The following is a 144,179-nucleotide window of genomic DNA, read 5'->3' on the forward strand; positions in this document are numbered from 1 at the left end:
GGTCATGCAAATATCTGTTAGCTTCCACCGCTGTTGCTCTTCAAATATCTCGAGATTTTTCTTCTTTTTTGTGATTCTTGATTTGATCGTTGAAGCTCATTTAGTTGTAAAGCCAAACCAAATAAATATTTTTACCATTTTATTTCCCCCTTTGCTAAGGGAAACCTATCTGAATAGTCGGCAATATTTATTGCAGCAACTAGGTAATAATATTTTTTAACGTTGGTCAACGACCAACTGATGCGCGTCTGAGAGGTCCTCTGACATAGAGTAGGATGTAAAACACATCTGCTTAACTGCTAGCTCTAATAAAAGTTAATCTTACTGTAGTCATAGGTTAGGATTTTTACTGGACATTGTCTAATAAACATTCATATTATAAACCACAAAATCAGTCGAACGTAAATAGTCAAAGTTGTATGGATGTGGGTGAGGTGAAATCATCCAGACACTTTCTCAACCAAAGTCCAGCCCTTCAAAAACTGAAAACGAAACAACTCTTTAGTCCTACTTTCAGCAAACCTGTAGACATAACCGAAACTTACATTGGCCGTCTGAAAGTATTTTTGATCGGCTCAAAGTGTTTTGTCGATTTATGAGTGTCTTTAAGCTAAAATTGTATGGGAGTACAAGGTACCAGAACGCATCAGCATTATAAGCTGTCCAAGTGAGATCCCCTTTCTCGGATCGTCCATTTAACCTTACCTAAGCTTTAATAAATCAACTTTTGTTCAACAAAGTCCAATATAAGGTATACTTTAGTATTTTTTTCTATGCATATACTTACTTATATCTCTTAAAATTCTATTACGCTCGAAATTTACTGCCACATCGTCTGCTACATTCCACAACAACGCCGGCGGGTGTTAAGGCGTAGACGTGCAGGCGAAAGTTTAGCATCTCGCCCAAAGATAAAAGCTCGTCAAAGTGCAGTTGGACGCAGCAGCTGACGTACGATCAATAGCCGAGCACTGCTCCAAATCGCCTGCACTCGCATATGCCGTATACTTTTCTACACCTTCTGAAGCGCTGTGTGCAAATGTTGTTGTTGCTATTGTTGCTGTTGGCCAGCGCGCTGTGTGCATAACAACACCAAGGCATGGGAAATTTAAATTATAGTGTCGCCACAATAATCAAGCAGCAACAGCAATTCCTAAGCCAATGCGAACGGCAAGAGAAACACTAACTGCAATACAACAACAATAGCAACAGTATACGTACGTTGCAAATGTTATTGGCAACGCAAAGCTCTATCATTATTTGTTTGTTGCTGTTGTTGGAATTTTTGCTGTTGCTGTTTTAGTTGTTGTATTGTTAATGTTGTTGTTACTGTTATTGTTGTTGTTACTGTTGTTGTTACTGTTCCTGTTGTTGTCACTGTTTTTGTTGTTGTAACTGTTATTGTTGTTGTCAGAGTTTTTTTGTTGTTACAGCTATTGTTGTTGTCACTGTATTTGTTGTTGTAACTGTTATTGTTGTTGTCAGAGTTTTTTGTTGTTGTTGTTGTCCGCATATATGTATACGTGCGTTAATATTACCTGGCTTATCCCTCTTCGCAATTAATTTGTTTGTGAGTGTGTGTGTGTAATTTTAGTTTCGTTCGCCGCTTTGTTGTTGCTCTTGCAGCTCCTTCTTCTATCATTGATTAGCTCGTGTGCTTTATTACATTCTTTGCTGCTTGCTGGCCGAGCATTTTAGCATTCCTGGAATTCGGCCGCTGTTGCTCGGAATTTCCTTCAATATTGCGGTTCATTGCACGTTGTTGCCGAAAGTGAAATAGCAAAAGCAACAAAAAAAAAAAAGCGAAAGCTCCTTCTTAAGGTCAAATGAAGCTATGTATAATTATCCGTAAATACATACATATGTATATACCAACGTACTATACATATATCCAATATAACAACCTTGAATTCATATGAAAACAGGGGTATTAAGCACCGAGCTTTGCAGAATTATGTAACCATTGACGACAACTAAGTTAAGCGTTAATAAGGCTAATAAACCAAGGTCGAGGTGTTCAAAAAAATTCGAAGTATAATAGTTTCAGCATATTGATTTTGAATAAACCCAAGAGGTCTCGTATATCCAATGATATTTATCTATCATCAGGATTTTTTAGGCTCAGGCTCTAGGTTCTGGCTTTCTACTGCTTCACAGCGCAACTTTTTTTGAGAGTGGTATCCACTCCAATAGTAGCATGGCGATACCAGCCTTGAGCTCGCTAACCGTCGAGACTAGTGAAGGAATGTCTCTACTCCTTCTCTCTGACATCGAGTTACTTCAGGTTTAGCTGAATTTGGGTGCCTGGCTATAGCGCGATTCCAGGGAACTTCTATGCGGATAGGTTAGCTTTTCAGATGCTTCTGCTTCACAAGCTGCAGTATGAGAACTGGCAGGAGTTTCACTGCCTTCTCGTAGTTTTCTGTTGCATGGTTCGACCTCAGGTAAGGTCTCAGATACTAACAACTGCATGACCGCAAAATCCTTCTAGCTCAGAGTAAAACGTAAGATGTTTAGTGAGCTCCTCACTCTGCAATATTTACTTTTCTACAATTATGCGAGTTCTAACTGCTCGTTGATAATTGATGTGTTAAGATTGGAATTTTTCGAAAGAGGATGAGATAGATTCATCTCAATACTACCTGTTGAATATTCCATCTGTGTCAAATCAAGCCTAAGATATCTCAGATCTCACACTCTAAGACATTCAGTTGAAATAATAGAAGCAGAAATATTGTATGTACGCATATTTGCGATGGATTTAAGGCGCTTTGTCGAGAATAAATATTCAAATACAGAAGTTTGTTTTGTCTGGCTTCACTAATGGCTGTGCTCAGCAGTCTAAGGATACCCGCAAAGTGGCCGCTCAAAGCCGAAACGAACGTAAATGCGCGTGTATCGTATGTGGGAAAATCTGCTACTCTGCTTTAAGCGTCCGCTTTGCAACCGCGCTGAGTGTGATCCTCCCGTCAGCTTGAGAGAGCAGCCACATAACTTAACCTATCCTTTAGAATTTTTGGCCATCAGTAAAGAAACTATTACATAATCCACATAAAAACTTACCATCGGAAATTATTCACAACACATAACCTAACCCAAACTCAATAGGCACTGATTTTCGATCACCCCAATGCAATTGCAACAAATTACACAAAAAGTTGATAACAGCAATAAGTTCTTCATTAAATGCGATCACTTTCTTCACAAATAAATGCTAATTTGGCCCAAGGCATTGTAAGGTTGTAAAATATTCGATATACACAATACTAATAGCCATTCAAGAGTACTGTTTTCATCAGCGTTGCTTACCTGCCTTTATTCATTTTAATACAAATTTGCCTCGAAGAAAGTATTTAGAGACAATATTTTTATATTTTATCATATTCAACTTATTTAATCTCCAATTAGTGGGAAAGAGAAATAAGAATTTATCTCATTTTTCTGAAGTAAACTTGACCTACTGCAATACCCACATGGCACCTACCCTTTAGATTCCATTTTCGCAAAATTGAAAAAAAGAGTTTGGTGAAATGCAGAGCATGGACAGAAGATGATGAAACGCATTGCGAACGTCCAGCCTTCAGACAGGATATATGACACAGTTCTGAATGCTCCAACTTATGAGGCAAAATTAGGTATTTTACAGCACTTAGATGCTGGATAAAGCTTAATTTGTTAATCACATGGGAACTCTAAGGGCCTAATGACGGCCTAACTGTGGTCGCCAACGGTCTGGCGCTCGTGTGCCTTTCTTTTCAACTAACCAACCAAATTTTCATGAAGTGTACCTTATTTGTTTGCCTTCAAGGATTTTTAACGCTTCTTTTCTAGTGTCTATGGTCAAAATCTCCTAATTTTTTTGACTATTTTCGCTTTTCTGATGAGTTGACCGTACACTTATAACTTCGGCAAACAACAAAATTTATGCGCTATTCTCATGAGTTATTTTTTAAGCAGATTTTTAAACCAAAACTATTCAAAATCAATGAAACAATGGTTGATATATTGATATATGTATGTACATGGAAGTAGGCACAATACATCTGCTACCAAATGCACAAAAATTTTCTCAACTTGTGTCAGCAGTAGGCTTTGGCTCATTATACAGATTTATATATTTTATTTATACTTCACTCTTTTTGTGAGTTTATAGTAATTTTCAGTTTTCAGTATTCATGAATTTGAGAGAAATTTTCATGCTAAATACAACGTCATACTAGCTGATATACTTAGAGAAGTAACCTGATTGTTTTTGTATCCAAGAAGAAGTCCTTATAAAATTCTTATAAAACATAAAAGTACAAATAAGATTAAAATAGTGTGTATACCTACAAGAAAGGTTGAGTATCCTATATTTACTTGGAACACTTTCAACCTTTGAGGCTGATAAACATGCGAAATTTCGAAGTAAAAATAATTTTGGAAAAATATCCAAGGTTAAAAATACCAACCAAGGAAAAAAAAATTCATTAAATGTGTTTTGGCACGAAAATGTAATTAAAAAGTTTTACTTCTTTTTTCCCACAGTAGTATAATATAAGGAAAATTATTACTGAAAGTTACTGAGAACAGGTGAAGTATAAAACTAAGAACTGTGAAACAATAAATAATTTATAAATTTACACTAGTAAATTCCTAATATTTCGAACATATAATTCTTGACAAACTTGGTAAGGTGGAAAGAACAACGTTTCATGAGAAATAAAACTTTATTAATATTTCAGTCATTATTAGTTAACTATTGAGCATCACAAGTATGAAAACAGCAGCCAACCGGCTTGAGACATCGAGGGTGCCAATTAACGTCAATAAAAACCACTAAATTAACCATAACAATAAGTACAAATTAAGCGAATATAAAAAGTGTGAAATGCAGATGTAAACAAAAATGAGATGCTCATTTTTAAGCACAACAAAAACAACACTACCAAACTATGCATAACTGTACGGGCTTTAAACAATACAACAACACCGAGTGGCAACACAAATATACACCGAAAGCGGCATGGATTTTATGAGTCATAAAATTGGCGGCAAACCAAGACACACACGAGGCAGCAGCGGGCAAATCGAGCAAAAAAAAGAAAAAAAAAACTGAAAAGAAACTACAAGCGGGTAACGCGTAGTAAGGGTTCGCTGCTTGGAGCCAAATTCGGTAGCTAACAGGCATTTCGAAATCGAAACCGTGCAAGTGAAAGGGGCCGAACCAGCAAAAGTATCAATTACAAAGCAATATTGCTACCGACTTACGATCTTGGCGTTGAGTATGACCGTCAGGATATGATTGTTGTAGTCGAAGAAGAAGAAGAAGAAAAAGCAGCAGACGAAGAGTTAGATGAAGAAAGCTGCGCTGCATGCAATGTAAGCCGAAAAGCGACAAGCGGCAATCAGCTAGTGCTGAAAAAAGCGAAGCAAGCGAGTGAGTGAGCGGGGGCTGAACTGCTGAGAGGCTTGAGAACACACATTTTCTTTTAAGAATCGCACACAAAAAGCTTGTAAAAAATAAGCTAAACACAACAAAAGCTGCAATAAAAGTAACTACACTGGTAATGGTGGAAGAATATAGACACAGCGAGGCTATAACTATTGCATAATGGTTAGAAATCAATCAAAAAGTTTTCTGGAAAGCGAACGCCCGCGGTTGGTGCACGCACACAAACGGAGAAATACATATAAATCTAACAGCGGCATAGACCCAACAGTGGAGATATAATGGGTAACAGAACAAAGAAGCTGAGTTGGACTGCACTTGTGGAGCAAAAAAAAAAAAAAGTTTACACAAAAAAATGCACTAACAAATTACAACAAAAACAAAAAAAAATCAGAAAATCACCAAACTCTACTTGCCTTTCCTTCGCATGTGCTTTACTACTGCTTTTCTGCTGATTTCTATTACACTGTTGCTTTGAAAGCAACCCAAAATAACAAAAACAACAAAACAACTGCATCAAACTTAGCTCCTGCCTTCGCTACAGCATCATAATTCCGAAAAATATGCGCTGTTGTGTAATAAAAGTGAGGCTTTTCTGAAATTTAGGCGCCCTGCGGCCCTTATGTTGGCTCAACGCTTCGTTTGCTGGCGCATAACACACACATACATACAGGCACAAGCTACGCGCTCGCAATTGCAGCTTATGGTGTGCTATGTTATTTGAATATGGTTCGATTTTTGCTCTTTTTTCCTGTGAATTTTTTTATTCTTCTTGTTTGTTTGTGGCAGATGCAAGACACTGCAGCAAAGACAATGCACTGGGAGAAATTGTTATGCAATTTTAAATAAAAACTTGAAGAATTCTTGCTGATGAAACATGTTTTGTTATAGGCTAGAAAAAACTGAATTTTTTGTTGTATCGAAGTTAAAATTATTCGGAAACGATTTTAAAAATATGTTGGTATGTATATAGTTTTTCAGTTAAAAAGTGTAACCAAGTTACTTAAGGGCTTCATAGGTTTCCTCGAATAAAAACAGACTTTTTTAAACAATTTTTTCTTATATAAAAAATTAAAATTTTATTAGATTTTTATTTTTATAAATAATGTGTTTAACAAAGAAATTCTGAAATTTTTGGAAACAAATATTTTAAACTCGGTCATTGCGATACCATTTCCGGTGACCCCTCAGAGAACAACGCGCCGGCGTTGGCAGGATAAATCTTTACAAGATCGTTTGAAGTGAAAAATACGTGTTTTAGTTGCCAGCCGACTTCGAAAACATATGTAGTTTCGAGAAAAAAACGTTTAAAGACGGCGGACTTAGCTAGCCTCGAGCGCACAAGTTCTCAAGGCTGTGTATCCGAAACTATTACTCGGAACAAATAGAAAATTTAGCACAATATAAGAGGTATTGTAGAATTTAATAGACCCATGTAACTCCTTAGAAAATATATATTTTAAACACTTCTTTATTTGGTATTCGAGTAAATTTGTTATTTTCGATTTTGGTTAGTGCTGAAGCTGTTGAAAATAGTAAAAAATAAAAATTGTAAGCTGTAACCCATTGAAAAAATTAAGACAAATAACAACAATAAAAGAAAAAATATAATTTACTTGTGATCTGAAGTCTGGAAGAGACAGAGTAGTGAGATAGTTGAATTTTTCAAGGTCAAAAACGGTTTACCGCGATTTCCGGCAAAATTAAAAGTCCTTTGGAAAAAAATGCATAATGAAAAGATATAAAATTATTTTCTACATAATTTTTGTTTATTAGTATATACAATTTTTACATATAACCTCAAAATGTATGTAAAAAATCCGAAAAACCAATTTTTTGGCTTTTTATTTTAAAATTTTTATATTTTTTCTTTGTTTGTTGTTATAAACTATCCTTTATATATCCCAAACATGCTGTAATATTTTGTTGTAAAATAATTGTCTTCCACTTTAATTTGACCTAATACTCACATTGGAAAGAAATCCGCATTTTCAATCAAAAATCAACGCATCAAATCAAACCAAATTCAGCTCAGCCCACGCACACATCCCAATATGAATCCATAGGTTTCCGATACCCGCACCTCTTAATGCCAACGTGAAACTTTGGAGAAGTCTTAAATCGAATGTGTAAGACTGACCTCAAAAAACGTGTCTTCCCTATATGATTTTTAAGTAAGCCTTGAATCCTACTGCAGAAGGGTCATCAACATGAATATCTTTTGGACTTTACTAAAAAACAGAACGCTGGATAGAAAAGCAGCTACAGTCAGTTCAGCGTCGATAGTTGAAAGGCAATCCGACTTGAATTAAAGTATGATAAAATGAAAGAATTGAACCATTGTGAAAGAGTTCAGTAAGATACTTTAGGGTCGCTAAGGTTAAAAGCAAAAAAAAGTAATCTGTTAACATTTAGTACATAATTCCAAAAATCGTCTCTCACTGCAACTGCATACCTGATTACTTGAACCATTGAGCAGTGGAATCTATTTCGCGCACATACCACCGAGAGGTATCTGGGAAAAGGCGCAGCCAGCTTTTTAACGGATAGATCGAAGCTCAAAGAAAGGTTGGATGGGCAGTCTTCTGACGGGAACTGTGGTGTCTTTCAATCAGAAGTGGCAGCCATCAAGGTAGCAGCAGTTGCGCTCTATGTCTCACTGTAGATCGTAGGGATAAGATGAAATCGGTGATATATGATTCGACATTGATTATCAAAGCATTCTGAAATGATTACATAACTGAAACGAAATTTTAAGCAACATTCCTTTTCTTCCATAATGTGTATGCCATAAATCAAAAATGCCATCATAAATGCAATCCTGTAGATTATTCCATGTATTTTTAAATAAATATTAAAGGCTCCTACAGGACTCTATTTGTACTCATTGAACTTCGACTACAATATATGTACCCCAATTTTATTTCATTTTCTTGATAATAAATTCCCTACTTTCGTTTCTCGCTGTGCAGCTGCAAGCTCACTATGGATTTTTGCCCAATCTTTTCGCCAATACTTACTTTTTTTTTCGCCTTAAACCACTATTTGCATTTTTCTCTTGGCAATGATTTCATTTCTTCACTGATAATGGGAAATTTATTAGCAACTTTCCCACGCTACAGATTTTTTACTGAGGCAAATTTTCAATGCAACGCTGTTTTGTCTGCCTTTTCTCTCCACATTGCTCACAAATTTTGCCCTTGGCATTGTTAGTGTCAGTTCGGCGAAGGAACGTATATACATGCATCCGAACATATGTACATGTGTATGAATGTATATTTGCATCAGTGTGCAGAATATGATCGTAGCGGGAATCGCTTCCTCGTAGAGGGTGGTGGCTAGGCCCGCTGAGTGAAGCTGGGTGGCTGACTGGTTCTTTAGTTGTATGTTCCGTTGCTTGGTTGTTTGGAGTTGAAGGCCTCCAAGGCTTGCAGCCGACTACTGCAGCAGGCTAAATTCGTTTGCAAGAGTTGGGCATATTGCACTTACATGTATGTATGTATGTCAAGTATGTGTGTATGTGTTTGCATTCCTCATACTGTGCATATTATTCACAATAAATCGCTTCGAATGCACTGGCAACGTTTGTGCCTGGCAACCAAAGTCTCCCTTGTTGTTGTTGTCTTACTTATTATTGTTGCCTTTTTTCTTGCCTTCGAGCAACAATTTAAATTACTTTATTTTATGGGTTGTAAGCACAAATTTGTGTAATTAGGCCACTTGTGGGTGGTTACCATAAGCTATGGCGGTGGAGAGCGGAGCAGGCGTGTGAAGCTTCATAAAGAATTTGTGGAAATTGAAAAATGCTGAAATTGCGTAAATTAATTCGCAGAAAAGTGCGCGCCTGAAATTAGTATTTAATGGTTCAAGAGCGCAGTGAGGAACTGTATGGGAGTGAAATCAAGAATATCAACTTACGGAAACTAAAAATAATCGAGAGAATATAATTTTTATTTAATCAATAAAAAAACACAACTAAAAAACGATAACCTCGCTTGCATCAAAGCTACAATAAGTCCATAAACACAAAAAATTCATGAGAAGAACTTGATTCCGATCGCTTAGTTTGTATGGCAAATACACCCATACCATATATAATATGCTATAGTGACCCTAAAAATATCATTTACTCGTACATTTAATAAAATCATGACATTAGCAATTGCTAAGAAAACGTAAAACAAATTAATTCAATTATTTGTATTTTTTTATTACGTGGCAACCTTAAAAATATCATAAATTCGTACATTTAATAATATCATTATAATACAGATTTCAAGGAATACGTAAAAAAAATTAAATTGAAGAATCTGTTAAGAAGATTTGCCACTTTGCCTTTCCGATTATATGGCAACCCTAAAAATATCATATACTCGTATATTTAATAAAACCAATCTATTAGAAATCGCAAATGAAACGTAAAAAAATTTAATTTAAAATATTTTTTAAAAGGCTTGCTAATTTGTTTCTTTAATTACGTGGCAACCCTAAAAATATCATATACTCGTACATTTAATAATATCAATGTATTAGAAATTGTAACGAAAACGTAACAAAAATAAAATTCAAATATTTATTAAAAAGAATTTTTTTCAATTAAGTGGCAACCCTAAAAATATCATACTCGTACATTTAATATTATCATTATAATACATGTGTGTATATTGTAACGAAAACGCAAAAAAAAAAAATTAAATTGAAGAATCTGTTAAAAAAGATTACCACTTTGTTTTTCTTATTATACTAAAAAAATATCATATACTCGTACATATAATAATAACAATGTATTAGAAATTGCTAAGAAAATGTAACAAAAATTTATTTCAAATATTTTTAAAAAGGCTCGTCCATTTGTTTATTTAATTACGTGGCAACCCTAAAAATATCATATAATCGTAAATATAATAAAATCATTGTATAAGAAATCGCAAAGAAATCGTAAGCAAATTTATCAAAATACCTATAAAAAAAGGGTTGCTAAATGGTTTCTTTAATTACGTGGCAACCTTAAAAATATCATTTACTCTTACATTTAATTATATCAATGTATTAGAAACTGTAAAAGAAAACGTAAAAAACTTTAATCGAAATATTTTTTTTAAAAAAGAGTTGCCAGTGAGATTTTTTATTATGTGACAATCCTAAAAATATCATCTACTCGTACATTTAATAATATCGATTTTTGAATTTAAATATTTATAAAAAGTGTTGCCACTTTGTTTTTTTTTTTTGAGTATATAACAACCCTTAAAATTTCATATACTCCCACATTATCAATTTATTAGCAGTTTCAAAAAAGATATAAAAGTTATTAAAAAGAGTTTCCAAATTTTTTTAAATACGTGGCAACTTTAAAAATAGCATATCTTCGAACATTTATTAATTTCAATGCATTAGAAATTGCGAAGAAAACGTAAAATGTTTTAAATAAAAATATGAGTTAAAAAGGGTTGCCACTTTGTGTTGTTTATGTATATGGCAACCCTAAAAAAGAATATATTCGTATTTTTAATAATATCAATGTTTTATAAACTTATAGAAATCGAAAAAAAAATGAAATTTAAATATTTGTCAATAAGGGTTGCCACCTTGTTTTAAGCCATTAGTTTATTATGAAAGTATGATTCAATATCTATTTTATTGCTTGGTCGCAGAATATATGTTTATACTAATTTTTAGCAAACCGTTGTAACCGATCATGTGTTTATATTGCATTGAAAAGAGGTCGCAGCCGAGCCACAGATCTCTCGATAAAATGTGAAGTAAAAGCTACATATTACTCAGAGCATTTTTTTACCAAATTTGGCTTTGGTGACTTTGTTCAAATCCAGAAAATCAAATATCTAAACGGGGATTACATAGAAGAGAAAATCACTGCGACTAGTTACGGTGGAGGATAAGTTTGAAAATTAGATTAAGTTTTTGTTGGCTTCATTAGGATGACTCTAAGTAAGGAAGCAATAAAAATAATTTGTATTGAGAAACCAAAAAAATTATTTAATTTTATTATTTTGAAAATTAAAGAAAAATGGCACTTATCTAAGTTGTCATACATTATTCCAACTTTCCCCCCTCTCTTTATTGCCATATAATTTCACTTAAGTGCCCTTTTGCCAACCTCAGCATCACTAGATCGCGCCAATTTACCAAATTTTCCCAAATTAACTAAACCAAACATTAACTCAAGCTAATTTATATACTTGCAATGGCAATTTCCCATAGCCAAAAAGAAAATAATAACAACAACAACAAGAAAGACAAATGAGAAATTAACTTTGGACACATTAAAGACGTAAATGCGCAAATACGCGAAGTACGACAAAAGACGAAGTACGACAGTGGGACAACGACAACTGACAAATCACTAACACTGTGCGCTGCAACAAAAACAAAGAGAAATGTAAAAAATGAAAAGTAAAAAGTGATTAAAAACAATAAAAATAAAAAAAATTGAAGTAAGAAATGTTTAAACAAATAGTTGCAGGAAAAATGTGTTAAGTGTGCGCGAACAACAACAAAACTGACAAAATATGCTAATCTTTGTGGATGGAGATCGACGCTAACCAACTGATAGAATGAAGCAGAGAAATCGACGAAATGGACTAAGCACATGGCAGTCATTTGCAGCGCTTCTCCCTCTGGCAACGCTTACAGCCGTTGGCAGACGCCGTACTACGTGGTTAGTGGAGGCTGGGGGGCTTATGGGAGGTTAGAAAATTGTGCTCATCGCGCTGAGTGTAGATTTTCACTTGAAGATTGAATTGCATTTCCGAGAATTGTGTGCAACAGCAAACCAAAAGCCAAATCGCGCAGCAACAACAAAAACGGCACGAATAATTTCAACACACATACACACACTCTCTTTGATAAATGAATTTTAATACACACATACACTTACATAGCTATATGTATGTATGTAAGGCAACAAATCTGCCTGCAAAGCATGAAATGGGCTGTTAAGCGGCAGATGAGTAACAACTTAAGTGCAGCAAATGCATTATTTGTACAGGCAGTAAAAACAACAACAACCTCAGCAACAACAACAAACATGAAGAAGAGTGGCAACAGCAGCCGCCAAGCGGCAAAGGTTGCTGCAGAAGCTGGACGCTCGCACACAGCCGCCATCGCTCTTGTTGTTGTTGATAATTGCGCATCAACCCATGTGTGCGTGTGACTCCTGACTCGCCTCGCCTGCCAGCTGACCTGCGTGCGCGCATATTTGTTTTTGTTGTTGTTGTTGTTATTTTTGCAAATGAAGTATATATACTTGTTGTTGTTTCTTTTGTTGTTTTTGTTGTTGTTTTTCACCGTACTCTAAGTATAAGCCAGCTGATGTGCATTTAGATGATTATGATGCGCGCCCATCGCCGATGATCATCAGTTGTGCGGCTGCCGTGTGCAGCAAGCGGAGTTGCAATAATGCACAGTTTCGATTAAGATCTAGCATCTAGTAAGTACCAAATAGCAAGCACAATACGAGTAAAACTGCAAATATTTCAGTGAAAATTGTTTACTAGTGAAACCACACACTGGAAGAAAAAAGTTTATTTCGAAGTTAAGCTTTTGGATGCTCGACAAAAGTAAGCACATAAGTAGAGTGGTTGTCTAACGGAATGCACCTAGGATGACCTATAATGTCCCCTCAGAACTTTGCCCAATGATTCTTCTCAATGAGTTTAAAATTGGCTGAGCAGACGTCTTGCTTATAAGTAGTTTCTAGAAAAGGGAAGGAAAGTATATCATCACACTCCCCGTGAGATTCATTCACAGCCGCAACTAAAGTATCTGAGAGTATTAATAGAGCTCAAATTTAAAAATTACGTAGAATACACTGCTGTTAAAGCGAATAAAATCTTAAACGCTATTTCAAGAATGATGGCAAATAAAGGCTGCATGCTGTTCCAGCCGGCGATTTTTACTCGCAAAGTGTAGTGAGATCGGTTATGTTATATGCGACCCCAATATGGATCCAGGCGTTAGGCATTAAAGCGATATACCGGACAAATAAGCACAGTGGAAGTCTGTCGGCAAAAGCAAGTAGCGCTGCTTAAGTATATATACATATTTTCCCGTAACTCCTAGATGGAACATAGGGCCTGGTGAAGTAATAGCCAGTAAAAAGCTTATCAAGCAGAAGTGGCAAACCTGCCTCAAAGGACGGTGGACACACAGACTGTTACCGGCCATCCATTCGTGGTTCAACAAACGGTATGGGAACATGGATTTCTACCTAACCCTAATACTATAAGCAGGGTTGCTTTAGAAGCTACCTATACAGATTCCAGAACGACATTAAACCGAATTGTCCGACGTGTTCAGAGTGCTTTGAAGAGTCTGAGCATGTGTTCATTCATTGCACTTACTTTTTAAGTGCCAGGGAAACATTAAAACTACACTCGGTGGTAGTTTTACGGTGGAAAATTTTACAACACTTATGTATCAGTCCACTGTGAACTGGAAAGCTGTCAGCGAAGCGGTAGCCTTAATCATAACAAAACTGAGACATATAGAGCAAATTAGTCCGTCAGTCCGAAATAATATTTATTCAGATGGTTTCGTGGGAGATTCTGGAGTTGGGAGTAGTTTAGATTTAATCGCGCTCCGACTTTTGATGATTATCTCTACTTAAAAGATAAACAAAAACCACACGGTGCTCTTAATGAAATTTATTAAATTTTGATTGTTTTCCTTTAGCAAAGGTAAATAATAAAAGAAAATGTATTGCCATTATCTTCCTTCTTTTACCTGCTGACAGCTTTTACAAGAGTTATTGTGCGTTTGTTCTCAGTCTACTAGCATGTCTGCCAATCAGGCAATGATCTGTGCTAACACTCTACTAGAGTGCTTACTATGGAATCATCGCTTTTTGAATTTTACTAGTCGCCGTTCCTGCCACTTCCAACGAGACTCAGCTATATCTATAACATGTTTGTCGATTATATATCTACAAATAGCCAGAGGCATATGAATTCCCTATTTTTTGAATTCCTGTGGTAAAGTAGTGCTTGTGCTGACTAATTCATTTGCTTTACATATACCAAGAATATCACTATGTCCTGGAACACATTGCTGGTTTATCGAGATATGAAATACACCACAAGACACTACTATGGCTGATCCAAGTAGAGGTACTTTTTCAATAGTCTTTATTTGACAGTTCACGTGTGAGTCGTGTCAAGCTGTCCTGTTGTTTTTGTTCAGTATTGTTTGGCATTTCATCATGGCAAGACTTACGCCTGAACAATGTTTACAAATCGGTTAAATTTGATAAGAAAATTCAGCGCTTCGTTCAACTTATGGTACATAAATACTGAGCATACTATTCGCAATACCCATCTTGAGACCCAGCATTCATTATTAGATACTATTCGACCGAATAAACCACGTCCAACACGCAGTGAACAACATACTGTAGCAGCCGCAGCTGAGATTGTACACGAAGACCATGGACAGTCGATTCGCTCTACGGGCTCTTGAAAAGTTTCAGGAAAATCCGACATTTTCGAGCCAAATTTTGTTCAGCGATGAAGCTTATTTCTGGCTTAACGGGTATATAAACAATTGCCGCATTTCTGTCGAAGAGCAACCTGAAGAGATTTAAGAGCTGCCATTTCATACATAAACAAACAACGGTTTGATGCGGCTTGTGAGCCGGCAGAATCATTGGTCCACATTTCTTCAAAACTGATGTCGGGGAGAACGTAAGCGTATATGGAACGTTATCAAGCCATGATAACCGACTATTTAATGCCTGAAATTTAAGCTCGTGATCTCGGCGAGATTTGGTTTCAACAAGTCGGCGCCACGTCCCACACCTCGAATCAATCAATTGATTTATTGAGAGAACACATCGGTGGGCTGATAATTTGACGTTTTGGGTCATTCGACTGGCCACCAAGTTCGTGTGATATCATACCGTTAGACTTTTTCCTGTAGGAAAATGTAAAGACTAAAGTCTATGCGGACAATAACGCTTCGATTCAGGCCTTGAAGCAAAGTATCACACGTGTCATTCAGAAGTAAACGGTCGAAATGTTCGAACAGAGTCATCGAAAGTTGGACTCAATGGAATGGACCATCTGAGACGTGCGCCGCGGCCAGCATTTTGAAAATGGTAGTATTCAAAAATTAAATGCTAAATAATGTTTATTCAGAATGATAATAAGCATTACTCATTAAATTTCATTTTTTTGCGTTCTCAGTATTTCTCTGAAAATATATATGCACATATATAAATATATATGTTAGGTGGCTTATAAATACGCTCTTCATATAACTGCTTCAAAAATAAGTGCATGATTTATTGACTTGTCATCAGAATAGCTACATACTAGAATAATTAAATTGAATGTTCGCACAAGCAAGTTTGTCGCTAAAGTCTTTTGGAGCAGTACTAACTCAACAAAACCCTAAAAAAACTTGTACATTTCGTCCCATAAAATGCAAAAGAACGTATCATCAAAAGATTAAAAATTGAGTTCTTCAATGCTTACTATTCGCTACATCTTATTACATATATGTATGTATGTTTATATATCAGATATAACCACTATATAATCAATATATAACCATTTTATAACCAAAACTCAAAATTTTGTTTCAACACGAGTGTTTTCTATAAATCGTTTTTCCTTCGCCACCAAACTTATGAAAATTTGTGTTACGTGATTTTGTATTTCAGGTGACGATATACTAAATATTTATGCTTATTAGTGAACAAAGAGCTTGTACCGCCAGTCATAAATCTTCAATAAAAAATTGCATAAAAAAATTCATTAAAAAATTGTCAATAAGGCATGTATAAATAAATGTTTAAATAAAAGTGTCAATAGAATTGTCAATAAAAAGTCATAAAAAAATGTCAATAAAAAATTTATAAATAAATTGCCAATAAAGCTGTAATTAATAAATACTCAATTGAAAGTAATTAATTTGCGCTCAAGTTAATAATTAAATAAAGTCTGTGCAATATGGCAATGATTTCCTTGTAATTAGTAGTTGTTATTCATTTTATACAAACGCATAAATAACTGTAATTAGCGTTGTGCGCGAAAATTCCCGTTAGACGTCTCTTAACTCTTTCTGACTGACTAAGTTGCAATAATTAGCATACAGAATATAAAAATAAATTATTAAAAGTGCGATATGGAAAATACGGCAACAAAAAACGACAATAAAATGGGGGGAAAACAATATTTACTGTTAACTCATACAAATTGATTACACACCGAAGTCATAAACTTTCACTCACTTAATTGACGTTTTTGTGTGGCGATTGGAGTAACAGTTAATTTGTTTGATTAAAGGTGACACAACCTTTGGGTAACATGGTGAGTGTTAGTGGCGTGGCACGTGCATGGTTTTCATAGAAAAAATATGATAGAAAAATAAGGAAAAGTTCAGTGGAAATATTGTATTATATAATGTATGTATGTTTTATAAGTTACCAACATACATAGGATATAAGAAAATTTAAGTTATACATATATATTAGGTTGTCAAATAGACAAAAAGGCGGGAGGAAGATATTTGATAATATATACTTATAATAACATTTATCTTCAAACAAAAATATAAATTTATTTTAACAAAAATAAAAAAATTTTTTCTGTCTCCATTGAATTATAATTTTATTTTAATAAAGAAAAATATTTTTTTCTCTCTCCTACCAGATTTGACGCCAACAAATCGACAAAGGGCGCCTCGAAGCTGCGCCGCGATTTAATCAATGCCGGAAATCGCCAATTTGCGCGACCTTTTGCCGCTGCCGCAATCGACGCGTCAGCGCTTATCACAGCTACAGCTGATGGCATTGGTGTGTGTATGTGCGTAAGGCTAACTATTTTCAACAAGGTGAGTCACATGACATTTCATAATGATACCAATAGAGTTGTTAGTGGTTATTAAGAGCTGGCATATTGGGGACTTACTCCACAATTAGTTCTTAACTGTCAATATTGAAATTAATAAGAGTACAATTATGCGTTAAAATTAATATAATTATATTTATATAATTATAATTAAAGAGTAAGCAGAAAAAAGAAATTATTGCTCACGCATGGGGAGTTTACATTTTTTTATATTATCTATGGCATTTAAATTGAACAAATTTAACTCGAACACAATTTCTCTGAACCTGGAACCTGGACTCTTTTGGCTTGTCTACCATAACAGTTTTATTTGGTGTAATGAGAACCCTTGTCATAATACTGTCAATTTAATGTCATGAAATTTGACTCAAGGAAACCTGAACATTATTCAAAAATCTTTTACAGCGTGTAAAAATCTGAGATTTGTTTATAAGAAAAATAAAATAAAATATACCAAATATATGTGCATGTAACTTAAAAAGGTCCAGGAAGCTCATTGAATTAACAGACAGACTAAAATAAAAAGGCCATAATTATTAGTTAAGTATAAACCCTTCAGGCATAACACAAGCCACTGCATGCTTGATGACATGTGATGGTTTTCATGAAAATGCTACTCACTGAACTCATTTCAAACGCAACAAAAATTAAGAGTTGCCACCTGTTTGAAAAAGTTTAAGCGCAAAAAAATTTGTAAGACAAAAGTATGCAATACGATTACCAAACCAGTATAGTTTAAAAACGAATACTCATTGAATTAACAGACTAAAATAAAGGCCATAATTATTAGCGAAAGTACAGACAGCACAACCACACTGCATGTGACATGTGATGGTTTCATGAAAATAACACTCACTGAACTCATTTCAAATGCAACAAAAATTAGAGAGTTGCCACCTGTTTGAAAAAGTTTTGGCGCAAAAAATTTATAAGACAAAGTATGCAATACGATTACCAAACTTATGTAGTTTAAAAAAACAGACAATACTTTTGAAAATAGTTGCCAGAGGTTTAAAAATAATAATGAAATTAAATTAATAAAATATATAAAATACCACAATAAAAGCACAAACTTAAAAAGAATTATCAGAATGCTTAAATTTGAAAATATTTTTAGTAAGAGTTGCCACTTATTTGCAATTTTGATGATATATACATAATTAAAATAAATAAAAAATCTAAAATAACGATATTATATGATTATCAAAATAATGTAGTTTTAAAAAGTTTTTTTAAGAGTTGCCAGAGGTTTAAAAATAATAAAAAAATTGAATTTTTAAAATAAACATAATACCAAAATAAAAGCACAAACTTAAAAAGAGTTATGAGAATGCTTGAATTTTAAAAATTGTTTAGTAAGAGTTGCCACCTGTTTGCAAATTTGAGGATATTTAATTAAAATAAATAAAAAAATCATAAACTAAAATAACAATACTATATGATTATCAAAATAATGTAGTTTCAAAAGATTTATTTCTTTTAAAGAGTTGCCAGAGATTTAAAAGTAATAAGAAAATTAAATTCTTAAAATAAACATAATACCAAAATAAAAGCACAAACTTAAAAAGAGTTATGAGAATGCTTAAATTTTAAAATTTTTTTACTAAGAGTTGCCACTTGTTTGCAAATTTGAGGATATATAATTAAAATAAATAAAAAAAATCATAAACTAAAATAACAATACTATATGATTATCAAAACAATGTAGTTTTAAATAGTTTATTTTCTTTTAAAGAGTTGCCAACTGTTTAAAAATACTACTGAAATCAAATTCCTTAAAGAAATAAAATACTGTAACAAAGGAAGAAACAAAAAAAGATAAGAGAATGCTTAAATTTAAAAATATTTTAAATAAAAGTTGCCACTTATTTGAAAAATTGTTGATATCAGTATATCATACAAAATAAAATTAAAATAAGTAAAAAAGTCATGAGCAAAAATAATAATATGGTTATCAAAATAATGTAGTTTTAAAAAGTTTTTTTTAAGAATTGCCAACTTTTTCAAAATACAATTGAAATTAAATTCCTGAAATTAGTAAAATACTGTAATAAAAGCAAAAACACACAAAGATATAAAAATGCTTAGACTTTAAAATATTAATCAGCAGCGTTGTCACCTTTTTGAAAATGTTGAGGTATTAAAAATTTATAAAATACCATATGGTTATCAAACTAACGTAGTTTTAAAATGCACACACTATTTTTGAGGAGAGTTGCCAAAGATTTAAAAATAATAAACTTTTAATACGTTAAATGCTAAAGTAAATAAAATGTCGAAAAGAAGCTTAAACATATAGAGATATGAAAATTTCAAATATTAATGAGGAGAGTTGCCAACTGTTTGAAATTTTTTAACAGCTTAAAAATCTTAATAAATAATATAACTGCTTTAATTCTTCGAGATATAACTGAGAATGGTTGCCACCTATTTGAAAAATAAAAATGAAAATTCAATATGAGTATGGTGACGACAGCTCTACAATAGTTATTTATTAAACATCGCTATATTCTTCAAATAATTTTCTGTGTATTTGTACCTTACCAAGTCATCTGAAAAATAGTTGCATTTGCCTTTCAATCTGGAGTACACATACATATGTATGTATGCCTAAACTAAAAATGTTACCAGCTTGGTCCAAACAACAGATTAACTTATGATTTCCCCGATTTTTTCTCTTTCTTGAAACAAATTTCAGAAGTAGACTTCAAAAAAATTATTTTCGTTGATTCTGCTTTCTCTATGCTTTTACTCAAAATCGCGAATAAATTAGAATCCTGCCACACACATCTGACTAATGTTCTATACAGCTTAACCTCAACTTCAGCGCACCAATTCAAATTCGAATTTTAATATACAACACTGTATTGTACTTACCAATCTAAGCACTTGCATTTCGTTACGTAATTTATTTATTTATTTATATTTAATTGTAGCTCGTAACTGTTGTGAATTAATTTATTTTATTGCATATGAGAAAATATGCAAATCAGCGGGTTATGCCACAAAATAAGGGATTACAAAAGCGCAGTTGTCACAATTGCATTCTCTTTTACAATCCAGGTAGATGTATATATTAGGGTGGTTAAATGCACAAACAGAATAATTATTTTTTTGCTTGGTACTCTGAACAATATGCGCTTAGACATTTCTACGAAAATCTCTGCAAGTATGAGCTCTTAGTTGTAACGGGAAGGTCCTGCGCCTTATACGAGTATTAGTATATTTTTACTTATTAGATAGAAAAACTTGTTGCAAAATGGCACCCGAAAATTTTAATTAAATTTCTCGGATAAATAATATTTCAAAATTTATATTTTGCTAAATTAGTAGAACTGTCCTTAATTACTGTGCCAAATATGAGTGCGATTGTCAACCAGTTTGTTGACAGCAGCTGCTTAAGTCGGTACACCTCAGTAGTGCGTTGCGATTTTTACAATGGATAAAAATATGGAACAAAGAATTTGTCTAAAATTTAGTATTTCTAACCCGATTTCGTGTGTGGATTCGTTGTAAATATTGGGCAAGGCACAAGTCTTCGAGTGCTACAAAGCCTTCAAAGATGGTCGAGAAGTCAGAAAATATGCCTTTTTCTGGACGACCTCTTCAACTGATGAAAATTGAAGAAAGTGAAGGATTTGGACAGACGGTCAATAAGGAGAATATCATCAATCAATGACCGTATTCACTAAGATTTTTTCTTGTTCCCAAAACTGAAATCCGCGCTCGGTGGTAACAGTTTCCAGTCGATCGAAGAGATAAAATAAAACAAAAAATTCGCTGAAGTAGCTGAAGGCCATGCCAAAAAGTGTTTCGAGGACTGTAAAAATCGTTTATAAAAGTGTATTGCAACTGGTGGGGACTACTTTGAATACTTGAAAACTTGCCCTAGCCCCATATAATTCAACCTTTTGCGCCTGAAGTGATATCGCCAGTTTTGATGCTGCAAAGTCCCAAGAGTATGAAATTTTTGGTTACACACGAACTTAGCCATTTCTTACTAGTTTCTGTATATATTTACATGTAGATTTTAACTCATAAATTCGTTAGGTTAGTTCTTTTTGCTCACCCTAATGTATATATAAAGAATATTTGCGTTTGCCAGCAAATGAATGCGCTTGGCTTGAGGCAATTTTCCAATAAATAACTTATCAGTGAAAGTAAATCTTTGCAGTCCTGCAATATGCATGTATATATATTATATATTTAAAAAAAAAAAATAAAAATAACAATAAAAGCGCTTTCGTAAATTACAATGATAATTATAATTTCTTCGAAGAAATAATGCAATGTAATAAATTTCAATTAAGTTGTGCTTATATGGCGGTGAAATAAAAGAGCTGTTGGAAAGATAGAGTTACCAACTTGATTGTTTCCAAGACAGTGAAATAAGAGTACAAATAATCGGAAAGGATCAGAATTTCTATATATTTACAAGTGAGCAACTTGACCCCATCTACGAAAAAATACAGTGGAATATTTCATAATAATTTTTTCAGTATATGAAAAACTAGCAGTTCTCTCCATTGGCGATTCAACTTGGGGGATGAGGACCTCATATAGGTAGATGATAAGATGTGAACATCAAACTCTTAATATTATTTATATTCAATTCCACACACGGCCGCTTCGTAGTGAGCCAACTGGACGGGTGAACAGCCATTCACTTTACTTTATGACTTTGACTCGCTTGCCGTGCGAGGACTACTTACATTGTTAAATTCGTGATATCCTTCGGTTCGACTCTGGAATGTCCGAATCAAATAATATAAAAGGGTATATAAAGATATTGAATTAGTACAAGTACTGAATTCTGAAAAGGATTGTACTAAGATACAAATAAATAATAAATTAATTATGTTTTATTTTAGTAAAGCAAAACTAGATTAACTCCTAGAAATATTTCGCAAAAAAATTAAAATATTAAAAAAAAATTCATAATTCTTGCTCAATGAAGTGCTTCAATTATGCAAATAAACTTGCAACTTTGTGTAAATGCTTCTCCACCATTTAACCACACCTTAACACACAGAGTTTGAGTTTGAGTTTGAATGAATTCAAGTTCACCACCTTGAACTACAACGCTAATGCAGCGCAGCAATGAGTATTATTGTGCAACAGAAATGCTGAAAAATAACAAAGGAAAATCGAGAAACCATTAAACTAATAATAAATGCTTATAGACAACCGCAATCTAAACAAATGAGCAAATCAACCGCACCGTTAATAATCGAAAATTCGCGGTAATTACAAATACACCGGCGAGCACACCACACCAACACCACAAGACTGCCACACACACACATACAGCGCTGCAACAACAACGGCAACACAAAGGAAGCACCGCTAGAGCACAAGAAAAAAACAAAAACAAAGTATTTGCGGTATGGCGGGTGTGTAAGAACACTAAACTAATTGCCGCGTTGCATAACTTTGGTGTGTGGGTGTGGGTGCGCGGCAGGTTGTTGTGCTCAAAGAGAGCGCTTCACAAGAAAATCGCACTTTTAACAGAAAAATAGTTAGAAAATAAAAGAAAATCAAAATAGAAATATAAATATGTTCGCAATAACAGTTATGAAGAGGCAATCTGTCTTTTTGTTTAACCAAATCAAGTTCAAGCCAAGAAATTCGGTGTAAAAAATGGAGTGCAGATTCTCAGTACGGGTGTGCTTGCCGGAAGACGGGTTTTGTTACCATTATTTATTGCGCGCCCAAAAAAAAAAGAGTATAACGGTATCAAATCACATAACCCAGCAGACAATCGCATGATCCACTTTTTGTTGAGACTCGGAGAACAAATGTTTATGCTTAAAGCATGGTCTCACTCTGTTGAAATTGCTACAAAACTTGGCTTGATGACGAGTTTCCGGACACTGCCTCAGGAAAACCAACAATCAAGGATTGCTATGTTAAATTTATACGTGCTGAAATGAGCACCGAAGAGTGAATGGAGTGAACGCCCAAAAGAGGTTGTTACCGACGAAAATATTAAAAGGACTTAAAAAATAATTTTGGATGACCGTAAAGTGAAGTTGTTTGAGATAGCAGGCGCTCTAAATCTATGAATATATCTTATCATTCACCAATATTTGGATGTGAGAAAGTGCTGTGCAAAGTGACGCGAACTCACTTTCAACCAAAAACAACGACGAGTTGATGATTCAGTGTTCCAGCAGTGTTTGCATATATTCAAGCGTAATAAACCCTTCGTTTCTCGCCGAAGTCCAATCCAAAGTCATTCCAGTGCACTGTAGACGATGAACTGGTTCCCAAGCGTAAACAACGCAACAGTCAGCTGGCAAATTTATAGCGTCCTAATTTTGGTAAGCACATAGAATATTTTTTTTTGACTACCTTAAAAAAAGAAGAAGAAACAGAGACTATAACGTAGCCTTATTGGACCGTTTGAAGGACGAAATCGCCGAAAAAGCAGCCTATTTGAAAAAAAAGAAAGTGCTATTTCTCCAAGACTAAGCACCGTGTCACAAGTCAGTAAAGTGATGGCAAAAATCCATGATTTGAGTCTCGAATTTCTTCCGCATCCGCCGTATTCTCCATATCTGGCCCCCTTCGACGATTTTCTCTTCTCAGTTCTTAAAAGAATTTTTGCTGGGAAAAAATTTTCATGGAATGAAAAGATAATAACCCAAACTGAAGTCTATTTTGAAGTAAAGCACAAATCATACTACAAAAATGGTATCGAATAGTTTGAAGGTCGCTTTAATCAGTGAATCACCCATGTTCACTTCATGGGTAGTAGTAGAATAAAAAACGAATTTTGCCAAAAAAATGTGTTTACTATGCTAGACCGGGAACTTTTCAATTGACTGGCCAATTGCTGTATCTTACTATGGAAACTTAGTCGGTTTTCGAAGTATTGGGCTAAGTGTGAAAAGTACCTTCAAAGTATTTTATAGTTTGGAACACAGTGGCCACCTGTCGAAAGTAGTTAAAATGGAAAAGTTTCTAAAGATTTCTCAACGTAAACGTAGTTGAAGAAAATAATTTAAAATTTTAAGACACCTTTAATTTAAATCTATTTTAAAATAGAGTTGCCACCTGTCAACGAAAGCCAAATTAGAAATTTTACAAAATGTTTGAAAGATCTGACCGGGAAGTATTCGAAAAGTTTATAGTTTAAAAATATTTTCGAATGGAGTTGCCACCTGTCGAAAGTAGTTAAATTGGAAAAGTTACTAAAGATGTCTCAACGTAAACGTAGTTGAAGAAAATATTTTAAAAATTTAAGACGTCTTTAATTTAAATCTATTTTAGAACAGGGTTGCCATCTGTCAAAAAAAAAGCCAAAATGTTAGAAAGATCTGAACACTAAGTGTTCAAAATGTTTAGAGTTTAAACATATTTTGGAACATAGTTGCCACCTGTGAAAGGAAAAAATTTAAAATATTACAAAATATGTGCGAGCATCTAAAGAAGTTTTTCTTTAAGTATTCGATATGAGGATATTTGAGTATATTTTGACAGAAAAAACAAAAAGGGTCAAAATATTAAGAATTTAAGAAAAAATCAGGAATTGAATTCAAATCGAAAGCTACATATCAAAGAATGTTAATAAAAGTGAAGGAAAGCGTTGAAACGCATATCTATGCACATTAAGGTGGGCCCAAAAATTTTTTTTATTTTTTTCGAAACTTACTACTATCAATAAAAGCAACGGAAAGCGTTGAAAATTCGTAACAACGTTTATCGTATATTCACATTAAGGTGGGCCAAAAAGACACTTTTGGTGTTTTTCGAAAATGGAATGTTAAGAAAAGTAAAAGAAAGCGTTGAAAATTCGTAACAAAGTTCAACGAATGCATGTGTATTCACATTAGGGTCGGCCAAAAAGACACTTTTAGTGTTTTTCCTAAATTACATATACATATGTACATAAAGGAATGTTAATAAAAGTGAAGGAAAGCATTGAAAAATTGTACCAACGTTTATCGAACGCATATGTATGCGCATTAGGGTGGGCCAAAAAGTCATTTTTAATTTTTTTCGAATCTTACATATAAAGAAATGTTAATAAAACTGAAGGAAAACGTCGAAAATTCTTAACAACGTTTATCGAACGCATGTGTATTCACATTAGGGTGGGCCAAAAAACACGTTTAGTGTTTTTCGAAACTTACATAAAATGGAATGTTAATAAAAGTAAAAGAAAGCGTTGAAAATTCGTAACAAAGTTTAGTGAATGCAAATGTATGCACATTAGAGTGAGTCAAAAAGACAATTTATGTTTTACTTTCCATGCCATGAAAATATCGTACGATATTTTTAAAATATTCCGATAGACTTTGAGCTCTTAATATTTATATTAAGAGGGTGCGGTGTGCATTGATTTTCCATATAAATAACATGGAAATATTTTCTATTTTTCGTTCGGTTGGTTAAGCATTTACATATGTTACACTATAGTGAATAAATAAAAAAGAATTAATCCATTCATGAAGCAACTATTTCATCTAAAAAAAATCTGAAGCATAATTTTTTGCTGAAAAATTCAATAGCTGCTTTAATTGTTGGTATTCAAAATATTTACTTCATGCCATGCCAAATGTTTCATGTAAATAATTTGCGACATGATTTACCTTATAACATTTACATAAATACCCAATAAGCTTTTTACCTTCCGAACACATGTACAAATATGTGAGTGTAAAATTGCCCGCATAGCTGGTAAAACATACCAAATTGCTTTTAATAAGTGCATTTAATGCCAAACGAATTGCGGCGAGTGATTTCTAACTCGCTTAGACAAATATAGAAAAATCCGCGGCGCAGAATATTGCACCTGAATGAATTATTGTTCCAAATTGTCTCAATGAAGTTTTAAATATTTTGTATTTATTGCACCAACGCACAGCATTTGCGTTGCATTTGTGATTTGCTGACGGCCAGGTGTTGGCTTGGGTGTGCCCAAGTACACGCCGCTTACACACATTGAACTTAACATTGAAAACTCACAAAATTTCCAATTCAAATTTATAGTTTCGAAAACGAAACAATAAAAATATTTGCTTAAATGTATTTTAATAACAAACGGCAGCATTTAAGCGATTTTGTCGCGTATACACATACACATGCACACAAACGAGCGTAGAGTGAATGCCTTGCAGCGGGCCGCGTACATTGTGAGCTTCACTTTGCTCACTGCTGTCAGCGTTGTTAGTTATTCAATGCAATTGTTTTTGTTGTTTTTTTAAATAGTTTTTATTTTAAATTGTATTCATTTTTATACACCGAACAGTGTATATTATATTTGATAAAAAGTTTGGAATTATTCTGCCGTCTTTTACTACCCACAAGTATATGGCGGCCATTGAAGCTGAAAAAATTTTTTCATTTGTCAAGTTAACTTTTTGAAATTCGGCACAAATTAATGTCTAAAGCAAAGGTACGATATCCACAAAAATTGTTTAGATCAGAGCACTATAGCATATAGCTGCTATACAAACTGAATGATCGGAATCAAGAGCTTACATGGAAATTTTTTTAATTTAAAGAGATATCTTCATCAAATTTAACACGAGTTATTGCCTTAAAAATTGGTACAATCTCCGAAGAAATTGTTTGGATCGGATCACCGTAGCATATAGCTGCCATACAAACTGAATGATCAAAATCGAGTTCTTGTATAGAAAAGTATTTTATATAAAAAGATATCTTGTCAAGACTTGAAAAATATCACTGTTTAAAATAACGGTATGACCTCCCAACAAATTGTGTATGACCTCCCAACAAATTGTGCAGATCGGATCACTATAGCATTTAGCTGTCATACAAAGCGAATAACCAAAATAAGGTTTTTGTATGGAAAAATTAAGTTAGTTAACGAAATTTGACATGAACTGTTTTCCAAGGCAATGAAATAATCTCCGAAAAAATTGTGCAGATCGGACCACTATAGCATATAGCTGTCATACCAACTGGGCGGTCAATATCAAGTTCTTCTATTGAATAATTAATATTTGTGAAGGATTTTATAGCTTCTTCTATGGAAAATTTAATTTTGTGAAGGGTATTATAGCTTCTGAGCAACTGTAGTTAACGATTTTTTTCATATTTTTATTTTTTTTTTTAACACTGTATACTTTTCATTTTAATCGCTTTGATGCGCTAGCACTTTTATGCAATTGGGAAAATTTCGCAAATCAATTTCGAGATAGCGCAACAAATTGTCTAACCGCGCTGCGCTGCTCAAATTGTTGCCCCTGAGCATGTACACATTGATTTTAGCATTAAATGATGCACTAATTGGCGTATGGAGACCTTGCAATTAAGTGGGTGTACTTTCAAATGACGGCTGTCATTATATATGTATATACTATATATATATTTACTTATATATATATATATATGTGGGCATATACCAAATGTAAATATATATATATAAAATTATTGTGTTGAATATATATTGCTGAATGTGCGTGTTTGTGCAAGTAAATTGGCGAGTGAAATTGCGACTGTTTGTAAACAAGTTCGTGTCATAAGTCTTTGGTTTAAATGACACAGAGTTAGGCGTGAAATGAACTAATTTCAAATGCTTAAGCTTGAATGAGTCATAAGAATATAAAATTAGTCATTTATGGTGCCAGACGAGATGACGCTTAGCTTTCTGGTATATTTATTGAAATAATTTTATTTAATTTATTTGTAAGGAGCTTTTCAGTTGCCTGTAAAGAAAGGATAATTGTAAATAAATTAAAAATCTGTGTGAAAACTCTACAAGTTAAGCGTCTGCTCGAATTTGAATTTGCGTTTTTGTCCACCCTTAAAGTACAATTTATTTACTAAAATTTTTTTTTTAGTGGTGAGAGGGTGGAGAACTCCGTCCGCATCATCAGTGCTGTATTTACTAGGAAAACTAGGTAGAAACGCTCTTCATTATTTCTTTTTTTATAGCACTAATAAATTGACTGGAACATTTTTTATCGTCCTCACAGCCATATTACTTATGACCCAATTTTGTTTTTTTTGATTCATGACATTATCAAGCCAAAATGCAATATCTAGTTGATATCGCTGGAATACAACGACTGTGGAGTGATGATAGGGCGGTAAGCGGGCACATCGGAATGTGAGTAGAGGCACCCCATATGGTTAACCTCTTTAGCTACTTCTATGGATCGTGGTTGTCAACGATCTGCTGGAAAGTTGATTGGCTTTGTGAACAACGTAGCCCTCATGATTGAAGGGAAATTTCTGAATAACGTGTATGAGCTCATTCAAGGATACATAAGCAATGTACATAAGCAATTGGGCTGCTGAAAAGGGCCTCTCCATAAATCCTAGTAAGACCAAACTGGTTTTATTCACTAGGAAGTACAACATCCAGGAGGCGTATCTACCACAAACAGAAGGAACGTGTCTTCGAAATGTTGACAGAGTTAAGTGTCTAGAGCCCATCCTAGCCAGGAAGCTATTCGCTCGCGCAAACACAACATTGAGGAAAAAGCAAGGAAGGAATCGGTTGTCTGGCGTTGCTGTTGGGGAGCCATTCTTCTTCATTCTTTGTGGCAGTTCTTTGGCAAAATAATGGAAATTTTGACTGGCAATTGTTCAGTGGCATGCTTTCGTCAGTATTCGTGGTACACTATGAACTACACCAAATATGTCATTGAACGTCTTGGTGCTTATATCACCGGAGGATATAGCTGCAAGTTGTTAGACTACGCAAGCTGCCCTCGGGCACAGAGAATCTGCGTACTTAGCTGACTTCGAGCACGGGCACTCTGAAATGTTGACAATCATTAATTTCATTTCAAAAGGCTTGAATTATCAAGTCACCGAGCCTATTCCTGGCGACATGGAAGTGAAAGACTCACTGGAGGAGAGTTGCGGTGAGTGAGCTTAGCTTTTTTACGGATGAAGCGAATCTTACGGGTAGTGTTGCTGCAAGATTATACTGTTGGACTTCGATTTAAGGCTTCCTGATCACTGCAGCGTCCTTCAAATTGTGGTGGCTGCCACAAAAATAACAGAAGATTCACTGCTACGGAGCGCAGCCTCCTTTAGAGTGGTAACCATCCACTACAGTAGTAGTGCAGCGATATTAGGTTTAGTACGCTCATGACTAGTGAAGGGCTGTCAGACATCTTACCTCTAGCATCGATTTACATATTGTAATGGATTGGTTTGGGTGCCTGGCCACAGCGGTATTACAGGTAATTTTATTGCTGATGAGCTTGCTTAGACTGGTACTTCAGTTTTAATAACAGTGGAAAGCGAACTGGTATGACTTCCCAAGTAGCTGTTCATTTGGCGCAATCATTGATATCGGTCGCTTAAAGTCACGAAAATACTTTTACTTGACAAGCAATCTGGGCGAATTTAACAGATTGTAATCCAAGGTAGCTTGGTAATCAGATCTCCAAATATATTGTTCAGATCGGACCACATAAGCATATAGCGGGCATACAAACTGACTCGTCACAATCAAGAGAAAGTTATTTTCATATCCTTTTGAGTTATAATGCAGCAGAAGTAAACTTTTTTTTATATTTCGTTAGGAGTCAAAGTCAAAAAACTATTACTTACTGTTAGTTATGCTTCTCTTCGATAAATACTAAATTTTGTTCGCTCCTAAATTAATCACGAGTTGACTTAACTGCCAACTTATAGTTGCTGTTCTAATTTTATATTAAAAGAACTGAAGCAATGATGATGCGATTTTTATTTTTGTTATTATTTTTCTTATTAAGTGTCTCAAAGCCAAGTACAGTTCCAGCGAAAATATTTATACAGCAATGATTAGAAAATCAAATGTGTACCAAATATCGGCTGATTATACCAAAACGCCGAGAAATATGCAAATGACGTAGATCAAGTTGAAAATTGGCAAGACATGCGTCAGGTACACCGAAAATTGAACTACACACAAGCCGCTGACGCTACACACGCACATGTATACGGTGCACAAGCCAAGCCAGTTGGTGCTCCATTTGTCCACCGATCAAATCAAGCGGATGTCTCTATTGGCTGCTTTGTTGTGCTGAATGTTAATGACAAATTGACATCTGTTGCGCTAAATACAAGAACAAACAAGCGCGGAAGGGGATCAGCAGAAAGGCAATAGGTGGCGCAGACTCGGCAGAGACATAAGTGACTTATCAAATTTTTAGTGAGTAAACAGCTGCGCAAACGCTTTTCTACGTGAGAATGAGTTTATGTACAACAATGTGACAATGAATGGAAGCATGGTGAGAAGCGGTGAGCTGCAGCGCCGACTGGAGGGCGGATAAAGCGTATCGGTCTTACCTCGAAACGCGTGCGCCACGCAAACGGCAAACGGCGTGGGTGTGAGGATGGCGGCACAGTACTGTTACTTGACACGTGAACGTGAAATGCTTGGAATAACTTGTGACTGAGTATATCAATTTTGTTGCTTCTTGCTGCTGCGGCTGACCACATGTTTTGTGTTTATGTGTGTGTGTGTGTGCTGTCTTTGGAGAGGGTGCAATTTAAGCTATTTTTAGCGTATTTTTATAAACTATTTAACGCTTTTTCTGCCAGTAATCGTAAATAATGAATTTTATTGGTAAACATTAGACTTATGTGACAAACTCGCATCAGTTGCTTCAACTTCACGTGACTTGTATAATGCGTGGGAGGGTTTGATTGCAAAGTACTTGCTACCAAAGTAGAGATTTGTGAATTTGGATAGAAATGAATTTGCGACTAAAATTTACTGTTTTTATATAAATATGTGTATATATGTTGAGTTTGTTATGCTTGATCTTTTCTAAACACTGCTTCGAGTCATCAGTTTAGGGCTAGGTTAGATGGCTGATCAAAGAACGCACGTGAACTACTATGTAAGGCCATTAAAAAGAAGTACTTCTGTGTTCGAACTTATGGATTAGCAAAACGCTTAGTAGGCAAAACAAATTTGCACAGACGTTTAATTTCCATTCCCGCCAGCTCGTTGGGATGTCTAAATGTATGCGCTCCCAAATGTTCAAATCTTGAACTCCGGAACGTGGGATAGTCAAGAAGGAAGTGTTGAGTAGTTTCCAACTCATCTTCTTCCATAAAACTTTTGCAGATGGCGTCTAGTAGGATTCCCAGCCCTACGGCGTAGACGCCAATTGGGTGATGACCCGTTAAAATCCCCAAAACTAGGCAGAGGCTAGTTTTACTAAAGGCAAAGAGATCTCTCTCTAGACCTCTTGCGATTGATTTCGTACCAAAAGGGTTTTGCTAAACAGTCCAGATATCTAGTAGTAGAGCACAAAAGGATACGGGCCCATTCTACTGATAGCGGTTCTAGGGTGCCTTTTATTACTAGCTCATAAGCTATACAGTTTTCTGCCATTCCACTGTGGTCTGGCACCCATACCAGTCATATGACAAACACACTCGATGCTATTGATAGCGAGGTTAGGCACTCTTTGAGCAGCCCCTAACGCACTTTTAATGAGTTCAAGGATAGTATCGCCGCTCTGTTATCTACGTAGATGGCCACATCGCTTAAAGACACTGCACTTCGGAGCAGTAAATCTTCTTCTATTCTTCAATTTCAGCCTGTCAGGCGTTACAATAGTCAGGAAATCTTAAACTGGAGTTGATAGGGAGTACAACTGACAGTAAACCGCTTCATCAACCTTCCCCCCAAACTTTGACCCATCCATGAAGAAGCTCACTGCCCCTTTCCTCCAACTTCTACTACTTCCACAACTCCGTCGCCGGTATAAGGGCAGAGAAAGAGCCGCCAGAGTTCGGTTTGGCGACTCCATGTTCAAAGTGATCCGATATGAAATCAAAATGAGTGAAGATTTCCGAATGTTCAGACACGTGCTCTTTTAGAAACCCAAACTTTCTGAGACTGTTGACAACTTTCGCAGCCATACATCTTCCGACGGTGTATACGGGCAGTATGTGCAATATGGCGTTAAGTGGACCTTAGTGCACCACACATGCTCTCGAGTTTTTTTTTTTTTTGCAAGCGTGGTCTTTTCTACAGTCCTCCACCATATAAAGACCCCATATCAATTCATCAACTCGTTGTTGTTTTTGGTCAAAATGAGCTGGCGCGGCACCCACTTTGCACAGAGCTTTCTCATAAAAAACAATTAATTAAAAAACAAAATTGAAGAAAATGTCGAACGAACGAAAAAGTCCGAAAAAATTATAAGAAAGTTACTGGTAAGGTTTGCATGACCACGAGTGTATAAATTTATTTCAGTTGCCAAACTGCTTACTTAAAATGATTACTGATCATAAATGATTAAAAATAAGATTTTCCCTTTCAATATAAAAATAACTCGAATTTTCCACAACTATCTGAAAAAACGAACATATACGCTCCTTTAATGTCAGATCGTTTTCAGTTTATTTTTATAAAATATATATATTTTTTATAGATATAGTGAGCAATCACTATAATTAAGTATTAGCAATCAGGTTCGTTGCTTAAGTCTTTTGAAATTTACGTGGAATAATTTACTTCACTTAAAAAGAAGTTATCTAAAACTTACGACAAAAACATTATTAAAACAACAAAAAAAATGCAGCACAATAAAACAAAAATTAGTTGTAAAATACAGTTAGCTTTCTTACTTCCTAGTATGGGTTTCTGATTTTTGTACAAAGAAAAATAATTCCTTTTAGCAATTACCCAAAGTTGGCCCACAGAAAGGATAAGAAATCTCCTCATTTAAGCCAATTATGCTGGAAGTGACCAAATGCACTCAGTTGCACAGTTATTCGCACAAATCTACCAAAAATAACCACCAGAGAGCTTCTTCTCAGCAATGCCATTTATTCTATAATATAAATAAATATTTTTATGTGTTGTTGCACTTGTTTTCGTAATCACACAATTGTGCAAATATTTTCATGACCATTTGATAATTTATTATGTTTTCAGCTGTAACTGCACATATGCACTTTACAGTTATGGGCTGCTAGCTGCTATCACAACAACAAAATCTGGTAAATGGCAGGAAATTCACGATTGTTACAACAAAGTATTTTTAACAACAACAGCAAAAAATTTGCTGAAGAATACATAAGATATATGTATATGCATGTAGAGTTGTATTTCCGTAAGCGCACAAGCGACTATCGCAAAGTACAGGGCAAAAGCGGTAAGCTAATTTGGAAAACAATTTTCGTAATTACCCGCAATTGGCTAAGAAGTTAGCAAAAATAAATGTTGGCAAATAGAAGAGGAAAATATATACTTATGTATTTGTGTTAGGGTGGTACGAAAATGTGTGAAGGTGGTAAAAAAGTAAAGTGGTGAAAGTAAACATTTTGTAAACTTCGCCTAAATGTAGCCAACATTTTTTGAAATGTTTTATTAATTTTCGTAATTCTCGATTTCAAGACCAGGAAAAATAAACTTTGGCAGATAGAAGAGGAAAAAACTGATGTATTCGTATTAGGGTGGTACGAAAGTGTAAGAAGATGGTAAATTTGAAGGTAACTTTTTGTAACATTTGCCCAAATGTAGGCAACATTTTTTAAATGTTTTATTAATTTACGTAATTCTCGATTTCGAGTTCAGAAACAGTTTCAGTTTACCCTAATTTTCACAGTTTTTTTTTATTATATATCTTATTATTAATTATAATTGTGAACGATAATGACTTCATAGAGATATCAACATACCGCTAGTGCTCAAACACCGCTTCTTGAGTTCTATTATTATCATGAACTTAGACTCTTTACATCAGAATATTTTTAGTGAATAATTTCTTTGACTCTGTATAGGTAATAGAAATATCCAATTTTAGCATGGCTTAGCCACATTCGTGGTTTTAAATCAATTTAAGTCGATTGAAGGTATCCTTCTATGGCTTTATATAGTTAGTCTGCTTCTATTATGCATAAGTGCAATTCGAGCTTCATACAGGTAGGCAATCATTAGCGGCTTAACACCCAGAAGGAAGTTTCACGTTCCGTTCGAGCTACATAGGCAGTCTTTAAGGGCTTAATATCTCTAAAGAAGTATCATACACCCTTTTAGGTTCATTAGGTGTTATTAGGGGCTTAACATCCAGAAAGAAACATCAGACACCCTATTAACTATACGTAAATAACCAGTGTGAAGAGCAGTGTCAATTTAGTCAAGTCTGTCTGTACATACTTAAACTAGCCTCTCAGTGTATCAGATATCGATCTGAAACTTTGCATATGTCTTTTTCTCTTCAAGAGTTGCACTTATGCCCGAACCACCGATATCGGATCCTTATAGCATATAGCTGTCATACAAATTAAACAATCGGAAGCAAGTACTTGTATGTAAAACTTTTGTAATTAATGAGATATTTCTAAGAAATTTGGAGAGTCCTTTTAACTAAAGCAGCGATATCAGCTCCGAAGAAATTATTCTGATCGGTTAACTATAACATGTAGCTGCCATACAAACTGATTCATCAAAATCAAGTTCCTGCCGGGAATATTTTGTGTTTTGGAAGTGTATTATAGAAGTCGACGTTTTTTCGCGTTTTCTTAAAGGTCGTCATGATTATCTTTAATTATCGAGCTTCCCTTTCAATTTATGACAACTACAGGGTTCTGGTAGTTTTAGGTTTATTCTGTAAATCTAACTAGCGACCGTTCGGATCTCCATTCTACCGGGCGACTACAAAAACTTGACCACGACTGCCATTAGAACTTTATATTGCTTTAATTCTCTGTCGAAAAGTTTCAACAGCCTACTGTGGTAATATGAAACCAACTTATATATAGTCATATCAAGCTAAAAGCAACTGAAAAGCAAAGAAATCGAAATGAAGTAAATAAATAGCGAATATTGTGGAACTAAAAACAATTCTTATTGAAGTCAATAACAAACATTTGGCACAGCAACAAAATTAAAAGAAATCAGCACACTACACATGCTTGTTGCAAGTAAGGTGCGTTGTACCCCAACTCCATTGATAAAGGGTAAGTGTCGGGGCGTGCAGTGAAGCAGCAATGTCAGTAACATTTACTAATATTTGCCAAAGCGCTGTTGCAAATGCGAGCGTGTGCATGTTAGTGTGTGTATATTGCACTGAAGCAACTCATTGCCGATAAGTGGAGGGCTCAGTTTAGACTTCACTACAATGTTTTTGTTGTTTATTCGCTGTAAACTGAAGCACAAGGAAGCGCAAATATTGCTGCACAGCTGGGAAAACTTTCTGTGGCTGTGAAAATTTCTATTTGCCAGCGAGTAGCACTGCCAGCTAGGCGTATGCCTTACAACAAACAGATGGCTGGCAAGAAATTAGACAAATACGGCACGAAAGCGCGCTAAGTTGCTCTGATTTGTATTTATTTATTTCGTATTTGCTGCCAATACGTATGTTCATGCTGCGACTATTTGCTGCCAACAATTGCTGTGCGCTTGTTTTGTGATTCGTGTGCTCGTATGTTGTTGTATTATGTGGCAATTAGTGCGGCAGTGAAAAACTGAAAAATTGTTGTCTTAAAGGATTAGTTAGCTGCTTAGCTAAACAGCGGAAGCAATCATTTTTCGTTTAACGTTTTTGCTTTAAATATTTATTTACTTTCAGAATATTTCTGGTGCGCACCACAACTAAGGCGCGCTGATCACTTGCAAATGTATTTTTGCGGTAAAAAATGTAAGGGAAACTAGTTGCAAACTACCTTCCTTATGGTAGAGTTATACTTATATATTATCTTTTAAGCAGGTGAGAATACTTTTTTATTACAAAATTAAAGTAAATTAATAACAAAGGTTTGAGCATAGACTAAGGCTTAAGTTAAAGTTGTAATGGTTTTTTATCTCTGAAAAATTACTCAAAAATAAAGAACAAGTTGAATTCGGTTACATCGAAACTATAAAGCCCTTCACAGTTGCATTTTTATAGCATAAAAGGTTATAAAAGTACCTTTACCTTGATTTTGAACGGTCAGTTTGTATGGCAGCTATATGGTGTAGTGGTCCGATCTGAGTACTTTCTTCGGATATTATAGATATGCTCTGGTTAATGGTCTATACCAAATTTCATGAAGATACGTTAGTCAAATAAAAAGTTGTCTATGTAAGGACTCAATTTTAATCGGTCAGTTTGTATGGCAGCTATATGCTATAGTAGTCTGATCTAAACAATTTCTTCGGAGATTACTTCATTTCTCTAAACAATAATTTGTGCAAAACTTCGTGAAGAAATCATGTCTGACAAAAAAGTTTTCCATACAAGCACTTGATTCCGATCGTTCAGTTTGTATGGCAGCTTTATGCTAAAGTGATTCCATATCAACGGTTCCAACAAATAAGTGGCTTCTTGTTGAAAAAAGGACGCGTGTAAAATTTAAGCTCGATATCTGAGAAACTGCAGAAGTAGTTCTCATCCTTACAAACGGAAGAGCAGATAGGCTTGAAAATCAAATCATCTACATCCTTATCATGTACTACACACATATAAATTAAATTTTTACGTGTTCTTCGATAACTATCAGATAGACCGTTATAACTGTATAATCAAAAAATGTATATAGATTCAGAAAGTTCATAATTTCGGTAAATGAAGTCGAATCCCGGTACCATTTAAAATAGTACATTTTCACTGAAGCCATGTAGTTCAAAACGGGGACGAGAGATGGATGTGATGATGAAAGTATTTTTTTATTGTACTAAGAACACATACTGCTGCTATACCAAATTTTGTTCAAATCGGTAGAACAATTTTGGAGATATAGAATTTGGGAAAAAATTATCGTAAACAGCAAAAAAAAAAATAATTATAAAAAAAAAATTAAAAATAAAAATATTAAAAAAAAATATAATAATTAATACATTTCAACAACTAACATGTTTATGAAATTAAGAAAATTAAGAAAATTTCTAAATAAAATTTTATCCGAGTCGAGTATGTTCTTTTGCCACTCGCTTATATTGTGAGCGCAATTACTCAAACGACCACGACTTTTCCAACTGAACAACTGTTATTTGACAACTTGATATTATAATAGATTTCAATTTTCAAACTTCAATTAGAAAATCACTAGCCTCGAACTACTTCAAAATAAACCAAAAAAATATTACAACAGGAAACAAAATAACGTCACGTTAAATGCAAAACAACGTATCATAAAAAAATCAAAATTGAATTTTTATTGCTTACGATTCACTAAATTTTCACTTTCTGCTGTCAGATATACCTAATATACATATAACAAATATATAACCATTTTATAACCAAAACTCAAATTTTGTTTCAATATGAGCGGTTTCTATTATAACGTTTCCTTCGCCGGTAAGCTTATGAAAAGTGATTATTAAGTTTAAGTGGCGATGTGTAACTTTATAATCAAAAAATTAAAGATTTATAGAAGAGAAGCCATAAATACCTTCCATCAAAATTTTTGATAGCTACAATTCTGCCTTGCTTTTGGACTAATTCATTTTCAAACTTTCGACTTTTGAAGTAGTATTTTTGCAACTAGTTCCATTTTCATCAAACGTTTCCAAACGTTGGCCAGTATTCTCTTAGTTCTTCACCGTAAAATATTTAAACATCAAAAGTGAGTGCCCTTTGCCTGCTTCTGCTGGCTTTCTGCTGCACATAAACCAACATTTGGCTGTTTGTGTATGTTTGTGTGTTTGTGCAGCAGCTGCTTATCATCAATTCGCGATATTCAATATGCTGACGCTAACAAATGTGTAAAGTATTAAACACTCTTCGCTTAAACGTATTTATCAAATTTTCACACTTCTGTTCAGGAAGTAAAAAACCCTTTCCACTTGCTGTTTGTTCACGCGTGATTTTGCGACTTTAATGATTGTTTTAGTCAAGTTCACGTTAGACTGTATTTAAGAAGCTTTTTCTAAAGTTTGCGTTTGAAAAGAGAAGCTTCTTGAATACAATGTATTTAGTGCTTTGCCTATATAGCAGTCGTGGTAGTCGTGCAGTAAGGCGATCGATTCCGGGTTCTTGAAATAAGTGCAAAGTTCTTGGTACAGAACCACGCAGCGGACGTCGGCTTTAAACTGGAATAAAACCTGGTCTTGATGGCATCAAAATCTGTATTTTACTCAACCAAGCTATGGACTTTTCTGCTTCTTTCTTAAACATTTTTTTATTACAAGTATGGCTGGTTAAAGATAATACTCAGAAATCAACATATTTCAGTCCGAGCCCTATAATATATGATTAATTTTTCGTTTTTAATATCTATGAACTTATTAACCTAAAATAGGTAACTATCTATCTAAACACTTAAGCACGACTGCAGCGAATTTTTTATATATTTATAATTGTCAAAAGAACCGAGTTTTTCAAATCTAAGAAGAAAACGCATCAGCCAACATCTTAAAATTTTCCCGTAGACTGCCTGCTTGTTTGAGGCTTGAATATCATATTCCCTAAAACAATCAGCATTTGCTTAAACCGACTCAAGTCATACGCCATATTCATGCAAGGAGTTAATTTAAACCACACAGGCTTTGAGTTAGCTTAAAGGAAGCGAATACCTACCCCACAAAGCATTATTATTATTTCGTCACTAAAACGAATTTTATAGGCAGTTAGAATAAAAAACCTTCACGTTTGCTAATAGAGCTTAATAACAATGCGTCAAAATGTGGGCAACGGTACACAAATTTTACTATAAAAATATTTAATCATGTGAAAGAAAAAAGATTTAATCGTTCCATTTAGAAGATATATGTGGTAAGAAGATTAACACAAAGTTGAGGAAGAGAAATTATGATCATTGATATCTAATTTTTATGCTTCATCTAGTCTCTTAAAAAAACAGTTCCAAATAAAATAATATTGCAAAATCTAGTTTCTTGCACTGCTATATATTTAAGACGTGTCCTAGATAATGTTGGACGGAGGCATAGCAGATATTCCAGCGTCTCTCTCATATCTACTTCTCTACACTTTCTGAATGTATCGTCGAAGGTTGTGATCTGTCATTAGGTCAACAACCCTCCTACCAGCCTTTCGATACCGCGTGAGTAAAAAATATGCGAGTTTTTCTTAGGGGCTCTTGCACATGATCTTGAAGATCCTTCCTGTCCTTTAGGCATTCCAACTCGCACTGAACCATCAGTCATTCCTTTCGAAAATTGCATTATGCTTAGTTTCAGTGACTTTCGTATTTACTGCACCTGTTCAGTAGGCAGACGAATAGAACATTTGGCAAACAGCAATTTCGTTTTTCGGTATACCAATGTGGCCTGGAACTCAGTGTATATGCAGCCGTTACATCTACTGTCTCCCTGCTTCTAAAGACATTCTCTGGCGTAATGCGATGTGGGATAAAGATATGTCATTTGGAAAGAGTCTGAAGAAGACATTGGACATAGTAAATAAGCTAAACCAATATTTTAACACCTTTTTTGATAATGCAGTAATCAAACTTATTGTGAAGTAGACCAATATATTAACCCACAAAGAGTCTAGAAGTGAACTCGATTGCTCAAATGAAGATATTCGTCGATTTCTTGGAGTGTTGTTGTGTTTAGGCGTAGACCAGCAGCCGAGACTTAGAATGACTTAGTGCCAAGCGCTAAAATTAACTGTAATAGCAGAGTCGATGTCGCGAAATAAATTTGAGAAAATAAGAACTAGATCCACTCTTCTGACAAATCGAAGCAACCATACTATATAAAAGTGATACTAATTATGACAAATTATAAAAAAATCGTCACCTATTAAGGTTGATCAAAAAAAAATTTAACTATCAACCTCAAAAGCAGTACCAAAGCATTAAGCAGGTCATAGCACACAAAACACAAAGGCAAACCAACAAAAAAAAACCTTAGCACAAGTATATTGGGGCCAAGGGGGATTACTTTAAGAAGAGGACATAGATTTTGAAAAATAAATTAAGATTTACAGAATTATGAACAAAGTCTTATTATTTTTTGATTATAGTAGTATGTTTTTTTAATTTTCTTATTGGTTTTCTTTGTTAATTTTTGTTTTGTTTTCAATTTTCATTTCAGTTTTTAAACGGCATGACATTTCAATACATCATGCACCAACACCAAATATAGGCTTTTCAAAGGTAAGTTAACTAAAATCATAATATATACACCGTGTTTTCCAAAGTAAACAGGACTTAAAAAAAAAAACAGAACAATTGTTTTTTTCGGCAAAATCAATTTATTTTATTCACAATAGTCTTCTTCTGCTTCGATATAGCTTTTTGCACGGTCCATGTCCAATGAGTGTTTTAGCTTGTTGGCCGGTATGGCCACCAGTATGCCGGTGCAAGCCTTTTGAATGGCCTCTACGTCTGCATAACGCTCTCTTTTCATAGGCAAATGCATTTTTCCCAAAAAGTAGAAGTCGCACGGTGCCATATCTGGTGAATACGGGGAGTGGTTAATGGCTAAAATGTGATTTTTGGTCAAATAATCGGTCACAAGCGTCGATCGATCAGACGGCGGATTATCGTGCAACAAACGCCAACTTTCATCTTCGCGAATACGGTGCACCAAACGCTTCCAAACTCCAAGGTAGAATACCGCATTAACCTTTTGGTCGGCTGGAACAAATTCTTTGTGGGCAATACTCTTGGAGTCATAAAAACAAATCAGCATTGCCTTCACTTTTGACTTCTCCATGCGCGATTTTTTGTGTTCCGGCTCGTCTGGTGCCTTCCATTCAGCACTCTGGCGTTTCGTTTCTGGATCATATTGAAAACACCACGTTTAGTCACCAGCCACAGTATTGCAAAGGAAATTTTTGTCCTTTTTGACCTCTTTAATTATGTCCTTCGAATGTTGGATTCTGAGCAATTTTTGGTCGTCAGTCAATTTGTGCGGAACAAACCGTGCACATACCTTTCGTAAGCCCAAATGTTCGATCAAATTGCGATAAATCGATGTATTGGAGATGTTCAATTCCTTTTCCATGAATTTCAATGATGATTTCGGCTGATTTTTGATGAATTCACGCACAGTTTCGTTGGTATTTCCGCTGATGACGGATTTTGATTGGCCCACATGTTGATCGTCATTTATGTCCTCACGACCACTTTGAAAACGTTAAAACCAATCATGCCCTCCGCTACGGGATAGGCAATCATCGCCATAAACTGGTTTCATCAATTGAAACGTTTCGGTAAAAGTTTTACTAATTTTAAAACAAAATTTAATGTTGTCTCTTTATTCGAAGCTCATTTTCGCACCGATAACACAAACATACTGACACTTAAAACGCAATAACTTCACTTCCAATAGATGAAATGTCATGAAATTCGCACAGGACAATCGATGAAGATAGCAGAGGCGCTAGATTCAAAAATCTTGTTTACTTTGAAACGCACCTTGTATATATGTAATTAAAAATGTGTGTATTGGCGCAGCAGTCTTGTTTTAGTAACATAACTCCATAACACCCTTAGAATTACATTAAATGGAAATAATTTTCAAAACAAATTACTGAAGTTCCATCGCCCTCGAATTATGTATTTAGTTTTTTTTAATTTATATAAGCGAAAAGCTAGCGTGACATACATTTAGCAATAAAAGTAATGGCAAAGAAACTTCGAATCAATTCAGCATTCACCGTATTCTGGTCAAGCCGTTTTTCTCAATTCTCATACCACTAAGAAAGTAGTGAAGAAAGTTAGCGATAATGACATTGTAATGGCAAGACTGATGTCTATTTTTTAAAGCAAATGAACAATTTTAGAAAAAAAAATTTATCTAATAATTTAAAGAACGCCTCAATCAGTGTACCACTTCCAATATCAATTATAATGACGAATAAAATTGATTTTTTTCAAAAAAAAATTTATTTTTATTTTATGCGGCGTAAGTCTTGACCATAAGCATACATAATGCTCCCCATATAAGTACGCCAGAAGTAAGAAACACACAGAGCATCTACAAGTGGAACAGACATCTCTGGTTCAATGAGGTAATGACTAAACTCAAAGAGAAGATACGTCTTCAGCATACATGGTAAGTCAGTAGAAATGCTAATGACAAAATACTTCTCAATCGTGCCACAAAGAAGCTGAAACATGTACTCTGGGAAAGTCCCTATAGGCGTTTCTGGTTGCTGCCAAATCAGAAGATCTAGTAAACAATCATTGGAATGTGACTGGACAAAGGCATAAGGCGCCAATTTGAAACAGTAAAGATTAGTCCAGCACCAATGCAGATAAAACCGCGGTGTTTGCTGCACACCTTCAAAACACGTTTGCTCCTATCGAGTTTAGTGATTGATCTAGCAACACAACAGTTAGCAATTTTTGGATGTTGCTTGTCAAATGGAATTTCCGTTTGCTGAAATAGATGCTGTAGAAGTGGAGGAGGAGATGATTGGCAAACAAAAAGTCACCAGTTACTGAAAGAATTAATGCATTAATACCGAAAGCGCTACCTTAAAACGTAATTAGCATGATTGTCAAGCTTTTTATCGAAATTCGCAAACTTTGTCATTTCTCGTCGCAAATGTGCTGAGGTTATTTTAATTTTTAAACCCGCAAAACCTGCACATCTGGTTAATTCTTATCGACCAAATAGTCTACTGGTAATTACATATCTCGAAAGTATTTGAAGGAATATCTTTACCCAGCCTTTGGCGATGTTGGAAGACAAAAATCTTATTCCAAATCATCAGTTTGGCTTCAGAGAATTTCATGACACAATTAAACAATGTTCTAGGGTGGAATACTTTATAACTGATGCTATGGAAAATAATAAATATTGCTCCGCTGTGTTCCTTGATGTCCGCCAAGCATTCGACAAAGTCTCGCATCTAGGCCTGTTATTCAAATTATTTTCTGCTAAAGTCTTACTTGCACAATTGTACGTTCTATATTAGATGCCGTGATGCTGAGTCGGATTTGAGACTTGTTCGTGCTGGTGTGCCCCAAGGCAGTGTATTCGCCACTGTGCTCTGCATTCTTTATACAGCAGATCTTCCTGTAATCAACGCTGACTCCACAATGACGATAACCTATGCGGATGATAGGGCTGCTAGCATCAAGTGGCAACCTTAACACTGCATCTGGAAAACTGCAGTTGCAATTGAATGCTCTATAACAGTAGCTCAACAAATGGAACATTGATATCAACACCGAAAAGTCCGCACAAGTAGTATATACCCTCAAATACAAAGATTGCGGCTTTATATGGCCAGTTGTTACCAACGAACATATGCGAAAAATATTTGGGGATTACAATTGGTTAGAGACGCCTTTGAAAAGATCATGTAAAAAAAAAAAAAAAAAACTCAGCTAAGATTAAAGTTGACGCAGCTATACTGGCTTCTTAGACCAAGTTCCCGCCTCAGTCTAAAAAATAAGTTGCTCATTTATAAGGTAACACGTTGGCCCATCTGGACGTATGGCATTGAAATCTGGGGCAGTGTAGCGAATTAATATTATTTCGAAATAAAGTTCTGGCCTTAATAGTGGGCGCTCCTTTCTATGTCTTCCATCGGAATCTGAAGATGTTCACTGTAAAGAAAATAATCGAAGAATTTAGAACATCCCACCCGCACTCAATGAAATCCGACAACTAAGCTCCCACTCCAAGCGTTGCGTATAATAATTACTTGTGCTCACCATAATAGTGCGCATTTATGCAACGAGTCAGCCGCCCAGCTGTCCGATTGCATTCCACTTGGTCGAATATTTCACTTACAACATCAGCACATATTTATATATATATATGTGTGTGTGTATGTTGATGCTTTTGATTTAATAAGACACCCACTATTAATAACAACAAAAACTATAAACAATTTCAATAACAACTTTTACACTGTGTTCTTCCACTTCTTCTTTTTATTTTGTTCTTTTGTTATGCTTCAGTGTTACAAGTACACTTCCTCACCTTTAATTTCCGCTGGCAGCACCAGCTCACTTCCTTAGCTGGCATTACACCTGCATTTACCCACACTGCATGCAATTTGTTGTTGTTGTTTTTGTTATTGGTGTTATTCTTATTCCTCTACCATTCAACGGCTGTCCATCAACAGTCACTGTCTGCCTTTTCTCACCCTCGCTTTCGCACTATTTCCCAGCATGTGTGTGTATGTGTGTGTGTATTCATAGAATTATTTCCCATTGCCTGCGCTTACCTTGGTACAGCATATTGAATGGCTAGACGGCTTCGCGCGGTACACAATCCGCCTCTAAGAATCCATTAAAGTACGTAAATCGTTTGCGAAATTATATGAATTTTCTAATCAGTAATTTTCATTTCGCGCAAATGTTGCATTGCATTGTTGTATGAGCTCTTTGATTTCCAGCTTACATACACATATCGATATCGCCGGTGGAGGAGTGAGAATGCTTGGTGAGAGAAGGGCAGTGTGGGGTACTAGTATAGGAGCGTTTTGAATTTGCAGTGGAACACAAGCTATTTAGTGGAGCTCCATAGCTCCTGCGGCCAGTAAAATCGAATAATTTCAAAGACATTATGTGAGATATAATTTTGTGGATTAGGGACCTGTTTGTCTGAATAAATTATAAATTTTAACAGAACTGATGAAAAATCTGCAGTTTAAGGACCTTCTTTATTTTTTGTTAGGACGCGGTCGGGTACAAATTATAGACTGGGCTTTGTCAGAAAGAATTCTTTCAGCTTCGGAATTATAAATTGAAACTGTTGGTGTTGTTGTTGTCTATTGTTGACCGACATACCAATATACCGATATACCCCTTACAACTATATTTCTTGCAGCATAAAGCAGATAAAAAGCTCTTTAAGGTAATTATAATCGGTCAGTTTGTATGACAGCTACACGCTAATGGGCTCAGATTTGACCAACAGATTGTAGTCTGGTCTTGGCAAATAATACATCCTGAAAATATCTCGTCAAATAAACAAATTTTTCATACAAGGATTTGATTCCGATAATTCAGTTTACCATACCTCTATGCACGAAAGTCCTCGAGGGGCCAGTCCGCATGAGCAGATTGGAGCAAACTCCAAAGGCTCGTGCTCCTCGTGGTACTAGAATGAAATCTCCGATCAGACCTCGCAGTCGAAACTACTACCTGTTGAGCTTCCATACTGCTCTGGATTAGGGATGAGGGATTGGACCCCATACGCACACACCATTCACACAAGAACCTAACCCTTATTCGCAATTAAACGCAATTGCCGCCTGAACAATTCACGCGTAAGCGATCCTAACTGTTCGTCATCGAGTGGAGGTCACACCTCTTAACTTGAACACAAAAGCACGCTGTAGGACAATCAGGTCAAGAGTGAGTACACCTAACAAAACCTGCATAGCATCTCTAAAGACGGTGCGACCGTACTGAGAGAAGTTTTTGGCACTTTAAGGCTGTCGTGGCTGCTTCCCACCATACAGCGGTTCCATTAGTGGGCACAAACAGGCCACGATATATGATGCGAACAACACGACAATCTGCTCATAAGCAGCATTGCCACCGCTTTTTCCATCGATAAGCCCACCCCCACACATAAGCCTCAAATATTTAAAATTCAGAGCGCGAGCGACATTCGACCAGAAGAAGAAGATCATCCACATACGCACAACACTTACAGAGTGGCTCGAGGTGTCCCAGCAGAGAGTCCATAATAAGGTCCCAAATATATGGACCACAGATGGAACCCTGCGTGCAGCCACAAACTACTTCAATTTCCACACTCCCATTCATTCCGACTAGAGAGGCTTTTCTGTCCGAAAAATAAATCCGCCATAGAGTGATTTCCGGACAGCCATCGCTCCTGATCTTATCAGGGTACTTCAGAAGAGGAACAACCGTAGCACATTTCCACTTGCGTGGAAAGTATCCCTCCCAAACAAACTTGTTGTAAATGGCCTCCAGGTATTCCGGAACGAACTTCCACAAGCTTTCTCTACGTTCAAACCATCAAAACCTGGAGACCGTTTAGACCAAACCTGGCCAAACGCGTCCCCAAACTTCCCATCATCTAATTGATGAGCAGGGACCTCTTGTGTTTTTCGTATGATTAATGTAAATTGTTCTGTGGAACCACTCTTTCTCTTAACAACAAAAGTTTGTTCTTGTAAATCCTTAAAGCCGGAAATCATGGGAGAAGTGATGGATGCTCTTTATGATTTGTTAAGCCACTATGCATTCATGAATATGAAAAGATTACTTTTTCGATTTGATGAAGCTACCTCTTGTATAAGATTTTTCATCGTTAAAATCATTCTCTTTAGATTTCAGTACAAAAACCAGTCTCATAGGTTCAGATCCGAGGAGTAGCATGCATGTGGCAAGCGTTCGAATTCAAATTCAGGCGATTTTGCCAACGCTTTCATTAATTTGGTGGTGAATGATTATAAGCTCCGAGGCACCATTACGCCGAGAAGTTCTGTCACGATATCCATGTACGATATGTCCATAATGTGCCCTCAAGATGTCTTCAATCACGAATCACAGTAGTTTCATCAACAAAAGCTTCTTCTGGACGTCCATTGCGTTCCTGGTTTTTGGTGAATATGTGACCTGTATGGTTCCTTAATTACTATATGCATTTCAAATTAATATATGATTTCTTTACCGAATTATTACGTAAATTTCATATTTGAGAGCCCCTGTCTACCAACAGTGCCATAAACCGCATAGCTGCTGCATCCAGCGCGGCAACGCCACAATTTACGTCTTTGAAATCCAGCACAAAACAGGCAATTACATGTGTCTAAGCTAGCAACACTGCACCGTTGTGTGCTACATACAAAATATCACTCTGCGTTACATAAGGGCAACTGCAGGGCCGCCTAGCCTATTTTAGATCGGAGTTTATTGCGTTCGCGCAGCGTTTTGTTGGCATAGACGCGTGCAAAATTCAAGCTGCGTGCAACATATTGCACATCTGTTGCCACAACTTCCGATTTACATATACACACAAATATAGGTATATACACAGCTATATAAATATATGATTAAATGTGTGTGTGTCTATTTTATTTTTAAATTGCAGCAAATTGCGGACTTGTTTGTAGCCGGTAAAAGTGTGGCATTTAATAGTTTTTGGTTTCCTTTTTATTTTAACTTTTTTTTCAGTTTGTAGGCAGCCCATTTGTTGTTAGGTTTCTTGAAAAGTGTGTATTCACGGCTTGTTATTGTTGTTGCGCGCTATTTCTGCGCAAACTCACATTTTTCACAATTAGGGCGCAGCAATGCAACGCTGTTCCCACAATTTGTGGCGTGCATCTGGCAAAATCAATATATAACTACATACATTTGATATATGTATGTATGTGTACGAGTGTGTTTTCTTTAACTGTTTGTGCGCTTATATAAATGCAAGTTTGTAGATTTGAAGGAACCAAAATGCGCCAATTTTAATGAAATTTTTACACCTAAAGCTAACCATGTTGAATTTCAGTTATGGTCGAAAAAGTCTTTTCGTATTTCTAATCAAACTTCAACTTATTCTTTTTTATATTTATAATGAACTTTAATGAACCAAATAATGGCTTGTCAAAAAAGTCTTGCGGTATTTTTATTGAATTTTTTTATTTTTTTATTGAAATTGAAAGGAATTTGTGATGACTCATGCCCAGCTCTTGACCGATGCTACGCCTGCTACTATGCCGGTCTCTTTCGACCAATTCAGCGATTTTATGGCAATTTTCGACGTGGCGTGGCGCATCTTCGACCACCTCTACACCAGAACGAAAACGTTGACCCCATCGTTGTGCGGTGCAAATGGAAACTGTATCGAGTCCATAAACTGCACAAATTTTATTGGCGGCTTGAGATGCATTTTTGCCTTTATCGTAGTAGTACTGTAAAATATGCCGTATTTTCTCTTTATTTTGCTCCATGTTTGCGACGCTATAACTCACGAACGACTTAAAAGAAACGACAATCAATCAAACATGTGTTAGCGCGTGAAATGAGCTTTCCAAAAAGGTATAACATGACCCGATGCGACAAATAAAACTAGAACTACGCGCTTTCAGCGCCAACTAGCGAAAATACCGCAAGACTTTTTTGACAACCTATTATGTACCATTTTGGCCAACCACTTTTAGCCATTTTTTCCGCTAGAGACATTATTCCATGAATGTAAAACTGGTGTCTCGGCGAAAAACTACGACAAGTAATTTTCACAGGCGTCTCTTGAAGCCAACTTTACTTCATTAAGAGAGTTCTGCATTGACCAAAACAAATGGTAGTCCAATGGTGCAGGATCAGGGCTATATGGTGGACGCATCAAAATCTTCCCAGCCAAACTATCCCAGTTTTTGCCGAGTTATCAAAGATGTGTGTGGTCTTGCGTTGTCCTGATGGAAGGCGAAGCCTTTCTGTTGATCAGTTCTGACTATTTTTTTCGATTGCTTGCTTCAATCTCATCAGTTGTTGACAACTTTAAAATGTATAATCAAAAATGTATGTAAAATGTAGAATCAATCGTTCGAACAATCTAGAGCAGCTCATAGTCCATGATTCCTTTCCAATCCCACCAAACACTCAACATAACCTTTTGAGGTGTCAATCCTGGCTTTGAGACAATTTTTTGACGTTCACCACGCTTGGACCATGATCTTTTTCGCATATTGTTGTCGTATTTAATCCACTTTTCGTCTCCTGTTACCACCCGCTTCAGAAATGGTTCGTTTTCATTTCATTTCAAAAAGAATCGCAGATGTTAATTCGGTCCATTAAATTTTGAACAGACAATCCATGTGGTAGCCAAACATCGAGCTTCTTATTTCACCCAGCTTTTTTTAAATGGTTCAAAACCATTTGATGATGAATACGAGTATAAAGTCCCTTAGCGATATCATGGCTGCTTATGTGACGGTCCTGGTCAATATTTTTCATAATTTCATCGACTTTTTCTACGATAGGTCAACCAGAGCGAGGTGCATCTTTCACATCGAAATTTCCCACAAACTGATACAGCATCGTGTCCGTAAACTTCACAAATTTCATTGGTGGCTTGCGTGGCATTCTCCTCTTTTTTATAAAAAAATTTCAAAAAATAGCTTCAATATTTTCACTCATTGTAACCTTTGTTCAACTTCTCTGAATTCAAAATTTTGTTTGGTTAAATAAAGCTTAAAATCTCACCTTTTCAACACTATATGGTATCACACAATGTGATTGGTAGCACTATAGATATGACTGTAACGACATCTATGACAAAATATGAAAACGACTTTTTCGACTACCCAATATTTGGCCAAAAAGTTAGTTTGTATTGTCAGAATATTAGGACAGAATGGGACAGCGCATCATAGTTCAGAAAACTCCATGAATTTTCTGACAACAAAAAGAGTTGTTTTAGACGAGTCGCTTCACGCACACGGCTCAAAACGTCCAAGTAATATTCTTTATTGGCCGTTAAATGCTGTGGCATGAATTCATGGTGAACCGAACTACGGTGGTCAAAGAAACCTAAGAGCAGCACCTAGATTTTGATATGTTTCTTTTGGTTTAGGCTAAATCTTGGAGCATCATTAGCTTTGTTAGATTGTTGAACGGTTTCGACGTCATATTCATAAATTCACGTCTCGCTACCGGTAATGAAGCATTTGATGAATGTAGAGTCCTCGGTTCTGCAAAAGATTCAGGTTATTTGGTACAAGACGAGCATTGTCAAGCTTCAAACCGAAAACCATAACCAAAATGTGTTGAGTCGATTCATAAAAAATTTTGAGATTTTCTATATTTTTTCCGCCGTGAGAATAATTGAACAATCTGTTTGCCTTTGCCTTCAATGAAATTAAATAATTCTCTGATTTTTAAAAACCTGTATGTTGTTGTTGAATAGCGGTAATTCTAGAGAAATAACCTGAATGATAGTAAGGCGGTAGAACCTATTGAAATTTGTGTCAAAAGTTGGCATCCGGCGCTTCATCTGGCACAGTTAAGCACCAAAACTGGTATATGCGCGGTTCTCGATTCTTTCAAACTAATCTAATCTAAACAAAATCAATGTAAATTTTGAAATATGACATTTTTGATCCTGACCTCGAATCGTTTAGTCCTTTTTGAATTTACCTAAAATAGTAAGGGGTCCCTCTTTAGAAGTAATTGCCAGCTAGTAATTTTTGCGCCGAGTATTTTATTGCGAGCTCTCTAAAAACTCTAATTTACGAATTCCAGATCGCTGTATTTTGGTCGCTTAAAAGGAATGTAGTGATAGAAAATTAAATATTCGGGAGTCAGTATGAAATTTGTCAGGCCTGATTAGGACTCACTCGTAGAAAACTTTCAAACCAGTAAAACTAGTAGTATAACCAATTTTAATAAGTGTATTCCTTGCTACCGTTTTTGCTGGTCAATTGCAGCTGTTTACGGTAATAAAATTACTAAAACTAAAATAATTTGAAGCATTTTCTTAACAAATCAAATAAAAGTATAATACTTTTATATTAAACTAAGTTCGTAGCTTAAGTATTTCGAATTAGTAAATGTGCTGGCATTAAATTTGCATATGATATTATTTTTTGAAAATATTTAAGTAAGGCTTAAAATATGAATTTTATTTTTTACTTTATTGCTGTCGAAGCGCAATGGAATTAGCTTTACACGTTTAGTGATTTTCAGTTTTTGGCTTTTTTATGCATCTGACCTGACCCGACTTAGCCCAGTCGCTATAAAACCTTTTAACGATTGGCACTCATGTCTAGCACACACATACACATGCAAAATGTATAAAGTTATAGGCTGGATGTAAGCTCTGTATACATATGTATAGGTTCATATTATGAACCGCAAGCGCATAAATGCGAAGTCTAAAAAAATTTTTGACACACGAAACGAGTTTGGAATTTCGGTAAACTTATGGTTATCCATAGTTCAAAAGTGCATAGTGAGAGGAAATAAGTGAGAAATAGTAAAATATAAATATAGAGACATTTTAGTGGGTTCATTATATAATATTAATATAACTATAAATATAACATATATAATATAATTATAAATATAAATATAAAATATAAATATAAATATAAATATAAATATAAATATAAATATAAATATAAATATAAATATAAATATAAATATAAATATAAATATAAATATAAATATAAATATAAATATAAATATAAATATAAATATATAGTTTGTCAAAAAAGTCTTGCGGTATTTTCGCTAGTTGGCGCTGAAAGCGCGTAGTTCTAGTTTTATTAGTCTCATAGGGTCATGTTATACCTTTTTGGAAAGCTCATTTCACGCGCTAACACGTGTTTGATTGATTGTCGTTTCTTTTAAGTCGTTCGTGAGTTATAGCGTCGCAAACATGGAGCAAAATAAAGAGAAAATACGGCATATTTTACAGTACTACTACGATAAAGGCAAAAATGCATCTCAAGCCGCCAATAGAATTTGTGCAGTTTCTGGACCCGATACAGTTTCCATTTCCACCGCACAACGATGGTTTCAACGTTTTCGTTCTGGTGTAGAGGTGGTCGAAGATGCGCCACGCTTCGGAAGGCCTGTCGTCGAAAATTGCGATAAAATCGCTGAATTGGTCGAAAGAGACCGACATAGTAGCAGCCGTAGCATCGGTCAAGAGCTGGGCATGAGTCATCAAAAATTCATTTCAATTTCAATAAAAAAATTCAATAAAAATACCGCAAGACTTTTTTGACAACCGCTTACAGTTTTCTTCGGCAACTAAGTTGGTGTGAATATACAAGTCCTGCTAAAAGGATACGATCTTCATATCAATATCTCGAAAGGCACAACTCTAAGGATATAAGTTTTGCGGTTTGTTAAACGTACTCTAAGTTTGTATTGTCAATTAAGCATGGCATTTTGACCAAGTTAGCACAGATTTCGAAAGAAAACGAAAACTTACATCCGAAACTGAAGCGATTAATGAAATATTGCAATTGTGACAAAAAAAAGGTGCGTGGAGTCCCCACGCGCGGATGAAGTTATACTTCTTAGTGATATTCCAAGAAATGCATAACATTTTGTATGAAAGAAAACTAGAAAACTTAAATTCACACTTTATAAATTTATTATAATTTATTATCTCCCCGAGCATACCTTTGCCAACAAGTCGTCTTTTCGCGACGATGGCAAAAGCCAAAAATCATAAATTGCACAACTTTCTGGTGCTTCTCGCAAAAATCTGCGTCGATATGTATTCACGATCATACGTATACATACATACATATATATTTACGCATGTTTGTAGGCGAAGCTGCTACAGCGGCAAGGGGTGACAATCGGCGGCATTACTTTACTTATGCCATAGAAATTCTATTGTTACGAATATGCAAATGACAACGAAATAATGCAAACATGCATATTTTTAAAGGTCATTAATTTTTTTTAAGAAATGAAAGGAATGAATGATCCTGAGAAGTATAGTCTTAACTTTTTAGCGGCCAACGCAGAGCATTTCAACGAAAAGGAATTTATTCATTAAAATCACCCCTCAGAAGTCGTTTTATCCATTGTAAGCGAACGATTTTCGAAGAAACATCATTTCTAATATGCCACAAGACAAAATTAGAAATGAACTTCTTAAACCTCACGCTGTCAGATAAAACGATATACCTCGTCAACGCGGGTCGATTTCCAAAAAATGTAAATGAAGATTAACTACAGAAATAATCCTGTAAAGTATAGCCTTAATTTTTCAACGGCCAACGCAGGGTATTTCAATAAAAGGGCACATAAAATAGTTGAGAATTCGCAGAAATGAAAGACAAAGGAAAGAAAAAGGAGTATAACTTCAATAATGAACAAGCATACAAACATACATATGCGCAGCAGCAGCAAGGAAAGAGGTAACAATCAGCGATCCATTGTATATTTCTTTCATGCATAACCAAACCATAATTAGGACAACGCAATACAAGTGTCAATGGTGGTCTAGGTGGTAAGCGCTTCAAAAGTTACGACGAGCACGTAGGTACGTAGGTTCGAATCCTAACAGAATTTACTTTCAATTGAATATGTCACCAACCAAAAATTGAAACATTGTTCTACAAAAGCAACAACAACTCTAAGGATATAACTTTTGCGGTTCGTCAAACGTACTCTAAGTTTGTATTGTGAATTAAGCATGGTATTTTGAGCATCTTCGCAGACAAGGTTGCGTGTAGATTCATATTAAGCAAGGTTGCTTAGATTCATATTGAGCAAGGTTGCTTAGATTCATATTGAGCAAGGTTGCGCAACCTGAATCTATCGCAACCTTTTTCGAACTCGTATAAGAAGTATAACTTCAAAAAGTACCCGGTAAAAAAATGTAAATAAAACGGAAAATATTTATTTATTCAATAATATTTGTCGACTTCAAGGTAATCCCCTCCAGGTGCAATACACTTATGCCCACGATCTTATCAGTCATCGAAACACTTTTTCCAAGTACTTTTAGGGATGGCCTGCAGCTCCTTCAGGCAATTTTGTTTTATCTCTTCGATCGAATGAAAACACAATACTGCCAAATATATATATTTATTGACCATCTGTCTCTCCAGAGCAAATTCTTGATCCATCAAACCACGAATATCGAAAAAACCATGAGGATCTATTTGATTTTTGATCGGCTGTGCCGTGGTTTTTTTGGTTTCGGCATGTTTTTTCCCCTCCATTCCTATGATTGTTGCATGTCAAGCTCATAAACCCATGTCTCAACGACAGTTAAAATGCTCTCCATAAATTTGGGAGCGGAATTCGTACGATAAAGCATGAGTTCGCCAGAGGTTCGTACAATGCATAACAAAATATGGTCAGAATAGGGTTTTGATTTCGTCAACTGTGAAGAGATTTTGAAATGACGGCAAGTTTAAATGTTGCTCTAATTTTGGAACATCTTGCATAAACAAATTTTGATAAACAAATTTTTAATGTTAATATATTAATCTTAATTGATCAACAAAAAAAAACCATTTCATATACATACAAATGCATGTATGTGAATTTATTTTTGCAACACACTCATGTCTGTATATAAGCTAAAAAGTAAACAAAAAAAATTCGCGCCCAACATTTTGCCAGCAAATGCAAAGAACACCTCGTAATCAACTTGTCAGTCAGAACAGTTCATCTGTCCATCCAACTAAGCGAGACACACCCGTCCAAATTAAATCAATAAATTGTATTTAAATGAGCATACCTGCAGTAAGCGACGCAGCAAGCGGTCTCAAGCATTATTTGTGGCATGAATAAATTGCGCGGAAAGTGTCCGCTTGTCAGCGAGTCATCGGAACTCATCAGCATACCGAAGGCGACTAAATGACGTAACAGCGCGAGCAGCGGCTGCAAAGCTCCACACAACAAAAACAAAAATATATATGTATATACAAACACATATGTGCATGTATGTATGTGTGTTACTTGTGAAAATATTCGCGCTGCACAACAACGTCGACATTCAGCACAGAGCACACAGCAACCAGCTGGGGGCCAACAACTGATGGCTGCGACACTAATGAAATGTCTTCATCGGAAACAACTCTATTAAATGTGAAATGCTGTTATCGCGCAAAATGGTCGCTGAAGCCGACTGCTGTACGGCAACGCGACTTCATATCTTAATGCTACCTATTATTGTTGTACGCCTGTTGTTGTTATTATTTTTGTCCACCAAAAGACACACTGCCACAGCGGCTCGCCAGCTACACTTGGCTTTGCTTGAATTGACTTGGCTACTGGCTTGCCGGCACAAATCGGCTTGTATGCGCGGAGTTCCTAGGAAATTGAAATGAAAATCCAAATCGCCAAAGTATTGTGTCTCTATTTGGACGAGTTGGCTTGGCTTGGCTGACGACTGGCATTTGGAATCGCTGCATCTCGTAAAGCGCACAGGAATTGCTGGAATGGCATTTCTTTGTAAGCGCATACGTGTGCTTTTCGGTATGTAACCGCAGTGGGTTTGGCGCGAAAGGCGATTGGCAGCCACTGTTGCTGCTGCTGCCGCTCCCCTGCGTCTGCTGCTGCTGCAGGTGCTCACACTAGTGTAATTGAGGCGTTGAATTGCAAGCCAACTTGGCACTTACTTTGGCGCTATACATATATACTAGTATGTAATTGTATACAAATACTTAAATATACTGCTATATACAATGGTAGTTTGATAGATCAGGCACATTTTGGCAATATCTAACGGTGAAAGCAACCATGCAGCTGTCAAATGTCAGTTTACAACTTCGAGTGGTGCGGTTGCAGATTTTTGTGGATTTGAAAGGTTTTAGAAAGACTGTAGAAAGCGAAAATGTTCTTTATTTGGGAATCGAGGAATGAAGATATTGTATTATACCCACATATCATTTTCTACCAGTAGAAAGGGTAGCCCTTTTTTCAGCTTTGTATGGCGGCTATATTCTATAGTGGCTTGATCTAAATAATTTCTTCGGATATTGCTCTATTTGCTTAAAGAATAATCCACGCCAAATTTCTTGAAGTCATCTCTGATCATCAACTGAACATTTTTTCCATACAAGCACTTTATTCCAATCGTTCAGTTTCTATCACTGCTATATTCTACTGTTGTCCGATAGCAACGGTTCCGAAAAATTAGCAGCTTCTTGGCGAGACAAGGTCTTGTGCAAAATTTCAAATCTATATCTCGAAATTATTTAAATTTACTACCGAAATTCAGTCAGTGGCCTCAACTTTAAGAGCGCACGCCCAATTCATGGCCGTCATAATCATCCTATCAGAGCAAGAATTGAGCGTCTAGTGGAAAAACGTGAATCCAAAGGCATAGTATAAAATGTTATCGAGCCAGCGATACATAGAAGTGTCCGTGGTATCGAGAATATTGCTGCCGCTAGCGCATCAATTATGGAAGACCCAAATCAGTCTCTCACATGTCATTCTCAAGCGTTGGGCATCTTTGTGACGTCGTCTTGGTCTTGATGAGACTCATTTCGGGGTAAATAGCTGCATCAATAAGCAAAAAATGGTCAGGCAACAACAAAAGCATCCCGAAAAAATTACCGTTTAGTGCGGTTTATGGGCCGACGACGTCATTGGGCCCTACTTCCTACGTGATAAGAGTATTTAAGAGCGACACGTTGCTGTGAATGGGAATCCTCTCAATGATAACCGAATATTTTAAGCCCGAATTGGTTGACATGGACTTGGACAATATGTGGCTCCAAGGGGACAGCGCCACAAGCCACACAGCACAATGTCACAATTGTTTTATTGAAAACCAAGTTTGGTGAACGTGTTATCTCACGAAATGGCCGCCTCGGATGTGCGATTTGACGCCATTAGACTATTTCCTGTGGGGCTACGTCAAGTCTATGGCTTATGCCAACAATCCAGCACCGATTGATGAAGTTCATATGAATATCGAACGTGAAATTGCAGCAGTATCTACCGATTTTAGGGCATAAATCGGTAGATACCGTCGAAAATTGGATTCAGCGTCTAGACTTCTGCAAGCGTGTCTGTGGTGGCCATGCAAAAGAAATCGAATTCCATACAAAATGACAGCGAATGTACTTTCACAGGAATAAAGAATTTTATTCATATCCTAAACCGTTCTTCTTTTAGTAAAAAAACTAAAACCTGCGTTTGAGATGTGTTTTACTATGCTAGGCCGGGGACTGTATAGTTGAGCTGACCTAAACATGGGTATGAAAGTGATTGTAGCATGAAATCACCTTGGAAAATTATTTAAAATCTCTATTTATTTTTAGACAAAAGTTTAAGATAATTTAAGATTCAATAATTATTTGAAATAGCAAAGCTCACAGTTAAATGTTTCTCACCCAAAGGCAAGCCACGGCATCACCTATGAGAAAAAAAGTAAAAATCTCTAAACTTAGTTATTAAGTTAGGCTTTCTTTCTAAAGATTATAACAAACTTGAACCAGTGCAATGCTTTTATATCCTCATAGTGCGTTGCTAATAAATTTGATGCTTATATAGCAACATCTACTGAACTATAGGCATATTTTCAGGTAGACGCAAACAGAAATTTCTTATAAAAAAACATCACACCTACCACAACTTCTCACACCACCCTCTTACTCTTGTATATTTAACATATACAAATAAGCTTTTCGCTTTCTTACATATCTATTTTTCATGCCGTTGAGCTAGAATTATACTTTTGCTGGCAGCTACCGTTCGACTCCACGGCTACCGTGCATTTCAAACTATTTCAAACTGCCAGCGCTGAGCTTTAATAGCTTTTCGGTGCTGCATTGCTGCTATTTGATATTTGCAACTTATAATTTTTTTTGTATTTTTTTTTTTTTTTGTTTTAGTAATACTTTTTTGAATTTTTTTGTTGTAGTATTTTTTTCTCTGATTTTTGCCTAACCAATATCTATGAATTTGAATGCAGTTAGTTTGACTCTTATTGCTATTATTATTATTGTTGTTGTTGTTTGTGCTGTTTGTCGCGCACTTGACACTGACGCTTCGGCTTGGCATTGTTAGTCCATTTGCGGCAGATTGATCTATATTCGTGACTGAATTAAGCAGATATTTGCGCTGCCAAGCACCAACTTGCAGCTACCAACTTCTCAAGCAAAGAGATAACCATTTTTGCCACAAGCATTTTAGCTGTATTGTTAAGACATACCTGTAAATGGAACGCCGAACGCTCAGGTGCATACAATTTGAGGACCCAAAAACAATTCTTCACCAACACATTTGCATGCGGTATACATACTTTTAATAAGTGCTGAGGACCACAGTTGCGAAGGCCAAATGCAAAAATACGATTTTCTCACAGCAACGAAACATTTTTTATGCATTTATTTATTTTTTTCTGTTATATTTTTCACTCAAAAAATTTTGTTTATTTTTTTTTTTAATTTTCTGTTATTTCTTTTACTCAAAAATATTTTATTTATTTTTATTTAATTTTTTTTTATCTTTTATTTATTTTTTTTTTTTTATTTTTCTGTTATTTCTTTTACGAAAAATATTATTGCTTTTCAGCTTTAGTATTTTTGTACAATTTTCTTATTTATAAATTTTAATCCGCAGCTGCGCTTCAACTCAAATTTAAATACAGCAACCTGTTTGGAGCTTCGCTATTCACTCACGCCCTAGTAAAGCTCATTAAAGCTTAAGTAAATTTGAGTTGCTTGCTTTAATGCGACATTAATTTCGACACTGTATGTGCGATTTGGCAAAATAATTCTTACCACTTAAAGATTTATAGCGTTTTTATGAAATTCACACCTTTCAGTTGTTCAGCTGTTGTTGTCTTTTTCTTTTTATGTTGCTTTAATAACTTGCATTTCTCTCACTTTTGCAGGCGCTCTCAGGTTTCCTCATGATGCTGACGCAAAATGGCAAATTGCTTTATATTTCCGATAATGCAGCCGAGTATTTGGGGCATTCAATGGTAAGTGGTGACATTATTTTTGAAAACATTGTATTTCTTCAAAGCAAATAGCGTAGCTCTGTGCTCTGGTTTATTGTCAAAAAGGCCATACCTGAGTTATTAACTCAAATATGATATACATATATGAATCATATTTGGTGCAAAGACGCGTAGTAAGCAGGTGTATGTGTGTTTGAAACATCAAAATCAAATTTTTGTATTATGTTCGAACTTCGGCCGCCAAGGTTTCATTCTTTTTGAAATAATGTTCAAAAATGAATACACGTTCTTCTATCGTATAACGCTCAATTTTTACTAAGCCTAAACTGTCAGCTGATTGATATTTTGATTGGGTGTGTTGTGTTACGTAGCGGATTCCAAACCCAGCGCACAACCCTGAGTAAGAATGATTCGCCTTCTCACTTTAGCTCGTCTTCAAACGGATGTTTTTTGGTTACCCAGCGGGTTCTTGATCCAAGACCGGAAGTTGTGAGCTGCTTGAGCCATACATACAAGTAAAAGAATCGTTTCTGGCCACTCCCAAGTGAATGGGAGAGAACTTTACTCTCTTGCGTCAACTTTTGAACATAACTCCATCCTCCAAATTGCGAAAAGAAGAAAGACTGGCGCGCTGTTGTTAACTCCACTATAACATATTCAAGAAATATTTAATATGGAAGCAAATCTGAGAAGATTAAAGTTGGAAATATTTTATACGAGTATTGCCACCTGTTTAATTATTTTTCTTAGTTTGCAATTTGGGTGTCAAATTAAACAGATTGAAGAAACGATTTAAGTCGAAGATATTTTAAGAAAAGTTGCCACCTGTTTACAATTATTTATACAATTACAATGCAATATGGATATCAAACTAAACAATTTTGACAAAGTTTTAGCGGAAGATATTTTAAGAAGAGTTGCCACCTGCTTAAAATTATTTATACCATTACAATGCAATATGGATATCAAACTAAACAATTTTGACAAAGTTTTAAGCGGAAGATATTTTAAGAAGAGTTGCCACCTGCTTACAATTATTTATACAATTACAATATAATATGGATATCAAATTTAATAAATTTAGAAAATGTTTAAGTCTGAGGCATTTAAAGAAGTGTTGCCACCTGTTTAAAATTTTGAATACAATTCAATTGAAATATAGGATTATATATTAAGCAGATTTAAAAAATTAAAAATATTTTAATTGAAAATTCTTCGAGTAGGGTTGCCACATGTTTAAAATTATTTATACAATTAAATTGATATGGATATAAAATTTAAGAGACTTAAAAAAATATTTGAAACGAAGGTACCACATGAAGGGTTGCCAGCTGTTTAAAATTGTGTATACAATTAAATATTTTTTTAAATTTCCTTCATTTAAAACTCATGTTATCGTATTAAGCAAGTTTAAAAATTAGTCGAATGCATGACGGAAATGCAGTCAAAGAAGGGTAGCTGAAAGAGAAAGGTTGCCACCCTTTTAAATGGTATATACAACTACATTAATTGAATTATGGGTATCAAATTACGTAGATATAAAAATATTTAAGTCGAAGATACTTTGAGTAGAGTTGCCACCTGATCAAAATGAAAAGTCTAATGAATTGGTAAAAAAAGTTTTGATGTCTATATTGAAGTCAAACAAAGTGATTTTGATGCAAAAATATTTTTAAAAAATCAGCAGTATGCAATGCAAGGTATATATCACAAATGTAGCTTAAACATGGTAAACGTAGAAAGGTGGTTATTTGAAAAATATGTCTTAAATATTTTCACACTCCTCCCAAATTTTTTCTTTTGTCATGCTAAGATGACAAAAATTATTATTTTTTTTTTTTTGTGGAATAATTCTTTTGTACCACCCTAGTGCGTTCGATATTCTTATGTTTTCATTCAATAAAATCAAGAAATTAATTACCACCATATAAAATTTTGCAAATATTCTTAAGAATTAATTAAAATTATGTTTTCCTTTCAGAATAAACAAATAATAAAATAGAAAATGTTATATATTATACGAAAATTTATATAAAAATACTCACTCCAAAACTCCTTGTGTTGCACTACTTAACAAGACATGCTAGTAATTTTGAAAGGCATGTCAAGCATCTGTGTCAACATTTAATCTGATGGGTTTTACGAAACAAAAAGCAAAATAAATAATTTTTCTTACAGGACTTTTCGTTTGTTTGCGCTCTTCTAACCTAAAAACCCGGAAAAAAAAGAAATCTGCTGAAAATTTTCGCGCAGAAAACCTACAAGCAGCAGCCCAAAATCCAAGTAACAGTCAGCAGTTGCCAAGCCGCAACAAAAAAAAATAACAACAACAACTTTAGTAGCAAGTTTACAAGCTACTTAAGCTAAGCGTAGACTGAAACAAAATTAACAACAATAAAAACAAAAACTGCTGAGAAGTACGTTTCGTTGAACACTTTTTCACTTTGCAACCAACGCAACAACAAAAATATACAACAACACGGCAGCCTAGCAACATGCAACCGAAATCGCTGCCGCTCAACTTACAGCAAAAACAACAACACCAGCAATGTAATGTTACAAAAAAGTGATGCTAATCTTTGACAACTGACGACGGATTTAACATTACAACGCGCATGTCACAGGTTGTTTGCTCTGTGAGCTGTCAGTGCTGCCAGAAGCAAGCACAACAAAAAACAGCAGCGCTAATAACAACAAAAACGCGCACTAAAATGAAGACAACAACAAAAACACGTGCGCAATACAGCAACCTGCAGTTGTTTTAGCAGCAGCCGCAGCTTGCAACTAGTTCTCGGTTGCATGCCACCAAACGCTGCCTACCAAGCTTTGATTAATTTGCCGCACAGCACACTGAACTGTTAGCTTTTACCTCGAAAATCTCACACAAAATGGCAAATTTCGTTATTTTTGTACCAAAATCGCTTTTGGATGTTAGAAAATGTGTCTAGAGTTTGAGGTTGATTAAGTTAAATTTATTTTATTTTTTCAAATATACATATTTTATGTACAAATTACATATGTATGTATGTCTTTTTTACAAAACTTTTATTTATTTTATTTTATTTTATTTGATTTTATTTAACTTAATTTATTTTAATTTGATTTAATTTAATTGAATTTAAATTAAATTTCATTCATTTTATTTATTTTTTATTAATTTTTATTTATTTTTTTATTTAATATTTTTTTATTTTTACTTTTTAATTTATATTATTTTATTTTATTTTATTTTATTTTATTTTATTTTTTAATTTTACTTAATTTTATTTTATTTCAATTTATTTTATTTTATTTTATTTTTAATTTCTTAATTTTATTTTTTATTTCAATTTATTTTATTTTATTTTTTTATTTTTTTTATTTTATTTTGTTATTTTATTTTTTTATTTTATTTTATTTTATTTTTTTTTATTTTCATGTCTCTTTTTGCATCTCAAAGCTTTTAACCGACAAGCTTATGTTGTTGTCATTCATCGCTGGTAACATGCACACTAACGGTACAAGAAAACAACATTTTGCAGTCCATTAAAAGCGTGTACACAGCATTTTCGGTGCGACTCTGCGCTCCCAAAAACAAGTTGTAAGGTGAACATAATAATTTCGTGCGACTGTGGATTTGGAAAATTTTATGTTTACAATTCAATTCTGCCAAATTTTGTGCAAAAAATGTTCTGCATTTAGAGACTTCAACCACTCACTTTGTTAATATATAAATATGCATTTAGGTACACATATTAGGGTGAGCCAAAAATATAAATTATTGACCTGAAAAAAAAATCCCCTTGAGGTAATTTTTTAAGAAATTTTATGCTCTACAAGAACTCCAAAAATTATAATTTTTTACTGAAAATAAGCCCGTTACGTAATACATCTAGTCAAGCCTATCTAACCCCGAATCTCCAAAGAAAATAGCATCTACCAAATCTTTTATCATTAAGGTTGCTAATATTTTTCTATGAGCATTTGAGATTACGAAGCAAATATTTTAAGAAAGCACTGGATTCAGTTTGCTTCACTCTCGAGCCAACCAGGTCTTCTATGGCGTTGCGTTCTCGTTGCCATCGCGCACATTCAAAGAATGTGTATTCAGCTTTGCCCTCTGTCGGGTCGTTGTATGGGCATGGCGGCTCTTCTACTTTTCCTAATCTGTACCTCCACAGTTTTTCAAGTATCCGTGACCGGAAAACAGCTGGGTTATATAAAAATCGACTTATCCAAGTTTGCGACTTGTACTTAATTAGTAGCAGCTTCCTTTTCTTGGCTGAGTGTCCCTATGCTGACCATTAGTCTTCTAAGTTGGGAGGTGATTTTCGCAGTCCTTCCTGTGGTGAGCTGCGTTTGTACCCAGAAGGTTAGTCTGGGATCCGGTCTTACGCCTAAGTAGTTTACTGGTTTTTGTGTCCTAAGAATATCCGTAGTTGTTTGCATGCTTATCTCGACGGGTATGTGCTTATTTGTTAGCGGTAGTAGCTTTGTTTTCTCCGTTGCGAGCTGGAGGTTGTGTGAGTCGAGCCATGCTTGCGTCCGTATCATGATCTAATTAAGCTTTCCTCGCGCTTCTTCTGTATACCTTGCTGTAATCACTGCTGCAACGTCATCCGCGTGGCCAATTAGAGCAACGTATCTAATGTTACACAAGTCTAGGCCTAAAATGGATCGTTGTGCTGCTCCTGACGTTTTGACTTACGAGCGCTTTTTGTGTTGCTTACAGTAACTTAAGATATTCATCTCAGTCAAAAAATGGAATTAAATCGCAATTATTTTTTTTTACAACTTTCGACGTAGATTAACTCAGCAATAGTGCGTCGATGAACTTAATTCAATATTTTATGATGAAGCGCCGTCAAGGACCAGTGTTTATCGCTGATATGCTGAATTCAAGCTATGTCGTAGATCACTCCAAGACGAATTTCGTGAGAGTCGTCCAAAATCATTTTCGATAATCCGGGAACCGTTGATTCTGTGTCTAAATTGATGTTCCAAGAATGTCACGCGACCTATTGTAAGATTGAGTTAACTAAAGAAATTAGTGGGACCAGCATACATTCAACATTGCATGAACTTTTGATTGTAAGACAAAAAATTGTTCCCTTTAGATCCCATACATCGCTCAAAAAATGCTCGTGTCTGTTGATTGAAAGAAACACGTCTTTGGCATCGTGTCAGGTGATGAATAGTGAACTTATGCGTATGAGTCCGAAAGTAAACAGCAGTCGACTGTTAGTTGTTTCAAGATAAACAAATCCAACAAAAGTTGTCTGCGCACGAAGCACTTCCCCCCAAATGGTTGCTTGTTTCTTTCGAATAATTGAACATATCGCAACCAATCCACAACAACAACGCTGCGCAGTAAAATTTGAGTAGAACACAATCATATGTTTGCCAGTTTTCTCTCAAAAAATCAAAAAAACCAATCGCCACAGACGGGGAGCACCACGATAATGCGAATGCCTAAACATCGACCGAAACAACCGGATTTTTGAGCGCTCAAAACAACGATTTGTTGATTCTTCTAACGTGTTTTCCCTACTTGGCAACGAATAACTGTTTTTTACTGCCGTAAGAGGTCAACGTTTTTCGACACCTGAAAAGGCGCTTGAACGCAGGATACACATTTTGGAGGTGCATCAATCAGAGTAGCAAAAGTGTTTCGGAAATTGATTCTAAAACATATAAAAATGTATAGATCTTACTGGAGAATATCTCGAAAGAACAGTAAAACGATTTTGAGGATTAATATTTGATTTTGTTCTCTAATTCCGAAATATAAAAGGCAAATAACATTAAAATTTGGAAACCTTATTTATACTAGACAAAATATTAAACTTCACTCATGTAGAAACATAGTAAAAAGAGAATATGGTAAATAAATATTACATGACTGTAAATAAATAATATTTAAAAATATTGAGCACCATTTACGTTGTAAAAAATAATGCAAAAAATTAAAGAAAATAAAAATGTAAATACAAATATTAATAATTCCATAAATCACAAACTGTCAATTCAAATAATATTGCACAATAAAATATAATAAAAAGTCATATGAAATTTGCACTTAACGAAAACACGAGTAACCAAGAGCAACAACTTAATTTCAATCGTAAAAAATAATATCATAACAACTCTAATTGATAATTAATCAAATATGAATGGTCAAAGCATAAACTTGACAGCAAAAAAACAGAATTTCAAGCTGCAAAGAGTCGCTTTGTATGACTTCAGCGTTTGAAGCGAGCGCGCTACTAATGGCGGCGGTAACTTAATAGCACAGACAAATACATAATAATAATATTTCAACTACACGTAAATATGTGTGGCAACATGAAGTAAACGCTTAACACGAAATCAGATACAGCTGAATTAATGTGGCATATTAAGCTGTGGAACGTAACTGCAACATGCCGAAAACTCATACTTGTTATGAAAATAATTTCATATTTAATGTGAGTGGGACATATTTCAAAAATATAATTGCCTGAAAAACACAAAACGATTTTTTTAATAAAATTCAATATTACTTAAAATCGCGTAAGGTTGTTTTTTGTGTGAAACGTGCATTTATTTCTATCATACGATTATTTTACTAATTATTTACTGGGCATATAATAATAAATATTGTCTAGAAAACATAAAACGCTTTTACTAAACAAAATAATACTGTCTAAAACCACGTTAGGCTGTTTTTGTGTAAAAGTGTATACATATGAAACGCATTATTAATTTAATTGTCTTTTATAAAAACACATATAATATAAAATAATGCTTAGGGAAAATATAACGAACAAAATAAAGCAAATTGAATATTACATAAAATCTAGTTGTGCTGTTTTTTTGTGAAACAATCATATTTTGCCAATATTGTTATTATTACTTAAACGCATGTGGTATTAAATGAACCAAATTTAATGTAACATAAAATCGAGTTAAGCTTTTTTTTGTGTTAAATTGTATATATACCGTTAAATAATAATAATTTCCTTATTATCCAAACGCAAATGATACTAAATATTACCTAAAGTACCAAAAACGATAACACTGAACATAACTCAATACTTTTTAAAATCGAGCTAGGCTATTTCTAGTGTAAAACAAGTATATATAACACTTATTATTAATATTTTGTCCATTGTAAAAACGCATATTATATATAAATTTTCCTTGAGAACACAAAACGGTTCAACTAAAGAAAATGCAATATTACATAAAATCGAGTTACGCTGTTTTTATGTGAAACATTTTATATATATTTCGCTCATAACAATATGTTTCGTATTATTTATATGCATGTAATACTAAATAATGCCTAGAGTATACAAAACGCTATTACTAAACAAAATTCAATACTGAATAAAATCGAGTTAAGCTGTTTTTTGTATGTCACAGGTGTATAATTTGCTCAATATTAATACTTTATTGCTACTTTAACTCATATGCTACTTTATAAAGCCTCGAATGCATTTTCCAAAACAATACTGCATAAAACCGAGTTAAGCCATTTTTGTGTAAAACATTTATATATGAAACTCATTATTCATATTTGGTATATTATAAAAATAAATATAATATACAAAATGCTTAGGGAACATAAAACGAACCAACTAAATAATATGCAATATTGCATAAAATCGAGTTAGGCTATTTTAAGGTGAAACAATATATATATCGTTAATATAATTTTTTTTATAATATTTAATATTATAAATAAGGCTAAAATGCTGTGACTAAACAGAATTCAATATAACATTAAATCGCGTTAAGCTGTTTTTGCGTGTCACGTGTTTATATTTTCTTCAATATTAATATTTTTCTTACTATATAAACTCATATGCTACTTAATAATGCCTAGAACAAATTTTTCAAAAAAAATCAATACTACCTAAAACCGAGTTAGGCCGTTTTTTGTGTAAATTTATATACATTACACTCAATTTGCATATTTTGCCCATTATGTAATCGCATATGATACTAAATATTACAACCGTTAGTGCACAGCGCCTTCGTTAGCCACCTTCGCTTGGCCTCTGGCGTTAAGCTCGCTGCGCGCGCACAGCTTGAGTGAGGGGCATGCGTCAGCGACTAATAAAAGAAGGTGTCAAAAGTCAAATTTTGCAAGCACAAGTCACAAAAGAAATAAATATAAATTATTACAGCTATATATATGTATATGTATATATACATATGTATGTGTGTTTGTGTGTGTATGTGTATGTAGTAAATATATGTATGCCGCATAAAAATTGCATTGAACTAAAGGGTCTTTGGTCAAAGGCATGTCACACTTCTAATGCGAGTAAGCGCATACACATGTCTGCATAAGTGTGTATGTGTGTATGTAAGCACTTTGTAATGCGCAAGCGTGCATAAATTACCACTTAGCACAGCTTCTGGCAATTAAGCGACACACCCACCAAACGCCACCCAGTTTCAGCTTTCAATACCAACACACACACACGCAGAGTAAAGCGTATATTGAAATGAATTTTCGATATGGATTTATGGACCAAAGTTGTAGCAATGACTGCAAACTAAGCGAATAGAGCTGGAAAATAGAGATTTTACTAATAAATATTTCAAAACTTTTTTTTAATTTTTTATATTTTTTTAATATTTTTTTTACTAAAATTTTTTATAAAATATTTTTTTATATTTTTTCCTTCAAAATTTCAAACAAATTTACTTCTATAACCAAAAAAATGCACTCAACTTGTTTACTGTCAGCCACCCAATCTGGCAGCATTCATTACTTTTACTGCATAGCGAATTCAAACGCAAAAGCTGCGCGGCAATCAAACTTATGCCTGCCAATGTGTTGTTGCTTACAGACTACCGTTTACACGCCTGTCGACGCCGCCACTAATTGAAGTTTCAACATTTCAGCCGCGAATTTCGCGAATTTATATGATTAGCTTCAGAAATCGTTTGCGCTGGTTGGACAAGCGTGCTTTGAGTGCTTGGGATTGTGTGTAAGCTGCGGCTATTGAGAATTTACGTATATTTAAAAAATTCTTCGCACAGCAAATGAACTTAGTTTTCAATCAGCGTTACACTTTAAGCGCCAATAACGAATCGCTTGTCAAATTTTCATAGTCATGTGACATAATGGCATTGCTTAGCTTGCGGACCCAAAAAAATTAAATAAAAAAAAGGAAATGAATACAAAATGAATTACTTTTGATATGAAGTTCGTTGCTTAAGTCTTTGGTTGCGGGGTGTGCTGGTTTAATGGTGAAAGATATAATATATATAATACATACACCTTAATAAATCCTCATAAAATTAACAAGTAAGAATATAAAATATATATAATTTCTGAGTTTTTTCTTTAAAAAGTTGGGAAACTCGAAATGGATCACACTTTTGTTTGAGACCAAAATCAATGAAGATTCATTATGAAATCAGTATCTAGTGGATGATCTTTTAGACTAGCTTAGAATGCCGATAATTTCAAATTGCTTTAAGCCATTATGACCAAGAAAACAAAAAACTAATGAAAGTGTAATGGAATGATGCTAGAATACCAAAGCAATCTCTATACACTATTATCAGCATTATGAACAACACTCTCAATACTATGTAGAATTGCGCTTTACAAGTGGGTCTGTGGTTGAATACACAGTAAACGATTTTTTTCACAAAAAATACAAAATACATCAATGGAGGATCCCTTCGTTGAATTGGACAGAACTCTATCACTCAAGAATCGCACCAGCTAGTTTATAGTATTCTTGGACAGCAAACTGCAGTGGAAGCATCATATGAAAGAAATAGTAATAAACGCCAGGAATGCCCTCTATACATGCAAGCAAATGCTCAGCACGACCTAGAAGTTTTCTTCCTCTCTCATTTACTAGTGCTGTACTCATTTACTGGTACTATACTGGAATAATATGGACCAATTCTGATTTGCGGTGCAGTAAAATGACGGACAAGCATTCCGAAACCCACCTAACGAAAGCCAATGGAAAGGGTTCGGAGGCTCGTTACGTTGTGTACTATAAGGGGAGCTCTAAGCGCCACTCCATTGCAACCCAGAGACTTCTTACCTGAGAGCTACGCGGCAAAATCGCAGGAAGGACTACTGACAGCAGGAAAATTTACATATAGTACAATCGAGCTATAAGTATGCCCGATGGGTAATGGTGGATTAGCAAGCATCGGCTACATGATGTCACTTTTCAATTTGGAAGGAAGATTCAGAGTAAGCTTAGGAAAACATGGTTCGATAGGTTAGATGGCTGCCCCCAAAACATTAACAAAATTTTATAGAAGGCTCGAAAATGGAGTTGGTGCGGAGATATTGTGTCCGAAATTAGGCACAATCCAGCCTTTTAAACGGCTGCTTGACTATATTATATTCCAAGCAAAGTCCTTTGAGCTTTTATAGCTGGCCTCTATTGCGTCAGCAGGTAACTCAACTTCTGAAATAAAATCTACGTGGACAGCCGAGCAACAATCAAGGCTTTAACCTCGTTTCACGCATCAGCCAAAAGTGTGTTGGAAAGCAGGACAGCAGCGGCAGGTGTCGCATTCTTCACTTCTTCTAGATGCCAGATCACAAGGACATAGAGGGCAACGCGATAGTGGACGAGATTGCCAAGGGTGGTGTACGGTTTTCATACTATATATATGTCTATATATGTATATATATGTATATACGACGATTTGAACAAAAGCATGACAAAGAAAATCAAAACGCGTTTGAATAATATACCTGAATACCAAACTCCATAAGTCATGTGTCAAATGGTTGATTGGAAATATACAAAGGTTACGATTAGAATACTCACTGGACACTGTTTGTTGGCGCCACGCGCTTGCAAAATGAAAGAGTTGTCGATATTGAGACCGAGGTATTCGAAATAATGACTACACTACTAGTACTTCTTAAAGGAAACCAAAAATTAATGCTTTCCGCAAATCATTACTTTTTCCAGTTGATTCGATTAATAGTTTCGTAGATAAATCGACGACTTTTAACGCGTTTTTCTCGTGTCTTTGAAGTCGGTTGGCAAGACTTCTCGAGAACTGCTCAAGCCATCTTGATGAAATTTTACAGAGGCCTCTGAGTTACAATTCTCAAAGACCTGGACTAAAGATTTTTTTCGATTACAACTATTTGAAAAAAGATGTCGCAAAATTTTCACTGAAATTTTCGATTTTTGGTAAACATTTCTGCTAAAAATCCAATTTTCAGTTTTCTTTCTTTCGTTCAAGTTAAGGTTTTAGCTAAAACATGTACTTTTTCACTTTAGATGATACTGTAGGGAGCTATCCTGCCAAAGCGGTCGCACCTTTTTCCGAGGGGCTACCGGAAATGGCGACGCAATGGCAAATTTCAGAATTTCTTTGCTAATAGTGTATGTTTGTAACAATAAAAAATTCGAATAAAATATTTAATTTTTTAGATAGGAAAAAAATTGTTGGAAAAAGGGCTATTTTTTACCCGAGGAAACCCTTGTAACCACTTAACGCTTACTTCATACCGGTACAACTGCTACATATTGTCGGAAGCCCTTGAATAATGTTGTAAAATAAGCAACATATTATTTTTGTGGTGAATTTGAATAATAATTCACAAAATTCCTTCATTAAAACCTTAGAATGAGCTTCAGATATAGGTTATATACCAAGTTGATCAGGGTGACGAGTAGAGTTGAAATCAAGATGTCTGTCTGTCCGTCCGTCCGTCCGTGCAAGCTGTAACTTGAGTAAAAAGTGAGATATCTTGATGAAACTTTACACGTATTTCTTGGCTCCATAAGAAGATTAAGTTCGAAGATGGGCAAAATCGGACTACTGCCACGCCCACAAAATGGCGGAAACCGAAAGCCTATAAAGTGTCATAACTAAGCCATAAATAAAGATATTAGTGAAATTTTGGCATTAGGATCGCATTAGGGAGAGGCATATTTGGACAAAATTTTTTTGGAAAAGTGGGCGTGGCCCCGCGCCCTACTAAGTTTGTACATATCTCGGAAACTACTATAGCTATGTCAACCAAACTCTATTGAGTCGTTTCCTTCAAGCATATATGTATATACAGTTCAAGAATGGAAGCAATCGGATAATAACCACGCCTACCTCCCATACAAAGGTTATGTTGAAAATCACTAAAAGTGCGTTAACCGACTAACAGAATTTGAATAATAATTCACAAAATTTCTTCATTAAAACCCAATAACTTGTATACGCAAACTTACCACTACACTTTCACTTTTCGGACTTTGAATAATGTTGTAGGAAATAAGCAAACATATTATATTTGTGGTGAATTTGAATAATAATTCACAAAATTCCTTCATTAAAACCTTAAAATTAACTCGTGGCCACGCAAACCTTACCACTACACTTTCTTCAATTTTTTTTCGGACTTTGAATAATGTTGTAAAATAAGCAACATATTATATTTGTGGTGAATTTGAATAATAATTCACAAAATTCCTTCATTAAAACCTTAAAATTAACTCGTGGCCACGCAAACCTTACCACTATAATTTCTTCAATTTTTTTCAGACTTTTTCGTTCTTTCGGGATTTTCTTCAATTTTGTTTTTTTTTTATGTTTTTAGTAAGCATTAGTAAACTTAATTATATTATCTAATTATAATTATAGTTTTTAATTTATTACGTTCAATGAGTAAACACAAATTAGCTTTTCTGTTCTTATACAAAAGCGGCCGATTTTATTGTTTTTACAAGTAAAGTGATACACCTACTAAACTTCGTGTTTCAATAAAATAAAATAAAATAAAATATTAATTTCAATTATAGTGAAAATGAAATTAAATTAAAAAATAAAAATATCATGTTTTAATCGCATGTAAGTCTCTTCCATTTCGAGCTCATATTGCAAAGCTCACTATCTTTCAGTTAATATATAGTATCAAGAGCTGAATGTGTTTAGTTTTTACTTTTTAAAATTTTTAATAAATAGCATGTCATTTACTTATTTCTAAATAAAAAATTTCTATACCGCAAAAAGTACCGCTTTAAAATGTAGTCACATTAGTACAATACTTGAAAATTTTGAGTGGTAAGGTTCGCGTGGCCACTAGTGCAATATTTAACCATTAACACTATAATTAAGTTTAACTGTTTTTGTCTGCTGGTTTTATAAGCTAGCAAATAAATGCTTACTTCCTTAAGAAATGAAATGAAATGAAAAACAGCGCAAAAGTCAAAGCAACAGTATTTTCAAAAACAAAAAGTCATAAGCTTTACAACAACTAAACACAAAGAGAAGATCAGATTAATTGAACTGAAACGAAGGATCTAACAAATGTTGGGAATTGCCATGACAACCAGCCCACAAACAGTTAGCAAAAATGGTGTCACTAAGGCGAACCAAAATAAAAATAAAAAACTAAAATAAAAATAAAAATAAATATAAAAATAAAAAACATACGTAAATAAAAAATGTAAAGCTTGAATAACACAATTGGCAGCAAATACTGCCTGTTATAGGCAAATTGGACAGCTGTTGGGCCGCAAAACAAAAAATGCTAACATGCAATTGTGCTAATGCTCGATGTGCTTGTACGGGAGCAAATTTAAATATGCACATATAGCGTTGAACACATAGAGTTTCTTATGCGCTCAATTTTTTTTTATAATTTTCTAACTGCCATTTTCACGGTTGCCATAGAGGGCAGCGTTTTTTGCGCCACAAATTACAAGCAAACATACACACACACATATATATATATATATGTATATAACGTATGTACGGTATGTTGCATGCTAACGCGCTGCAAACAAATTAGAAACTACGACACACTGCCACAACACGCCAAACGTACGTATGCCAAAGCGTTTAGTCTTGCGCCGGCGCGACTCGGCGACTCGGCAAGGCAATCGATTTCGGCGCTGGCAGACAGCGGCGGACATTTAGCAAGCAAAGTTAATTAACAAACTGCCAATAATGGCAACAATGGCGGCAAATGCCACAGTGGCTGCATAAATAACAAAGCAACAGCAACAACAAAAACAACAAATATATGACAGCAGCAGTAATAATAATAATGACAAGCAAGTTCGAATGCAATATTAGCCGCTACTGGATTGGGGAGCATTGACAGCATCATGGCAGCCACAGCAGCCACAGCGACCATAGCAATAATCTTCTAAAATCCGACAACAACAACAATTATAAATAATAGTGGAAGCGCAGCTATTTTAGCGGTGGCCGCACAGCTCACTGCCGCTCAGTGCATGCACGTTTTTTTGTTTTTTCTTTGTATTTTGTTTTCTGACTTTTGCACATAAGCATGTGTGTGTGTGTGTGCGACAGCCACAAATGGTCAACCTAAATGTGGCGGAGCATCATAATTTTTGCACAAATTTTGCATATCGCTTGCTGTCACCAGCAATGGACGTTGATATGTATGTTGCCACATGGTTGTTGTTGTGGTTTTTGGCATTACGATACTTGTGCAAGCAACGCTTTAATATTCAAACGTTTCAGTATTAGGGTAGCTCAAGGTTTTCGTTGAGAATATATATTTTTTATGCTTTTTTATGAAAAATTGCAATTAGTTCTTCTGCTGATAATGTTGTACTATTCAATCTGTTCAATATGCCCAACTTCGAATTCAGAAAATTAAATTTCTTAGCAAATGCGATGTAGTACTCTGAGCAAAAAAATGGTAAAACCTTGTTCATAATTTTAATATTTGTAATTTATTCTTAAAAATCTATGTCGTCCCACTCAAAGTAGTCTCTGTTGACCATAACATACTTTTTTTCCAATTCTTGAAACAGTTGTTAGTTTTAATTTCTGAAATAGCCTGCAATTATCATAATAATTGGATAATCGAAGAAAACTGTCAACAGAACCTGGGTTTTCGACCTGCTTTGACGTGGTTTTTTCGGCTTCAGCTCACCATTGCCACGATATTTGGTCAACTGATCATCGGTTTTCGGTTCTTAAGCATAGGTCCAAGACTCATCGGCAGTAATAACACGTTTCATGACATTCTGGTAGTCGGAAAGCATTGCTTCACGGACGTTAATGCGGCGCTGCATTAAAAAAAAATGTAGTGAGTTTGGAACCAATTGTGCTTTCACTTTTCTTAGGCCTAAATGATCTTTTAAAATGGTTTTCACTGATCCTTCCGATATTCCAACGATGCCAGTAAGATCTCTGACTGTTAATCGTCGATTCTCAAGCACCAATTCCTTTATTTTATTGACGTGTTGATCATCAGTTGATGTTGATGGCCGTCCTGAACGTGGTCGTCGTCAATGAGTTCTCGAATCTCTTTGAATAATTTGTACCAATCAAACCCACTTGCTCCCGGCAAAGAATTATCACTGAAGGCCTTTTGCAAAGCTCCAAACTTTTAGCACCCGAAATTTCATTTCGCAAACAACATTTATTGTAGCTTCGTTGTTGAATAATTTCTCTCGTCGTAAAAGTCGCCAAATGCACTTTACGTACTTCAGAAAGACAAGCGTATACTAAATGCTAATGATGAAAAATTCTTAATATTTGTTGCATCCGCTAGTGGGTCACATTGACTGTTAAATTTAATGTCAACGCCACTAGCTCATACCATTTTCTCAACAACAAAGCTTGATAATGTTTAAAAGGGTTCTCCAATTTTGCATCGAAAAGTAGCTTTGGAAGGTGGAAGCAAATTTGGACAATTTAAATGCCAAAGTGAATAATACATCATAATCACACTAAACCCTATTCTGTGAAATTTTTCTAGCTTAGTATAATAAGTTATTAGCCAATACCTGTCCCCATGACAATAACTTTGCAAGTGTTCAAAACTTACTTTTTTTCAGAGCTTAGGGCAAGTGGCATGCCAAAAGTCATCGTATTTTGGTGACAATTTACAATTTATACAAGTAGTTAGTGAACATGCTCTAGCTAAGCGAATGTGGCAAAAATTATTTCAAATTGGGGATTTCGGTTTGACGATGTGGAATTGGGACTATCCGATGTAGACTGCTGCCAAATACAAGAAATGCCCACGCAATGCTCTGTATTTGATGGGATCAGAAGGCCATGCTGAGTTATACTTGTAAGCTTCTAAAATCATATAAAACCGCTGAAGTGGAATGCTATCAATAAATGCTCATCATATTTAAACGCACGTTTGCCGAAAAACCCCGAATTTTGGAGGAGTAGACACGAGGCAATAATTTTCTATTACGACAACGCTCGGTATTTGGTAAAGTGAAGTGGAAGTATTGCCTCACTCGGCTTATAGCGTGGATCTGTCACTTTTGACTACTATTCCATGCAGTGCAGAACGTCTGCACCGAAATACAATTCATTTCAAAACAGGTTATCAAAAATTCGCTTCCCGGCGCAGTTCTTTTGGGTGATCCAATTTGAGGCTCCCTAATTTTTTAAAGAAAAAACATAGAAACTTCAAATTTAATGGGGAAATATTTATTATCATTCGAAAGAACATTTTTTGGCATTTATTTTTTGAGGATTATCTCTTTCAAATGTTGACCGTGACAACTTCTCAAATGGTCCATCCGTTGAGTCCAATTTTCCATGACTCGTTCGAGGATTTCGACTGGTAACTAGCGAATGACACGCGTGATGTTTTCCTCCAAGCCCTAAATCGAAGCGGACTTGCATAGACTTTAGACTTTACATATTCCCCCAGGAAAAATTCTATCCCAAAACCTAAAATTTTCTGCTCACCGCTCACCGAAGTATTTTCTCAATAAATGCATTGATTGATGTGTGGGAACTGGCGCCGTCTTGTTGAAAGATGGTTTTATAGTTCCATAACAATTTTACAGATGAGACCATTAATTGAGTATCCATTATATACCATTTATACGGATAACTTTCTTGTATACAGAATAGTGGATATGTTCATTTCTTTGCACCACAAACTCAAGTTTATCGTTCAGACTGAACGGTTGAATTGGTAAAATTCCCATCTTCGCCGAGCGCTGAATATTTTAACGAACTCAAACCGCCGCTGAATAGACTTCAGTTCTTCGGATTAATTACTCTCCATGAGCTTACGCAATATAACTAATAAATAGCTAATAGCAGTACAATCGCCTTGTCAAGGACTTAATGTCAGCTGGAACCTATATACTTAAAATGAAGGACCAAACTTTGACAGTTTCGGCTGCCTCTCTTTTTTCTCGACTCGGCATAACCCCCCATTGAGCGCCTAAGTAAACTGTCCATTTTCCCAGCAAAGTAGTCAACTTCACAGCAATACCACCCCCTAATACAGCACCATTAGGCAGCAATAAATATATTTAATGAGAGGTGTGCTCAGCTGCCAATAATAATTGTGCGACCGCTGATTGCCAACACCGCCAAGGAGAGGCGTAGACGCAGCTCTAACACTGTCTATAACTATATAAGTAATTGTCGCTTTTGTTGTTACTGTTGTCGAGCCGCAGTGTCAGCTGTCGTGTAGAAATGAATAAATGACAATTGTTATTTAACGCTAAGCTTGTAGCTGTTTGCAATTTATTTGTAGCGAATATTTTTTTTAATTTTTGCCATTTTTCTAATTGAAAATTGTTATACCCAGAACGACTAACCTCTCAGTTTTTGAGAAATCGAACTGAAATTCTGCACACAATCCTTTTTCTTCAAGAGGTTGATCATTGCTGGAAATAGTCGTTATCGGATCGATGTAGCATATAGCTGCCATAGAAACTGAACGATCCGAAGCAGGTGCTTGTATGGAAATTTTTTTTATTTGACTAGATAACCTGATAAAATTTGGCAGTAGTCCATGTCTATGGCGAAAATTCAATCTCCGAGGAAATTCTTCAGATTAGATCACTATAATATATAGCTGCCATACAAACTGGTCGAATGGAATCAAGTCCTTGTTTGGAAAACTTTTTAATTTGACGAGATTCTCCCACGAAACTTCTCACAGCTTATTGACAAAGACAACGCTACAATCTTGGAACAAATCACTGAGATCGAATCACTATAGCATATAGCTATCATACAAACTGAATAATCGGGAATAAGTGCTTGTATGGAAAACTTTTTTATTTGACAAGTTATCGTTACGAAATTTGACATACAGTATTTTCTAAAACAACACTACAATCTCCAAAGAGATTGTTCAGATCGGTGGACTATAGCATATAGCCGTCATACAAGCAAACCGAACAAAATCAAGTAAAATAGCTTTTTTATTTCCGTTTATGCCAAAATGTATGCAACTGTGAGGGGTATTAGAGCTGTGAAGGGTATATTTTTTTTTAAGTGTTAATTTTTTTGTACCCGCCAATTGCTCATTGATTAAGGCCACAATAGCTGCTGAATGAACAAACAAATGCCACACATTGTTGTACAACAAATATGGTAGTAAATACAGTCGTCTGTACAAAACAGCGCAAATTCACTTACAAAAACAGCAGCACACCCACAACTGAACACCATTACAATATGTTGTTTTTTGTTTTTTTTATTATTATTATTTTGTTGTTGTTATTATTTTTGTTGTTGTCTTCACAGCTTCCAATTTACATTTCATTTATCTTGGAATTATTCACTTTTCTGTTGTACGCCTGTTGCATTAACATATTTTTACTTTTGCTGTTGTTGTTGTTGCTGTAGTTGTTGTTGTCGTTCACATTCACTACCTTTATTGAGAAATTGTATTAGTATTGCTTGGCGATGCTTGCTAATTATAGCAAAATGTCGTCATTAGTTAGTTGAGAACAATTTTTCGTATTCACGATGTTTAGGCAAGCACACATACAAGCATACATTAGAGCAAGCGTTTGCCAGGCAGCAGCAGTTGCAGTGGCGGCCACCAGCATAGCTGACGACAACATTATTATTGTTGTCGCTATTATTGTCATTTATTAAAAGTGGCTATGAGATTGTTGTTGTTGTTATTGTTGTAAATGATCTTGTTGTTGTTGCAATATTTATAATTGTTGTTGGTACAATTTGTATTGTTGTTGTTGTTGTAATTTTTCCATTATTTTCTTTATCTCTTCTTGTACTTTAAGTGTTTATTGTTGTTGTTGCATTTTATGTTTTTGTTTATTGTTTTTGTTTTATCTTTTCGTTGTTGTTGCTGTTTTTTTAATGAATATTGATGAATGAATCACCGCCCATTTGCAGCTGTTTGATCGCACATTTACTCCCAGCGACACTTAAACACGTTAGACATATACACATACATATGTATGTATATATGTACATGCATACATATTAAAATGTATATGCAAGTTCATATGCATATACCCGCTTGCAATGACCATCGCTGGGAAATTTTTATGCCGTCAGCAAATAAATTCTTTCTCATCGCTCGCAGTTTGATGACGTCGTTGCCACATGTTACGCCGTATATTAGCAATATAAATTGCTATTTTAATGCAATATCAGCGCAGCTGTTGGAAAACCATGATTATTTTAATAGATAGCTTTATTAGCGCAAGCTTAGTCAATTTGTGACAATAACAACAATGCCAGTTATACCCGTGTCTCATTAGTTGCGCCCAGGGTAGAAGTATTTTCTTTATATAATGGTTTTTGAACGGTGTAAATTAACTCATTAACTACTCCTTATTTACTACCTCTGGGAACCTACACCTTTCGTGCCTACAACTAACCTTATAAAACCCTAAAACCTACCTAGATTAAAAATACAATCTTGTGATGTTGCAAGAAGTGCTCTAAAATCTTGGTGGACTAGGTATATAGGTAGCTAGATTGGATGTCTGACGACGCAGCTAGGCCTTTAAGGGACCCATTGTGAAACCACCGGGACTAAAATGTCACTCTATTCATTCCTCTCTAAAACACGCTGTGCTCTTGACGAAGTTTCTCTAGTCACTCCTTCTTCTACCGCCTGAGAGCTGCTACATTACTTATTGTATGCTGTTCCCAGTCTGCTGGCATATTTATCTGTTCGTCAATTAGACAGTGACATGTAAACAGTCCTGCTGCAGTTCCTATGTCATTCTTTTTGAATAACTTTAATAATCGGCATGTGTGGCCAGCAGAATGTAGAGCAAATTAGAGATTAACTCCACTGAGGCTCAGCTGTTTCTATAACATGTTTGTCGATTAAATATCTTCAAGTCGCAAGAGTCATGAGAGTAGATGGTACTGGCTCCGAATAATTCATTTGCTTCATAGTTATCACGAATATCATTATGCTCTGGTATCCATTACAGATTTGTCATGAAATAGAATGTACTGTTATATCAGGTAATCGGAGAATATCGTTGTGGAAGCTAAATTACTTACCTCGGTTTGCCAATTTTTACCATTTTTCTCAAATATTCTCCACCACTGAGGTAATTAAAGCCTTTAGAGTATGCCGATGAACGCCATACCTCTTTTTTAGAGTTCATATTAGAGAATTAGGCTCTGGCTTGCCAATTTCAGTGTAGATATGTCGCCGTCATGTCGATAGTTTAATTATACGCGATCTTCAGCTTCATTATTTTGCTTTGAGTGCCTGTGATACTAGTGACTTCATTTCTTATCGCTGTCGATGCGTACATCTATTGAGCACATTCTTCATGATGCTTGCTCGGCAGGTGCTGCGAGCCAAGCTATATCAAGTCAACAAAAACTTATAGAGCCTTATCGTAGATTACTTGAAGTAATACTTAGTTGCGGTTGAAAAGGTAGAATATACTTGTAGTTGGGTTGATAAGATTTGTAATGAGAACAAAATGAATTAAAGTAAAGAAAATTTAATTCAGTCTTGTAATATAAAACATTTTTAAAGCTGAGCCTGATAAAGCTTACAACTCGTCGAGAAGGCTCTATGAAAAACTAATTATCATATTCATTAAAAATAAAGCGCATTGGGTGCCTTTTCTTGCTCTATTTCAGTGAAGAATAGATATATTTGCAAAAAAAGTAAATATTCCAGAGAATCAAAAAATCTCTCAAGAGAAATATAAAGCAAGATAAAATGTTGACTTGCTCTGTACCAAAGCCATAAAACCATTCATAAATAAAAATGATATTTTAATGGGTCACCTTTGTATGCCAACTGTATGCTATAGTGGTCCAATTACAATAATTTCTTTGTAGATTACACTATTGTCTTAGACAATATCTCGTGCTGAATTAAGTGGATATATCTTGACAAATAAAAAAGTTATTCATACAAAGACTAAATCTGGATCGCTTATTTTGTATGGCAGCTACATGCTATAGTTTGTCCGATCTAAAAAATTTATGCAGATATTATATCGTTGCTATAGACAGTATTTTTGATAAGAGATCTCTTCAACTAAAAAAGTTTTTCATACATCGACTTGATTTTTTTGTTCACATTGTATGGCAGCCACATACATATATGCTACATAGTATTGGTCCGATGATTCCGACAAATGAGCAACTTCTTGGAGGAGAAAAAGACATGCACACATGTTCTGATCGATATATCAAATACTAAAGGACTACGCGTATATGTATGAAGCGTCACAGGTCTATAAGCAAGCATCCAGAAAAGAGTTTTAAATAAATAACCTTTATAGTACTTCAATTTCATATGTTTAAGAGTATGAAAAGAGAAAAAGTATAAATATATTTCGAAAATTTAAAGCAACAACTCCCAAGCTAATCAATTTTTCGCTGCCAAACGCACTCACTACCGCCTTACCAGCTTATTTTAATATTTTTGTACTTGCGCTTTTCTGAATCACTTTTTCTCTCGAATAATTGAAATAAATATACACACTTTATGGATTGAGGAAATGCTTTTCATGCAAACGAAAATAAATTTCATTCGTAATTAAAATTGCATTTCATTAGAATTTCGCTCGTCAGATTGACATTAATGCGCGCAATGACATGGAAATGCAATTAATTGCTCGACTAAAAATATTGATTGAGAAAGATTGAGAGTTAGTCAGCACAACGGCATACAATGAATAAACGCCAGGTGTGCTATTTTGTAGGGCGCAATTAATCCAAAGGAAATGAGTCAAATGTTTAAGAATAATATACAAATTTTATTCTGCCGATCTACAACAGATCTCAGAATAGTGCCACAGTTTGTATAGCCTTTTCGTCTTGTTGTTTCCAACAAGTCGCTAGAAATTGCAAAGAATCCAACAAAGCGCTTCCTCAATAAAATACAGAGCCACTGAGAGGAAGGTTATGCTATTTTAATACATTAACGATTTTATTACTTTATTCCAAGTACCTCCAGCACTCCTTTCGCTACTAAAAACACAACGCCACCTTTGACTGCTTCATCAAATCAAGCAAACACAAATAATTCTAAAACAAGAAAAAACGTTAACTTCGGCTGCACCGAAGCTAATATACCCTTTACAGGTGCATTTCTTTTAGTAACTATGTACTCAGTTTGTATGGAAACTATATGCTATACTTAACCGATCTGAACAATTTTTTCGGAGATTACATTGTTGCCTTAGAAAATTATCTATACCAAATTTGGTGAAGATACATTGTCAAATGTGAAAGTTCTCCATACAAGAACTTGATTCCGATCGTTCAGTTTGTATGGTAGCTATATGTTATAGTGGTCCGATATCGGCCGTTCCGACAAATGAGTAGCTTCTTGAGGAGAAAATGACATTTGCAAAATTTCAAAAGGATATCTTAAAAACTGAGGGACTAGTTTGTATATATACACACACGGACGGACAGACAGACAGACGGGCATGTTTAAATCGACTCAGGTCAACATACTGATCATTTATATATATACTTTATAGGGTCTCCGACGCTTCTTTCTGGGTGTTACAAACATCGTGACAAACTTAATATACCCTGTTCAGGGCATAAATATATATAGATTAATGCTGCGCGCCTTAAACGGTATTAATTTCATGCATTCATTTGTATTTAATTTCATGTGCTCACACCAAATCAACGCAACACCAACTACAATAACAACGAATGGCAATCGACAACCGGCAATCGCAACGCCACACAGGAAGATCTCCTCATTCACGGCGATTCCGTTTACGATATCATTGACAAACAGGATCACGCAACCATACAAGCCGAACTGAATCGCAATGTGCCACCACAACCGGGTCATAGTCAACACGCGAGCGCTGCCTCCGCAGCCGCCGCAGCAGCAGCGGCGATCAACAGCTTGGAGGGCGAACATCGCATGTTTTTATGTCGCATGAATGTCAGTCGAAATGCGCGACGGCAAATGCGCTTCGGTGATCAGAAGGTGAGTTTATAATGAACACGCTCTGCATTAAAATTGTTTTATTAAAATAAAATTTTTGCTTATTATGCCACTACATTTTTTAAAATTTTTTTTAAATTTTTTTTCCTTAAAGCACTTTTTATTTTTGTATAATAAGTTTTATTAGTTTAGCGTTTTTGCTTGTTATGAAACATAACCACTATTTCGGTTAGCTTAGGTTAATCTGGTAGGCCAATAATCCTTTGCGGTACTAGAAGGAGTTCAGGGCCAGGAGAAGTAGTCATCCTTTACGATGCCTGTGCTTGACGCTAATTTTAAGAAAATCTGCGCCTCACTATCGATACATCTTACAGTGTATCATACCAATGGGGACCCCAAATGCTTACAGCATAGTCTTGCTTTTGTGAGACAAGTGTAGAAGAGATGCTCCATTGTTTCTCTGGTACCCTGCTTCAGACATTTCCTGCAGTTTTCGCGATATGTCAGCACTATCCTGCGGACGTATGTCGACAGTGATCGGTTAGTATTCCCATCATATTCCTACGGTCTCTTCCTTCGAGTGCCAATAGGAAATTTGTGTACTTCTGGTTTACCGTTTTGCACATGACTTTTGCAGTGTTGCACACAGGTAGCTCGTTCCATCAAGTTTTGGTTTTCTTTGCCATGCCTCTATCAAAATCGTCATATAGACAGTGTATGGGTTTCTCAATGTTGATCACGTTTCCGGATGTTAGCCGTACACCATTCTTGGCAATCTCGTTCACTATTTCATTGCTCTCGATGCCTTTGTAGCCTGGCACCCAGTAGAAGTGCAGTTGCTTGCTTCTGGCAACACTTACCACTGCTGCCTTGCTTCTCAAGATACCTCTGGTCGATATGCGAGGTTACTGCATTGACTGCTGCTTGGCTGTCTATGTAGATGTTGTCTCTGGAATTGGCTGCAGGTGCCTTAGAGGCCAGCTCCGCGGCTTTCGCAATACCAAAGACCGAAGCTTGCAATGCGCTGCAGTGGTCCGGCAACGTAAACGGCTGACTTATGCCTAACTCTGGACAGTATATTCCAGCACAAACTCCATCGTCCATTTTCGAGCCATCCACATAGATGTTTAGAGTGTTGCGCGTAGCTAACATAACGTTGCGCCAGCCATATTTTATTATATTTACTTTGAATCTTCTTTCCCAGTTGAAAAGTGTGGTCATTTAGTCTCTGTTGATCCAATCGCCATTACCCACCGAGCTATGCCCGAATATTTTATATGTTAATCCTCCGGCAGCCAGTAGTCGTCCCGCCGTTTTTGCTGTACAGTTTTCAACGAAGAGGTATGTAAGTTACATGTTTAGTACCCGTTGATGAGCCGCCGTTGGAGTTGTTCTTAAAATTCCTCTTATACGCAGAAGTCATTGACGGATTCATTGGCTTCCTGTAGGTGGATTTCTGTACGCCTATCCACCATACTACTGCACCGTACAGCAGAATCGGTCTAACAGTAGCTGTATAACACCAGTGCATGAGAGAGGGAGAAAGATCCCAGGTTATGCCAAGCATATGCTTTCTTGTGAACACAAAAGATCCACATATGTAACTATCTTAGGGGCTTTGCCTTCCAATTTCCTTATCAGTTTATTTACCACTAATGTCCATAGAAACGGAGATAGCACTCCAACTTGGGTAGTACCTCTATAGACTTCCTTGGCCATTTTAGTGTCGTTCCTCTTATCCGCCTAAAGGTCTAAAGGCTTTTGATCCAGCGTAGTATAGCAGGATCAACACCTATTGGCTGAATACTATTTAAATATGGCTAAAAAATTTCATATATAAAAGATGAAGATTTCATAATTCAATAAATGAATCGGTGATTGCGAGCCTCGCTCTCTCATTGTCGACGCACTTCCATCAACGGAGCACAATGCAAACGCATGTCAAGGTGTTAAAATCACTGTTCGCCAACCGCGCCACTTCTCGCGCACACAACGGCTCATCCTTGGTTTATTGTTGTTGTTGTGGCAATCATTTGTGTTCCCGTCAATGCGTCTGTGTTTTCACAAATAGAATTGATGAATGAATCACAGAGCCACAGCTGGCCAATTGGCGACGCAACGGAGCTGTCACAGGCCGCGCACGAATCTCTGAATGAATGAGGGAACGAGGGAATGAAAAAGGCGGCCAACTAAATGACAACAACAGCAGCAAGAGCAACAAACAAGCAAGGATAGCGCCTAGTTGCGTGCTGGCAATCGCAGTGACACAAGCACACACACACAGCTGGGATATATGACAGCGCGCGAGACACAAAAAGTCGCCAGCGCACGCGCGTTGAAAATGAATTATGCATGAGGCGTGTGCATGCGTTGCAAAAAACGAAAAGCGCACATACACACACACACACACAAAGGCAGACAAAGTTTGATTGGCATTATGGGGAGCGAATGCGAGCGCTTCGTTTGTTGCCGCCACAAAGTGATTTATAAACTGACAAACGATGACAGTAGTCATTGTTGCTGTGGCTGGTGCTGGCAGTTGGCATTGAGTTGTTGTTGTTGTTGGACGATCGTTTCGATGAGTGATGTGTGCTGATGTGTTTCGTATACATACATATGTATACAGTTACTTGCAACATTTGTTGTTGTTGTTGGTATTAGTGTTGTTGTAGTTGCACTTGTGGTTTCTGTTTTTTATTATTGTTGTTATTGTTATTATTATTGTTGTTGTTGTTGCTCTTGTGATTTTTATTGTAACTGTTGTTGTTATTGTTGTTGTTGTTGCTCTTGTGATTTTTATTGTAACTGTTGTTGTTATTGTTACTTTTGTTGTTATTGTTATTATTATTGTTGTTGTTGTCGTTATTGCTGTTAATACACTTGTTGTTTTTATTACTCTTTGCTTACCACCTTTTGCTTGGCAAAACATTGCTTGCCACTTACTTGCAACACATGTTTGTATGTATGTGTATGCAAAATTGTACATGTGTGTGTTTAAGCAGTTGACTGTGAAAGCGCGTTCATTTTGTCATGCAGGAAAGTGTTACTGTGCCTTTTATCCATCTGTCACTTGTTGCATTTTATGAGCGATTGTCAGCGGTGGCATGCCACACGCACTTGTGTAGTGACTACAAACAAGCACACAAGCAAGCTAAGTAAACAGCTTGAGAGCAAAGCGTTCGTCAATGAAGTTGTGCACATTTGCCACATAAGTCAAGACAAGAACAACAACAACAAAATAATAAAAACGCTTTACCACACACTCTTTTTCTTGGCTGTCACAGCCAGTTTGGGTGCTCGACTGCAGTGAATTAACAAGATCGCTACTGTGGCAGTTAGTAGCATTTTGGCGTTGTTGGTTTTGTTGTTGTCTTTAGTTTATATGCAACATGTTGGCATTGTGTGGGCGTTTGCATATTTATGCACTTTAACTGCTACATTTGCCTCGTTGCACGCGTTGAAATTTTATCTGAATGAAGGTACGAAAGACTTAAGCAACGAACTTCATTTGGATGGAGCCATTTTGCTTTGCTGCTTCAGCTGGAGTATTGAAAATGTTACGAAGTTAATTAAAAAATCGCTAAATTAATTAATTATATATGAATGTATAAGTAATTAAAAGTGATTATAATTGGCGCATTAACATTTCTGATTTTGCACGATATGAGAGCAAATATTGCATAAAATAGTTGAGTGTGTCTTGTAACTTTAAGTATTTTGGATTGCGGCCTTGCTCTTAAATTTTTTTCTGCAATTTCCTAGGTCTTTAAATAATCCTGAACAATACATTTTCGCCACTCTACGCTCACTTCTACAGATTTTGTCAATTCTCTTAACTCTTATAAGTATTGGCTAAAATACTTATTTTGAGCTAAAAATTATGAAATTTTTTCTTTCGGCCTCAAAGTACCTGATTATTTTTATACTCCTGTCTAAAAATCGCCTATTTTATGGTAAAAAGTTCACGCGGATGTTGCAGCGGCGACAGAGCTTTCTAAGCAGACTTCTACTATCATTTAGAGCGCAAAAGCATATGTACGTACCTATATACATAAGCAGCATATGATTATGTATATGTGGTATATGTACATATGTATGTGCACCAGCCTTTCGAATCGAAATGGTTTGCGGGTTACGAATAAATGCCAGGGGACTTTGCAATAATCTGTTTATATGTATAGTATGTTTGCATGGGCTTGCATTCAATGTGCTTTGCCCTTTATATTTTTTATTCGTTTTACTTTAGTTGCATAAAAAATCACGAAAGCGCTTTGTAAGTCAGAAACTGTAGCAACTTCAGGCCAATTAAATTGCGTTTAGCCAATAAAGTACGAGCGCTTTTGTGGGAGAGCAGATGTAAAGCAGTTCCATATATACTATACTTAGATACTTACTCGTAGACATACATATGTATGTACATACTTACATATATTATTTGGAATTTATATTTCATTTCGTATTAATATGGATCGTGTTTCTGTAATATTCAAAATGAGTGAAAGGGTTGCCACCTGCTAGATATGTATATGTAATATATAATTCAGTATGATAAAATAAAAATAAATGCGAAAATAACTGTTATGAAATATATAACAAAATAAATTCTGGAGTTGCCACCTATCTATAAATATAATTTCTTTTAATAGAATTATATGTTGATACAAAATCCACGATAATTGCGCTATATAATTAGGAACACTTAGATAAAAAAAATAAAGTTTCTTTTAAAGTGTTGCCACCTAATTAAAAATAGCAGTTCCTTCAAAATGTTTTTAAAAACGGTAATTATTTAAAAAATATACTTAAGAAGACTAATATAAGAAAAAAATGTTTAACCAGAGTTGCCACCCTTTTGCAAAAAATTAAAGTAAATATTCGGGTACTCATATTAATCTCATAATTTCGTATCACTATACATACTATAATCTTTCGTTTTTTTATAACAGTATAGCAATATTATGGTACTGCAATAATTTTAAAGGGTTGCCACCTACCTAAAATATAGTAGTTCCTTCTATATCTAAAGAAACAAAGCGTGGCATTTAAAAAATATACTTACGAAGGCTAAAATAAAAAATTTGTTAACCAGAGTTGCCACCTTTTTACAAAAAAAACTGTCAGAACTAATTGAAAACTATGGCAGCAAAATTTCCAGAACAACTTCACCGAAAGTACATAACAATAGCTTTTTAGTTAAATTCTTTATTGTCCAAAAATACTTGTAAATGAAATAATGTGAATTTAAATTAAATTTGATTTTGGCGTACCACTCTAATAAGTACGAGTAAAGTTTTAAATATCACTACACCTACAAACACATACGTACATACATACGATCCATACATACGATCCATAACACAAGTGCTTGCATTTTCCCATATGAATACGAGCGACCCTTTGCCGTATGCCATGGGCTGGTAATAAATGCAAATCTCTTTGTAACAATTGTCTGCGTGGCTTACTGCTTATGAACGATACTCTCATATAATTGTTCGACTTGTTGTTGTTGTTCCGTGTAGTAGTGGCGCCACTTGGCGAGGCGCAGCCAATACAATTTGAAGTTTCCTGAGAACTTCTTGAAGAGAAATCAGAGCATGCATATTAAGTAGCGTGTGTGCCTTTGGGAAGTAAGTGCGCTGAACAAGCTTTTACTCATTTACATAAATGTCGAAAACTAATAAAAATTGTTTATAAACTCAAATGTGAAGGAGATGAAAATACGAGTAGTAACAAAATATTAATTTTTGAAGCAGAATCATTAAAAATTTAATTAATTTATTTTTTTTTAAAGATTTCTTATTGCTTCCAAAATATGTGGTTTTTGTTCACTATGCTGTCAACACACCTTTTAATTGAAAAGCAAAATAAAATGAAAATAATTTAAAAAATAATTATATTTATGTACATAAACACCTATATCCAACGAAACAGCTGAAGTACTAGCTGGTATTCTGCCCACAGACATCCATGGAAACGAATTCAGGAGATTTTATGAGCTATCAGCGCCAAATTAAGGAAATCAAGAGAAGAGAGGAGAGAAAGAAGAATTATATGGTAGCAACGGTGGCAAACATCAAACGAAGGACGGTGGACCCACATCCTTATACCAGACATTCATATGTGGATACCTAGACAACATGGGGACTTGCATTTTCACCTGAACCAAATATTAATCGGGCATGAGTGTCCTCGGTTTCGAAACATAAGGGAAAAGTTAGAAACTGCACTAAATGGTAGTTTAACGGTGGAAAATTTTACTGCATTTATGTGTCAGTCATCTGAGAAGTGGAAAGCTGTGAACATCCATCATGACTAAATTAAGACAGTTACAACAGAATAGGCGTCAGTCCGTCCATGCGAAATCGATCTGCAACTACGCCTACTTCTCATAAGCATAACACAATTTTAAATTCCGTCTGATTCCTTCAGCTTCCAGTTTACAAACAAATAATCAATCAATGTTTTCGGTGCGCAATTGATGACCAAATCGGTCGAAAACTATTCAAGCTCCTATTGCGAACTTTTTATCGAAAATATCGGTAAAGCTATGAGGTAAATAATTGAAATTCGGGGAGAATAATTTTTTGATAAAATTGTGTCTGCATTCAAAATTCGTTTACTTTTTTATTGAACACTGTTCCCTTCAAGGGTGATACACTGATTAGAGCGACTCTGCAACTTTTCGATAATACCATTTTTGTAGTTTGCCTCAAAATAGGCTTCAGTTTTGGCGACCACCTCTTCATTCAACGAAAATTTCTAGCCCAGCGTGCCTTTGGAGAAGTAAGTGCGCTGAACAAGCTTTACTCATTTACATAAATGTCGAAAACTAATAAAAAGTTGTTTATAAACTCAAATGTGAAGGAAATGAAAATACGAGTAGTAACAAAATATTAATTTTTGAAGCAGAATCATTAAAAATTTAATTAATTTATTTTTTTTTAAAGATTTCTTATTGCTTCCAAAATATGTGGTTTTTGTTCACTATGCTGTCAACACACCTTTAATTGAAAATCAAAATAAAATGAAAATAATTTAAAAATAATTATATTTATGTACATAAACTCCTATATCCAACGAAACAGCTGAAGTACTAGCTGGTATTCCGCCCATAGACATCCATGGAAACGAATTCAGGAGATTATATGAGCTATCAGCGCCAAATTAAGGAAATCAAGAGAAGAGAGGAGAGAAAGAAGAATTATATGGTAGCAACGGTGGCAAACATCAAACGAAGGACGGTGGACCCACATCCTTATACCAGACATTCATATGTGGATACCTAGACAACCTATATGTTTGCATTTTCACCTGACCCAAATATTAATCGGGCATAAGTGTCCTCGGTTTCGAAACAAAACAGCAAAGTTAGAAATTGCACTAAGTGGCAGTTTAACGGTGGAAAATTTTACTGCATTTATGTGTCAGTCATCTGACAAGTGGAAAGCTGTAAACATCCATTATGACTAAATTAAGACAGTTACAGCAGAATAGGCGTCAGTCCGTCCGTGCGAAATCGATCTGCAACTACGCCTACTTCCCATAAGCATAACACAATTTTAAATTCCGTCTGATTCCTTCACCTTCCAGTTTACAAACAAATAATCAATCAATGTTTTCGGTGCGCAATTGATGACCAAATCGGTCGAAAACTATTCAAGCTCCTATTGCGAACTTTTTATCGAAAATATCGGTAAAGCTATGAGGTAAATAATTGAAATTCAGGGAGAATAATTTTTTGATAAAATTGTGTCTGCATTCAAAATTCGTTTATTGTTTTATTGAACACTGTTCCCTTCGAGGGCGATACACTGATTATAGCGACCCTGCAACTTTTCCATACGATTTTTGTAGTTTGCTTCAAAATAGGCTTCAGTTTTGGCGACCACCTCTTCATTCAACGAAAATTTCTTCCCAGCGAGCATCCTTTAAGATCTGCGAATAGAAAATAGCCGCTGGGGCCAGATCTGGAGGATACGGTGGATACGGAAACAATTCCAATTTCAAATCATGTATTTTTGCCATCGTTTTCAATGCCTAGTGACACAGTGGATTGTCTTTTTAAAACAGCACTTTCTTTTACTTCAAATGCGGCCATTGGAAACGTTCCAATAACGCTATGTAACAGTTGCTGTTGATGGTCATTCCTTTCTCGATAATAATTATTCATGCGCAACCCGAAATTTAGACGCCATAACCTTAACAGCCGACTGCCATGCTTTGGAGTGGGTTTATCGTTTGCAGTCCACTCTGATGACTGTCGATTGAACTTTCGCAATGAAATGATGGGACCATGTTTGATTCATTTTGATATATCGTCTCACAAACTTGTATGAACATCTCACTTTGCTCAGAGCTTTCTCACATTTAAATATTCGTGAATGATAAGATGATAGATAACACATTTCTTGGAATTTTTGTAGTGTTTTCGTCGGTAACAGGTTATTTAAGACCTTCATCGTCCTTGGTGCTCATTTCCCTTCGTTCACACTTAGCAAACCACTTTTTAGCGGTTGATTTCCCTTGGTGCAGAGTCGAAATAATGTTGATCAATCTAAACATCGGCTTGAACTATACTTTTTCCTCCAAAAATCAATGATTCATTAACACGCGGTTTTTCACAATAACAGAAGTTGCTTCACTCAAAATGATATAATTCACAAACTAAATATCCGACGGCTTTCAAATTTATCCACGCGAATTTTCAAAGATATGGCTAACTAAAAACCATACGGATTTGATTATAGTAGCGCAATCTATTTGTCAAGGATTGACTTAATATTATTGACTTGTTATATTGTTGATGGTATGTGAGGTACTTTCATGAAACTCAGAGAGCATCTTTTTCTGTTAACAAGTAGTTTTGCCAAAAATAGATAAAATTGAGTCATTACTATACCTATCTCCCATACACATTGTAAACTATTAAATTTTCAAACTTTTCATTGACTTTATAACAGCTACATTGGTCAATGTGTAAAATATTTTAGCAAAATGAAATAAAAGTATTGTATTGAATATATCATATATGTATATACTATAGTTTATTATTGGTGTCATATATAGCGATTTCGCACTTTCCAGCTGCCTTTAAATTAGAAGGACAAGCTTTCTTATATCTTATGTCGTTTAGACAAACTAAAAATGGTACATGAGGTTGCTTAATATTTAAATTTGTTGTAAAAAGAATCTTTCTTCCCCAACTAAATTATTTTTATGAACGAATATTCAAATCTATGAAAAAATCTGCTCACAGCGGAGGGATTATTATCGCACTTTTATATTAATTTTTGATTTCTTTCACTTCTTCTTTGAAAATTTAAATGCTTATATACAAAATAGACAAAATCATGTTTATATGCACGTACCATCAATGGAAGTCTGGAGCATCTTCAACATTGCACCAATTAACATGCAGCAATTTCACTAGAAAACGACACTTGAGTTGCTGCAACCAAATGTTGCACAGTGAAGTGAAAACAAAATGAAAAACAAAAACGCAGTAAAAATTATACAACAATAAAAAACACTCAGCAGTCGACCAACATACAAGCTAAATAAAGCAAAAATATATAACAACACCAAGAATTTACTGAAGTAAGAAATCACAATCGTTCAACTGACAGCAAAAGTTGCCGCTGTGCCGCTGGATGACTTAATCAGTTTGCAGTTGAAATATTTTTTTTGTTGTTGGTGTTACTTCTCAACTAGCATTTTCTAGCAAACAACCAGCACTCACCGTGCGTTGGCAGTAAATCACCAAAAAACAACAACAACAACAATACGAAACAGCATTAACAAACATAAGGGCAGCAGTCGGCACAAACCAAGGCAAGGCGGCTCAAGTGAAGCGGTCTGTGGCACCACAAAGCATGGGGACACACACACATACAGATATGCGCTACGCCTTTGACACTTTTGTCCTTCCTCCACTATTATTTGCTTGTTAGTAGCCGCCGCTGCTGTTGTTTTCACGCTGCCTGCCCCTTCGAAATGCACACACACACACGCGTTGCCCTTACTTCATTTTTCTTCGTTTTTGGCGCTGCTGTTGTCGTGTTGAAATCAAAAGTGGGTGTCAAAATAATTGGGTGAAAATGTCGCTGACAAGCGAAGTGAGCGATCGTGTTCACATTCGCATTTCGCACTCGCATTAAATTGGCTGCACAATGTCCGACGGCATATGTATATAGTATACATATATATGTATATTGTTCATAAATACATACATACAGACATACACATATTCATAGATATGAAAGAATCGCCAAAATAGCAAAAAATAATGGGAATACTAACTGATTCAATAAGAAAATAGCAAATCACTCCTTTGTGTGTAGTTCCAGCGACGTTGCGTATTCATAACTCAAGTTCGTTGCTTAAGTCTTTTGAATTAGAGCAATACACTATTCGACTTTTTCGACATGCGTTTTTTATTCAGTTTGGAACTGTAGTTATAATAGCTGCACGGAAGTTGTGAAAAAGCTAATTTATCAAACTAAAAAAAATGGAATTTCTCTATAATTTTCTGCCAATTTTTATAATTTTGATTTCCTGAAAATAATAAGTATATAACATAAAAGTTAAGTTTTCATAAGTACATACAAAATTGGTATTCATTGATTTATTCTAATGAACTATTAAATCAAAATTAAATTTAATTAAACTAAATTTTTATAGAGTTGCCACATAACTTGAAATAAAAAGCGAGAAAGCAAAAATTATTCAAAGTAAATATATTTAAAAATTACAAAAAAAATGTGTTTTAATATGTATATTTAAAACCAATTTCTTAGAGTTGCCACCTTACTAGAAATAAATACTCGAAGTGGCAAAAAAAAGTAAAATTTAAAAATGTCCCGAATTAAAAAATGTATTATCGTATATTTATAACTAGCGTTTGTGGTGTTGCCACCTCACCAAAAAAATAATTATGAAATAATAATGATGCTAAGTTGAAATATTTAAAAATTTAAAGAACTTATTTTGGAATTTAAAAAAAAAATAAAATTTGGAGTTGCCACATCACTTGACAAAAAAAGCGATAAAACAAAAATTATTCAAAGTAAATTTTTTTGAAAATTACAAAAAAAAAGTGTGTTTTAATATGTATATTTAAAACCAAATTTCTTAGAGTTGCCACCGCTTAGGTGTTACCACCTCACCAAAAAAAAATAAAAATAATGCTAAGTTGAAATTTTTAAAAATTAAAAGAATTTATTTCAGGATATTTGAAATAAAAAATGTTGGAGTTGCCACATCACTTGAAAAAAAGCGGTAAAACAACCACTATTCAAAGTAAATTTTTTTGAAAATTGCAAAAAAGTGTGTGTTTAGTAAGTATAATTAAAACTAGATTATTAGAGTTGCCACCTCCATCAAATTTAAAGATTTTCCAAATAAAAAAAATAATTTTCTTTTATTTATAACCAGGTTTTATAGAATTGCTACCTCATTAAAAATAATAACAATGAAATAAAACTTTTTCAAAATTCAATTTTTTAAAAATTAAAAGAATTTATTTTAGTATATTTGAAAAAGAAATTGTGAGTGCCACCTCACTTAAAATAAAAACGTTGCAACAAAAATTGTTAAAAATTTAACATTATTATTAAAATTAAAAACAAAATGCCTTTTATTATAATTAAAACTATATTTTGTAGAGTTGCCACCTCACTTGAACTAAATGCGTGAAATTAAAATTATTCAGAATCGAAATTTTTGAAAATTAAAAAAAAAATATTCGTACTATGTAAATATATTTAAAACTTGTACTTGTGGTATTGCCACCTTACTTGAAATAAAAACCCAGAAACAAAAATCTTCAAAGTTGAAATTTTTGAAAATTAAAAAATATATGTTTTATGATATTTAAATCTAGCTTTTGTGAATGTTTTAATGAATAAATATAGTTAAACGAAATATGAAATTTTGTAAATTTCTCTGGAAAAAAATGTGGAATTACAATTATTCAAAATTGAAATTTTTAAAAATTATTATTATGTACTATATTTAAAACTTCTACTCGTAGTGTTGCCACCTTACTGGAAATAAAAGCCCAGAAACAAAAACCTTCAAAGTAAAATTTTTTAAAAATTTAAACGACATAGTACACATATACATCCATATACTTTGTGGAGTTGCCACCTTAATTTATATAAAACTAAAAACCAAAAAATTCTTAACAATTTTGAAAAAAAAAATATGTTTTCGAATAGTAAAGACTGGAGTTTAAATAAAAACTGTGTCACGAAAATGTGTAAAGTCGATATTTTCCAAAAAAAACATTATATTAAATTGAACAATTTTTGCAGGTTTGAGTAGCAGTTTAAGTCCAGTGTTGCCACCCTACTAAATTTTCGAAACACATTTTTTTAAATTAGTTAAAGTACAAATTATAACAAGGTTGCCACAATTTTAAGAATTTCCAAAAAACAGATTATCGAAAACTTGATAAATTAGAGAACAGTAAACATACTTACATACACATCTGTGGCTTGATTTTTTCATAATGTTGCCACCTAATTGCACCAAAAATTGGAAATAATTTTACAAGAGTTGAAATTCGATAAAATAGAGTCTCCTTAAACGCATGGATGCGCCACTGCTTCTTTGAAAAAATGTTCAACTTCAAAACAAAATTCTTAAATCTTAAAGAATGCTAAAATACCATAAACACTAAATTTTTTACATACCAACAACTATTTTTCAAATATATTGCGCGAAACCAGCAATTACAAACGTCAAATTAAAACAAGCAATAAATTCCAAACCGAATTTTTCGACCCGCGACTGCTCCACTTCATGCAGCGCAGACTTGCACACACATACACATGCGCACTTATATTATTGAAATATAGAAATGTACGAACTCTTGACATATAAGCGAATTGCATAAATTGTTCACTTCGCATGTGCAACGGTATATTTGTCTATATGTCACGCAGCCATGTCCAATGCCGGCTGGCACGGTTTCAAAAATTTCTGCCAAAGTCAGCGCCGCCGCCACCCTGTTTTACGCATAAATCTTAGTCAAAGTGCGTAAGCCGACGCATAAATTCGCCAAAATCTACAACAACGACAACTAGTCGCTCAAATTAACGCGCGGAATTTGCGCGGCAATGCGTTGAAAGCGAAATTAGTCAAATGTTGCACGGCGCGGCATGTTGGCATGCGCGTATAGCAAGTGGCAAGCAAATAGCCATGTGCGCGCCTAGCAAACTTTGCGTGCCTTTTCAAAATGTGGAACAGGTGCATGTTCGTACAGCCGAAAAGACATGCTGCATGCCACATTTCTAACATGCAATCGCAATGCTTTGGCGTCTTAAGTTGTTGTGTATTATGCGCTTTTGGCTTGAAAGCTGCCGAAATTGTACAGAAATGTTATTAAAACAAAAAAAAAAAACAAATTTTTCATACCCTAAAGCCTTATTGATCCAATACTGATGATACGATTTACGCTTAAGAAGCCAAATTATTATATTATCTAATTGTTTTACTTGAAATTTTAGACAAAAAATTTAAAAAAGTTTTAAATAGGTGGCAACACTTCATTGAAATATACATATGTAACAGCTAATAACCTTAATGGTTTATGCTTATTTTTCAATAATTTACATATTTTATAACATTTTTAAATTACAAAATACATAAATAGGTGGCAACTCTACTTTAAAATATATTCAACAGCGAATCTTCTTAAAGTATTATGCCTATATTGCAATAATCTAATTATTTTATTATGATTTTAAAATAAAACGTAAACAAATAGGTGGCAACTCTTCTTCAAATATATTCAACTAATATTATCACAAAGTTATATATCCAGATTTCCAAAACTCACATATTTTATAATATTTCTAAATTAAAAAATTAACAAAAAGGTGGCAACTCTTCTTTAAAATATATTCGACAGCAAATCTTCTCAAACGATTATGCCTACATTTCAATAAATCGTATACTTTACAATCTTTTAATAAAAAACAAATATTTAAATAGGTGGCAACTCTTCATTGATATATTTTTTATTGTTATACATAGCTCTTTGATATGCCACTTCTAGTGAATAAAAAATTTAGAAATCATGGCAACCTCTTTTAAAAATTATTATTTTTTAATGACTAACAATTATTTCGCATTTCTTTCTTTTATCATATTGTTTTTTATTATCAATTTTATAAAAAAAAAAATATTTTAATAATGCACTTAACAAAATCTCCAAATTAATTTCCGCTTACTTATATTGTAACTATTTCTTTACTTTATCAATTTTATGTGCATAAAAAGTTTTAAATTGGGTGGCAACATTTCTTAAAATTAATTTCAATTGTAAGTTTTATTAAGTGAGATGCCATAATTCATTTACATTTATTTAAATTTACAATTTAGATTTTATTATTATTATTAACTGGTGGCAACTCTTCTATAAAATTTTTGTTTATCGGCCATCTCAAATCTCTATGGCGTTATGCTCATAACGAAAAAGTTCGTTTTTCCTTATCAACTTTTTTAAAATATCAAATTTTGGCCGGGTGGCAACGCTCAATAAAATATTTGTGAACTCAAACCTCATCGGTTTTAGTTTGTATGTCAGCTATATGCCATAGTGGTCTGATAGCGGCCTTTCCGACAAATGCGCAGCTTCTTGGTAAGAAATGAGGGGTGCAAAATTTCAGAACGATATATCTAAAACTGAGGGACTACTATAAAAAAATATGAAGGAAAAAATATGAGGAAAACGAAATAAAAGCTATCGTTTGTTAAAAATTTCTGTCTGAGCGGAATAAACCCAAAACATAATTTTCAAAAACCTTAAACTTGCAGCAATCTCAATTTCGAAAATTTCCTTTCTTCTCCAAGCAAATAGTAATAATAATAACTCAAAAAAATATGCAAAAAACTAACAATCTCTGCAAGGCTTAAAGCATATAAATTACTAAATAAACCGTTATGTTGTAATTTATAAAAATTAAAAGCCGCCAAACAATTTTGAATTATGAACTATCGACGGCAACTGGCAGGCGGCCAATAAGCCGAACAAAACGCCACCAACTGTGCCTGCGTTGCGGCCATTCACTTCAGCCATTTGAAGGGTGTGTTGCATGGAGTGCCAATATATGTATCTCACCATAGCATTGCAGATATTTAAAAGTGCAACAACAAAACCATATCTGTTTCTTTTAAGTAAATAAAACGGTTACGAACGGTTTTTGCTCAGTGACTTTGTAATGGAAAAGCGCACCGAACGCTCGCTTTTAGTTAAATTTTATTTTCTTACGAGTCTATCAGTTATATTTTAACCTTTAAGTGCAACACAAACTGGCATTGTTTATTTAATATCGCTTTTATTTTTTTATTTTTGATTCAACATTTATTTATTTTGTTACTTTGTTGGCGTTCTCTTGCAGGTTGTGCTAGTTCAGGGTCACTATCTGTCATATCTGCCGCTCTGCAGCCGCAACGAGCCGGTCTTTTTGGCCACATGCACACCCATTGCCATGCCGGAGACGCGCGAGTGTGTGGTGCAGGGTGCCACCAATGTGTTTACCACCATACATTCGATGGATATGAAAATTGCGCATATCGATAAAAAGTGAGATTTTTTTATTTATTGAGATATACATACTATGTAATTGTAACCTGATTTAAATAGCTGTATAATTTGAAAATAAATTTAATATTTTTTTATTTTACTTTCAATATTTTTTTTAATTTTTGTTTTTTTAAATATTGCTTTTTATTTTATTTTTTATTAATTAAAATATTTTTTATTTCTCTTTTATTTGTCCACAGCGGCGAGTTTCATTTGGGTTACAGCAAAAGCGATATACACGGACTCTCTTGGTACAATCTCTTACATTCGGAGAATTTGCGTGAGGCGCAAAGCAAACACCGGCTGAGTGAGTATTAAAAGTCAACAAAATTAAAGTAGTAAAAAGATTTTAGGATAAAGGTTAACGAATAGTTGAAAGAGAAAATAAAGCGAAAATTATTCTTATATAAAGTAAACTTATTTAGCTTAATTTCCTTTGTATAAGAATAATTTTCGCTTTATTTAAGGTTGAATAACTACAATGCATATTCAAAAAAGTATTATTTTAAAAGGTGTTAGTAATAATTCAAACTATTATTAAATTTTTAAGCAAGATGTTTAAAAAGTAATCGAGTTACTAATTTTTGAAATGTTTTACTACTTTTTAACCAGTTAGAACCAATTTGATACCAGTTATAATATTAGTTAAGAGCCTAAAAGCATACTACTTTTTCCTTAGTTTTTTCCTTTACAAAGTAATATATGTTGCCTACATTTAGGGGGACATCACATAAAATCCATGTAAGTTTAACGAAAAAAAGAGGATAATCTCATATTGTTCTCGATAGGTAGGTAGTTAGGACTGCTGCCACCATGGGCTCAATTATAGCTGGATGCGCCATTTTCATGCACTATCATATGTTCTCATAATCTCCATTTGGAGCTCTCACTGAAACTATGTACTAATATCCGTTATGTTTATTGTGGACTAGCATTCAAAGTTTAGCGCCTAGTTTGTTCCAAGTATTTTGTGTCGGGTTTGTGTTAGAACTGTGGTTAAAAAGTAGAAGCCCGTTTCTTTAGCCTCTTGTTTGCAGCAAATTTTGTTATAAGGCCCGCCCATATATAGCGCATGCTATCCAAAAAGCCAGTGCCTCGTTATAGTAGCTGTAAATCTGTATATACTAATTCTTGTAATAAATAGTAGACGCTTGGTTCTCTTTCTGTCATATTTGCGCCATATCTGCTTTATTATGTTACTGTTAATTACTAAGTTAAATATGCTCTAAGCTATTTGTTCAAAATGCATATAAATCTCTCTTTTGAGCGTTCTCAGTGGGCATGGTATTGACTCCGTCTCGAATTCGTCTAAACAGGCTTCTAGTTTCTCCATCTCGCCTATTTTCTCGTTCCCGAAAATATTTTTGTGACCGGGAACCAAAATTATAAAGAAGTGGAGTTCTACCTACCAGTAAGTAATAAAGCTCTTTGTAGTTGTGGAAAATGCTGGAATTATCGGTGCTGTCAACAAACATTGCAATGCCGCCTGGTTGTCCGTGCTTACTGTATCCTCTCGTAGTTATTCAATAGAACTTCGCAGGGTTTCTCAATACTTAATATTCCGCTGCTTAAAAGATGCTGACTGAGTTTGTTAGGCGGATTGAAAGCGAAACCATCGGAGTATACCTAAGCCCCCACTCAGTAGTTTATTTTGGACCCGTCGGTATAGATAAAATAGGTCCTCATCCCTTGCTGAACTTCTTCTCCATTCTCGTCGGGTATTCTCACCCGAAATTGACTATTTAAATCTAACCTTGAGAGGATGTAGCCTGATTTACTTATGTAAGCTGTTCCAACCTCCTAATTCCTTTTTTCTTATGGCAGAACTTGCTGCTGCTTTCCAAATTAAGACGTCTACAAGCAACCTTATGTGTAAGTCTAGTAGCCTTTCCAGAACCTTCAACATGAAGAATGCTTATAAGTCTAATCTCTTTTGCGTGTTCTTGTGCTTGGTTTGGATAACCTCCTTTCCGGCTTCTTAGGATGTAAGATAGTTAAATGCTGGCCCTACAGATATTTTGTAGCCTTAGAGTCATAGTTTTTTTAGTTTCTGCTTCAATATGGGAATAATTTCATCCGGACCAGCCGGTCTGGAAAGAAGCTGTTTATTGCGCATATCATTTTCTTCTTGTTTATTATGTGGTCGGATCGGTCTGCCTATTTGCAAGTAACTATGTATGTCAGATTACATCTCCACAGTGGTTCGCTGACTAACTGGGAAGTGTGTTTCCAGTAGTTTCTCAAGAGATTCTCCAGAAGAGGTGTTTCAGGATCCACTTATGATCCACTTATATTGATGTGTTCCTCAGACAGTATCTTACTCAGTCTAGCTGATTCTCTTTCAATGTTTAGTTATGGCCTCTTCATCACAAAACATAACAGAAAAACTGAGAAATACAAAGCTCTTTGATGACCGCATTGACAGAGAGGATATACTAGTAGGTACATACATCTTTCTAAACGACGGAGAGTCCTAAAACCCATTGTATTTCTTATACTAGTATATCATCGTTATAATAGTCTACAGTCTCAAAACCAACGAGTTTATCTATCGATGATTTAAGAATGTCTTAAAAGGGATATCTATGTCAATAATAAAATGTATTTTGTTCACAGCGGAAGCTTTTAAAACTAATATTTTATTTAATTTCAGTAACTCAATCTGAGCAGGATCGCTCTTGTATTTTATTGGTGCGCATGCAACGAAGACAAGGCGATTTTATTTGGGTGCACGTGGTGCTGCAAGTGCGCGATAGTCAAGACACAAACCAACAGCCGGTTATTGTGTGCACCAACCAGGTTTTAAAGTAAGTAAGAAATCTGCCTTATTAAATAATTAAAAAAAAATATGTAAAAATTTAGACGAAATTAGGTAAGTACAATTTATTTCCCACCTTTATTTGCAACAAACTTTTTCCTCGAACAAACGCCACTAACGAAATCACGTGGCAGACGTTTGCACTAATTTCGCGTACTCATTTCCGTTTCTCACGCAATCACAAGCCATACTTTGTTAGCACCTACATCTAACCCACAAAAAGCAAGCATGCTAATCAGTTTTTTTTTCTATTTTCTTTGCAACACCAATTCGCCAACTCAACCATCAACAACATCACCACAACGCAATTATATTTTCTTCACTCCACTCCAATCCATAGCGAACGTGAGGCTTCGGTAATGCTGGCCAATTCGTGGCTCTACCACTACTACTCGGTGCAGTCGAAGATACAATTCGGACTCGCTTTCGATGCGCCCACACGTGTGCCACCGACAACACCGGCCGCAGCAGCCGCGGCGGCAGTCTACTACCATCATCACGCACACCATGCCGCGCATTCGCATTTGCATCATCATCACACGGGCGCCGCCAGCACCACGGCCACACTTCCAGCCACCGCAACGGCGGGTTATGCCGCCGCATTGCATCCGCATCAAACGCACACACATTTGCACCACACGCAACACCAACACCTACATCCACACACACATACACATGCACATCATCAGTATCATCACATGACGACGGCGTCGTATGGCGGCGCATATCATACGCCCACCGGCGCGACCAGTGGTGGCAGCATGAGTGTGGGGAGTGGCAGCTGTGGTAGCGCGGAAAGTTCGCCAGCGCCGCATTTGAGTGGTCATCATCAACAAGGCCAACAGTTGCAACATCATTTGCCAAGTAATGGCGGCATGGCGATGACGAGACATGCGGGTGTCATCAATGGTGCGGCCGTCAGTCCGTATTTATGTCACCGTCGTGTCGGTGCGGAACCAGTCGATTATAGTCAAGTGCCCGGCGGCGTCGGTGCACCACCGATCGGCTTGAATGGCGCGCGTTCACCTACTAACGGTCAAGTGGATGGACAAATGCGTTGCAGCAGCACGAATAGTTCCGTCTCCAGTCATAATGCTGCCACGCCACATTATGTCACACACAACAACAATACCAGTGGCAATAATAAACACAACAACAGCAGTAGCGCCAATCACAGCAGCTCCAACAATAATCACAACAGCACACATAATCATAACCTCAACAGTGCTGCCAATATCAATACTAATGGTAATGCGAGCTCCACGCAGCATCAGCGCCTCAGCTCGCCGCCCTCCAAGCGTCGCGCAATCGGTAAACTAGAACCACTCTACCTACCAGATGACGCGACCGATGACACGCCAACAACAGTCACCGAAATCGATACACCCTACCATCTGCAACCACATTCGCTTATTGGCGCACCAGCCGAGTCGCATGCCTCGGTTATATTCGCTACCGTTGTGCCGACACGTCCGCGTCTCATACAAAAGTCCCTACCCAACGAGCCGCCTGACTTTATCGACCAATGGAATCCCAGTCCACCTTGGTCGGAGTCCGCGCAGAAACTCTCACTTGACAGTTCGTCTTCCACACAGCAGGAGCTTAGTCCTTGTATTACAACTACACCACCTACACCGACAAGCGCACCGCCTACAGGCACACTGGGTTCGAATTACGGCAGCTTACAGACGCTGGGCCCAGCTTTTTCTTTCGAATGGATGTCCGATCCGTTGGTGCCAGTTGCAGATCCATATGCGTCCTGTATTACATCACCCGATGGTGTACCGCTCGTAGTCGCTCATCATCCACATGCAACAGCGACAGCGCAGCATTCTTTCCATTGGAACACTACGCCGTCGGAACATCATCAGCATTTGAGTCAACATTTGGCCTCGCATGGTCACCGTTTGCTTACGCTATCAAATACAGGTGCTGTGGATGCAATGCAACAATCGTCAACTGTAATAACTAGCGGTGATGCAAGAAATGCGCGGACGAAGTCTCCTGAAGTTACCGAACGGAAAGGTGAGTTTACTGTCAAAAAATTTTGAGTTTATATTCTAAGAAAGTTTATACATGATATTGCTGAGATGACAGTGACACACAGTCTAACTTGCTGCACTTAAAAAGTGATTAGATTTTTATAATATAGTTTCTTTAAAGAATGTTTTCATCCATCAAATTTATCTTATATAAAATATGGTTCGAATTTCATTCTAAGCCAACCAAGTCCACATGAAAACGTATGATGCCCAACTTTCTCAAAAAACATGATTCTCTTCTCCGCTATTTGGTGAATGACTTAAATCTTTATCTACCTCCACTTGCTTAAGATAGTTTACTTGATTTATGTAAGTTTTTTGTTCGATTCGCCAAGCTCCAAAATTTGTAGATGAGAGTCGAGACAGGTACCAAACTGAACTGAAATTCAATATTAAGAAACGGGTTAAGAAAAACTTATATGACGTATTACACACAAGAGGATACTCACCAGGAACTGGAATACGAATATAGTCATGTGAATATATGCGCTGGTTTGGTGGTCAACATTAAAGAACCAATATAACATTAGAAACTAAAATTGTATTCAGAGAGTAACCTGTCCATGGGTTACCAAGATGTGTCCAATAATATGCTTTATATGCTCTTGCACCAACTGCTCATAGACGTGGCCTTTTCATGCGGAAAGTGGCAACATTTTCTGCCATAAGAATTAACATGATTGGTGCTTGGAAGAGGAAGAGTTATTGACAAAGCGATGAAGAAGTTCGATACAAATGTAAATAAATCAGACTATATACTATCAATAGTGACTACTAGGTGATAATTCCCACTAGATTTTAATAGCGAAGAGGTTTAGTAAGAGGATCGTACTGTAAACTATGCCGACGGGTCTGTGGACTGCGGTGTAGGGACGAATGTATACTGCGAGGATCTAGATATATCTCTATATTGTCATCTACCAAACTCAACTAACATCTTCCAAGCGGAAGTATTAAGCAGGACAGGAAGGCCTGTGAGGTTCTATTGCATAACTAACATTGTCGACAGCAAAGATCAATTCCATCATAGTTAGCAAATGTAGAAAGGTTTTAACGCGCTAACAGTTCAACTTCACTTGTCTATATTTGGATTCAGGAACATTTTCGGTAACGAAATCGCAGACGAGTTGGTTAAGTCAGGAGCCTCTCTACACAAATTCAAAAATACACAGACAATATCGTATCCAAAAGTGACGATCAATAGAAAGCTGATTACGCAATTTGAACAAATAACTCAAACTAGATAGAAATCTATGTACAACCAACTGGAGGATAGCGAAGCCGATATGACTAAATTATGACAACGCAAAAATTTAGGACTTATTACATAGGACTATGAAATCATTTTTTTTTTATGGTAGGAAAAAGCACAGAAAGCCGGAGTGCGGAGCTTTAACCCGCTAAACCGAACCTACTCCCAACTCAAAACTCTCCCACGAAACCACCGGATAAGTATTACTTCGTGGGAGGGACAGAGCATTGAGGTTTACTCTATTATGCGGACTGACGGAAATCTGTTGAAAAAGTCTTAGTCTTGCCATTATGAAGGTTGACGCTTCGCTAACAGCTTTCCATTTATCAGTCGACTGACGTGTCAATAAATAATCGACCGTAAAACTACCACCGAGTGTGGTTTTTAGTTTTTCCCTTGTATTTGAAAAATGAGGGCAATAAAATAGTCAGAGTCTTCTACATACTCTGTACACGTTGGTTAGTTCGGACTAATGTCATTGAGGTACCCATGTCCGCCAAATATTTGGATCAGATGGAAATCCAGGTCCCCATGCCATCTGTCTACATATCTACGAGGGGATGTCCGGTATAAGTCGGTGCGTCCAGCGCACTTTGGATGAGGAATCCCACAGCCTCTATTGGTCATCATTCTCGCTAGAGCTTTATAAGTTTTGTTTGCTTTATCGGAAGAATACGCCAGGTCTTCTTTAAATTTTATTTGGAATCCAATATTACTCCCAGATACTTCAGCTGCGGCTGTGAAGTAATCTCGCACTCCCTCATGCTGAGCTCTCCTCTTCGTTCTTCCCCTTCCTGGTGCTTATGTGTAAAACTTCCGTTTTGTACTCCGCCAGTTCCAGACTCACAGAAGAGAACCATTGGCTTAGATCATTTAAGCACTCATTGCATTGATTTCTTCGGTCGACTAATTGTTTGGCCACTGCTACCACCATGGGATCGTCCGCATACGCTATGAGTTTCACTCTGTTGGTTGCTGTTTTTTTAGCACCCCGTCATACATGAGGTTCCATAATACCGAGCCTAGCCATGAAAGCATATACATATTAGTCTGCCAATCTTTATAATCAACTTTTCCAAGACACCGTGGCGATGGCTCTAAGAACTAATTGAAAAAATATTTTTTTTTTATCTACATAAGACTTGTCGGTAAGTTAAATACGCTTTTAGCTCCGAAAAATGGTGGACTTGTTTCGATTTTTGTTTTTTCACCATTCTATCAAGAGTATACCTTAATCCTAAAACAAAAGTGTAATTTAATAATAATTTTGATAAAAAGAAAAGTTATTTCGAATGTTTATAATACGTCTTTGAAAACACTGTCAGCAAAAAATATGTTGACGAATATGTATATGGCAAACGTCTAGGCTGTTTTATATAACTCAATAATATTATTCTTCCATTATCATTTTCAGAATCGCCGCGCAAATAAATCAGCACAACAAAGTTTGCTGAACCCTAACGGAGACTTATCCTAAAAATAACCTGCTAATGAAGCAGTTAGGTGCAATAAAAGTGAGCAAACAAAACCAAATTAAGCTTTATGGGCTTATACAAACATAAATATTGGCATATATATGTATGTATAATTATTAAAATCAAATTTTATTAGCGCACACAAAGATTAATTGTCAAAATTTCATGTATGACAAATTTTGACAGCTGACAATATGATTGACTAAAATGTATGGAATACAACAAAATATTATTTAGAAAATCATTAGAAAATTAATGCAGCGTTTCTAAAAGTGATTGCAACAACAACAAATGTTAATTTTATTAGCAATATAAAATTAAAAATAATAATTAAATAAGCAAAAGCTAATGAATAGAGCAATGTGACACATCAAACAACAAAAACAAAGCAATTATATAATTATTAAACTTTTGTAGCAATAACTGTGAATAAGTAATTTTGTATGTAAGTATTTAAAAATAACTATATATGATATGTATATAGTATGTGTATGTATATAACATATGTAATGTGTGCCTTTGTCTGTATTTTTGTATAAGCATGTGAGCTGCGGGTATAATGAAAGTGCAAATAAATTTTTATTGCCAATTATTCCGTTATAATTGGTATTAGCGACGTCAAGCGCGGGTGTTTAAAAGAATGTCGGTTTGAAATTTTCGCACACACATACGTGCATATACATATATACATAGTATATGTATATGTATGTGTGCGTATTACCTATGCTATACAGTAATATGGTATATTGACGGAATTGAAATTAGCAAAGACGTCAAAAATTATTGAAAGCTGTTGCGAAGTGCGAAATTTGACGTAAATTAGAATATATGCATAAACATTAGGGTGCGTCAAAAAAAAATCGAAATTGCTTTTCACTTGGTACACTGAAAATGGGTTCTTAAACAGCCCTAAGAAAGTCTAGCTTGACCTCAAATAGAATAAAAGTAGAAACATTAGGGTGTGCCCAAAAAATCTAAAAAAAAAAATTGTTCACTTTGCTAAACAAAAATAAGTTCTTAGACAGCTCAAAATAAGTCTAGCTTGACATCAAAAAAAATGTATGTACATATGTACATACATACATTAGGGTGCATCAAAAAAATATAAAATTTTTTTTTTGCGGTACACTGAAAATGGAATTTTAGACAGCTCTAAGTATCCAAGTATGAGCTTTCAATTGTAACGGAAAGCTGCTCCGCCTTACAGTTTTCTCTTCTTCTTCTTATTATAAAAAAAAACTAACATTTCGCTTCCAAAATTTTGAAAAATAGTTTGAACTTCGAAAGATTTTCTTAGAGCTGTCTAAGAACCTATTATAAAGAGCAGCAAGCAAAACTTTTCGATTTTTTTGACCCACCCTAATGTCAAACTTATATTGGTTATACATACATATGAGTACATGAGCACTTGCTATAGTAGACGTCTAATTTAAAAAAAAATTCGGATTTTTTTTTAACCACCCTAATGTCAAACTTATATTGGTTATACACACATATGAGTACACAAGCACTTGCGTAAATAGACGTCTAATTTATTTTAAGCTTTTCTACATTAAAATTACTTTTATTTTTTTTTTTTGTAATTTATTTTTAGCCTCTATCTTTACTACCCCACTAGTGTGCAGAGCATATGTATTTTTGCAATTTAAATTTAGCTTAGATAAAAATTCGAAAATTAGTGCAATTTTTAATGTTTATTTGTTCGCTAAGTTTTAGATTATTTATATATACAGTTATTAGTTAGCTGATAAGCAGCAACGGAAACATTGTAAAGACAATAAACTGGAAAGAAAATTTTATTTTTAAGTGGCAATGCAGTTTAAGTACATATGTATGTATGAGTGTGGCAATTTTACGTGCAACTAAATGGAAAATATTTTTATGTTTAAAATTTTTTATATTATTTTTAAGTAACTGTATTTATTACTTTACATTTTTATAACTAATACACATATATAAATACATATACATATGTAAGCATAAGCCTTGCATGAAATATACAAATAAATTATTTATATCTACAAAGTAACAAACAGTTGAGTAAACAGTTTGAAAAGCAATAACGGTATATTATTGCAAAATAAAGGAGTGTATAAATAAAATTTTATAAATACGAAAAAAAGAAGATCATTAATTATGAATGGCAAGCAATAAAAAAACAGTAAGTACCTTCACATTTATATATGTATACTATACATTTACAGATATTCAAAAGTGAACGAAAACTATAACGTTCCAAGTAGATAACTGGTTTTTCAATAGGGCCGCTACAAAAGTAGACCGATAGGGACAGCAAACGACGCCATATTTTTTCGCGCTCTTTTGCCATTTCTCTTCAGTAAGGTTCGCCATTTCAACATGGAAAGTTATACGATCCAAAAACGAGTCGAAATTAATAAATTCGAAATTCGAAGTTAGTGGCCTCAACTTTAAAAGCGCTGCGCCAATTCATGGTCATCATAATCGTCCTGCCAGATCAACAATTGAGCGTTTAGTGGAAAAATTTTAGTCCACAGACACAGTACAAAATGTTCCCGTGCCAGTGAGACAAAAAGTGCCTGTAGTGTCAATAATATTGCTGCCGCTAGCGCATCAATTGAGGAAGACCCAAATCAGTCTCTCACACGTTGTTATCAAACGTTGGGCATCTCTGTGACGTCTTTTGCGAAAAATCTTGGCCTACATCCTTACGAAATAAAATTGACGTAAGAACAGAAGTCGCTTGACCACCAGAATCTTTCGTGAATTGGGCTGAGCAACAACTTTAAAATTATCCAAATTTTTATTGAAAAATCATCTTCTCTCATGAGTCTCATTCCTGGCTGAATGGTTTTGCCAATAAGCAAAATATACGTTATTGGTGAGGCAACAATCCATACGTACTCCATAAGTCACCATGGCGTCCCGAAAAAATTACGGTTTGATGCGGCTTATGAGCCGGCGGCGTCTTTGGGACGTACTTCTTCCGTGATGATGAAGACCGGCACGTTACTGTGATTGGGAATCCCTACCACTCAAAGGTATGTCACAATAGATTTATAGAGAACTAAGTTTGGTGAACGTGTTGTCTCACGAAATGGCCCAGTCAATTGACCGCCTCGGTCGTCCGATTTGACGCCGTTAGACTATTTTCTGTGGAGCTACGTCAAGTATGTGGTCTATGCCAACAAGCCAGTGACGATTTATGAAGTTCGTACGAATAGTATCGAACGTAATATTACAGCAGTATCGGCCGATTTATACTTGAAAACCGTCGGAAATTGGATTCAGCGTCTGGACTTCTGCAAGCGTGCCTGTGGTGGCCATGCAAAAGAAATCAAGTTCCATACATAATGGCATCGAATTTACTTTTGCAGGAATAAAGAATTTAATTTTTGTTTTATTTAAAATAGATTGATTTTCTATAAGCATGATCAATTCAAAATTTCGCAAGATACATATATATATCACCAAGTATAAAAGTTTTCGGTCATTCCGACAAATAAATAGCCCCATGAGGAAAAAGGATGTGTGCAGTATTTCAGATCAAATCTCAAAACTAAGGAACAGTGCGCGTATATATAGACAGAAGGACATGTGTCCTTTGTAATGGTCTTGTAATGGTTATGTAGTCCCCATTAGGGTGGTAAGGTTCAGAAAGGTCCAACGGCAGGCCCAGGCAACGTGCTGATCCCCCATGAGCTTCTGGCTAGAGACCTGAGGATTTTGTTGCGTCACTATACCTTGGCAAAAATCGCAGTTGAATGAGGAGTGATGGACCAATTTAGAATTTTTACCTCGAAACAGTACGAATGATTGCCGACCGCTCAGGTAGTCCAAAGTTTACTTCTTCAGACCTGGAGGAGGCGTATATTTTCCGATGTCTTCAAGTAGCATTGATTGACTGACTCTGTCAAAAGCTTTTGACAAGTCCAAAGCGACGATATCCGGATAGGTCATGAACTATCCGGGCGTTTATGACACTATGATTTGCTAGTGGTTTATTAGACACAGGTGGTGAGTGAAAATCGGGAGTAGCAAGGCCTCAAGCGTTTTTGACTACTGGGGAAAAGAGAGTTATCGGGCGATAGGACTCTTCTTTGTTGGCGGGTTTCTGAAGTTTCAGTGGTGAGTCCATTCTTCCGATTTTCCACACATCGGGTATTTGAAGAGTAGTCAGCGACAGGTTGAAGACCTTGGTGAGGAACTTTACTCCCATGGAGCTAGGTGCTTTAGCATAAACATGTTTATTCCATCAAAGCCAATGGATTTAGAGGATTTGGCTTTACTGATGACACCCGCACCTCCTTATCGGTGAAAATAAGTGGTGCGCAGTCTTTTGGCATTTTGTGCAGTCGTCGGGTAACACATAGTTTGTCTTTGCCTACCGAAAGTTGCAATGCGAATTACCAGCCAAAATAGCTCGCGCACTTCTTCGACGAGATATGGCAATTAAATTGAATTTTAACTCTGTCTTCATATCTCTTCTGGTTATACAAAGCCTTGACAGTAGTACGAAGCATAGTCACGCTAGTGTAGAGGTTGCTAGACTTCAGGTGCGCTATCCATTTTGTCTGCTTATGTTGATTTACCATTTGCCGAATCTCCAAATTTAGATCCCTTATTCGGAGATCACAGCGATCGGCATGGCATAAGGTATGGCCTTCATTAGCTGAAGATCTGCTTCAAATGGGAAATCAGGGCGGAGTTCAGTGATTCTTCCTCGATGAAGCGAGCGGTAGCAGCTGTAAACACCTTGCGAAATTGACGTTCGCCAGCGATGACGTCCATAGGAATGGGTAGGGCGGTGAAGGTACTCTAGGTAAATTCTGTGAAGCGGACCCAGTTAGTTAAAGTTAACGAAGGTACGGTTATCCACAGAAATAAAGTCGGCATAGGTCGCCAGATTACGCTATTAAACAGACCACCACTAGAGGCCTTTATTTCTAATATCGATCTTTCTCCCCTCCCCTGAAACGTATATAATAAACAAGGAGGTAAATTAATAGTTGACAATTATTTCCACTTATTGGTTACCACCTAGGTTATACCTGTTATAATTTTTAAACCGGCGTTTGAACTTCACAAGCTTTTTTAGGGGGAATATTTGTATAATTACAAAAATGTGAGACTGAGACTGTGATCTTCACTTAATGAACACGTGGATTCGTATTCATTTCAAACCACATTCTCTTGAATATACCATAATCCTTCATTCTCCTTTCATTTTGTTTAAGTACTCCGGTACTTTACTCACAAATCTCCACAATTTGCCAAAAATATAAAAAATTACCAAAATAATCAAATGCAAATGCCTGTTGAACACACTTTTACCGTCACACCAAATATTTCAAGCCAAAGTTACGTGAAAAGGGTGCAACAGAGTTGAGCAAACTATTCGGTCATAAAGCAGCAATAAGTAATGGCCACAACGAGACCTCTGCCACCAAGCTGACGCATTGCCACAGGCCGAGAGCGTTAAATGGCTTGGTAAACTAATGTAAGGCATATAAAATATTTGCCGGAGTTGGCAGTTCAAGCGAGTGGCCGCCTAGAACACCCACATTCCATTACAATGACTAGCCGTAATATTTTTTAATGAACATTTACAGTACCGGCGCTCTTAAATATTTCGAAAGATATTCATGTGGAGTTTTATATGGTAAATAAGGGGACAGAGAGAAGCATAAAGAAATATTGTTAAAGGCCATTGATATCCATAATACCGGATTCTTATGTGAGATGGGTTTTTTATATAATAATCATTGATTTATATGGCCTTCTGGTTTACCGAAATTTTATGCAGCCTGGTTAATATTTTACAACAGCACTAAACCCTCTTCTTAGACCAATTGAGGCACATTGCTCTATGTCAATACCAAAACACTAATTTTGTATGTTTAACATACTAAGAGCTTCAGCTACAACTCAAGTTTGATATATAGGTTTTAAATCCTGAACATGGTATATTAAGTTTGACACGAAATTTGTAGCATCCAGGAGGAAATAACGGTAACCCTAGAAATGCATGACGAGCTCAATCGCTATAGTACACAACCTACACAATAACTGTCGGATTTCTCTTTCTCCGTAATCTTCTTCTTCTTTATTGACGTAGTCACCGCGCTTCGCGGCTATAGCCGAGGTTACTACAGCGCGACAGTCGTTCTGCCTTTTTTCGCTGTTTGGCACCAATTGGAGATTTCGAGAGTAGTCAGGTCCTTCTACACCTGGTTTTTCCAAATGGAGTGGACGACTTCCTTTTCCTCTTCTTCTCCTCGCCGGATACTGCGTCCGAATACTCTCAGAGCTGGAGTGTATTCATCCATTCGGGCGACTTGACCACAACCAGCATAGCCGATGTCTCTTAATTCGCTCAACAAGGTCAATTTACGTCGTTTAACTCTCGTTCCATCGACTGTGGTATTCGCCGCAGTCAAACGGAAAAAAAGGACCAAAATCTACCGCCAGAACCCTTCTATCGAAAACTCGTAACGCCAACTCATGATGATGTCATTGTCCATGCCCTGCACCATATAAAAGGACGGAGATGATGAGTGAATTGTAGAGTTTGGTTTTAATTCGTCGAGAGAGGACTTCTCAATTGCCTACTCAGTCCGAAGTAGCACCTGTTGGCAAAAGTTATTCTTCGTTGAACATCTGCTCCATCGTCATCGATTTGGCAGTCGGGTTTTACAATCTCCTGGTGTTATGCTTTCACTGCCTGGAAAAGTGTTCCCTCCATAGTCAGCATACTCTGGATATCAGTCACTAGACCACCTCTGGTAGTTCTATAAGAGTATTCTCTTATCTTGAAACCTTCTGTTAGTCACCGCATCTTTGCCTAGAATTTTCGGGCATTACCTGTTGGCCAACTTGTCAAGCTCTTTGTACTAACGCATTTCAGCCTCTCTCTATTGGCGTTTACAAATGTGTCTCGCTTGCTCCCTTCAACTCAAGAATCAGAAAGCTTTTAATAGTAATAACCTTCGGTTTGGAATCTGTCTCTAAAAATCAAATTTGAACGATTTGAAGTACAAGTAGTATGAGATAGGGTGTTTTCAAAAAGAATAGGCTTCGGTGTGCCAATCACAGGCATACATATATTTAAGAGGTATATTAGGTAATATTAACAAATATTTTTATCCGTTACATGGAACCTAGAAAGAAGACTAGACTCTTATCAAAGGACTGAATCTTTTTGCAAAAAGATGACGGCAAGCAGAGGTCGCAAAGGAAATGCTTCCAAAGTCTCAGAGAACCTTAAATTCCTCAAATGCATCATTATTGATGACGAGACGTGGGTTTATGAATATGACTTCGAAACGGTTCAATAATCTAATGAATTACGCTACAAGAAATAAGCTAAAACCGGAAAAAACATAATTGACTGACGGCACTAAAGGAAATCCCAACAAAGGGTTATAACAAGTGTATGGCTGATTGGAGTAAACGTTACCTCCGGAGCGAAATTTAAAGAGATAATAAAGATTTGTACTAAAATGTGTAAAAATGTAGTTTTTTCCCAGCACGGGTCAACTCATTTGGTATATTGAAAATGCGAAAAACTGAAGTCTAGTCGATCTTATGTGACTCTTGGAAAAGGTTCGGATATGTAAATCGGTTGGTTTCTCTTGAAACAACGAACAGTTGCACTTAGACTACTACATAGAGCTGCTTGTCCGTTGTGATGCTCAGAACTCCTAGGTATGGCTCAAAAAGACCGTCGTATATCGCCAAACACTTAGTGCCTGCCACAGATTTATTGAGGCTGCTAATATCAACTCCAACCAATTCACCGGGTTCGCAAAAAATATGGCAATCAAGATCCTTCAAACTTAGTCAGCTGGACGGTGGAGGGCAAGTGTCTAAATGTTTTCGCCTCATCTTTTTCATTGCAACTTTGACAAGTTGCCTTCCAAAATCTGTGGCTTCACTGGTGAGTGATTATGGGATAGCGTTCTGTTACCAGACGCCTATTGTTCAGGAAACGTGCGCCTTTTTGCTAAAAAGCTGACAGTTCAATGGAACTTACTACTTCACTCTGGGTCAAACGGCTTTCTCAAAGTCCCTGGGCGTCCGAATGCACGAAGTCCATAAATACAGACGGAACTGCCTTTTTCTGGCAAGCTTATCAGCTTTCCAACAATTCTGCTGTAGCCAGGCACGCAGGTAAGTTTCAAAGGGGTAGTCTGATCTAGAATTAAAAAAAATCGACTTTTTGTGTTTTCAAAGACCAACGATTCAAGAATATGTCTGCAAGAGAATTTTCGTACACAAAATTATTTTCGGAGGCATAGTTAGCTTCCTCACCAGCCGACAAAGCGTTTTTCTCGAAGCTATCTTTTTCAAAACGATACACACTATACTGCTGTAATTGACTGATTTACCTGAAATTTGTATACTAGAGTTTTCTCTGTTCTCTATATGTGAAACTAACCATATCTCTAAATTTCAAGTTTTACTATTTTCAAACAATCTAAAACCACCAAAAAAAATTTTACAATAATTGTTTTTAATTTTTTCAGTTGCGACTTCGTTATGTTTTGCAGGTTTTCCATTGGGCTGAGTCATTTTGCGACATTATTCTAGATTAATAATATGTTTTGAGTTTGTTAGGTGGGTTGAGATTGTGCATAATGAGATCAATGCATTCCTTTGACTTGCTTTGAGCTCCCAGTCAGCGAGCTCAAGGTCTTTACAACAGCTCTACAAGCCTCCTAAAGTAAGCCGCTTTGGAGACGTACATCTGCTGCTACGTCTGTTATTGCTGCTTTAAAAGATGCTACAATGATTTCTACAGTTTAAAACAAGAGTTCATTGAGATCTTCCGATAAAAGTCTCCCTCTCAATCTTGCCTTGAGCTTTTGATCCATCCATGACAAGCTCACTGCGCCATCTTCAGCGACCCGCCCTACTCGCATAATTAACTTTGACGCTTAGCGGAACTCAAATTTAAAGACACAACATTGTTCTGTAAGCAAACCGCGCATCTAGGCCTTGTTTCCGATAAACGTAAATACTTCATTCTTTAATTGAAAATGTTCATTTGTTGATTTTATTAATTAAAAGAAAAATCTCAGCAAAATATTTAAATCAGCGAAAAAACTCACTTTTCAAGTGGACTTTTTCAATGATTTTTTGCAACAGCAACAATGTGGTGTCATTTATAATTTATTTAAATATTTAATGCAGTTCGACAAACGTCTATGTATATATTTAGCTGTATATATTTATATATATATATATGTACATACAGCAATATGAGTATTGATTGAAAAAATTTTCCCACTCAAAAGCGTTCAATATTTAATGGCAAATAAATAAAATGTAAAAACAGCAACAGACGACGACGATTCTAAGAATTTGCAATAACAATAAGGCGAAACAATAGCCAAAGAGCTTAATGCTGGGAAGCTCAGCAGTGCCAGATGTACCTATACAAGCCAATAACCACACACACATATGTATTTACGCTGAAGTAGTCATAAAAATTGAACAAAAACAACAATTGTCGTTATTGTCATACACACGTGAGTACGTAAATTTGTGTGCAACAGCGAGGGGGTGTGGCCCGATACACCGCCATATGTTGTTGTATGAAACATTCTTAAGCGCAAAACATACAAAAACAACAACACAACTGCAGTCGATAGCGTAAGCGAGCGTTGTAGAGCTTATCTAAAATTCTGCAAATGCTGCAGCAAATGGTAATAACACAAATGCAACAACAAATAACAAATGCAACAACAATAGCAATAGCGTCATTATCAATTAGAATTGCAAAGCAGTGATCTTGCAGGCTTTTAAGCTCTAACTGCTGCAACATTTGCGGTTTCGGTCGCAGAATTCCCACTTTTTTTTGACTGTTGTGGGCTGCAAATAACAACAACATCAGTCAACAACAAAAACCATTAAAATGCAGCAAAAAATAACAACATACAGCTTTGCAGAATTTTGCGAGCAATTGCCTGACAATCGCAAGAACGACACGAGGAGCGAGTGTTTGGCGCGTCGGCAACACCTCACCTCGTTGGCCAGTTTGCGCATTAAATTCGGAAAAATAACCAAACCTCTGCTTTAGCTTACTTCTCGAATGATGCTTGTACCTAAATCAAGTTTTTTTTTTGCAAATACAAGTATTTCATTGCGACCCGAAAGTCAAAGGCTACGAAGCCCACGAGGAAGAAGTTCCATCCACAAAAGTACGACTAAAAACTGGTGACTGTCGACTTGCACCGCTTACCACCTAGTGAACGAACTCCGCACGTTGTCCCATTTTCACTTTCCTACACTGTCCATCTGTCGCCGGACTAAGTTTGAAGCTATTCGGCTTTTAACGAACCCGGCGGCTAGGCTGAAATTGATATTGTCCACCTCCGGCAGGGCTTTTTGATCCATACTTAGGAGTTCTGGGCATCACAATGAACAAGCGTCTCTTGCTGTTTAATGTTTTTTTTTTTGACCATCAGTCTATTTACTTAACCTATACCCACCCAATTACCCGTTTGAAGAACAGCAAAGCGGTGGAGGCCGATGGATTTCCGGCAGAGCTATTCAAATACGGCGGCGAAGAACTGATAAGAAGCATGCATCAGCTTCTTTGTAGAATGTGGTCGGACGAAAGCATGCCCGACGAATGGAATTTAAGTGCGCTCTGTCCAATCCACAACAACAGAGACCTCACAATCTGCGCCAACTACCGTGAGATAAGCCTCCTCAACAACGCATATAAGGTACTATCGAGCACCCCACCTCTCCGTCTATTTGAAAGCTGCTTTTGACAGCCCGACAAGGAGCTGCCTTTATACCGCGATGTCTGAATTTGGTATTCCCGCAAAGTTAATAAACCTGTGTAAACTGACGTTGCATGAACTCGGCTATAACCACGTTAGCGGTATCTACGCCAGTAAAGAAGAAGAAAGAAACTCACGTTAAGCAATACCAAAAGCTCCGTCAGGATTGGGAAGGACCTCTCCGAGCCGTTCGTTACCAAACGAGGTTTCAGAGAAGGCGACTCCGTATCGTGCGACTTCTTCAAGCTGCCAATCAGAATTGAGAAGGTACAATCTTTTTCAAGAACTGCTGGCGTCCGCCGATGACATAATTAGCCTCAACAATGGCGCCATTAGTTCTGTTTTCTGCAGGTTGGAAAAAGAGCGGAAACAAATGGGTCCGATAGGAAGCGAAAGCAAGGCGAAATATCTTCCGTCATCGAACAAGCAGTCGACGCATTCGTGGCTCGGCTCCCACGTCACTATTGATAGTCATAACTTCGAAGTCGTCGATAATTTCGTCTATCTTGGAACCATTATTACCTCCAACAACAATGACAGCCTCGAAATCCAACCCAGAATAACTCTTGCCAACGGGTGGTACTTCAGACTGAGTAGACAATTGAGAAGTAAAGTCCTTTCTCGACGAACAAAGACCAAACTCTATAAGTCACTCATTATTCCCGTCCTGCTATATGGTGCAGAGACATGGACAGCCTCGGATGAATTGACGTTACGAGTTTTCAAGAGAAATATTCGGCGGAAGATTTATGGTTCTTGAGCATTGGCAATGCCGAATACCGCAGTCGATAGAACGAAGAGGTGTACGAGACATACGTCAACATTGACATAGTTCAGCGAATTAAGATTCAGCGGCTGCGCTGGCTAGGTTATGTCGTTCATATGGATGAAAATACTACAGCTCTGAAAGTAGTCGACGCAGTACCTACCGGGGGAAGCAAAAGAAGAGAAAAACCTTAACTCCGTGGGAAAAGATTAGGTGGAGAAGGACCTGGATACACTTGGAGTCTCCAATTGTATTATTATTGAATTATACAACCACTTAAATTCAGACGGTTTCGATTTGGCATACTTGGAAGAATCTTTCATACAGATTTTCATCAAAACAATTCACTTAGTGATCTTCTAACATAATACCTTCATTGAACAGTGCCCCAATTTTCTTAAAATCGTCGTAATAGGTTCTGTTACAAGAGAACATTAGTTAAACAATGCCGTTGGTCGCTTTGCGTCGTGTCCAATATTAAATGAAACTGTTACCTACTATTTATGACGTATACCTTGTTATTGGTTTCATGGGATGGAGGTGATTTCAGGTCATCGCTCAATTGTATCAAGATTTTTATTAACTATAAGAAATAATATTTAATATTGTCTACCAAGAAACCCCTTTTTATAACACACTCAACTTTAACTTCTGTCGGGTTCAAGTTTAGAATTTACAACCCATCGGTAGGCCTGCTTTTATTGCAGGTAGTTTCTAAAGTTTCGGTTACACAAGAACACTAGTTTATCATTGCTGTTATGTCTTTTACAACTTGTCCGATATTAAATCGAGCCACGCCTACTTTTTACGGACGTTTTGGTTTATGGATCGAATGCATGGAATTTCAGGTCATCTTTTATTGTATTACCCTTGTTACAAGACCCTTAACCTTAACTAATTTCGGGTGCAAGTTTAGAATTTATAACCAAACATGGTACTCCTCCTAACCTGGTACTTTTGAAAGCTGTCTAGAGGGTATGTTCGAAAGAGCGAAAAAGTTGCATCAGTTTCAACGCTCGCTTGTGAAAAGAAATGAACTTCTCACGGGTTCAGATTTAGAATTCTCAACCCAACGTGGTATTTCCCTGTACTAGTACTTTTGAGTCATGGAGGATGGACTGCGCCCGGGGAAGCAGAGGAAGAGGAAGACCTCCACTCCGTTGGAAGGACCAAGTGGAGAAGGTCCTGACTTCGCTTGGAATATCCAATTGGCGCCACGTAGCGAAAAGAAGAAACGACTGGCGCGCTGTTGTTAACTCGGCTATAATCGCGTAAGCGGTGTCTACGCCAATTAAGAAGAAGAAGTACTTTTGAAAGTTTTGTGGAGAAACCTGAAAGCGATCACCAAAGCTTGCATCAGTAAGCAGCATCTGCAATCTACTTCTAACTTCTAATTGTAATCCTTTCTGACTTCTTCCAACTTTCGGAACCTTATATTCAAGACAATGAAACAAAAACTGTGCCTATAAAATATAAGTACTCAAAAACGTTTGTAGCACACTCCCTAATCTAATCGAACACCATTTAAATACACTGCTTTTATAAAGTTTACAGACTGAGATTTTTCTTGGTATTCCGAAATACCTAAGCTAGGTCGGACCAAAAATGGCGAAAATATGCTGCAAATTCGACAACTGCACTGCATTTTGCCACCAAAAGTGGCCAAAAACTGCGGACAAATATGCGCAAACTACATAAATAAACAGACGGTCGCACGAGTATTTTCGAAACGATGGCGGAAAAGCGAAATATTTGGCAGCGCGGGACGGACAGCAGCCGTGCGGACGCGCTGCCAGCCACAGCTCGGTATAGCACAGCTACCAATTCATATGCGTTGCATAAATGTGAAAATGCAAGCAGACAAAAAAAAAAAAAAACAAAAACAATTGCAAGAACAACTGCAGAGCATACGTAGTGTGGCATTTGTACGACAAAATAAATGCTATTGGAGGCGCTTGGGAGCTAAGCGCTCGTGGCATTGGTGGCATTTGCGCATGCGCAGACACACAAACTGCGCTTTCAGCGGTTTTCAGTGATTTTGGCTTGGCTCCTTCATGACGCAAAGAGACGCCAGCAGCAGACAGACAAAACGGACAAACTGAAAGACAGATACTCGAATTGCCATGATGACGTTGGCAGGCAGCTGAAAGCCGCTTGGCCAGGGGGAAGACCTCTGGCGGTGGCGGCACGGCGCGTGGTGCGCTTGAACGTAGACGACAATGACGATGATCCCAAAGATCATACAAATATCCAAACGAGAGAAAGAAATTCAAAATAAAAGGTAAATAAAATAAAGTGAAAAATTTTTGTAAAGCAAATAAACGAAATCAACCAGAAAAAGGGCAGCTAGGCGTCGTACGTATGGCAGATGGACACCGGGCATTCGCACTGAGCCTACACAGTCGTTTTGCGCAGCAGTCCGCGCGGTCGTGGTGCATTGTAGTGACTGCTGTTGCTGCTGCGTCGGCTTGAACTGTATTGCCCAGCGAGAGTGAAGGTGGCGATGGCGTTGCTGATGGCGATGACGCGGTTCGTCGCCGGCGTGGTTGTTGTATTCTTTTCTTCACTTTTTCAACGTTAAACGTTGGACATTGGTCGCAAGCTAACTTAACTATGCGCGCTATGCCCAACGCGCTGGCTGCTTGTGATGGTGACGTTGGCGGCGGCGGCGACGGCGATGGCAGTGGGGGTGGGCCAGCGGTATTGAACAGCAGCATTCCCAGAAATATTGGTGTAGGTCACAATAAGAGAGATAACATGCTGTGCAACTCATTGTATGCAAATGCGCGACTACAACAACAACAACAACAACAACAGCACCAACAATGAAATCAAATGAATAAAAAGGAATTAATAGTAGAAATCAGCAAAGGCTGGGATTGAAGAGGACTCATGACAGCAACAATGTGGGGATGTAAGGAAAGTTACTGGCGATATGATGCGCGGAGTGTGACGTGCGTTGTGTGTCGCAACGCTGGCAGTTTGGGCTATTTGTGACACGGTATGCTGCGAACCCTCAGTCCAATACCTTTTGCACAGCTCAGACATGCTGAAGGGACATTGTTGCTTTGAAACTTTGTATAAATTTTGGCATTTCCGAAGGGTGTATGTTCATTTTCGGTTGACAAATAAATTTATACATAGATACTTGTAGTCCAATAACATATACTTTTATACTCACTAGCTCAATAAGTGTTACTTGCAGAATGATTCTTTCACTTCAAACGCTTGATTTCTAATAAATTTAGATACGAGTAAAATTCGAAGTTTTGTGTGACGTCAACGCTGAGAAAACTAAAGTTCTTAGTTTCTTTACAAGTATGACTTACTGTTTTTGTTGCAACAGCAGTTGCAAATATAATACTTTTGAGGCATGCTGCTAAGTAAAGTGTTCGTTCCAATTTCATAGAGCCAACTTGTGTTGCGGAAAAGTAGCCTGATTATGAATCATGAACAACTAAAGATAGGTCTAAGAAACGAGCTCTTTCGATGGAGTCGGAGCATAGAGAAAGATGTGTACCGAAAAAGAGGCTTTAGTGGTTTTATTTACTCGAACCGTATGAGCCTATAACTGAATAGTCCGCCGATTCTGTACCGTCGCATTTAATTATTATGTTTAAGTAGAAATGTAGAACGCTAGCACCAGCTGATGCCGCTTTAAAGACTTTTAAGACGTTTCGATATCACATATTACTGTTGTAGCTGCAAAAATCATTCCCGAAAGAATTAAAAACAATGCTGCCGAGTTGAAAGTTCTTAAATGAATAAAAATCCGTTATATAGACCCGACTGCTGGCGGTACGCCGGAACTTGGATCGCATCAATTTGAGCGACAGAACACATGTGTTTTATGTTTTCGGAAATCAATATGCCTTTGTATGTCGTTCACTATTCTAAACTCCAGACCCAACGAACTAAAAAGTTTGAGTTAAGGTTATGTATATCGAATGTTCGAGCACTTATTGAAAAAAGTAGATCTGCTAAGTCGTTTGATATAATCAATCAATCGGTAATGGGATTTTGTCGTCCTGGAGCATGGCACTAATCAGACGTTTTGCTCAAGCTGCTCAGTTAAGTTCGACTATGCTGATCGGTTGCGAGGTACTTAAACTCGAACGTAGTTCTCATTCAGCAAGACACAGTCACACATTCTAGTATTGAAACTGACATCCGCTGACTACAATTTTTTTCGTATTTAATCAAATAATTATTTTAATCTATTTAATTGGCTGTAGCCAATTGTCTGAACTCTTCTTGTTTTAAAAATTTAAAATGTTTAGATTTTGCTGAAGTTTTTTAAAGCTTTCTAGATGGCTGAAAATAATAATAAATAGCTCTGGCCCAGCACTGTTTTTCAAGATTACTACATATCTAGAGATTCTTTAATGTTAATAAGAGATATCATATAAAAACCAACTTTAAAAACCGAACTTTCATAATAGGAAATAAAGATATGACTAGTTCGTACTGTGCTTTTTGAAAGCTTCAAGAATTCTATAGCAGTTAAGGTTGAAGTATTATCATGTAAAACTATTACAGTCAAGCGTCCAAAGTAGCTTTTTGTAAAATAAAAAGTACGAAAAGCCAGTTTTCCGAGGGAGCTTATTATAATATAAAAATATATGTATGTCATTAGTTTGCACTGTGCTTTTGAAAGCTCTTCAAATTACATAGACGTTGACGATTATCATTTAAAACTCAATCGTGCGAAAGATTTTACTATAATATAGGAAAGTATGTCACAAGCTTAAACTGCGCTTTGAAAGCTATTAGGACTCCACAGAGTAATTGAAAGTTATTAAGAAAAATTAACTACAAATATCAATCGTCCGACTAGCTTGAACTGAAGCTGAAAGCTTCAAGAATTCCAAAGCAAGGTTGAAGTATTATCATGTAAAATACAACTATTAGAGTCAAGCGTCCAAAGAAGCTTTTTTTAAAATAAAAAGTACATAAAAGCCGGTTTTCCAGATCTTATTATAATATAAAAATATATGTATGTCATTAGTTTGCACTGTGCTTTTAAAGCTCTTAGGATTACATAGACGTTGACGATTATCATTTAAAACTCAATCGTGCGAAAGATTTTACTGTTATATAGGAAAGTATGTCACAAGCTTAAACTGCGCTTTGAAAGCCCTTAGGACTCCACAGAGTAACTGAAAACTAACTACAAAACTCAATCGTCCGACTAAGCTTAAAGCTGTGCTTTTTGAAAGGTCTCAGGATTGCATAAAGACCTTCAAACTCAGCACTATCTTTATGATTATATTTCTATAAAGAGAGGAATGACATTTAAAAACCAATTTCCTTGGATAACGAATCACTTTTCAGGCTTTTCTTTTTTAAAACGTTCGTAGAAGATTTTTTGACTAAATAATTTTGCCAATTTTTCAGCATCAAAGAAAATTAAAAAGTGATTTCAACTTGCTTACGAGAACCACTGAGCTGTCTCAATTTGATGAGTAAAATTCTTGAACTCTCAGCTGAAAATGTTTATTGCTCAAAACACAAACTCCTACATAGGTTCAAACATTCTTCTTACACTTTCAAGAGGCACTTAAAATGGACCATATTGCATCTGAGTAAATTAACTAAGCCCCACATGTAATTTGGTGAGGCAAATCTTTTCTAACCAACACAAAAAGACATTTACTTTGGCGAGCAACAATCTTCATTACTCAGCAAATTGCTTGAACGCTTCAGCGGGGCGTATTTAACAAATGTTGTATGCATTTATTAAATTACATAATCCACTCCCACTAGCCGATGCCACGCAGATTGCAGTGCCGAAGCACCCGCGAAAAGATGAGTAAATATAATTCATGGAAGTAATTGCAGATGAGCGTTTCGTATGCTATGTATGTGTGTATGTGTCACCGTTTGAGTTAGAAGCAGACGCATGTACGTGATCTTCTACTAACTTTCGGTTAGCAGAACTCAGTAAACAGTTGGTTATGGCTGGAAGAATTATGCCTATTTGAAAGTAATTTCTCTGAAGACCGCAAGCAAAATCAACATAGAAACAAGCAATTTTTCTTTTTTGCCATAAAATTTTGTTTTACCACAGGGTAAAAATTTATTTATGTAGATTGCTTAAGAAACGTTTAAAATAATTTTTGGCATTATTAGAGCTTTAAAATTTAGTTTCATTACCAAACGCGTTTGTTTTTAGATATTTAGGTATTAAGGATTTAGAGAATGTTGCAAAAATCTGCGTGAACCGTGAAAACTTATGACAGCCCTCTACATTTCCGCAGAAGGCTCTCTCCGAGGCTCTCTTGGCTTTCGTCCCCTCTGAGGAGTCCTGTCTTATGCACCGTCCAATCATCACTAGAACCTCTTGTACGGATTTCGTTGAGGTGCCTTCTGCTGGAACAGCTGACCAAAGCTTCCTGCAATAAAGGAAGGTATTTCTAAAGTTTCTATAAATATTCATAAATAATCTTTCGTTTTCAAAGATGAGTCTCGATCTTTTGGTCAGATGGAACTAAAATACGAAGCTTTGAGTTCTCGGTTAACCCTTGGTGGCTGTGAGCCTAAATTGAAGTCTTCGAGGTATAAAGATTGGCTAGAGAATATCAACTTGATCTGACTCCAAAGTTTTCTACCCATAGCCTAAAGTTTCCAGTTCATCAAATCATAGATCAAATTCTCGGGAACGTCGAGAAGTTAGTATCGAGATCATAATTCTCGAAATATATGTAGGTAATTATACGGTCTGGACCATACTTGAGAGGAGGTATTTACATCTGACTTCTTTACGCTAATTTATGTCTGGCGGGGAATAACTTCTTATTGTGCGAGTAAATTGTTAACAATGCAATCGAAGTAATAGACAATTGCAGTGTGACTCTGCTCGGGACAAAGAGAGCATGGCCTTAATAGCAATAGCCGCAAGCTTCATCTTTATTAGACTTGTAAGGGTACCAGGTAACAGCGGAATCGCCGAAGCTGCAAAGCCGACGAGCTTGTTAGGGCGGGCTCCGTTTCACAAGTTTCATTCGATAGAAAGCGAGTCGGTTTTTCGATGTCATCTTGCGTTCTGGTGTTGAACCTTTAGACCTCCTGTCAGCTCAGAAAGCTTTGCTTTGCAACCAGAACATGTGCGACTGCTAGATACTTCTGACTCAGGGTAGACTTGTAAAGCAAACAGGCAACAGCGGAAATGCCAGAAGATACAACGCCGACGAGCTTGCTAAGGAGGGCACCCTTTCCCCAATTTCATCCGATGGAAACCGAATCGGTTTCTTGCGTTCTGGTGTTGAACCTACGGACTTCCTTTGAGCTTAGCAAAGCGCTGCTCAACAAAGCAAGAGCTTATGCGGCTGTGCCAGAACATTCTCTCTGGGTAAGCAAAAAGATTAAGCCGAAATTCTGGCTCTTGGCAAAATCAATCTCGCCGCAATAGTAGCTGTTCTATCGTGTAAAGCTGCAAGGAGATAAGAGGTGGATAGTGTCATGCGAGGACTCATTGCATGATGGGCAAATGTTTGATATGTCAGGGTCTATTCTGGATAAGGAGTTTAACCTGCTGCAGTATCTAGAACGAAACTGCGCAAGGATCACTCTCGTTTCTCGTGACAGCTCGAGCTCTTTGTTTGCGATGGGTGGTGGTTTGACTACAAGTACGCCAATTACTAAGAGGAAATCGGAGAAGGTGTTTATGGCTCCACTATGAATGGCGGTCAGTGCATGTCTGAAGTTTTTTGGGTTCAAAATCTGGTCGGCGCATTGTTTTATGTCGTCGACATAGTTGAGGAAGGCCCCTTGATGGTCCTAAGAAAGGATACCGCTCGAAGAAGGTGACTGCAGGAATGATTTCTGCGAAAGCACATGCTCTTAAGAAACGAACCACCTGAATGCAGACTCCTGTCCTTTTTTGTAAATACCTTTGCTTTCTGGCGAAAAGAAACAGCAACGAAGTGGCAAGCAAGCGAGTCAACTGTCATAATTCAAAGCAGTTAAACAAATACAAGGAAATAGAAAAGTAAAGCATTCATATTTATATATTTGCAACCGCACGCTGCCAAACTTTCAAAAAATGACGATACGAAATATTTTCTGTTTTATTTGCAACAAAACGCCTGGGTCATAACACATGAAGCGCCACTTGCAACATGCCAATACAATTTTTAAGTTGTTACTAACGCTGCTCACATATGTTTTCGCTATTATTGTTATTGTTGCTGTTATTATGGACTATCTTTTATTTGCAACTGTAGGTTGCACTTTTCTCAGCGTAATTTAAAGTAAATCGGTGCGCAACTCCTTCGAATTCGCCGGCAAATGAAGGCAAGTTCCTCTAGCAGTACAGAAATACATGCGCCAAGTAAACTAGCATAAGCTTATGTATGTATGTATATACATATGTATATGCAGCATAGCATTCGGACAACTCGGTTTTCCGCGCATGCGTAGCCAGCCCAGCAGCGCAAGAAGCATGCATGCGCCTGCACAATAACACATGTACGCGCATGTTGCGCGCGCATCCAATTCGCCAGTCCATCGCTGGTGCATTGCGCGCACACTCATGCGCTTACTTCGTAATAATCAATTATTTCTGTGTAATTTATGGTAATGTTCAGCCATGATGGATTGACTGCTCTAATGTCGCTCTAAACCTCTTTGTGCGCGATACCGGAGCGCAGGCGCACAAGCGCAACGTTGCGGCACATCTTTTTTCGCGCTGCTAAACGTTCACAAGTGTACGAACTCGACTACATTAATACCATTGGCGGTGTGTACGCATGTATATAATGGCTTAGGAAACGGCAAGTGTACAGTGGTTTAAGAAAATTTGAGAGACGTAGCTCCAGGTGTATAAATAGCATGGAAGACGACAAAAGTAATACAGCGAATGTCTGATTCTTTGCAAACACAACTTAAAAAGCTGATCTAAGAGCTCAGCTTGATGCAAGCTTTCTTTGGCAAAGCGCTGACCTTTGGAATTTCTTCTTTGAAAGCTGTTTATTGTAGAAGTTCAACGCAGGTGAAGGAACTTCTCTGAGCGCCATTCACTTGGGAGTGGCCAGAAACGTTTTTTTTTTTTACACATGGCTCAAGCAACTCACGACTTCTGGTCTTAGACTCAGAATCATCTGGGTAGCCAAAAAATATTCGTTTGAAGGCGAGTTAAAGTGAGAAGGTAAATCATCGCTCCCTATCAACTTTGCCGGGGCCCGAAATATGGTTATCTGTTCTACTAGATTTCTGCATAGAAAAATTCATCAACCTACCTGGCTGTCTCCGGATAGAAAAGCCACTAACCAGATCGATCTTCTTTTGTTAGACGGAACACACGTATTCAATGTTTTAGGCGTGCGTAGCTCCGAGGTCCTAATATCAACTCGGACCACTATCTTGTTTCAACCAAGATACGCGCCCGCCTTTGTGCAGCAAAAAATGCACGTCAACAAGGAAGGTTACACGTCGAGAAGCTGCAATCACAACAGACAGCAGAACGGTTTTCTACTCGACTTGCACTCCTGCTCTCTGAGAGCACTCGTCAACAACTCGGTATAAAAGGAGTTTGTGGGACCGCGTTTCAAGCTCCTTACATTACAACTGCAAACAAAACCATTCGTTCTCGGCAAATGCAAAAGAACTGCCTTTTGCTGTGTTACAATCGACCACAATACGTGCGAGATGGGATAATTATCGAGAGTTGAAGAGGGAAGAAAGAGACATTTTCAGACAAAAAAGAGAGAGGCCACAATGTGCGAATACGAAAAACTTGACAATCTTACCGACAGGGTAATGCTCGGAAATTCTACGAAAAGATGCGTCGACTAACAGAAGGTTTCAAGACCGGAGCGTACTCTTATAGAACCGAAGAGGCTGACGTAGACACCACTTGCATATGTGATTATGGCCGTATTAATATCAGCGCTCAGTCGTTTCTTCTTTTCGCAATTTGGCAATTCAAGATACCAAGTGCAGCCAGGTCTTTCTCCACCTCATCTCTCCAGCGGAGTGGAAGTCTTCTTCTTCCTCTGCTTCCACAGGCGGTGTACTGAATCAAACACCTTCAAAGTTGGAGTGTTCTCCTCCATCCGGACAACATAACCTAGCCAGCGAAGTCACGCAGTCTCTTGATTCGTTGAATTATATGTCAATGTCTTTTTATATATCGTAGTGCTCTATCATCGTTCCATAAACTGCGGTACTCGCGGCTGCCAATACGCAAAGGAACATAAATTTTCCGGAAAACTTTTCTCTCAAAAACTCCTAAGGCCGACTCATTAGATGATGATATTATCCATGTCTCCGCACCATATAGAACGGAATGATGAGAGGCTTATAGTGTTTGGTCTTTATTCGTCGAGAGAAGACTGTAATTTTCACTTGCCTGCCCAGTCCAAAGTAGCACCTGCTGACAAGAGTGATTCTGCGTTGGATTTCAGGACTGAAAATAAAATTGCAGTACAAAACTATGAACTAATATTCTATGAGAGTCTGGGCGGAAAGGATAGAACACTACTAACGCAGAAATTGATAGTTGTGGCATAATCAACTAATTCTGTGTAGCATCTGGGAAACATAAGTTCCATCATGCACAATAAACTCGAGTTTTCTCCGAAAAGGCTGGACTGATCAAGTTGAAAATTTCACGCGACACTTTTTTCAGGTGATGATCTAAAAAATTTGATTTTTGATACTTTTTTAGTCCACTCGGAATGTTCTCACAAATACGACTTTTTTTGGAGAAGTCTTGTTTTTGTCAGCAATCAAAATTTTGTCTAGCTCTCCCAGCATTACATGTACACATCTAATGTATTGATAAATTTTTTATGGTTTTCGTATCTGACATAGAAAAATCTGCCATACAACTTTCTTCGAAATTCCTCCGGTAGATCTTCCACGGAATCGAGGGAATCTAAAGTTTTTCAATATGAAATCAGATTACACAAGTTCACAATCTTTTGCGACTATGGTGTTAGTGACCGTTTACTGCTAAATTTGGATTGCTAAACAAGAAAGTGATAGTAAAATTTTTCTAACACGTAGTGTGTAAGAGGTTAGAGATCTGAACTTGTCCAGGATCATACTGAGCTTTTACCATAATGGGTCAAAAGCGCTATGAACCCACTGTCCCCAAACCAAATCTTCCGTTGATTACTCCTATAGTTTTTGTTGTTGTCGTCTATAACTGTTACGCCAGTTGCATGGTTGCATGTGTGTTTTTGTAACTTTGATTGCCGCAGCTACGGTTACATGTGCAGCATAACACAGTAAAGCGGCTGCTGTTGCAAAGCAATCTGCAGTAAAGCCAGGAACGCACACATACATATGTACAATACATATATATAGATGTATATAGGTATCTGCATATCTATTTGTATACGAAAGTCCGCTCACAAATATCCTTCACACAGCGCAACAACCACAAATCGTCGGTTGGCCTCAGCGCAGCGCGTTCCCATGTGTTTCTATCTTCACTCGTCAGCCAAACATCAACATGCAAACACAGACATAATATACATATATACATACCATACATACTGCTTTCAGATTTTCCCGTTTATCATCCTTCACTTGCGGTGAAATTATGCTCTGCAAATTTCATTGCAAAATTGATGTATGATTTTTGTTTAGTTTATGTACACAACACTGTTGAATTATAAACATTCGACAATAGTATTTTGTTATTATTGTTGTTGTTGTTTCTGTTGCTGTTGCAATGCTTGTTGGTGCTGCTCATTGTCTGCCGTTTGCTGTCCGCTGCTCGCTGTTAGTTATATGTTGTAAGTTGATTTGTTGGTTCATTATTATTATTGTTTGTAATCATTTATTCGGTGGAAGAGTCTTCAGTCCGACATGTCTAATGTAATATGTCCGCGTAGGGGCGCAAATACACTTGCCGCAGTGGGTACAGTGGTGCAGAAATCTGCGAATTACTAGCAATTTTCGAATGGACAGTCCTAGCATATTGAGATCAGAACGAGCAACTCGCAAGTACCGGCTCCTTGGGTTCAAATTAAGATTTAACTTTCGCAATTATGCGCTTATCTAATATTAGAGTCTCTGAAACCTTTATTTTAAGATGTTCCATAGACTACTTAGGCCTCTCTTAGGCTTCTCAAGTATAGCGATTCTTAAGCGATTCTTGCTCTAAGCAGTTACTCTTAATCTTTTGCGCCTACTAATTTTGGAATTCGCGATAAGCTCCGTGTAAAAATATTTAGAAGTTCTAGTAAAAGCAACACACAGCTATTATCGGGTAAAAACCACTCTGTCTCACCGGGCGGTGCACTATTTTCCTGTAAAAAATCGATTGATTTATCATTCATACCCTAAAGATTTCTTCTTATCAGATCCAAGATAAGCGCTCTTATTGAAGAACGGTTTGAAAAGTGTAAATTTCATGGCAAAGTTTGAAAGGGTCTTGAAAATTACAGACTGCTAGCGCCTTTCTAGTCAGATTCAAAGGTATAAGGAAAGAGTACTATAGGCGAATATGCGACATAAAATTTACTCTGCCAAAGGAGTTGGCCTCTCATACTCTTTGATCCGGACTGATGCATTTAAATTGCAAACCGAATCCATAAACAATTTTAACCAAAAGTAATAAGATAGTTGCTCAAATCGTCATGTTAGCATCAGAGAGGTAGCAGGAAATTTCTACATCTCCTCTGGATCGACCCAACACATTTTGGTTAATGTTTTGAGTTTAATTTATCAATGACATACTCGTAACAAAACTGTTCAAAAATCTAGGCAATGGCGATTCAAAAATAAGTCGAAACAAAAATGTCTAAAACTGGCTGAAGGCCATCCCACCGATGCTTATATAACAATTGGAAAGTTGGATTAAGCGTTGGAATGCTTATATTGTCCTCGGAGCCTATAGTCAATTCGGGTCGAATTTCATCAGAAATAGTGAGCGAAAACCGTCGGTATTTTAGTCGCTTCAAAAATTATTCGTTTCATGCAAAAACTTGTAAATTTCATATTGAATGTGAAGATGATTTAATGATGACTCAATAAAAAATGAATCGAAAACCTTCAAAGCTGGCGTGTTCTCTTCTATCTGGACAACATGACCTAGCCAGCGCAGCCGTAGTCTTTTGATTTGCTGAACTATATCAATGTCGCCGTATATCTCGTACAGCTCATCGTTTCATAGAATGCGGTACTCGCCGTTGTAAATGCGCAAAGAACCATAAAACTGCCGCAAAACTTTTCGCTCCAAAATTGCGTAGGCCGATTCATCAAATAATGTCATTGTCCATGCCTCTGGACCATACGCAGAACCGGAATGATGAGGGACTTGTAGAGTTTGGTCTTTGTTCATCGAGAGAGGACTTTACTTTTTAATTTCCTATTGAGTCCAAAGTAGCAACTGGTGGTAAGAGTGATTCTGCGTTGGATTTCTAGGCTGCTATGGGACATATACTGCTGTCTAAATAGCTCGGTAGGAATAATTTCCTCGATGTTATCAAAAATTACTACATACTTAGTTTAAAAAACTGAAAGTATGATAAAGAAGAATGTAATAAACATAAAATACTCGTATAAAATGGCTTCACATAAAACTAAGAACTAAACTCCTCAGAACTTGACTAGGTAAGAAATGTTGGAGCGTTGCAAAGACAGTCCAGTTTACAAAACCCAACTAGACTAGAAATACGAGTATTTATATTCGAGCTATATCGAATACCTTCAGAAATAAAGAATTTTAATTTGGTTTATAGAATGACGATCGGCAGACGAGTTACGGTTTCGGCAAACATAAGCAACATTCTGAATATTTTTTGTCATAGAGACATTCAGTTCAAGCAATTTAAAATCTTTGAAGGTTGATTCGTGCTTTAGAAACCCTCAATTTGCCGGTTAAGCTCAAGACCAACAAATGTTTTACAAATAACGAAACTGCATAATAATATTACTCTTATTGATTAGCTCAGCCGTCTAATACGTATGAGCCGTGTTAACCTTATGGATATTTAATCCCACTGTGCTCTTACATCCAGACATCATATGCCGGCTAAAACAAACTTTTTAATCGGCGTCAATGCGCTTGTAAGTGTTACACTTCACAACCTGCCTTCCTACCCAGCGAATGCCGGCAACTGACCGCCGTAGCAACCGCCTCAAATCTCACTTAGTATTAGACAGTGGTAGATAGTAAGTTCACTAGGCTGTTAGCCTCTATGTAAGTGTACTTAAACACCAAGTTCTACAACTTGTGTTCCCGAACGTTGCTCGGCGCTCAGAGATTTGCCACTTAAGCGCAAATTTCGCAGAAGAATCGATGCGTAGCGGCATTAGGAATTATTAATCTTTGTTTAGATAGCAAATATAGCATTATTACAACTATTACTAGTACAATAATAACAATAACAACTATTATGAAGGTGATAAAAGGCTTGTGAAAAGAAGAAAACTGCAGAAATGAAACGAAGCAAAGCTTTGGGGGCAACAGGCAACCGAAATAAGAATACCAAAGCTATAACAACTAATACAGCGGCAACTAATAGTTGTTGAATTGACAACAACAACTTACACTAAATGTTTTAGTAATGGTTGTTGCGTTTGTAAGAGTTTAAGTTCCAGTTCTAGTTGAGCATCTGTTGGAATTTTCGTGTTTTTACAACTCGGGAAGCAAGTGTGAAATGTTCTTGTTTTGGTATTTACTGCTTAGAACAAACAGTAACACAATAAAAACATTTATGCTGGCATTACAAGTATTTTTATTGATCTGCAAATCTTACCTCATATCTTTGGGAATCCAGGCGAAGATTTTTTAATCAGATTGAGATGCCTTAGCAGATTCAACAACAAAGCACTTTTCTGCAACTGACAGGTGAGATCTCCCGTCTCGGAGATGAGTCCCCGCATGACACTAGCCACCTCATTCATGCCCTGCTAACCCTACTCATCTGACACCCTTCTCCCTTTGGTCCGACCCTTTCAAAACAGCACGTTTCTTGGGTCAACTGTTGGATGATGTCGACGACAACTTGTCTAACCTTTGTCATCCTAACAGTGATTAGGTACCCTTCACAACAACAACATCTCTCGTCTCGAAAGTCGTAGTCGTACCTCATATCTTTAGGGATCAAGCAGAGCAATCTCAACTTTATGATGGATTGAAGGACCAACAAATTTGCGACAACTGGTTCCATCCTCCATCTCGGATTTCATAGCTAACTCAACACTTAAATCGTAGTCATATCTCATACCTTCAGTAATGCAAATAAACAATCATTTTTCAAAATAAATATCATAAAGAAATTTATTATGGACTCAACAACAAAGAACTTTCCTGGAACTGATAGGTGAGATCTCACGTTTCGGAAGCCATACACGTAACTCAGACATTCTGAAATCCAGGTAAACTATCTAGAATCAAAATCAATCGCCTTAGTAGATTTAAGCAGACACGAGAACAAAAAAATTTCCAGCAACAGGTATGATCTGCCTTCTCTAAGTTCATACCTATCCTTATTTCACTTCATTTAGATAATACAAATTAACACGTATGACTTCAGGAAAAATATTTATTTAGACGAGAAAGGTCTTTCGATTGCACAAGTGTTATTAGCTGGCCAAGCTTACGTGAGACCAAGTAATCCGGAGCATCTAATCTACTCATAGAGAGGCTGAGATGCATATTCTTCATAGAAGCTCAGGCGATTTCACTTTGGTATTAACACTCTTTTTCTTCTTTATTGAGATAAACAGCGCTTACGTGGTTATACCGACTTGATAACAGCGCCAATCGTTCTTCCTTTTCACTGTTTGGCGCGAATTGGAGAATCCAAGTGTGTAGCCAGGTCCTTCTTCAACTGGTTCTTTCCAGCGCAGTGGACCTCGTCCACTTCCTCTTATTCCCCCCGTCAGGTACTGGGTGTCGAATAGTTTCAGAACTGGAGTGTTTTCAGTCCATTCGGACGATAAGGACTTGTGCCAACGGTGCCGCTGTCTCTTAATTCGTTGAACTATGTCAATATCAATGTATATCTCGTACAGCTCATCGTTCCATCGACTGTGGTATTTACCCTTGCAGCTTACACTTAGTTTTGAAGGAGAGGTGTGGTGAGAATCTTGTCGATTGTAGATTTTCCAGGTCTAAGGCCACACTGATCAAGTCTAATCAGTTTGCTGACGGAAGGCTTCAATCTTTCACGCAATACGCTCGAAATACCCTTATATTCGATATTGAAGAGGCTTATCCGACGGTAGTTGGAGCAGTTTGAGGAGTCAGTGGGGCAATGGAACGTCGTCCGACCATATTCTACAAAGAAGCTGATGCATGCCTCTTATCAGTTCTTCTGGTCCATCGTTATCGGTTGCGGAATCGGGTTCACCATCTCCTAGTGTTATGCCTTCATTGCCATTCAACGGCTGGAGAAGTTTTTCATTCATAATTTTAGTATGCTCTGGACATCAGTCACTAGATTAACTCTGGAGGTTCCCAAGAGTATTCATACTATTTCTATCATTGCGGATATAGATGTCTTTGATAGTTCAGCTTTGCATTCCTTCTTAATCTGATGCAAAATGTAAATGAGCTCATGATCATTTCTTATCATTTTCAATTTGTGAATTTCAGTTGATCAACTTCAATAAAAGAGCCTACACTCCCAATTTCTTAAACTCTAGCGACATGCAGCTCTGCTTTAAAAACGCAGCAGGGAACCTGAGAATTTCAGTACGAGGCCACGCAAGACCACTTTGATGCATCTCTACGAAAGCTCATTACTCTAGTCCTCCAGCAGCTTCTGACCACCCATGCCTGGCTTGCAGATATGTCGAAAATACAAACTGTTTAGGCTTGTCGCCGCAGTAGATCTCAGTGACCCCGGATTTAATGAATAATTTTTCATCAGTGCATCTTTTCAGACTTTTAAGTGTCGATGCATTAATCGATTTTTTCTATACCAGTATTCTTTGAGCGAACCATTCGATTGCTTTTCAAGCTCTACATTTGATTTTAAGGCTATAGACGACTGAACCGCTTATGTGACTTTCATCCACCAACTTTAAACACAACTTCGTATCACATGTCACTCCTCCGTAGACGCACTAATTATATACGCCCACACCAAATCTTACTGCCAAAATCTGATATCTTCACTAAACCCACTAAGCCATCGCATGCCTCCCATAACTGCCACTGCGCCAGCTTAACTGTGACAACCGACGCCAACAGCAACATCAGCGCTGATGATCAGCGTAAAAATTGTACAAAAACATTGCTGACGACTAAGCAACTAGAAATTATTGCTGCTTGCCGCCTCCCAAGCCCGGCATAAGGCAGAGTTATTAGCATGAAATCTATGTGCAGAACAAATGTTATCTCGGAAGAATCTTAAACGATAAGCTATGCTTTGTGATTAGAAACACAACCGTTGGCGATGGATTTGCGGGCTGTCGGGTCTTAAGCGAACGAAGTTAACAGTCGACTACGAAGGGAACTCTATGAGCCTTCCGTAGTTCGTTGGGAAACTGAGAAAAAAAAGAGCATTAAAAAAGAAATCTTTAAAGTATTTTCAAAATTGATTTGTTAATGCCACATGTAACTGACACAAGAAAAACGGAGCATAAGTTGGCAGACTGCATGGCCGAAGCGCTTGGCACTCGCAGTATTAGCGCTCGTATTTGCCATTTCTGTGCTCGTCGTTTATTCCGCCACTGTTGTTGTTATCAACCGCAAAGGGCGTTATTGTTGTTGCCATTGTTTTCTACTTAATGCGCTTTCAATTTGGTCTGGCATTGAGCGCAACTTGACCCTGCGCTAATTTGCATCCGATGCGATCCCGCGCCAGAAGCCCGTCTTTGTTCGGCGGCTGCCGTGGCTGGGGCTCTGGCTCTGGCGGTTGATGGGGTTACTGTTGCAGCGGCAGCTGTTGATTGTTTGCGCTTCGTGTTAGGGTTTCACAGCAGCGTCAGCCAACACCAAACACCACTGTGTCCAATACGCGCTCGGTAACGCGTCTGTGCAACGCTGCAGTTAAGCGGCCGCAACACGCCCAGAAGCTTTTACCGATTTGACTTTTTATTTGCTTTGGTTTGTTGGTTTGTGTGGTAAATCCACAATTGGTTTTGCCGGTCAGTCAGCGTGCGCGCTAAGCAACAACACGTTTGACCTCTGACAATGAACTTCAGCTGGTTTTGTTGTTGGCTGCGTGCACGTTGGCTTGCCACGGTCGCGCTTGTGGTTGCAGCTTCCAACGTGGCTGCTGTTGTGATTCGAAAATCGGTGTTTTCAGATTTTTCACTTTATTTTTATTTTCTTCATTTTTTGCGTTTTCTTTTTAAATATTATTTCTGCTATTGTTATGGCATGTTTTACTAAGAATTTGCAGTATTTGTTTTGTTTTTTTGCCTTTTCTTGTGTTTTGTTATTCAAATCTAAGTACTTCGATTTTGCAGCTGTGCTATGCCGTTGTTGTTGTTATTGTTGCAGTGAATAATTTTCACCAACTGTTTATCGTAGTTGAGAATTTAGTGACATTGTCTCGTATTGCGTTGCTGTCATCTGCGCAACAGTGCTGCATGCTTCTGCTCTTGCTCCTGATGCGTGACGTTCGACTGATTATATATCGCACAATGGATTTGGTTTTTGAAGAGCAAAAACAAAAAAAAAAGTTGTTTAATTCCAAAGCACTCCAAAGCTCGCCAATCTATGCAGAAATGTTTCAAAGAAAACATCTCTACTGCTTAGATCAGCCATAAAAAGCATGACCGGTATCGGTATCGACACCAACGAAGATTCCAATGCGACTCGACTCATAGCTTATCGAGTTTTTGTAAAAAACAATTCATGAAAAAAGTTCCGTCAGATACCTACTCACATTTCAATTAAAAACGTAATAGGCAAATAGATGGATAGTATTTCTTTCTGAGTAGAAAAATACAGTTAAAGCAAAAACCTGGCTTGATGATGAATTTCCGAATAATGTCGCAGAAAAATCAACGATTAAGCATCAGTATACTTAGTTTAGACATGGTGAAATAGGCACCGAAGACGGTGAACGCAGTGGACCACCAAAATGGGTGGTTACCGACGAAAACATCAAAAACATTTTAGATGAAGTGAAGTGGTTCGGATGGCAAGCACAAATTATTTGGCTAAGAGAAAGCTCTGTACAAAGTGGATAACGCGCGAGGTCACGTTTGACCAAAAACAAAGAAGAGTTGATGAGTCAGTGCAGTGGAGATGTTGAAGTATAATAAACCTGATTTTTGCGTCGACATATGACAATAGATGAAACACGACTCCATCAGTGGACTGCAAACGATGAACCCACTCCAGAGCGTGGAAAGGCAAACAGTCGACTGGCAAGCTTATAGGGTCTAAATTTTTGGATGCGCGGGGAATAATTTTTATTGACTACCTGGGAAGAGGAGGGACCATCAACAGCCTAGACATCTTGATCATTAATTTCCAATACCAACTCAAGGAAGTATCAACGTTCAATCTCATACAGAAATCCATTGGAGCGGATACACCCACTCGCTGTTTTCTGCGTAACAGGAGCGCTAAGAACCATCCCAATTACCAAACATTGCCGTGGAAAGCTGTGCAACAAAATCAGCTGCATTATGTGAATTCTCCGCCAGAACCTTCGGTCATAACTCAATAAGCGGGGAATTGGTGGATATAGAATCGACCACACACGAGAAAAGGTTTCAAGTGACATTAAAAGATATTAGATGGCACAAGAGCATGTGACTCGCCAGCGGAACTTACAACATCTATACAGTAGGATCAAAAATGGCTAGGTTAGTGTTAGCCGAAATCTATTGCTCGGAGCTGGATCCCAGGCGACTCTTCAAACTCAGGAAGAGATAGCTAACAACGCAGGAAAAAATATAAAGAATATACGTCGATAGCCAGGCAATAATCTCCAATTGCATTACATCAGATAATGTCCTTAGAAGCAGAGAGGCAGTAGATATAGTGATTGCCGGAAAACGGCTACATTATATAGCGGTTTCCAGACCACAAATGAATTCCATGAATCGAAATAGCTGATAACATGGCCAAATGGAAAAATACGGAAGTCACTAAAAACGATATACAATGAAATTTCCGAAAGGTCTTAAAAACGGATCGGGGCGAAATAGAACACTTTAAGGACATGGAGGATTTAAGAACATAAAAGATCGCCGAAGAAACGCATGCTTTTTACTCAGACGGCCTCGAAAGGAGTGCAGGACGGTTATCGGCCCAATTACTGGTCCTAACCTACCGCCTTCACGTGCGAGCCGGATGTTGATAAGTAACGACGATACATATAGAAATTGCAGAGAAGTAGTATGAGAGCGACGCTGGAAAACCTCCTATGCCTCTGACTAGAATTTTCTAGAACTCGTCTTAGATATCTAAGCGACTCGCAGTTTAAGGGATCGCTCTTCCAGTTTGCAAAAAGAGCTAACGCCCTATACGAGGAATACTTGACCTCAAATTAAACAGAACTTTCATCTGGCATTACTAAGGAAGTAAGGCGAACCTAGGTTTTTTATGATAGTAGTGTCAACATTCTTTTATTTACTGACTATTGACTTAATGACCATAGTATAAATGATTCGTCTCACGTTGCCTGTACTTCTCGAGAGGAAGATTCAACATAACCATCATTTAATTGCAAAGCATATTCAAACCACAGGGGAAAGCTGGATTCACAGTTCCCCTACTAATATTCAGATAGACAGAGTTGGAACGTATTTAGTGAGAGACATAAATCTCCGAGGTATTGAAAAAATACATGAGGACAGTTAAGGAAATAAGAGGTATCTATGGCTGATCCGAGTAACATACTTAAGAATATATATATAAGAGCTTCCCATAATCATATACCTAACATCGTAGCTGAGAGCTTAAAGATTATTCCGGTTCGATTTTCATTACAAAAATCCAATATTAAAATATCGTAAATCAAAGCAATTACTATCAATGGTCCGAATAAAACCTGATACATGTTACTGATAATGAAAAGGTTTTGATCTAGCTAAAGATTTTCAAATAATATAATATTTTTGGGATTAGTCGACGGTTTGGGGCAACAGAATGGAATTCCGGCGATCACAAATGCGCTTTCCAAATTCAACATTCCCGAATTTGAGATGAACATTTCACATTTTTATATTTATATTAGCTAAACTTTATGCCTCAGAGACACTTCGCTCATTTCAACATCTCAAAGTGTTTTCCAAACTTAAATCAATTTTTTGCAGCATTGAGTGCATTATGAAGGTTTATTTTGGGAAGACCTGATAAAAGACTGATGCTAAATTTCTCAAATTATTTTCCATTCTCCACTTAGCTTTATCGCACATATACGGAATCATTTAAAGGGTCACGCAAAGACAAGCCATAAAAGTAGATACCCAAAACCGCAGCTATAACTAAATTCCAATAATATCAAATATCAGCTCAGCAATAAAATGCATTAAATGCCAATTTATTTATTTCCTACGCCTTGCGCCATTAATCGTCAAGAACCTAAGACAAATCACTCAATCAGTGTGGCGCTTCAACAAAGCCTTCAGGCGCTCCGAAGACACACAAACAGTCATGCGGCAGAATGACCGAAGGAGGCGAGGCGCTGCAGAGCCATAACCAACGGTGGACTGATGGACTGCACAGTCGTCTGATATGGTCGCGCCCCTCAGGCTCGGTATTGACAATTTCTTCGCCATAAAGCAATCTTCCACCATCGCTAAACGACATAAAGTGACATAGCTGCAAATCCAAATCTGAGCGCCGAAAAACAAAGTTAATTCCAGCTGCCGCCACGTCACCAAAGCTTGACTTAATTGATTGACCTGAGCTCAATGCATAAGGATGCTATAAGCGGACGCTAAAAACTTTTATGGCAATACCGGTGAATGACAATATTCAAACGTCGCAAAGGTAGAAAGCAAAAGCGCTTAGCCAAATCTTGTTAGCTGTAAGGCAGCCAAGCTCACCACTGACACGGAAGTAGGAAAACGAATACATTGAGTAGTAATAAAGATGACCTGTCTGTTGATTTTGTCATTCAATCAATCGCATTTCGAAATTAATAACTGGAAATTGCAGTATGGCCACAGGCTCGTCGCTGGTAATAGTGCTGTGAGACAGCGCTGCGCCTACAAAAGGACCGAAGATTCGGTGCAACAAAGCTGCACACGCCCAAAAGCCAAAAACCTGGAGTAGCAACAATATCAACAGTGAGGCGCATGCTGAAATAAGTTTATTCTATCCAAAGCAGTTGTTTACGAGGGCAACCAGAGAAGGCATTGAAGCTTTGAGCAAAATTTACTTATACGGCTTAGCCGAGTCCATGAAACCTCCTTTTTTATGTTTTTGGTTAGACAAAGGTCGACTTTTTTTTAACAATAACATAAGACAGCCAGATAGCTTGATTAATTTTTACATGCTGGAATCTAGTACTACAGACAACCATATTTTGGGCTCTGGCGAAGTCGATCAGCCTCAACTCATTTGAAGATGTTTCATTATGAAGGCTGAATTTACCGACCAACGATACCTTCCTTGCGCACCCTGGTGTTAAAGTCGCCAAACACGACTTTTACGCCGTGGGGTGGCAGCTCTCATTGGTGCACTCCAAGCGCTCATTGAAGACATTTTAGGTCACATCTTTCTTCTCTTCCGTCAGGTCGTAGACGCAAATCAGCGATATGTTGAAGAACTTCACTTTTATGAGGATTGTGGCTGGACGTTCATTCAACGGGTTACCAGAACTCGGCGAAGGAGTCTTTCTCCCATCACGAATCTCACACCGAATTTGCGCTTCTTTATATGACCACTGTAGTAAATGGCTCAAGAATCTACTCGCCTCAGTCCTTGTCCCGTCCATCGCACTTCTTGGAGGTGATGCCAGCCTTTACTCTTACGAAGACATTAACCAGCTGGGCAGCGACGCCTTCCCAATTATTCCAGTTGTATGTCCTTAAATCGTAAGCCTCTGATCCGAGGCTCTTTTCAATTTTCATCTTTTAAATTGAGAGATGTTTCGCCTTCTCACTTTAGCTCGCTTTCAAACGGATGTTCTTTGGCTACCCAGAGAATACTTCGTTTAATACCGGAAGTTGTGAGCTACTTCAGTCATATTTATGTAAAAAAATCGTGTCTGTCCACTCCCAAGCTCAGCGCTCAAAGAACTTTTCTCAATTACATGAACTTCTACACATGGCTCCATCTAATTTCTGCAGACTGAATAAGCTAAGTCATGTCGTCCGAATGATTGAAAACACTCCAGCTCTAAGAGTATTCGACGGTGGAAGCAGAAAAAGAGGAAGTCCTCCATTTCGTTGAAAAGGTCAGGTGAAGAAGGAACGACTAGTGTGCTGTTGTAAATTCTGCTATAACCGCGTAAGCGTTGTCTACGCCAATAAATAAGAAGAAAGGTCGAATTGGATCTTCTTCATATTATGTAGATGTGTAAGTATTTTCTTGGGAGTCACCCGAAACACCAAAGAATATAACCCGGATCTTATTTGATCTGTCAAAAGCAGAGCAGATATCATACTTTCCCTTTTATATTTCTAAGACTGTGAATCGACAAACAAATGGCCTATCTAATGTGACTTCAGAGCAGGAATAAGCCCATGGTATTGAAGTAGAAACCAAGATGTGTAAGTATTCAGTTTTTTCAGCACTTTTAAAGTCCCGATTTGACTCTAGAAACCATTGCTTAGTTTTATAAGACTTTTTCCACCCTCTTTCTTTACGTTAGCAGTAGTCATTGACCATTCGCATGATAATTTAGTAATCATGAAAAACTATGAAAATTCCACTTGGCGAATTATTGTCGAGCATACTTATAGACAAGTTCGACTTTGTAACCTATAGGAGTTTCCTTCAAAACATTTTGTCATACTAAGAATCCTACAAACGAAACAAACAATGCAAAGCGCATTGACTTAAAGGCGATGAGTCATGAAAACTTGTCGAAAGCAACTAAGACGCCGATAGCCTTTATCCATCCTTTGTAACTCAGACAAATTATAGTAGACGAGTTCTGTTACTGCGAGAAAAGAACAACGAACTTATCAAACTACCCTCGTTCACCTATAGAATTGGCCGACATCTACGAAAGAATGACGATCGTTGATGATGATTGCAATGTCCCAAAATAAATAGCGACAGCGAGCGAGTGATCGATGACGATGTAAGCTCACTACCGCAGTTGCTAAACGATGATCACAAGTGCTGATAATGTGTTGTCGCATTGGCGCTTATCCTACATAAGTGATCGGCAAGCTCGCAGGGAGCAGCAGCTTGCAAAGGCCAAATTCAATTTTGACCATATGAGTGTAGTTCCTTAGTGGCACATAAGACGACGTTTGCTCCATTTTAGTATAGCCAAAAGATAAAAAATTTAAGCGAACTAAACAAAAAAGGGAGCTATTAAAAAGCTTAAGTTCATTTTATTAAGTTTTGAAGAGATTACTTAAAGAGGGAGCTATCTCGTCGAACATAATATACAATGATCGAGAATACTTAAAATCTCCAACATTTAGTAAAAATATAACCTCTTAAGTTGGACGTGAGAGTGATTGCAATACACTTTACAGCAATTTTTAGTTGTGGTCTTGCTCGACTTATGCAGTTTTTATGCTACGAACATAGTTATGCTCTCAAAAACCAGCAATATTTTAATGTTCCTACTTTGCTCACCAATTCCGTTCAATTGCTGGAATGAAGCTCACACATCGGCAACAAAATTTCTTCGGAATTGTCAGCCACATCCTAGCCGTCACTTCGCCACTTTTGCACCATTTCTACTTCAGACGCCACTTGTGGCCGCGGCCACCGTCTGCAATTGATCATTCGTTGGATCTATGCGCTGTCAGCTATAATTTCTATTGCTTCGTTCCTCTTATGCTCGTCCATTCTTTTGTTGACATAAACCATCCATGTGAATAGCAAAAAGATTAAACAACAACTGCAACAAAAAAAATCCAATCAGATGTGGCGAAGTTGATGTTTGCCCAACAACCTGCATAATCATTAATCCATAGAATTTTCTTCGCGCCGGCTTAATTTAGTTCTCGCTTGTCAATATATTATTTTCGGAAATTGTTGATCAATCTGTGAAATTCCTGGGAGTACAGTATTACCAGATGTTTGAAAATTTGTATTAAATTATTCATTGCGGTCTGAAGGATTAAAGTCAAAATTGCCACAAATATCGTTTAATGGACTACTTCAATTAAGTCAGATTTCTGGGTTTTGTTTTCTACAACTTTTTCTTGACATCATCCAGTTCAGGAGACCTTAGGGCCCAGCAGAATGTGAAATTTCCTGATATTAATTTGTTTTTCAATTTTCGTTAGAGGTCCGCAATAACCGATCTGGCTATGTGTGTAGTTACTTCATCTTGCTGGAACCAAACACTATTGAAAGAGGTACGTCTTCGACGCATTTCTGCGTAAAAGTTACTTTTTCTTCAAAGAAGTATGACCCTGCAAGACACCTTGATAAAACTACGCACCACACAGTGACTCGTTCTGTGTGTAGTTCCGTCTCGTGGATTATTTCTGGATTTCGTTCACTCCATATACGGTAATTTTACTTGTTTACATTTCCGTGTAGATTAAAATGGGCCTCATCATATATAAACAGGCAATTTGTCAAGTTATTGTCTTCTTCGGCCATTTCAAACATTTTTTGGCAAAATTCCAGACGAGTATGCAAGTCTAGAGGGTTTAACCGGTTTGTTATTTGAACTTTGAACGGTAACTGGTTTAAGTCATCATAAATTATCCATAGTATTGATCGTCTGCTAACTCCAAGTTACGGCAATAAGTTGCGAGTCGAAATTCTTAGACTTGCCTACTTCCAGATATTTGCGATACTTTCAGATTCGGCAAGCATGTTTAACAACCTCATAATGATCCATCTACTCGGGGGAGTGCCGTCAAAATCCCTTCTGAATGGAAATGACAGTCTGCAAAATATGGTACCGCTGCACTGTCCAAACCCTCTTTTCGGTATCCCAAAAATTCATTTTTAAAAAATTTAAAGAATAACCTTCCAAATAAAGTAATTCGGAAAAAATTTATTTCGGTTTTTTTGTAGCACGATTCGTGCGTCAGCCTGTAGTTCAACATCGAAATCTAGGCGTTGATAAGCTGCAATCTCAACAGACAGCCAAAGATTTCCGCATCCGACTCTCCATCCTGCCTGACCAAAGCAACTTCCATCGAGAAGATTTATACGAACAGTGACTCCCGGCCCGGACCGCTATGGAAGTGATGGTAGATTACTACATGCCAGTAGTATACGAACAGTGAGCTAACAAAGCGACCCTGCAGCCGATTGTGGCGCGGTTTGTGAAAGGACGAAATGCGCTAGAAAAGGAGAAAAATTACGCCCTATTTTAATAAGACACGTGAGAGCCAGAGAGACGTAACTAGATCTCTTTTTGTTCAAAAATTAAGGCAGCAAACAAAGAGCTTTAAGATCTAGCCGTCTTCTGTAAAGAAAGAATTGGAAAGCAGGTAACAGACACATAGAATACACTTGGAGAAAACACTTCTCGGTACTGCTGCTACTAGGAAAGTAATACTCTTTCTACAATGTAATTCTGTAATAAGCAATACGCGCTGCTAATATGAACGGCAGTGGCCATGTCTAGGCCTTAATAAAAAGCCGCCAGCCCAGCCTCTTCGAGCCTACAGAAAGAAACGAAAGAGGAGAAAGGACTTTGTCTACCTCGGAACCAACATAAATGCTACCAACCAAAAAAGTTATGCTACGTAATGCTCTTATCATTCCCAACATGGGAAGGCATTTGAAGCATTCGAGAGACCGCAAGGTCTTTGGAGCCAACCGCATAACTAAGTAGTTAATCGCATAAAAATTCGCCGAATGTAGTGGTTAGGCCATGTCGTACGCACAAGAAATGATGAAGCAACGAAAAGCTTCTTCGCTTAGAGACCCAAAAATAAACAACGGAAGCAAAGATGCCTACACATTCAATAAACCTATCTACACTTGGGATGTACAAAAGAAGTGACCTCGCAAATGGTAGAGGCAACTGAGGGAGTGATAGGTTCTCAACCCTGACCAACCCACGGTTATAGTGTCAAAGAAGAAATGTTCTTTGAATCAAAATAAAGAGCACTGTACACTCAAATCTTTCTTACTAAAAACCAATAGAATCATTAACCAAAGATAATCGATGAAAGAAGGATTGGTGACAAATAAGGACTAGAAGTTTTACGGAGTCTCTGAGAGTTCTTGCATCTTCGTCTTGGAGAACTATGTACAATACAATTTTTAAATGTCTTATTTCGGAAATCTCTTATTGTCTCAAGGGCTTAATGCCAGTTTTTTTTCAGTCGAAGCACTATCAAACCCACCAATCTACCAAGCTGAACGACTAAAATGATTTGATAAGCTCCGTCAACTAATGGCTCACACTTATATTAAGAAGAGTGTAAACCACTAGAGCGCTTAAGAACTCTGAATGCAAACTATGAATGTTAAAACAGTTATGGAAGTGGTAAAAGGAAAACCCCCATAAATACCTGATGTTAGTAAACTGTCTTTAAAGGACTGTTCCTTAAGTCAACAGATCCCCCGGCTTCCAATCTGCAATCTTCAAACAAAAATCTTCATTCCCCGTCAATCGTACCAATATATTATTTTTTTTTAATTTTACAAAATCTGGCAACACCTTTTTAATATTTTTTATTTCATTATTTATTTCTCTGCACTTGCGCTCCAATTCTAATTCACCATATCCATAAACATACACACAAGCACACCACTGACACACCACAGGACCGTCACCGATCACAAGCCACTTCAGAGCCGAGCCGTCGGACGCACATGGTGGCTCCAACGCCAGCACCATATCAGCGCCGCCAAATGCCGTACAATCGCAGACTGCCCGTCGTTTGCC

At 36.5% G+C, this 144,179-nt stretch overlaps 1 protein-coding gene and 1 pseudogene across 1 annotated transcript; one reads left to right on the forward strand and one right to left on the reverse strand.

Annotated features, from left to right (window-relative positions):
- Window positions 1-17,103: 17,103 nt before the first annotated feature.
- On the forward strand, window positions 17,104-104,849 carry LOC120780238 (protein single-minded; the record flags this gene model as incomplete). The annotated part of the gene is given in 11 exon segments (XM_040112495.1): window positions 17,104-17,164; window positions 17,166-17,245; window positions 17,247-17,284; window positions 40,226-40,287; window positions 58,400-58,489; window positions 81,375-81,623; window positions 96,989-97,173; window positions 97,374-97,480; window positions 99,827-99,980; window positions 100,332-102,016; window positions 104,700-104,849. Coding segments are annotated over 11 exon segments (2,728 nt in total), but the record flags the coding sequence as incomplete, so codon positions are not given.
- LOC120780250 lies at window positions 52,593-52,795 on the reverse strand (annotated as a pseudogene).
- Window positions 104,850-144,179: the final 39,330 nt, after the last annotated feature.

The sequence above is a fragment of the Bactrocera tryoni genome, unplaced genomic scaffold (genome assembly GCF_016617805.1).
Source record: "Bactrocera tryoni isolate S06 unplaced genomic scaffold, CSIRO_BtryS06_freeze2 scaffold_243, whole genome shotgun sequence".
NCBI lineage: Eukaryota > Metazoa > Arthropoda > Insecta > Diptera > Tephritidae > Bactrocera > Bactrocera tryoni.